Source organism: Syzygium oleosum, unplaced genomic scaffold (assembly GCF_021117445.2).
Source record: "Syzygium oleosum isolate NSW1041296 unplaced genomic scaffold, Sole_v2.1 Sole_v2.32, whole genome shotgun sequence".
Lineage (NCBI taxonomy): Eukaryota > Viridiplantae > Streptophyta > Magnoliopsida > Myrtales > Myrtaceae > Syzygium > Syzygium oleosum.
Window position 1 is genome coordinate 1158772 of NW_026607516.1, and position 120495 is coordinate 1279266.

At 41.3% G+C, this 120495-nt stretch overlaps 11 protein-coding genes and 1 long non-coding RNA gene across 15 annotated transcripts; 5 read left to right on the forward strand and 7 right to left on the reverse strand.

Moving 5' to 3' along the window:
- The first annotated feature begins 1602 nt into the window (after positions 1-1602).
- On the forward strand, positions 1603-5772 carry LOC115685369 (calcineurin B-like protein 9). The gene is made up of 9 exons (XM_030610446.2): positions 1603-1762; positions 2394-2561; positions 2971-3053; positions 3899-3958; positions 4274-4382; positions 4515-4567; positions 4963-5043; positions 5332-5444; positions 5527-5772. Exons 2-9 carry the CDS (start codon positions 2483-2485, stop codon positions 5588-5590), a joined length of 642 nt encoding a protein of 213 aa, XP_030466306.2. The 5' UTR covers positions 1603-1762; positions 2394-2482; the 3' UTR covers positions 5591-5772.
- Positions 5773-7803: 2031 nt separating this feature from the next.
- On the forward strand, positions 7804-10377 carry LOC115685363 (uncharacterized). Its single transcript, XM_030610441.2, has 3 exons — positions 7804-8042; positions 8987-9549; positions 9885-10377. Exons 1-3 carry the CDS (start codon positions 7853-7855, stop codon positions 10101-10103), a joined length of 972 nt encoding a protein of 323 aa, XP_030466301.2. The 5' UTR covers positions 7804-7852; the 3' UTR covers positions 10104-10377.
- A 714-nt stretch (positions 10378-11091) lies between these two features.
- LOC115685370 (60S ribosomal protein L37a) lies at positions 11092-12554 on the reverse strand. Its single transcript, XM_030610447.2, has 5 exons — positions 12430-12554; positions 12126-12165; positions 11694-11782; positions 11545-11627; positions 11092-11437 (listed from the first exon to the last, which is right to left on the reverse strand). Exons 1-5 carry the CDS (start codon positions 12430-12432, stop codon positions 11374-11376), a joined length of 279 nt encoding a protein of 92 aa, XP_030466307.1. The 5' UTR covers positions 12433-12554; the 3' UTR covers positions 11092-11373.
- A 1829-nt stretch (positions 12555-14383) lies between these two features.
- On the reverse strand, positions 14384-20210 carry LOC115685362 (SNF2 domain-containing protein CLASSY 3-like). Its single transcript, XM_030610439.2, has 3 exons — positions 18102-20210; positions 17133-17288; positions 14384-16685 (listed from the first exon to the last, which is right to left on the reverse strand). The coding sequence occupies exons 1-3, from the start codon at positions 19854-19856 to the stop codon at positions 14745-14747; spliced, it is 3852 nt and encodes a 1283-aa protein (XP_030466299.2). The 5' UTR covers positions 19857-20210; the 3' UTR covers positions 14384-14744.
- A 4234-nt stretch (positions 20211-24444) lies between these two features.
- LOC130135425 (uncharacterized) lies at positions 24445-27213 on the forward strand. Its single transcript, XR_008814821.1, has 2 exons — positions 24445-26969; positions 27079-27213. It is a non-coding gene; the product is annotated as an uncharacterized LOC130135425 (long non-coding RNA).
- A 7757-nt stretch (positions 27214-34970) lies between these two features.
- LOC115685393 (probable serine/threonine-protein kinase PBL19) lies at positions 34971-38462 on the forward strand. Its single transcript, XM_056304582.1, has 4 exons — positions 34971-36033; positions 36848-37108; positions 37456-37578; positions 37730-38462. Exons 1-4 carry the CDS (start codon positions 35680-35682, stop codon positions 38156-38158), a joined length of 1167 nt encoding a protein of 388 aa, XP_056160557.1. The 5' UTR covers positions 34971-35679; the 3' UTR covers positions 38159-38462.
- Positions 38463-41130: 2668 nt separating this feature from the next.
- LOC115685392 (beta-amylase 3, chloroplastic) lies at positions 41131-44250 on the reverse strand. Its single transcript, XM_030610459.2, has 4 exons — positions 43685-44250; positions 43136-43346; positions 42382-42492; positions 41131-42150 (listed from the first exon to the last, which is right to left on the reverse strand). Exons 1-4 carry the CDS (start codon positions 44203-44205, stop codon positions 41362-41364), a joined length of 1632 nt encoding a protein of 543 aa, XP_030466319.2. The 5' UTR covers positions 44206-44250; the 3' UTR covers positions 41131-41361.
- A 5124-nt stretch (positions 44251-49374) lies between these two features.
- LOC115685427 (uncharacterized) lies at positions 49375-53836 on the reverse strand. Of its 3 annotated transcripts, none has more exons than XM_030610505.2 (8): positions 53612-53836; positions 53397-53480; positions 53219-53287; positions 52728-52802; positions 52570-52638; positions 51372-51983; positions 50680-50751; positions 49375-49797 (listed from the first exon to the last, which is right to left on the reverse strand). In XM_030610505.2, exons 1-8 carry the CDS (start codon positions 53735-53737, stop codon positions 49564-49566), a joined length of 1341 nt encoding a protein of 446 aa, XP_030466365.1. In that variant the 5' UTR covers positions 53738-53836; the 3' UTR covers positions 49375-49563. The 3 variants fall into 3 exon arrangements, with proteins under 3 accessions (XP_030466365.1, XP_056160481.1, XP_056160482.1); XM_056304506.1 differs by having other exon boundaries at positions 53219-53303; positions 53612-53819; XM_056304507.1 differs by lacking the exon at positions 49375-49797 and adding an exon at positions 50054-50113.
- A 2716-nt stretch (positions 53837-56552) lies between these two features.
- On the reverse strand, positions 56553-58097 carry LOC115685341 (FCS-Like Zinc finger 2). Its single transcript, XM_030610395.2, has 2 exons — positions 57638-58097; positions 56553-57052 (listed from the first exon to the last, which is right to left on the reverse strand). The coding sequence occupies exons 1-2, from the start codon at positions 57889-57891 to the stop codon at positions 56866-56868; spliced, it is 441 nt and encodes a 146-aa protein (XP_030466255.1). The 5' UTR covers positions 57892-58097; the 3' UTR covers positions 56553-56865.
- Positions 58098-60908: 2811 nt separating this feature from the next.
- Positions 60909-63195, reverse strand: LOC115685385 (BOI-related E3 ubiquitin-protein ligase 1). Its single transcript, XM_056304615.1, has 4 exons — positions 62562-63195; positions 62339-62424; positions 61908-62251; positions 60909-61802 (listed from the first exon to the last, which is right to left on the reverse strand). The coding sequence occupies exons 1-4, from the start codon at positions 62606-62608 to the stop codon at positions 61278-61280; spliced, it is 1002 nt and encodes a 333-aa protein (XP_056160590.1). The 5' UTR covers positions 62609-63195; the 3' UTR covers positions 60909-61277.
- Positions 63196-90045: 26850 nt separating this feature from the next.
- LOC115685391 (lon protease homolog 2, peroxisomal) lies at positions 90046-102540 on the forward strand. The gene is made up of 17 exons (XM_030610458.2): positions 90046-90247; positions 91240-91352; positions 91447-91555; positions 91714-91883; positions 92095-92186; positions 92844-93023; positions 93105-93188; positions 94055-94182; positions 94586-94787; positions 94868-95074; positions 96312-96442; positions 96991-97204; positions 98208-98510; positions 99354-99548; positions 100028-100273; positions 101498-101599; positions 102028-102540. The coding sequence occupies exons 1-17, from the start codon at positions 90141-90143 to the stop codon at positions 102109-102111; spliced, it is 2667 nt and encodes an 888-aa protein (XP_030466318.1). The 5' UTR covers positions 90046-90140; the 3' UTR covers positions 102112-102540.
- Positions 102541-103838: 1298 nt separating this feature from the next.
- LOC115685418 (uncharacterized) lies at positions 103839-118772 on the reverse strand. 2 transcript variants are annotated; one of them, XM_030610495.2, is made up of 23 exons: positions 118558-118772; positions 116409-117574; positions 116035-116150; positions 115042-115250; positions 114386-114505; positions 113107-113235; positions 112895-113020; positions 111983-112038; positions 111790-111889; positions 111421-111538; positions 111050-111259; positions 109930-110263; positions 108927-109020; positions 108412-108520; positions 108047-108315; positions 107811-107935; positions 107293-107527; positions 106580-106768; positions 106208-106491; positions 105205-105415; positions 104877-105116; positions 104369-104454; positions 103839-104171 (listed from the first exon to the last, which is right to left on the reverse strand). In XM_030610495.2, exons 2-23 carry the CDS (start codon positions 117230-117232, stop codon positions 104015-104017), a joined length of 4341 nt encoding a protein of 1446 aa, XP_030466355.1. In that variant the 5' UTR covers positions 117233-117574; positions 118558-118772; the 3' UTR covers positions 103839-104014. The 2 variants fall into 2 exon arrangements, with proteins under 2 accessions (XP_030466355.1, XP_056160598.1); XM_056304623.1 differs by lacking the exon at positions 113107-113235.
- Positions 118773-120495: the final 1723 nt, after the last annotated feature.

Here is a 120495-nt window from a genome sequence, read left to right on the forward strand (position 1 = left end):
AACCCTCCCTGAATACGATCTGATCCATCCATTTGATGGACCCACCTGTGCCCACCATCTGGCTCTTCCCGCAATTATTTCTCTTAAGAACGAAAAATCGGAGTGGGCCCCGCCGATCCTTCTGGGGAGCTGAAAACGGATTAAGTACGTGTGCGTGATTTCGAGGGACCCGATTGACTCAGCAATTAGCGACGCCGCCCAATCTGGTCTCGAGTCTAAAGCTCCGACGTGGCAATCGTTCGTCGCCCGCCACGTAAGATGGTCGTTTTAGATAAATCCACCACCGAAAGAACGTAGGATGGCGCTAAGCGGCGAATGAGAAAGGGCCAAAGCAAACGTCCCCATTGAAAAAAAGGTGATTCAATCCGTCATAATTTTCTTAAACCCGACGCGACTAAGGTTAAGAAAAAAAATTAAATATATATATATTAATATCCTCCTAATTTTGAATCAACTTGGAATTCATGCGTGTACTTTTGGCAAACTAGAGACAAAACGGGTCGGTCGGTGAAATTCGCACGATTGCGTATCGTCGTTGTCATTTGCTCGTGCGTTTTCAACGAAAGTGTCCGATGCATTTGCATTGCATGGGCTTATGGCTACTGGCTTAACAGCTAATCGTTTTGCATGTGAGATTTATGATTTTAGACTAGATTAAATACATGGTCATTTAAAAAAGTAATGGTTTGATACTCGGATTTTTGCCCCCTTTTATTAATCAAATATATATATTTATATCTGATTCTGAACCTTTGATATGATATGGAGGATTTCTTGTTTTTTTTTTTTCTGAGATTTGAAGCAACTAATGGACAATTTGGGGGCATTTTAGGGAGCAAACTAGACTAGCTGAACTCAAAGAATTATCCTTTATAAAAGTATGAGAAGTGTTCTTACCAAAACAAATTCGAAACTGTCAGTAAACTACCATTCTTCTAGAAAAAGAAAAACGAACCGTTATCTTAACTATGTCATTTCATTCTCATACAATAGAAATAACGGGCGATACTTACCTAATTAAGGTCTAATGTCATTTTTCGGAATAAATGCATTAAAAATGCTAAAATTTGTCATGAAAGTGCAATCGAGTCCTAAAACTTTCGAAAGGTGCAATTAAGTCATAAAACTTATCATGAAAGTGTAATTGAGTCCGAAAACTTTCGAAAGGTACAGTCAAGTTCTGAAACTTTCGAAAAGTGCAATCAAGTTCTAGAACTTGTTAAATTGACCAAATCAAATCCTAAAACTTGTGACTTTAGTGTAGATATTTCGTGATATTCTAAATAGGCACAAAAGCAAAATTCAATTTTGCCGTCCGATAAATTGCGGGTCAACCATAGATGAGATCATTGGACTCTTAAGTCCAAACTGTTCGACATCTCCCGTCTCTTTTCTAGTTTGCTTCGTCAATCCTCCTCCCAACATTTTCTTCCGACTTCCCCGTTCACGAAAAACAGATTCAAATTGATTTCCACATGGTCAAAGTTCCTCGTACGGATTCCCGTCCGTCCGATCGAAACATCCTCAGCCCTCCGATTCCGCCCCCCAACCCCTCACCTCACCGGTAGAATACGCGCTTCTGGTTCACTTTTCCCCTGCTCCTTCAAAAAGGAAAATTTTGCCACCATTAACACAACAAAGCAGCTTATCGTTGATAGATCTCTCTCTCTCTCTGTCTCGCTCTCTAGCTCTAGACACTCTCTCTTTCTTGCTCCGAGGAAAAGGGCACTGTCCGAACAAAGGGTTTGATTTGGCGAGCAGGGTAAGTAATCTTGGGTCTGTCTTTGTTTGATTCTTGCTCTTTCCATCGATTGTTCTTGGGATATTACTCTTGTGGGTTGATTGGCGGGATCTGCTTGTCTCGAATGTGTTTGGCCCTTGATGTCATGTGCTTCAGTTTATGGCTTAAGTGGGGTTGTTCTCGATGTCTTTGGAGTGTTTGGTGTGCCGGTTCTAGCTGTATGTCTGGTTGATGAGAGATTGGACTCTTCTTGATTGTTGGTGGATTTCTTTTCTTGGTTTTATCATCTCGTTCCAGATGAAAAGTGTTAAAGTTAACTGGATACATAGAATGGTGTTGGCTTTGTGATTAGCTGTATTTGTCAAGTAGCTTAATTGAGTGGTGGAACAATCAAGGCTTTGGCTTTGTTTGGTCAGCGTTTTTTGCTTGTCCCACTTGTTGTGTGCCTGCTAATCTTACCGTTCGCGTTGGGAGGCCAGAAGAGAATGCCTTGGTGTTTTTAGATCATAACAAGAATTTATCTTCTGGTTTGGTTTGGTTTGGTTTGGTCATTGCGTTTTCTTTTTCTTGTGTGGTTGCAAATCAGGTGGCATCGATTTAGTCTCTAACTGATTCGCATGTTCGGTTTTGAATTTGATTTGTGATTTTCCAGTTTAAAGTACGATGGTTTCGGCGATAATTTGTGTTGAGGCCTAGGCGCCCACTCCAGTTGCGGCTGTTTCTCTGCTACTTTTTCAGTAAATGGGCTGCTTCCATTCTACACAAAGAAGACAATTTCCTGGTTACGAGGACCCCGTGACTCTTGCCTCGCAGACAGCTTGTGAGTATCTCTCAGAATTCACCAGTGCCAAACAATTTCTGTCGCATTCTGGTGCTTTCTTAGTTCTGCTTTAGTTGCACAATAGTGATAATTCAGACTGAATGGGTAATTTTAACTCTTGGAACCAACCTCTATTCCAAAGCAGTCAGCTTTTCTCTTGCACTAAGTTGAGGAAGTTCACTAGTGTGCCTGCATTCGACTGAAGGACAGAATGTAACTTTCTGCTTAGGTTTGAGATACAATAGGAATATTGTGACTGTGATCTGTTCACAAATTTCTTGGTGAGAAATCTGAACACGTGCTTCATCATCCTTAAATGATCATGAAGGCTATGGGTGAGACTCATGCTTGTCTGCTCACTGGTTTTTTCCTTTAAACACACTGACTCCTATCAATTTGTGTTTCTCAGTCAGTGTCAGTGAAGTTGAAGCACTATTTGAGCTATACAAGAGCATCAGCGGCTCTCTAGTTGATGATGGGTTGATAAATAAGGTAAGATGCACCTCTGATTGGGAAGCAACGCTTGATTTTCTTTTTGTGTCATTGCACTGCACGCTTTCATTTCGTTTTCTCACCTTAGATGTCTTCTTCCTAAAAAAATCTAGAATATATAGAAGAAGACTTTACCGAGGGTAAGGAAATGTGCACTCTTCAGCCAGACCCACCAAATTTCTCTTGCTTTGTTGACCCAGTGGGCCTTTCTTGGAATGCCATTTTGCCTGCTTTTATAGTCCCTTCTTTGAGTAGAAGACTCAATAATGTGTAAACTATGCACTTTTGGTATCATGTCTCAGGGTCTTGTAACTAATAAGTCTGTGAGCTAAAAGCGCTTTCCCCCTTTCCCTTTCCATTGGCCAATTTTGTGGAAAATTAGATGACACTCATTTCTATATCAGTTAATAATTGCATGGTCATTACTGGTGAATAGTTAATCTCAGAAATTCATAGTAATCTGTAAGCAGACTGGTAAGTTCATGATTAGTTCGGTAGCATAGATTTGGTTTTTCTGCATGTTCTGCTAAAATTTTCAGTTAAAGTAAAACGGAGATACAATGGTAGGGAGGACATAATGCCCTCTACCCTCGTGCATGTCCCCTTCTCTTAGTTCTTTTTATCCAATGACACGTGGATCCAAAGCATTGTTGGAAGCAACTGATATTGTACTGTTGATTGGGGGTGAGGGAGGGGGTGGGGGATGATGATCGGAAAAGTCTCCATTTTGAGATAGTATGTTTAATATATTCATTTTTCCTTTTTTTCTGTTGTGCATTTGATTTATTCTTGTTCGCAAATTCCGGTTCATCTGTGAAAATGAATTTGCTTACCGTGTATTCCAGGAAGAGTTTCAGTTGGCTTTATTCAAGAACAGGAAGAAAGAGAATCTCTTTGCCAATCGGGTAATTGACTTGTTTTGCTTGTTTCTACTCTTATGATGCCCATCCCTTTACATGCCATGTCTGTTCATGAGTTATCCGTGCGTTTCCACTTTGCTGTTATAAAATCCTCCAGATATTATTGTTGATTTGGATAAATTTCAAAATCCTGGTTATAAAATTTTCAACTTTACGAGAAAATATTAATCTGCCTCTAAATTGGATTTACCATTAAGTAACTCAATTCTCCAATTCAGTTACTCCATGCCCATTAAGCATAATACCTTTTGTTGAGTAATTAGCGATTTGGACTCCTAATTTTTGTTCCCTTGTGTGCAGATCTTTGATCTTTTTGATGTTAAGCATAAGGGATCCATTGACTTTGGTGACTTTGTTAGATCCCTTAATGTCTTCCATCCTAATGCTCCTCAAGAAGATAAGATTGATTGTAAGTTCACAAAGTGCAGATTTTGTGCTGGCTGCCATAGAATTCGGTTTCAAGTGCCACCTTCACCTGTTCCTCACTTTTTTTCTATGCACATTATCCTTCAATTTTGACACGTTTATTACTCAATTGCAGTCTGCTTCAAGCTATATGATTTGCATGGTACTGGATTTATCGAACGTCAAGAGGTAATTGAGATGCAAAGTTCATCAAACGATAGTTACGGTTGCTATATGTTAGCAATACCCCAACTGCTTTCTCTCCAATAAATACCTATGTTAGAGTGCAGAATCGAAAAATGAAAATTGCACTTGAATCATCTCAATTCAACGGGAACCATCCTGATTAACTGTACTTGGTGTTTACATTCTGTGTCAATTATACGTAAGGTCATAATACCCTATTCAGTTGACTTTGTCCCTCCAATTTATAGGGTTTTGTAAACCAAGTGATTCAATTTTGAATTTAAATGCTTTACTCAAGGTGCAAGCATTAGGTAATTTGTAGAAAAGAATGTCCCGCTGATTGATATATGGATTACCAATTTTAATACAGGATTCTCATTCGGTGCTTGATTTGGCAGGTTAAGCAAATGTTGATTGCTCTTCTATGTGAATCAGACATGAAATTGGCTGATGACACGATTGAGATAATACTCGATAAGGTAAGTCGCCTTTACTTGGATAGGAGTAGCATCGGATAGGAGGAGATCTTACTATGTTGGAAGGATTGAAAAGAACCAATTATATCTATGACTTTGATGCATCTTATTTGAGTAGTTATACGTCTTGAAGTAATAAAAGATGAAGCTTAGTGATGGGCAACTGTGTCGCCTATTTAAGCGGGGCATTGGACATCCTTCCAGGAAGGCGTGCATGTCCTTCCTGTTGCTGGAACTCTACGTGTCCCAATCCATGTCTTTGTGGAGATCTAATTCTTTTAATGTTTGCAGACTTTCTTGGAAGCTGATGTGGACGAGGATGGGAAAATCGACAAGTCCGAATGGCAGAACTTTGTTTCCAAGAACCCATCGTTGTTAAAAATCATGACCCTCCCTTATTTGCGGTGATTCCCTTTTCCCATACCCTCGTCCATTCGTACGTGGTCATCTTCAATATATTTATCGTGCTCTCCTCTTGAACTTCAGGGACATAACAACTACTTTTCCTAGTTTCGTGTTCAACTCTGAAGTCGACGAGATTGCTACATAGATTTAGTACTAGAGATGCCTTCATTTATAAAATATGGAGATAAACAGTGTTTCGGGGTCAACACCTTTCTTTTTCCTTTTCCCTGTATCGATTTGCTGATGGCGAGAGGATTATCTCTTGGAGGTGTTCAGCAATTGTAAAGCTTCATTGATCGGTTTGGCAATTTGTAGTCATTGTTCTTATGTCTAATGCAGTCAACAAGTGCACGGCATGGCACGGCACTGGTGTTACATCAAGAGCATTTCGATTGTGCTATGATGACATGCCTCGTGGAGGCATCGAGATGAGAGTTGTGTTTGTTTGATTGAAATGGATATGTGTCTGGTTCCGGTTTTGGTTCGCTGGACAACAACGTTAACTTGCTCTGTCCCCGTATCGAGTGAGAATCGCGAGGCAGTAACAGTGATGAGAAGTCGAGCCTATTCAAATGACAAACAAGTCTTTGAGAACCCCTACACTTCACATGAGATGATAATCAAATAGAGAAAAAGGCATTAGAGATTTCTCAACTTTTCAAATTGTTGAATTATGGTTTTTGAACTGTTTTATTTTGGTTTTTTCATTTGTCTAAGTTGGTTCTTCTGTCAAAATTATGGATGGAAATGTTGACGTGATTGTTGAGACGTCGGTAAAAGAATTTTAACGACTTTCAAAATAAGATGTATTAAGGAACAAAATAAACTTTAAAAGAATTAACAAGAAAAGGGAATATGAAGAAAAAAGTAACACAGATTGGGAGAGAGGCGGCCCTGCTGGCACGCGACCTCGGCGGCTGCTAATCGAGGATCGTGCAATCCTGGCGATCGTCGGCAGTTAGGGTCACACGACCCTACGTGTTGCCTGGTGGTCCAAAGCCAGGTATGAATTTGGCTGAGGTCACGTGACCATGGCTAGGCATCGCCCTATCCCGATAATAGCTGATAAGGGCTCGGCGGCCCTCGCTGGCGCGTGGGTGGCGCCTTCGCTGCCCCGCCCCTAGCAGCTCCTCCTTCTCTCTCTCTCTCTCTTTATCCGATCAGCAAAAAATAAATTACATGTAAGCATTAGTCTGTGTACTCAGTTAACTTGTTAGTTCGCGTCAGCATTTTCGTTTCTAGGAATTATAATACATCAAGCTGTGTCTCGGATCCGATTCTCATCAAAGCAGGAGAATCGTGGCGTGGCTTGGCCATAGCTAGGAAGGTAAGATTTTGAGTGGCTCTCATTTTCATGAGTTCCCAAGTATTTTAGTAAGATGGAGTGAATTTGGATATTGATGGAATGACTCATTTGAAAAAATAAAAATAAAAAGTTCAGAGATTCAATCACATAAAATAAAATAAAATAAAAGCTGAGATACATGATTGAACAATTTGAAAAGATTAAAAATCTCTCATATCTTAATCGCCGATAAAATATTATAGGATTAAGGAAAAATTCCAAATAGAGGTTCGAAGTGGAGTCATTTTCCTAAAAAAGGGCCCGAAGTGGGTATTATCTCAAATAAAGGTATGAAGTGACCAAATCATCTCAAATAATGGCCCAAAGTGGCCAAATCAACTCAAATAAGGACTTTTGGTTGGCCGGTGACTATTCTGTCGTCGTAGAAGGGGTATTTTAGTAAAAAAAAAATGTAAGTATATTTTTTTGATTTTTTTTACATTCTTTTTCTTTTCCTTTTCTTTTTTCTTTTTCCTTTTCTCTTCTTCCCTTCCCAGCAGTCATTGCGCCTAGCCGGCGACCTCCGCCGGCGTCGGATGAGGGCTGCCCAAGTCGCGTCGAGCCCTCGCCCGATGCCGAGGAGGGCGACCCAGGCGAGGGTGGCCTCCGCCTGAGGCTGGCGACCTCCGCCGGCCCTGGTGATGGCTGGCGGAGGGAAGAGAGGAAAAAAAAATGGAAAAGGAAAAGAAAAAAACAAAAAAAGGCAAAAAAAAAAGAAAGTAAAAGACGAAAATACCCTTTGGCCGGTGAGATCAGGTCCTTATTTGAAAATGATATGGCCACTTCAAGGCCTTATTTGAGATAATATCCACTTTAAGCTTTTTGAGAAAATGATTCCATTTCGGACCTCGTTTTTTGGAATTTTCCCTAGGATTAATCGTTCCCTCTGTCCAAAAAAAAAAAAGGCAAAAGAATTCAAAACGACGTCGCTCGCGTATCAACGTGACCGCACTAAGCTTCCGAAGGTTTGAAAGACACCGACTTCCGAAGCACCGAAGAACATTTTCTGCACACCACTCCGCGCAGACGCCGGCGACGAGAGAGAGAGAGGGAGAGACGACGATGGCGGAGACGAGCACGAGCAGAAGCGGCGGGGAGATCGATGGCGAAGCGAAGGAGAGGATCGCGGAGAGGTTGTCGTCCCTCGAGAACCTCTACTTCCCTCGGGCCGTCCAGCCTCGCACCTCCGATTCGTCCCAGCGCAAGTCCATCTTCCTCGACCTCCTCGCCCGCGACACCGCCGTCTTCTTAGGTCTCTCTCTCTCTCTCTCTCTCGCTCTCGCTCTCGCTCTGTCTCTGTGTGCGCAAGCGATCGCGCCAATCTGTTCTTTTTAAGGTCTGATTGTATGTTCTTGTTCCGGCGGAATCAGTTCGATTAGGAAGGTGAAGGAGAGATGATGTGTTTGGATATGTATGCGATTGTGAGCGGAGAATTGAGAGTGTCCCTGCTGCTAGCGACTGATTGTGGCGAATTAGTTCCGGAGATGTTAAGCCGGCGTTTGTGTGCTGAAGTCTGTGTGAAAATGGAAGGAAAAATCTGGGGGCGGCTTTAGTTGGATGCTTTTAAATTTATGACACCATCTCAAGAAGAACAAGCTGGATGTTATAATTGAGCGCTTGCGATGTAGTTTTGGCGGAATTGCGAAATATTATGGTCGCTCGATTTTGTGGATGCTTAAATTTGTTGTCTTGGGACGAACGAGTGGTGATCTCATCATCATCCTTCTGTGGTGTTAGTCCTGTTTCTTCGGGTTGTGGGACTTGATACAGTGGCCTTAACTCGTCTTTCATTGTGTTCGTGCTCTTTTCTGTCCATCGATGCGCCCATCCTCCATGGTCATTGTACTGATTAATTGTTGGATCTACCATCCTCAATTAGAATTTCCATCCTTTCTTTGTGAGTTGATTGCTTTTATTTTGAGTGTTCTCGAAACAATGAACAGTTGGATTCGATATAATTCTCTATAAGCTTGTTTCTGATGACACTGATTTCTCTTTTTTTGAGATCCTCCATACGATGAGTGTCAGACACAATGTAATGTTTTTATAGCTTTTGTATGACTGTGTTTGTTCTAGCATGAAAGGTCCAAACCTAGGCTGTCAAAGTCCTACATTATAGGCCTTTCTAGAGCTAGATGGTATATGAGAGATTTAGTGATATAAATAACCGTCATTCCTTCTTTTGTTGATATACAGAACGTTATGGAACTCAATTGACGAGCGATGAGCTTCGAGAATTTGATGCACTCAAGGATGACTACGAAATAAACTGGCATCTAAATCACCTGAGGACCATCATGAGTCCAACTTCGGATGAGTTACGGTCGAGATCAATCACCGTTAAAAATCGCAGGAGAGCTTACCTTAATAAGCTAATATCTGACGGGCAATACTTTTCGGAGGATGCTATGAGGGAGAGAGAGCCATATTTGCACCATGAGTATGTGGGGAAGTTCCAGGATCCTAGTGGGAGGAGTATGGCCAGGCCAGGGGAGAGGTGGTCCGAGACATTGATGAGGAGGACAGAAGAAGCTTTTTTGGTTGCAGAGATACGGAGGGAGCAGCAAAGGTTAGGTGTTGCTGAGAGGGACTGGGTTGGTAATGATAGAAAACAAGTGGAAGAGGAAGAAGAGGAGGAAGAAGAGGAGGAGGAGGAGGAGGAGGAGGAGGAGGAGCTGGAGGAGGAGGATTTGGAGCCAGCAAAAGGAGAACACAACATGCAAGCCAATGGATCTGCCGCCCCTTCAAATCATGCAGAGGTAATTTGTGAAAATTGTAATCCTCTTGGGCCCTTAAAACTCCTCCTAACGACTTAATAGTTTCCTTATTGTTTGTCCTTTTTCAATACAATACTAACCCTCAGTGTAAGACCTGAAGCAGTATTTTCATCAATTTTAATTAATTTGAAGAACTGAAACTGGTGGCACGGACGGATTAGATATTTTCATGAAGATAGATAATTTCATAAAACAAATTAGAAACTGTCGTGAAGACCCTCCTGTTTCATGCACTACAAAGGTCGTTTATGATGTTTTTGAGTTTATTTTGTCCCCTTAAATAGTAACCACTTGCATTGTTGGATGGTGCTCTGCAGACTGCCGCTGCAGGGCAGATGGAGGGCGAAACTTTATCCGCTATGGAAATTCAAGACCAGATGGATCAGTTCACTTACATTATGCAGCAGAAGTTTTTGTCAGGGGAAGATCATCAGCACTTGGATTACTCCAAAATAGATGAGGATGTGAGCCTGGATGATCATTGGCTTAGGGAGGCCGACGACGATGCCGAGGAGAAGTATTTCGCTGAAGATTGAGAATGTCATGTGCAGTGATTCATCATTGCCATCTTAAACTATGCATCTGCTCTTTCTGTTGGCCGGGTGTAGCAAGTACCCATCCTTGGGTTTAGTTTCGTTCTCTCCATTTTGTGGAGATGATGTTATTGGCATTTTGGTGATGAATCTGGCATTTTGTGTATGCTGGAAGGGACTCTCTCTCACGCTCTCCTCTCATCTGACCAGAGTTGGATGGGAATAGTGGTAATGATTCGTGTATTGCCAAGTAGATTATCTGTTTATTTTTGGTCGCCAGGATCTCTATTGTTCCTTACCTCAGGGTGTTGCCTACAATGGATGGTCGCACTGAAATTACTTTAATATTAAAGCCTTTTTCTCGGTAAAAATTGTGTAGTGAATTAGAAGGAAAAAATTTAGGTATTGGTGATATACAGACGATGTTAGAGAAATCTGGAAACAAATTTAATTGCACACCACCACACTGTTCGACCTAGATTTATCAGCAAAAGTTGCGGTCTCAAATGCTTAGTGCCCTCTTTTGAATGGGGTTCGGAATTCTAATAATTACTGTGCAACACCTATAAAAAGACATTGCTTGTGCTCACGTTGAAGAGAAAGTATTGACAGAAGGACTCACGAGGGCTTAATCCATCATTAATGTTTTGACACGAGATGCCACGTTAGGCAGTGATTAGGCCATGTAGTGGTACTTTGTCGGACCGTTTTGTCAAGAGTGCAAGAGTCAATGAAAGCGTCGCTTATGAGTTCCGCTAAATGATGTTTGCAATACACGTGACCTCAGACAAAGTGGGCGACTTCATTTGCACGCGTAAAAAGTTGCCATATTAGTTCCTAAATAAATTCCGATACACGGACATAGCATCTGCCTAAGGCCAATTCATGAAAAATTAGCAAGACAGTTGGAAGATAATATATACTGGGAGCAAATTGGAATCTGCATGGCCTGCATCACGGAATACAGTCTATCAACAGGACCCAACATAAATGAAGAAATCGAAAGTTTCCAATAGAATTTTTAGATTGACAACAAGTTCGATCTGTCTCAATAATAGACTCCAAAAATGCCGACATTACGCCGATTAGACAAATGACAGGAGATAGAACAATTGCTCTATCTAGTTATGATCCTGGCACATGCTCTTCAATTAAAAAGGGGGAACGAAAGCGAAACAACAACCGAAGTAGAGGATGCTTTCAAAGAAAATACTGTTTGTTATCTAAGCTATAAGCTGCTAACAAGAATGGTTTGAAGTGGTGAATGGCCCATTCAACTTTCAGTTTGCTCCCTCAGCCTCCGTATTGTACTCCTTACCGTCACGGCACTAGCAGTGCTGTAGCATAGAAAAAAGAAAGGATGAGAAAAGAGTTATTCGGTCATCCGTCCTAACATGGAGCACGCGCAGCACAAAAGAAAAGGTATCAAAAGAAGATATCTTACTTCAAGGTGTAAGCTCCGCCTGCCTTGATTTTACCACAGTCCTTGCATCCCCAGATTCCTACAGCCTTCCTCTTGACAGCATACTGCGAAGGCCCAAGTTAGAAGCATAACGAAGAAGCGATAATACGAAAGAGCAGCAAAAGATTTACCTTCCCGCAAAACTCGCAGAAATATTTGCTATGTTGGCTGACCTCCATCTTCTTAATCTGCTTACGCAGACTCGCCCCATAACGGGTGCCTGCAGTCCGGAGCAATTCGATCCATTCAGCAACGTTCCCGTAAAGCAAATGACTTCGGCATTGGACCATCAAATTAATTTCCACTACACCCAAGTCCTATCCCTAATCTTGAGGCCACAAATCTAATCATCCTCACAAATATGCCACATAAAGATTGCCAGATTGCCTAATACACGACATGGTTAAATCAGAAAGAAAGCAGTGCTAATAGGCCTCTACACAATGTCTTCCTTTCAGACAACAATGCCCATAATTCACGAGGCACGGTCGATGCCATATATTCATTGGACAATAAGCTGTTTGCACCTAGGAATTGCCTGATAAGATGGTCACGATCCTTACCATACTTGCCGACAATGCCTGCCTTCTTCGTTCTTTTGGTCTGCGAACAAAAGCAAACGGTGCGAAATGCATTTGAGTTTCTCCAAAACCAAAAGAGACCCGTCGCGCACCCGCACGCGCACGCACACAACCCAGTGTGGTTGATGTTCGAGCTTATACATCCATGTCATTCCTCTAAAATCGCAGCACACGCTTACAGAAAATCATCATTGCACTAGAAGGAGACGCGCTAGAACACAAACATGAAGTTGCACTTCGTCTCTATCGAATCAGACAGAGAGAGAGAGAGAGAGAGGGGAAGAACCATGGCTGGCGTGCGAGAGAGAGCAGCAAACGAGCGGCGGCGGCGGCGGCGGCGGCGGCAATCGGAGCAGAGCAGAGCAGACTGTTAGGGTTTGGCCAAAACCGCTCTGTTTCGCTTATATACTTAGATGCAGTCGCGAACTTTTTATTACCAACGACGTAAATTGGGATATTTCGAATTTGGCCCCTGAAGTTTTGGCCCGGTCTCAATCGACCCCCGGGTTCTTACTTTTTCTGTGCATCAACTCTAGAAGGGATAATGACACAAATAGTCCCTGAATTTTGGCTCAATGTGCAATTTGGTTCGTGAACTTTCAATTTGTTCAATGTAGTTCCTGAACTTTAGCCTAATGTTCAATGTGGTCCCTGAACTTTTAATTTGTTCAATATGGTCCCTGGACTTTTGGTACATGTTCAATTTAATACTTGAACTATATAAAAATGTTCAATATAGTCCTTCTATTATTAATTCAAGTTCAGGGACTATATTATACATTTTCATATAGTTCAAGGACTAAATTGAACATGTACCAAAAGTCCAGGGACCACATTGAACAAATTAAAAGTTCATGGATCACATTGAATATTAGGTTAAAGTTCGGGGACTATATTGAACAAATTGAAAGTTCAGGGGCTAAATTGTACATTGAGCCAAAGTTCAAGGACTGTTTGTGTCATTTTCCCACTCTAGAAATTCTGTCTCAATCAAGCCCAAATTGATCGCTATTCGGGCGGGGAGATCGGGTCGCCACGTCCTTACTCTCATGTGCATTGCTGAAGTTCTTTTTTTTTTTTTTGGTTGAAATAGAGATATCATTTCATTAAACCCAGGCCCACCTACAAGAGTAAAATGACCAATTCTAAACTCTCAAAAAAAGCCAAGAGGCCAATACAATCAGTGATAATTGGCTCAACATCCCAAGGACAGAAGGAAGAATATCTCAAACAGCTTATCAACGTTGAACAGTCAGACTCCAGCATTAGTTTTAAATGAGGCAAATCAGCAAAGTGTTTGAGGGCATAGAGACAGGCAAGGGCTTCGGTTTGAAGGGCGGAAGATGCTCGGACTGGTCGCGCAAGGCCTTCCATCAATCTTCCTTCTGAATCGCGACATACCCATGCAATTGCCCCTTCCATGGTCCCTGAGAGGTGAGATCCATCGATGTTTATCTTCAGCAAACCAGGGGCTAGTGGTCTCCATCTCGGTTTTAAGTTCAGCGGTACTGCTTCACGCTTTAAGTTGCTTCTATTCCACTTCGCGTAATTACAATGCATGTCTAGAGCCGATTCAATTATGTTAATTGGGTCTGTCTGCTCATGATGGAATACTAGGGTATTACGCGCTAACCAGATTTTCCAGAGGGTGACTGCGATGATCTCGAAAGGTATGTTTTTCTGGGTCATATCATTGTAGTTTTGCAACCACTCCTCAAATCTAGTGACCTGTTGGTGAGAAAAGTGGATGTTGAAATAGGGATTTGACCAAACCTGCTTTGTCTTGTCGCAGAGAAGGAATAGATGCTCGACTGTCTCGGGCTTTTTTCGACACAATGGGCAAAAAGGTTCAGCATTGCTGAAGTTCAATGGCAGGACAGAATCGTTAACGATTTGGTTAGAAATTCAAACACTCGAAAGCGAGTTGTCGAAGTTCGAAACGAAGAATTAGCAATCACAAACTTTATTACTCAATTTGTCCCGTTGGCAAATATCCATCATGGGTCGAGAGAGCGACAATTCTTCCAATTTCAAGAAGCACAATGAATCTGTGAAAACTCGTGGTTGGAGTAAAATTTAGGATTTAAGATTCAGGGTCACTTTCTGAATTGAATTCGACCGGAATGATAGCAATTTAGCAAGGTTTTTTGCACCTTGTCGACAACTTCTATTTGGTCGTAATTCCAGGCAAACACAATAGGCATCGCAGACATTTAATAAGATGGACAGCAGAAATGAAATTTCTCAAAAGGAGCCACATGGCATGCCAAGCCACATTGGTGGTCTCATCTAAACATCTGTATATCTACAAAAGAATAGTCAGGGACCTCACAACCATAATATCTATGGAACCCCAACCCAATACAGAAGAGAACTATAAGTTAAAAGTAAAAGACCATAGTCTGTAGCTTTTCTCCTTCACCTAAAGTCGCAGGATCTGTACAAAGACATCCTAAACAGATGTCCGTGAATGGTCCACCAAAATGTCTTTGGAACCCCAACCCAAAACAGAAGAGAACTCTGTAAGCTATAAGTACAAAAGACCACAGTTTGTAGCTTTTTTCCTTCCCCTTAAACTGGCAGAATCTGTACAAAGACATCCTAAACAGATGTCTGAGAATTGTCCACCAAATTAAATGTCTCGATCAAGTTAGACTCCTTGGGCTGGTGAATTATCCTTTCAAACATATCGGTGAGGTTAGGATGATGTATCAGCTCTTCCAGAATTTTATCATCCGGTCCCGTCGACGTGACTTTTTGCCTAGGATTGCCAGTCCTGTCCGATGAAGCGAACACTAACTCGGACAATCTGTCTTTCTCCACTTGTCGACAGTATTTCTCAGCCTCCATTGTCCCGGAAGTAATCAGATGATATATATAGACCTTGTTCTGCTGTCCAAGTCTGTAGGCACGGCTTATGGCCTGCCTCTCAACTGACGGATTCCACACAACATCCAGTAACACGACCCTCGAAGCGCCCACCAGATTAATCCCTTCGGAACATGCTTTTGTAGAAGCAAGCAACACCCTCACTTCACTCGTTGGGTCGTTGAAGGCATTAATGGAGGATTGGCGCTGCTTGATGTCAGCCTGTCCATCCATGTACAACAGTTCCTCACCATCTGTCCAACGAAAATTGGACTTGAGCAGATCCCTTATAAAGCTCAAGGGATCAATGAATTGGCTAAAAACCAGGACCTTTTCATGCATTGCCTCACAAAGACGGATGAGTTCCATTAGAAATCTGGTTTTGACCCCAGCTTCTGGTTTCTTTCTAAGGCTTTCTAAGTTACTTCTGTCAACTGCTAGCCCTTCACTCTCAGGTACAGAGCACCGAGAGAAGAGAGATGGATGAACGGATATTAAGGAGACAAGGTGACTCAACAATAACGGGCTCTTCAAGCTTTGCACGTTATCAAGGAGGCTCTTCTGTAATTTTCCTGGCCGTAGAACAATCACAGAGTCCTGCAAACCAGGAAGTCTTTCTTTAAGTATGGTACCTTTGTGTACATGCACGAATGGGTCGATCATAGTTTTGAGCTTTTCTAGTCCGTCATTGTCATTTTTTACTATGGATTGGGCCATCACATCCCATTCCCCTCTCACCTTGCTTCTTTTGCGTCCACGCTTTCTAGGGAAATTAACATAGCGTCCCAATGAAATTCTTTCGGCAAATTTTGGCCTCACCAAGCAAAGTGTATTAAAGAGCTCGTCAAAATTATTCTGGAAAGGAGTTCCAGACAGAATGATGCGTCTTTGCGTTTCCACTTTACACAAAGCCTTCCAGATAAGGCTCCGGTCATTGCGAGGAGTATGTCCTTCATCAAGAACTAAAAGACCAGGAAGCGCTAGAAGTATTTTCCTCTGCTCATCTTCAGTTTTATGTCGAGGTGTACTGTCTCTCCTATTTTGCCCCGTAAGGGACTTGAAGAGTGTGTAACTTATTCCCAAAATGCTGCTTTCTTTCGTCCATGAATACAGCTTCACCATACGAACATATTTTTGGCTCTGGTCCCCATGTTTAAATTGCCTTAGAAGACTCAAAGCTGACTTACTTTCCTTCCCAGAAAGCTCGGGATTGTTGAGATTATGAAATGGTATATCCTTGTTCCACTTTTGAAACTCTTCTTCCCACGTGAGGAGCATGCTCCGAGGAGCAATGATCACGGGCCTGCAACTTGGAAACAGTTCCATATACGTTTGAAGAAAAACAATAGTCAGCCGAGATTTTCCAGTTCCAGGAGCATGTGATATGATACATCCACCATCACAGCCAACAGTTGTTTGCCTTCTCAGCTCATCAAGCTGAATTCCTCCCGCTATATTCTTCCAAATGAACTCAAAGCCTTCACATTGGTGTGGATACAAGTCACTTCTCACACCAGGAATTAAGTCCCAAACCGTACCACGCACATTGGCCGACGGAAGGCCAGCTTGGAGATCGCAACCGGAGTCTTGAGAGCGAAGTTTTTCAAGCAAATAGTCCTCATGGTAATATCTACCCAAGACTCTTTGCCCCGACTTTTCCGAAGGATCAGTACTCTGAAAAGTGTAGGCGTAAAGGTAGAAGTCAATAAGCCTGATAAAGTTTCAAAATTATAAAGCAGATGAAGAGAAAGTGAAATTAAATTAATTTTCTTTAATCATCGGTTAATTAATTAACGAGCGAACCCAAGAAAATATGAAGAAAGGAAGTCGCAAAAGTATCTTTCCTTAAACTTTCAGCTAGATCATCTCAACTGGATTCATTTGATCCAACCTTTGCTAAATTCTTTAAGAGTGAAATTTACGGACAGCGCAATCTAATGGAAATATAAAATTCTCTCCAAATCCACAGAACATGAGTCCAAACTTCAAAATCTATGTCGATTTAAGTGGAACAGGATTGCAGATCGAAAGATAATGCTCTCTTGAGCCAACACGCAGGGTAGCCAAAACAGAGGAATCAAAACAACCAGGACTTAAGCAGAAAAGGATTTCAGGGCTTACTAATGGTGGTACAACATATTTGATCTCCAGCCGCAGGAAGAAGCAATGTTTGCATCTGATTCCAATTTCTTCATCGAGAATAAACTCATGATTCCCCTGACTACAAAGGCTCACTCCATCAAAGTGAGGCTGAGGGTCGACATCTTCGCTTTCAACCTGGGAGCAAAGATGAGCTACTTTAACATTTCAGTCAAACTTATGGCATCAAAAAAGCTCACGTGACAGTATATGTAAACTAAGAAATTGACATATTACAAATTAAATGCAGATTTCTAGATGCTGAGGTATATCAAACAACCAGGCCAGAATACTATCATTCTGATACCGCTGACTTATGTTGGACTTTTAGCACATGCACAAGAGAATTGCTTCTTGTAATCACATATGGAGAGAGCAATACAGATGTATTAAACACCAGTTTTGTGCAAACAGACATGATGTTTCACTAAATCATGCAAAAATTAAGGCAACCCAGAGCACAGAAAATTAGCAACTACCGATGCGATGAATCAAATATATTCCAACCTGAAATGATGTCTTTCACATATGTGTCAAAAGAACATTGGAGGTCCTGGCTATCAGAGCTAGAAGGAAGTATGCACTAAAGGCTGCTTAGTCATCCGGGCATGCAAACACAAGCCTAAGTTTCATTGAGAATTGCATGTGTTTATTTAGGGCATGACAACCATTATGATAATTGCTAGGGATATAGCATATTTCAACTGAATGCTGAAATCTAACAACATCCCAGCTCAGAAGGAAAACTAACATCATCTCCATGTGAAATTACACCAAAGTTTAAAGTAATAATGACAAACTAATTCATAACATGGCTCCATTATAATGTGAGAAAAAAATAAGAATTGAACTAACTCTAAACCAAGCAAAATGGTCTTAAGATGACAACAACAATATAAGTTACAGCATCCTTAATTTAAAAGGAAGAGAGATGTTTCGGTCTCCACCTACCAGATCAGCATCAAAAGAGTCGATCTCACAAGTCCGGAGACAAAAGTCAAGCTCATCCCACAGCTTGTCCAGTTCCTTATCGTTTTCTGATTTCTCCAGCTGCTTTGGTTCCTCTTCTCCAAAAGTAAATTTCAATGGAAGAATCCATTCACTGCTTTGCCTATTGGTTTCTCCTTCACGAGTTGCGTCTCTAAAAGCATCTGCTTCCTGGGGGGTTATCTCCCCCTTATCCCAAATGGAATCCACCAGAATTTTGATGACATCATAATCTTGGGGAGAACGAACGCGCTTTCTCTTGGATAGGAATGGAAAATCTTCACCTTTCCCACATTCCTTTTGCGGACATTCGGCGCCATTATTGATGTTTGAACCAGCTTTTCTCTTAATGGATTTGGATGAAAAGTTTTCTGGGTTGCGCTTTTCATCATCGGAGACATCGTCGTCTTTATCATCCATAGATTGATCTATACCCGACTTTGATCTATCTTTTCTATAGTTTGACACTGCAGCAAAATAAGTTTTATCTCTTACACGATGGCTGTCCTGATTAATGAGAATTTCATCTTTGACACAGTACTTTTGAGATAAGCCAAGGTCATCATCATCATCATCAAGACAGAATGGATGGCTGAAAGTGCCAACGTTTATCATATCTCTCCCTTGCCTACCAAAACGTGATCGAGTTCGTAGTGCCACACAATTGCGCTCTTCACCGACATTAACAGCACTTTCTTTGTCATCATCTTCATCTCTAAGAGAACCGGTCAGTATTTTCACACCCAATCCTTTCCTCTTCTTCAAATCGGGCACGGGTGTCCCTTCTCGAGATCTGTCAGAAGCACTTTCTCCTTCTGTAATCTCACATTGGCTTGCTTTCCTGTTCTTCAAATCGGGCACAGGTTTCCCTTCTTGAGGTCCATCAAAAGCACTTTCTTCTCCTGTAATCTCACATTTGCTTGCATCTTTCCCATCTCCTACTTCCTCCTCACTAGAAGAACTTGAGTTATCCGTGCTAACAGAACTCGCCGTCTCGCCCACGTAATCCTCATCCTCATAATCTGTGTTGTCATCTTCACTGGACGACATCTCATCCTCACTAGAGGACGTCTCCATCTCATCCTCATTAGAGGATGTCTCCATCTCATCTGACACCTCAATAATTTCGACATAGCTCTGTTCCTCATCAACCTTCAAGGCACCCGTTTCTACCATTTCTCCACCAGGGGAGGAGGTCAAATTTTCCTTCTTTCCACTGTCACATTTGGAGCCACTGCTTTCGCCGATGCTTCCGTCCTGCACAAAGACAGCGGCCCCACTATTCCTAAGAGCACCCTCTTGCTTCCTACACAAAGTAGAATCAGAATTCAACACAGTGCGATCCTCGACTGGCTTTTCACTAGAAACATCCCCTCCGTCGCCATCAGCACGAGAAGAATCCTCGCGCCGCCCACCTAATTTCGCGCCGCAACAGCTCGACTGCGCGGAATCAAGAAACCCGCTCTCCGCAACCGCAGGCACCCCGTCGCCACTGCCCAAATCAGCAGAATCAACCGAGACAATCGATATCACATCCTCCGCCTCCACCAAACCCTTACTCCAATTCCGCCCCTTCTCCGACGTCAAATCCGCCTCCCCTAGAAATTCCACATCCCCATCAACTCCTTCCGCGATGATTCCCTCCCTCCGATGCCGATCACGACGGCCCGAACGGGTTTGAGCCCGCGTCCTCTTCGCGACCGGCACGTTATACCTCATCTACGAAGCGACACGACGAACCATCAGTCTCTCAGCACAAGAAAGTCAAGAAGCGCGCAACCGCATTATCATCTAGACCGACAATTCTCAAGAAAAAAGGCAACCAAGGGAAAGAAGGGAAGAGAGAAAGAAGAGAGAGGAGAAATTCAATGCCTCGGTCGCGCGCGCGCGCGCGGGAAGAGCTCCTCCGGGAAAGAGCGCGGGGGGGGGGGAGGCGCCGGACGGAGAGCCGTCGCCGGGGAGCCGCCGGCGGCGAGTCCGCGAAGGGGGGGAAAGAGAGGAGGAGGAGGGGGAAAAGAGCGCGAACGAACAGTGCATGCAAGAGAAGAGAGTCACAGTTCGGCAGAGGAAACGGCGTGGGACGCTGTCGCGTCTCTGTGTCGTACCTTGACTGGTCAAGTTTTAAGAGGAAAAGTGTCCCTCCGACTTCCTTTCCGGGCGAGGGAAATGGCGAGACTGCCCCTGCCGCGGGTGGGGGGGGGCGGGGTTGGGGGGCGCGCGGGGGAACGACGTCGTGTCGGGAAGCCGAGGGGGGCCGTCGCGGGTGAAACTGAACGCGAGCGTCCGCGTCGGTCGTGGAGGATAAGGAAGCTTTAGGAATTTGCCGAGAAATTACCGTCTTCGGACCAATTGCTATAAATAGGAATCCTGTGGTCTATCCCCCTTGCTATAGGTAAGCAGTACCAATGAGTTGTTTCTGACCCAAACAAAAACAGGAAAAAAACAGTCAAGGGCTTGACTTTCGAGTTCACCGATGTTAATTTGTCCCAAAAAAAAAAAATATTTAAGTATCACTCCTTACCTCTAATTGGCCCAAAAAAAAAAAAATTCATAGCATCGATTACGATGTTTGGTTGACTGAAATTAGCCTATCTTAATTAGCTCCTAAGGAAAACATTATCTAAACTCACTGATCGATACCATTTGCCCATTTGCACGTACACTATAGCTCACGATAGATTTCCAGGCTTTTTCGACTCTTTGGTGAAAGGAATGTCTCATTCGATGTTTCAAAATATATTTGAGCAATCGGTATCGACAGGTCAATGGCATTTACACGACCATCACATGGGGTCCACCAAGATTCGCATCTTGTTTGTTGAGATTTGTGCTCACATGTTTTCCCAATGATACTTTTACACTGTCTAGCTACTTCGATCATTCGCTTCACGCTCATCGGATGATTAAGTTACTTCGTTTTAATATACTTTACGTCTCTTTACTCTTCTATACCGCTGCAAAATCGAAAAAATCTTATAGCGTGGATAGGCTTGCATAGGGCCTAATTCCCGAATTCAAGATTCTAAAAAGAATCCATCTAAATCAAATACTTTTTAAATGCTGGTCTATGAAATGAAAATTTTCTTTTTTTTCATTTTTGAACAGAGTTGAACAACGGGAGAATCTGCACAGAAATGACCGAGTACAAGGAAAACCTTTTGTTGCGGAGGGAAAGGAATCATGAAGATCTGCTAATGCCGGTCGATAGCTCATATCTCTGTATACATGAAACAGCTGGACTTCACATCTTCATCTGATGAACAGGAGGAGGAGGAGGAAGAGGAGGAGGAGGACCCTCCATGTTTCATGCGCAACCAAGGTTGTTTATGATGATTTTGAGTGTGTTTTGTACCCTAAAGTAGTAACCACTCAGATAGGTGGATGGTGCTACGCAGACTGCCCGCTGCAGGGTAGATGGAGGGAGAATGTCACGTGCAGTGATTCATCGTTGCCATCAGAAAACTGTGCATCTGCTCTCTCTCTTTCTCTCTCAACGCGCACGCATTTGGCCAGAGTTAGATGGGAGTCTCTTTAGTTCTAATGATTCTCGTTCACCGGATGGGTCATCTTAAACTATGCTTTTTTCTTTTTTGGTCAAACATTACACTGCCTTGAACACGATGGAATGTGTGCTTTTGTAGGTGTGAGAGTGACCATTTGCTTATTCTGGGTTCTTGGTTCCCATCTACACGTGCTCCAAAACAGGGTTATTCTTAGTATACAGATTGACTGGTGATGCGTGTTTATAATCCCGATGCATTTGTTAAGCACCCAATTAAGAAAATCTTGTAGTTTTCATTGCATTAATTGTCATCACATGATGCGTGATCAATATCACGAAAATTGAATTATTTCTATAGAGGGTGTACTTAACAAGTATCTTCAGGATATTTCTTAGCAATTCGTTTTAATATATATCGGGTTCACGTTCCGTGTGGAGAGCTAAAAAATGTTCAAGCTCATGCATGCACGAGGAATGGCAATCAACATGTCAGGTCCTCGCTTTTATGTTCAAGACAGAGAGGCTTTGCGCTTCTTGGACATCAATTTTGTTTTCCTCTTTCCCCACCACTCAATGAAAAGAGAATTTGTTCCATTTATGGACATCGTGCATCAATTCTCCTTTCCTCTTTTCCCAACCAATGAAAGAGACGAATTGACAGTTTTGAGGACTAAGAAAATCATTTTACTACAAAAAAATTAGAACTTTAGGTAATTGGTGGAAATTGTTGATAAAAGTACACAATACCAAGAAATTGTATATATACATATGAAAAGAGAAAGACATTTCTAGATTCAAACTTTTCCTAAAAACGGTTTCTATAAGATACAAAAGATTCAAATTTTAATTTCGAAACACTTGAGAAACAGGATGGAACCATGAATTTATGCATTTGTTCATGGATACAGTATTTGTGGATTAATAATTGAAGACATTTGAATAGTGTATGTTGAATATCTCCTGGGAGTAGGACACCCTCTTTACTTTAAGGTGAGCCCGCGGGTTCACACGGATATGTACTTCGCCAGTTCGTCTCAAGCCCATTTAAGTGGCCGAAGTGACTAGGGGTGAGCATAATTTCAAGAAAAAAAAATTTAAAATTTTAAAATTAAAAAATCTATTTCGATGGATAATATTAAATTATATCTCGAGTTTGAATTCGCGTAAAATGTCTGTCGATCATCACTCGCAACATTTGAGGAATCACGTCCGGTGAAGCATTTAATGAGAAACGACGCCTTCATCTTCTTGACTTTTGCTCCATGCTTTCTTCTTTTCCCTTCTTTCGTCTTTTGCTAATAAATGAAGAAAGAGGAAGGAAGGGCCGTGTGCAAGAACGTCTCCATTTTTCTTCCTCAGTTAATGCATGCACATGACCCGTAGACATTGAAGGGTGCCCATGCTGCTCCGGAGGCTTGCCTTGCGGGCGCCGAACGTCCTCTTATCTTACATTTTGTCATCCACCGTGGGCGCCTGTGCTGCCATTTAATGATGGCCACTCTTTCTCATTGACCACAAGCTCTTCTATATTAGGAGAGGAGCTCTCATCGAAAGCAAGAAGAGAAGTCCAGAGACGTCGAGAGCTCAAGAGAACATAGGCCTGAGCTCGGAGGGACTTGTGCGTAGAGAGAATCCATTGAGTTGAGTTTATTAAACACCGTGGGTATTTGATATATACTAGAGCTTGGAAAACACTCGAGTGTGTGAGTAATTGTAATTTTGTAATTCTCCGATTTATTAGCGGATTATTTGTCGGTTCTCCCCGTGAACGTAGGTTCCGACATTCAGATCGAACGACGTAAATTTCTCGTGTCCTTTTATTGTTCCTTGTTTTATTTCTCTATCGAATTTCTACGGCTCCCGACTTAATTGGAAAGTTACGATCCACTTCCGCCGCGTCGCCGATATTATATAACAGGTAGGTTACAGATTCTAGGTAGGTGGAACTTGAAACCTTAAACCTTAAACAAATTTTTTGGGTTTTTTTTTTGTCTATGTCTTCGCTCATCCTGCGATGTTTCATGACGTTAGATGATGAGTATATAATTCGAAACCACTAGTCTAAGCTTTCATTTTATGACTTGTTAACGTTTCATATTTTTCGTGTGTCTAAATATAAATTGTGGTCAGTGGATCGTAGTAGAAAATGGTGGTCATTAAAAGTGATAATTCACTGCAATTTTTCGATTAATAATACAGGTGGAATATCGGTACACCCTGGAACCGATCTTGGAATCTGTGAAAAGGTAAGTTCCGGTTCTAAAAAATAAGTATCCTATTCCCATGGGTAGGTTCCAACCTGGAACCACTCACCCTTAGATGTGACACCTGTATTGATAGAATCACTGGTCCATTGCAATCAGCTCTGTTCCTCATGAGCTGATCATATTGTTAAGTCACGACCAGTCAAGTTGAAAAAATGAATGTATATGGAAGACAAAGGCTGATCAAGGGGCGATACTGGTTTGTGTTGGATGTTCTCTGGAAATGCTTCCTCTGTAAAGTTACTACTGTAATGTTGATTAGGAAAAGGAGTTGCTGTCATTCACTATGGAAATTCGTGCTTCCTGAATGCTGCAGGTGTCTGGACTAATTGAGTATGGTTAATGAACTATTTTAGTATGAAGGAGTTCGTGTGCTCTAGGATCAATACTTGCAACTCTTGTGTTTGGAATTAAATTATCAGCGAAAGATTTCCCTACACTTGCTTAACGGCTGGTGCTTCATTGGAAGTTGTGCAATTCTAACAGACTCAAATGCAGTTTTAGTCGCAGGCCTTACGAGTTCCTATAGGACATTCTTCATGACTTCGTTAAATTCTTATTCCTATTGCATCATAAATAAGATGCTGCCTTGTCTGGTCAGGCTTGTCGAGGGGTTCGACAAGCAAGTGAAGGTGTTGGATGACGCAAATGATTCGGACACTAAAAGATGCCCGAACAAGAAAAGCAGTCATTGGTTGGCTTTCAGCTCTTAAATTCTGATGTCAAAATCGCTTCTTACTGCCGCTCTGTTTCAGTTAATGACAGTCAATTTGCTAATATTTTTACACCTTGTTTGCAGATGAACAGCTCAATTCTTACGTTGCTCCAAAGAAGCAATAGGTATTATCAACGGAAAAGTTTCTGTTCACAAAAATATTTCAAGTCTATGTGAGTGTTGCTCTTTCATTGTGCATGTTGTTAGTTTAAAGTTTTTCCTCTCATCGTGTATTTCCTTCTAATAATGCCAAGCTGTTGCTAATGATAACTATGCAATAGGCATCTTATAGATTCCAGGCAGCATCGCATTAGTGCATCTTATTTTGTAGTACTTGCTTCACAAATCACAAGTGATGTGCTCTTCTATCCTTTTTCTTGAACTTGCTCACGCCATTCTTATTTTGATGCAGATACCCAAGCAATCTCAACAAATTGATAAACGATCAGCACAATGAAGGGTTTGGTGAAGATAATGGGTTGCTGACTTGCTAGCTCCATTCAAGCAAGGGCGACCCCCTCACCATCTTAGTGTCTTTCTCATCTACTTTCTTGCTCTACTATACTGCAAAATCTTTATGCTTGCAAATAGAGTTTCGCCTTTGGCTACCTCATTTTAGCCTTCGCATCATGTTCCTTTTGACAAATATGGGTGCATTTATAAATAGCAAGGTTTAAAACCAATTGCACTTTCAATTTGGAGGGCAGTGCACCAGTCCAATGTGACGGATAATGTTTAGTGCAGCTTTTTTGCTTAGGAAAGTCTGCTGTTATTGTGCATTCACCTCTCATCTTGATGATCTATCCTCTAAAAGAGCATTGTGTGGTGGTTAATGAAATGTTTTCTTTGGCAAATATTACATGCAAAGTGAACTTGTGCTCTTTCTGTACGCTGTTTTGGCTTTGTTTCAGCTAGTTATTCAACCTGTAAAGTTTGTGATGGCATTTTGAGCGTGCAGGATCCTTCTTGGAGTCTCGGACAAAATTCTTGACCAGCTCATTCAATGTGTTTTGCCATGATAAGTAGTCTTTGTTAGCACAACAGTCACCAGAATATATTTTGCTAACTACTTGAATGCTAAGTTTCTCACTTTTGTAATCTGGGTGGTAGCAAGTAGTTAAGGTTTTTATACTGATGATCACAAGTCCTGAATCAGGACTCTAAGGGAAAAAAAGCAAAAAAAAAAAAGAGAAGGTCCTGGTCCTAGAGGAAGGGGTCCTGAAGCTTTAAATATATGGTCTTCTAGGGGAGCATCAAACATCCAACGCGTTGATTGTAACTAATCAATTATTTCCATGCTACACAATCTCAGACAGCCTAACCTTATCATATCACATTTTCGATTAGTGAAATTTCAGTTTCTTGTTCCTGTTTTCGTTCTTTATACCACAGCGACTAATGTGCCAGAAATGTTGGTTTGCCCAAGTACGGCCTGGATAGGTCGTCCTAGGAACAGCAGATGATCAATTTTTTCCATAATACGCATGTCATAACCCCTTTTAGTCAGGAAAGTTCCACTTCCATGTGCCCAATTTCATTCAATCTACCGAAGCAATGAAGCTCCAGTAAAGTTGGTTTGACCATCCTTAATTTACTAGTTTTGCACTTCTATAGCGCAATCCTTTGACCTTGGACATTTTCATGAGACTATTTGGCTCAAAACTCAAAAGCATCGTTACATCTGTGCTACCCTAAATTCCTAGTCCTTCAGTTTACCTGCTAATTTGAAAACTCATAATAAGTTCCAAAACTGCAATTCATTTTCCTTCGTCCTTGGTAATGAAAGGATTGAAAATTTTCATATAAGTCCATATGAGAACAATTATGTTAATTCTTGCAGCTATGACTAATCAACAGCTAATAGATTGTGGAAACGGACAATGGAATTGGACAAGACTGATCAAGCCATTGAGAGGTCAAAAAAGATTCATTTGCTTCCAAATGACTCTTATAAAGATTCTAAATATACGATGGCTCAATATCTGCAGGTTCTCTTGTTTGATGCATAGTTGATGTGAACAAGATACTAAATCCTATCCTCAAAGTTAAAACCTTCAGATAGACTTGATATTGAGTTAATGAATTTCTTTGAACAGGGTGCTATGTGTATAGACATGGGCTCCAGCAAATCTGGAAGCAGAGGTATATGCAGTGATTGGAGCATCTGCAATAGAGGCAAAATCTACTCACTTGAAGCTTGACAATCACTTCTTCCTCTCCTGACTCTTGAGTCTGAGCTGGATGCTTGCCCTCCACTATTGGCTTATAAAAACGAGTTGAGTTTTCATTTCCACATTCCAGACGGCGCAAGACACTATTGATGTCGGATGGCGGCAAGTCTCAAGGGTCAGGTTTGTTTCTGAAAGCAGATTCTATTTCTCACTAGGTCTTGCCGCTCTTATTCCCATGTGGGAAGCATGTGGATTTAGAAGAATCTAACAGAGTGAATTCTTCATTCAGACAGAAAATGAGTAGGATTGTCCATGAACTGAACTCCAGGGATGGACGGTAATGTAGCTCCCTGAATATTTGTTTGACCCCACAACATTTCAGACACCTGAAGTTCGGCCACTTAGAATTTGACAAAGCCCAAAAGTACAACAGTTAACATATCCAAAGATCACATTTTAAACAAGTGCAGACCACTTGAAATTGGCTAAAGATCCTCTGTCCTCACATCATGCATTCATTGGTATCTTAACAATTTCAACTGCTAATGTACTCAGTTATAAACAAAAAAACATAAATCTCTCATTCACATTGTAATGGTATGGTAACGACAATGGGAACACTGTACTGAGACATGGACTTTGGAATTAATCAGTTAAAAGCTAACTGAAAATGCTACCCATCATAGTATTTCTTCCAAGCTCAAAAGTAAGGTTGACGATTTGTGTTTTCATGTCATATTCGTGTCGATTGTTCACGTCTTTTCAGTTATTAATAACATACAATATGATTACGAATTTTTTTTTCCATGAAAAATGGATTAAAACATGTTGATATGTTAATTTTGAGCAAGTCGGGCTGTGTTCTATCATTTCAAGTTGGATCTTTCTCTCAGTAAACTCCTGTCGTGTTCAAGTTGTGTCTTGTTTTGTGTCGGTAATTGCCACCTCTTCCGAAAAAGCAAATTAAGGCTCCGTTCATTTGGCGAAAAATGTTTTCCAGGAAATATTTTCTGGATTTTCCATTGTTCGAGGGGCGGAAAATAACTTCCCACGGAAAACATTTTCCCTCCCATGGGCAATTTTGCCTTCACTTTGGGGGAAAATGATTTTCTTCACGAGGAAATCATTTTCCCCCAAAGTGAAGGCAAAATTGCCCATGGGAGGGAAAATGTTTTCTGTGGGAGAGGAAGTTGATCGCCGGTCACCGCCGTCGGCCGCCGGTCGCCGCCCCGCCGGCGTTCGGCAGTCGCCGCCGCCGGTCGCCGCCCGGCGTTCGGCGGTCGCCGCCCGCCGATCGTCGGCCGGCCGCCGGTCGCCGTCGCCGATCGCCGCCGCCGGTTGTCGGTCACCGTCAATCGCCGATCCACCGTCGATCGTCGGCCATGCGCCGATGCGCCGGCCGTTAATCGTCGGTCGCCGCCGATCGCCAGCCGTCGGTCGCCGCCGTAATTACCGCTGTCGCCGGCCGCCCGCCCGGTCGCTTGTGCGCATTGCCTGATAATCGGTCGCCGGTCCCGTCGGTCGCGCCGGTCCGCCGTCGGTCGTCGGCCACCCGCCGTGCGGTCGTGCGTCGATCCACCCCATGTCGCGCCGCCCGCCGCCGTCGACCGCCGCCGGTTGCCGATCGCCGCCCGTCGCCGCCGCCGCCGGTTGCCGATCACCGCGGTCGCCGGACGCCGCCGGATCGGTGGTCGCCGAACACCAGAAAATATTTTCCGAAACTTTTTCAGATTTTAGCGAACACCAGAAAATTGTGTTCCAGGAAAATATTTTTCAAGAAAATGACTTCCAGGAAAATATTTTCTAAAAGAAGAATATTTTCCGCCAAACGAACGGAGCATAAGTGAAAGGGTTTTTAAGAGAATCACCAAGTAACATTTCTTGTTCTAATTTGGGAAAACACTGGGTTGCAACTGGGTGGTATATAGCGGCATAGCTTGTCCTCGTTGTGACTGGAGTCATGGCCATCATTACTGCACAGGTAGGAACTGTCTCTCCCTTTCTCTTCAAATGTAGGCTGAGTCCTTAATGCATATTGTGGAATGGACCTTGTTGAGGAGAGGAGATGTCAAAGTCGAATTTCTGTGCATGTTTCCCTTCCATGTAGTCTAGATCCACTATTACTGTAATGCGTATTGTGGAATTGACCTTGTTGAGAAGAGGGGATGTCAAAGTTGAATTTCTGTGCATGTTTCCCTTCCAGGCAGTGTAGATCCACTATTACTGTACTTAGTCAAGCTTAACTATCTACTGCTGATTTTCAAGTCTGTCTCCCTGTATACCCTTTGACGATCAAATGCCGCGAGTTATACCGAGGAACCTGATGGCGACAAGTCAAGGACCGGTGCAATCTTGGTGCTAAAGTTTACTTGGCAAGAACGAGATGTTTATTGACAAAAAACAGACAGTCCACTCGGAATTCGCCTTAAAGTCGTCCATCATGCGCTCTTTGCATCATTCGTAAAATTGATAGGGTTATTTACAGCCTTTGAATTCCACTTGATGCCTGTTTTGGGTTGAAGTCTAAGTTGGTACAGAGCTGGAATGGAAGTGGTTTGTCCTGATGTAACATTCACTGTGTCTTTTGGAAAAGCAACCCCTTTCATTTGTGAAGGGATGTATCGAGGACCGAAACAGAACAATCACGCAGAAATCAGATAAAATAGACGATGCACGAATTTACCCAGGTTCACCCTCGAATAGGGCTACGTCCTGCAAAGAGATTTCACTATATTTTCGGTTTACAGCCACTCAACTCGTTACAATGATTAGAAAAACGAGCAAAATATATATGTGCCTCAAACGGGCCAAAAACCTAAACCTATAAGAAATCTCTTAATCTCGCATCATACGGGCCAGCCCAAACCCGTTGATATTTCGGGGGCGCTGCCCCCGAGCCCGCCCGCTCACCGGCGCAGCGGGCAGCCGAATCCGCTCACCGCTGGCGAGCGGCAAGGTATCCCGTGGCCCAGGCAGCGGAACCCTGCGTTGGGCGCTGCCCCCGAACCCCCGCCCGCTAACCGGGCAGCGGGACACCCGTGTCGGGGGCGCTGCCCCCGAACCCCCGCATTCTGCATGCAGGGGTCACATGTCGTCGGATAATACTTCAGTTTCCCTAAGCTCACGTGGGCGTTCCTGGTGTGAGAAGCAAGGGTCACCGAAGTATTCGCCAACTCCAACAATTTGAAGTCCTATAGGATCGGGACACGAAAACTACAGTCTCAAGCTATGTGTAAGGTTCAATGTTGCTTTGCTCCGCCCCATCATTTTCTGCCAATTTGCTGCACTTCTTGCATTGCTCTCCAGCTGGTGCACCCAAACAATCTCCAGGGAAACTACTTTGCAATGCTCATTGGTGATTAGCTAGACTTAATGATTGGCTGCTTAATGGATACCAGTTGTCATTCGATTTGGCAATATCTTGGCTTCGTCTGCGAAGTCCATTTGTAGTACCCTATGACAGCTTAAAAGGGAAGGTGAATCTGCAGTAACTTTGTTAAAAGAGATGTGAATCGTTTGCCGGGATATGTTCGAGGGATTTTCAAAGGTTCGCGGGGAAAACAAGACCAGAATAGTGTAGCAGAATCAAACGCAGCAAGTGCCATCACTCAGTATTGCGTTAGGGCGACGATGGCAGCTGGTCAACCCTTTCTTTTTCTCCTTTTCGATTCTTCCACAGTCAAAACGCCCCAGGTCAATTTAAGTTCACAAAACTTTTCTGGTCCTTTTGCTTTCTCTTCGGGTTTTTCTTCATTGGCATCATAGCATGCACAAATCCCAGTTTCGTAGCCGAATAAACCGGATTGACTTTGATTCGCATCGGACGAGTGGCGTCGCTTTCCGAGTGTGGAAGAGGAAAATAAGAGGAACCAAAGATGCCGTGACCCGTTTCCGTGGCAATTAATCAAAGATTAGATTGGATGAAAGCGTTCCGACATGGTGTGGCTTCCAGGAAGGCGCAAGGCGATTCCCCAAGTCACCAAGCAAATGTACATCCTAAGAAATCGACGTGTCTATGTTATTTATTGTCGTGCGATGCAAAACGCGGCCTCCGTTGGCTCGTTTCTTTTGACCTTTTCGTTTTGGGTAGGACCCCTTCGACCTTCTGAGGTTGTTTTTTCTCGATTCGTTGCCATATTAAAACCAGTTCCATCCTTATCAGAAAGGCGAAGAAAACCCTTGTTGACGTATTAGTTCTCCCCCCCTTGGCCCGACGTCGGAGGGAAAAACAAGAGCTGGTGATCAAGAAAATAAATATCGAAGTGACGTTCTGAGGTTGCCCTTGGACCGAGCTATTGACTTTGAAAACCGATGACCTTTGAAGCTGTTTCGGCAGTTTCAACATTACTGCTTTTCGGACGTCATAGGCCGAGCTCTTGGGATAAACGGGCGGCTGAGCATGGTTCGATAACTCGACCGTCGGCGCAACCGTCGGGAATTCTTTTACTGACGGCCATGTCGCCGGCGACTCTGGTTATTTTTCCGATTGTCCGTTCGCCGTGTGATTACACTCCTATTCCGTTTTTCGCGTCTGACGGCGGGTGAACGGCGGGTGGCTGACGGCGGGTGGAGGCGGCGGCGTACGACGATGCGGCCAGTGTCGAGGACGGTGGTTGGAGGCGGCTGGGGTCGGACAGCAGCGGGAGGCGGGCGACAGCGAGAGGGGGGCAACGGCGAGAGGAGGGCGGACGATGGCAACGAACAGAGGGCGGCGGACGGTGGGGGAGGCGGTGGCAGACAGCGACGCGGCCAGTGCGGAGGGCGGCGGCTGGAGGCAGTCGGCGTTGGGTAGCAGCAGGAGCCGAGCAACGACCGGCGGCGAGGGGGGGCTGCGGCGGGAGAAGGGCGGAGGCGAGCGGTCGGCAGCGGGAGACGGTGACCGACAGAGGCGGGTGGCGGCCCACAATAAGCAACGGCGGGAGACAGTGGCCAGCGGACAGCGGTGGTAGGCGGCGGCCGACAAGTGGGTGGTGATGGGTGATGGGTGGACGACCGACTAGTAGCGAGAGCGAGCGATGAGAAGAATTTCTTTTTTTTTGTTCTAAAAATAGAAAAGTAGAAAATTTTTACTACTCATTTCTGTTCCAAACCTATTTCTGAAATCAAAATTTGTTCCAGAAATTGAAAAATAAAATTGCCTTACCAAACGGATTTTTATTCCAAATTTGTTTCTGGAACAGAAAAATAAAAATATAATAATTATCATTCGCAGCGTAAGTTGGTGGTTTGGTGAGAAGCTTTGGTCCACCAACGTCCACTTGACTCGAGCAAATTGACCCCAACATGAACAAACCATAACATGTGCATCTATAGCCTTAGTCCACACGTTTGACTTCATTGGAAAAAAAAAAATTATGGACTCGTCAATTAGCCATGTTCCTAGGAAAGGAAAAAGGTAATCCACGCGCAAATTTGACTCGCAAATTACCCGACTCCATAGAAGGTCGATACGTAATTCAAAGAGGCTCCTCCTCCTCCTCCTCCTCCCGCCTCTACCCGGAAAGGGGCATTGTAATTAGACTCGTTACTCAACTGAGACATTAGGCATCGTAAGCACATACGTGGCAGATTTGAAGCGAACATGTCGTAGCTCTAATCGGGGTTAAATCTGCTTCTGTGAACCTAATTCTACTTAATGATATTTCAAAGCATTTCAGGACAGCCTCTTGACTTTTGGTGCTCCACGAATTGAAGAGGAAGAGGCTGAGAAAAGTTAAAAAGGGTCCACAGGATCAGGTAAAGAAGCTTGTGAGAAACTCCTGAAGGACCATGTCAGATAGACCAATACAAGAAAAGTCGTGGGTCTTCAGACTGCCAAAGAGCTCAATCGTTCACGGAAGTGCATGCCTAACTTATGAACTTTTCGAAAAGTCATGCTGCTCTTTCCAAAACTTGTGCTGACTTTTCGAGACAACGGGTGCTCATAATCCTTCTCATTCACTGCATCTTTAGGGCAAAACATCCATTCGACTGAACGTTTACCCACGCGTTGCGCGGAATTTTACATTTACGAAGAAAAAATAGATAAATAAGAAGCCATCGAACTAAAATGAGAAAGTTAAGATATTTATTTATAAGTGGTCTTTTCGGGAAATGTAAATTTATAAGAAGAAGAACCATTTTTTTTATTATATAAAACTCCTCAATAAAGGAAACATTTTACCATAAATATTATTAAAATGGAGCATGAAGTATTTTGGCATAAATACAATATTATTTACCGTATCATTAGTTGTAAAATTTATTCGTAAAATTATATGATGAAAGTACAAAGCAACTAATTGATGTAATGAAAAATTCACAATTATAATATATCACAAATATTGTATTATATCGGAATGCATATAGATAATGGAAGTTTTTGTCTACCTACTGTGGAAAAGCATGAGATTGTGTTATTATAATCTTAAACAAATATATTTATTTAATATGAATGAGTCACAATTAAATAATTAAATAATAAAGAGAGAGGGGAAGTAGGAGGGCAATAAATTAGTGCACATATGTAGCGCTCCTTTCTACGAAGAAAGCACAAAAAATTCGGCTTCCAAGAAGGAGAGTACAATTCTAGCAAACTACGATCTTAAGTTGCATTAGGGCTAAGCATGAGTCTACGGTAGAATCGGGAGTCGCCCATAGGAATCGGTCCGATTTTAGATTCCCGCAGTTATTAGTTTGGTTTCCGATTAAAAAAAAGTGAAACCTGTACCGTCTATTTTGATTCCTGATTCCTAGGTAAGAACCAAACAGGGGATCGAAGAGCTAGACCAAGAACCGATGAGCCGGACCTGAGTTACCCTAAGTTCTTTTTTTTACTCTTGCTAACAATAACAAAAGCCGCGTCTCAAGTCTCATCCGCCTCTTTATCTTCTGGTTTCGCCATATATTAATAACAAACCAATACCCGCTGACTCAACATTTTATATTGTTGTCAGATTACATTGTTTTCTTTGTCTCTATATCTAGTTTCTCATAGTTTCGTTCACCCACCGCCTTTTCTATTGGTAGTGAAGGTCCCCATCTTTAAATTGAATGCTTTTGAAGTTGGCGTGTAGGGTACAAATTGTTTCTAAAAAGTTAGGCTATGAGAGAATAATATAGGGACTATAACTAATGTATTTTTTAACAAATAAAAATTTATGATGATGCTTCATCATCTACCTCGGGTAAAGGGAAGCTTGACCCAGCGCTCCGGTAGGATGTCCATCGCATCAAGAAATTGTAGCTCTGGTCCAATCACTATGAGCGTGCCGCTAAAGAGCTCCTTCCTCGTTAGTACTAGTTTGTGTTTTGAACTTTTTATTATTTATTTTATTTAACGCATTCAGCATTTTATGGATTGTTGCTAGTGATAAATGTGGATTTTTGTTGTTGGGTTCATTTTCATTGCTTAACTAAAAATGAAACAAAAAGAAAAGAAAAGAAATTGGCTGATTTCCCAAGTGGATCCCGGAATCAATTAACAATGTAGCTTTTTTTCAATTCCAGAGTATGCATTGTAGGTTTCAAGTTCCAAAAGCTGGAGAATCGATTCTGACAAGGTAAGTTCTAGGTGAAAACTGAACCAATTCAAAAACCTCTCACCCTTAAGTAACACGCCTAGTGGCTACACTCACATAAGATTTTTTTTATACATTATTTTTAGGCACACCCGACTCATCTGGAAAACAATACATAAATTTTATACACGCATCAACCGGCGAGTTTGGTAAGTCTCTCGTTCAAAGATCTGATCTATTTCACCTTATTAATCGATTCGGATATGTTTGGGGATGTACAATAATTCAACCTCTCAAAAGTAGTGTCATGTGAACCTCAAAGAGTGCTCTTGGCGACAGGTTGACATGCATTGCACATGTAGAGTTTAATATTTACACACGATCCTAAGCGGCCTCTGCCTCATGTTTCATGCTGTGTGCATAGAATCTTGCTAATACGGTATGATCTTGTGTAACAAAATTCATCGTCGCCAAATATCAAAATTGCTCTCGATTCATACGCCAGCGGGCCCTACTTGTTTTTCGTATGGACGGCGACTGCACTGGAGAAACAGCCAACCACATTCTCTTGCAAATTCCCTGTTTCCTGCCATCGTTTCAAACGCAAGGACGGGAGTGCCCCGTTCTCACCGGGTGTCCACTGTCCGGACCAGACAAGACGATCACGACTCCTTTCCTGAGTCAAGATTCAAAGGTTCAGGACACATCGTCACCCGGTGAAAACCTTAACGCGCTTTAGATGGATGAACACAGAGACGGGAGGATGGGGGGAGTTATGGTGGTAAAGGGATGTGCAGGTACAGGTATGAAAGGTCTCTTTGGTCTTCTTGGTCCTTGACATCGTTGAACAATCGAGTCAATCTCTCTCTCTCTCTCTCATCCACGGATGGGCGTTGAATGGATTGATGAGTTTTTTGCAAGACAAATTCATTTTTTGTTTTTCTTTTTCTCATCTGGGTTCTCTTTTGCTGGTTCTTCCTCTCTCTCTCTCTCTCTCTCTCTCTCTGTCCTTTTCTTCCCTTTGGGGGTTCACGTTCAAACTCCACACTTTTCTCTTCGATGACACGGCTTTCACACCTAACCCCCTTTGAAATGTCAATATTCTCCTGTACAATTTCTTGAGCTGAATTCTCATCCGAGTCTTGGTTTTTTTGGAGCTAAATCACCATTATAACTCGTTCTGTTTCAGGCACTTCCACGGATTCATCAACTTGGGGGGTTTTACTCGTTTTCTCTCGCTTATATACTCCTCTTTTTCGCTGCAAAGAATCTCTCCCGCGCAACCCATTTGCTTTCTCTCTGTCGTAGACAGATTGATCGTCCCAAAAAAGGTTGAACTTGGGTTCTGTCCTAGGATTTTCTTGAAGATTCGAATCGATAAAGAAAACAAGATGAAGTGTTTTTCCTTCAAGAACAAATCCAAGTGCAAGGACAAAGCTACATCCGCCCCGGAGTTAGGAACCGAGCGAGAACCCGGCAATTCGGCGGCGAATCGGACGACAAAGTCATTGAGCTCATTGCCATCCCCTAGGAGAAGCATACTTGAATTGTACAAAGAGAAACAACACACTTTGAGGGCTTTCACGTTCGAAGAGCTGAGGCAAGCCACAAATGGATTTAGCAGGATGTTGAAGATCGGTGAAGGGGGTTTCGGGAGTGTTTATAAGGGCACTGTTAGCCCTCCCGATGGTAAAGGTCGTCCTCTCGTGGTTGCCATCAAAAAGCTTAATCAGAATGGATTGCAGGTGATGATGGCTTTTGTAGTTCAATCATTTTTATCACTGTCGAGTGCTTGTAGATATTCTTACATCTTTGTAGCGCTGGCCTTCTTTCGGAAGTCGGGTCTTTCTGTGATGTTGCTTATCATTGCATTGGTTCTGTAATCTACAGTTTGATTTAATGGGTCATTTGGTCTCCTGAACAATGATATTGTTTGCAGTAGATGGGGAATGTGGATTGACAGATAAAATACAAAATTGTAGTAGATGGAGGTTATTGAATAGGTGTTTCACTTGGTGAAGATGCAGTTTGATAATTGTTTTGGCTAATGGCATTTGGATAATGCGTAATCTTATCTACTTGTCTTAGTTATTGATGTAGAGTGCATGATCCGATATGGCTAACAGCAATTAATTCAGAGTAAATCAACTCGATGTCCTATTTGGTGCCTATAGTGTGAAAATTTTCGAAATAATACTGCAAATGAACACAGCCGATGAAGTTGGTGCGAGTGCCTATGCCTAGGAATAATTAGGAAAAATTCTGAAAAATGAGCGAGGATGTGAAAATCGGTAAAAAAATTTGCACTTGAGAGGATCATCAGCCTTTGCATCTGGTTGCCAGCATTGTTTCTGGCATTAAATTGTGGAGATAATGGTGGCTCCTACTTGGCAGGAATACCTCTTTCTAAGGCACTGTTTTTGGTTTCCTAAGGTTGAATTCGATGGCAAAATAGCATCAGCACAATTTCATTTTCTCAATTTAGCTGTATCTACTATCTACCCTCCAGACTTGCGGATCGATTTCATATTCTAATGGGCGTTTTCTTTCAATGTGCAGGGTCGTAAAGAATGGCTTACGGAAGTTCAGTGTCTTAGTATCGTGGATCACCCGAACCTCGTGAAGCTTGTAGGATACTGCTCTGTGGAAAATGAAAGGGGCGTGCAGCTCCTGTTGGTCTATGAGTTCATGTCAAACCGGAGCTTGGACGACCACCTCTTCAACAGGGCTTTGCCTACTTTGCCCTGGAAAACTAGATTAGAGATCATTCTTGGAGCAGCCGAGGGACTGGCTTATCTGCATGAGGTCATGGAACCCAAGGTACAACTTATGGCCAACATAATCAAGTTAGTTGACTACATGATTGTATCTGGTTCAATTGGGCTGTCTTTTTGCTGCCTGAATATATGATGCTCTAACTCCATCTATGCATGTCTAAACATATGATGGTATGATCTGACTAGCATTTTCGGTAGGATTTTAAGGCACGTGAGACTGGTAATTTACTAACAGGATTGGAATTTCCCTATCCATCTCTAACTCTTCCTCTGATCCAATGCACCTACTTAGTCAAAAGAATGCAGCACGGCTTCTGTAGGTGTTATTAAGCTGGAGTCAACCGTCATTTCTATGTATCGCTGAAGCAATTCCCTTGACTGATTGTGCAGGTGATTTACCGAGATTTTAAATCATCGAACGTCCTTTTGGACGAAAACTTTAACGCGAAGCTATCTGATTTCGGGATGGCAAGAGAAGGGCCGGCAGATGACCGCACTCATGTGACTACAGCGGTAAGAGCTATCGACTCAAACCTGTGTTTAAGACACATTTTCTGTTCTTTAGGCATCAATGCGAAGCATGATTAATAGTCAGTAAAAAACTGAGAATCACCATTATCGTAGACATGACAGCATTTTCCTTTCTTGTGATAACGATAATCAGGTGGTGGGAACATATGGTTATGCTGCACCGGAATACGTCGAGACGGGCCACCTCACAATCCAGAGCGACATATGGACGTTTGGGGTGGTGCTCTACGAGATCCTCACAGGGAGGCGGGCGGTGGAAAGGAGCCGACCGCCAAAGGAGCAGAAGCTCCTCGACTGGGTGAAAGATTTCCCTGCAGACAGCAAGAAGTTCATAATGATAATGGACCCACGGCTACGGAACCAGTACTCTTTCGCTGCAGCTAGGACAGTCATGAAATTGGCGGAGAGTTGCTTGAGCAAGAATGCAAAAGACAGACCCACAATGAGTGAGGTGGTCTTGACCTTAAAGCAGGCAATAGAGCAATCAGGAGAGACAGCAACTTCTGTCACTGGGAATGCTGAATCATCTGGTACTAGAAAAGTCGGTCAAAGGAGGAAGTAACATGAATCACTCTAATCCTAAGAGGCGTGTTCGTTTCATGTCAAGATCGGTACGAGTAAATAAAGTATCTTTAGAATCGCGGAAGACGAAAGTATGCGAGAAGAAGAGAGAGGCGACATGGAGATGTAAATGTAGGAGTTATTACAGAGTTTGCGGGGAGGAATTTGAGGGGATTAATTTATATTCTTTCCTTTTTTTTGCTGTGGTCATTGAGAATCTGGGGAATGTTGTTCTCGTTGCCGTACAAATCAAACCTTTTTCTGGGTCCTTTGTTCGTTCTGTTATCTGTGGTTGTTGCTGTTGAGGTCGTTGTGTTTTTGACTTTTTTCTCCTCCTTTGACTTGTGACTCTGGGATGGAGTTGGTACACTTACATATGTGGGATCAGCAACTCCGCATAAGAGGACCTATACCTTGTAATTAGTGCAATTAAGTCTAAAAAATCTTTTACGGAGCTACAACGAAGTGTTTCTAGTCACCATGCCTCCGATTTTTACTATGGCGCAATCTCTAGGTGCGTCGCACTTGCAAATTTTCCCAACTGAAGAACCTTTGTGAAAAATTCTGGACTGAATTGCTTTAAATAAAAAGTTATGATAACTGCGATAATTACTTTTACAGCGTCGGTAGGCCTACAGCAATCGTGGGATTGTTTGGGCAATAACCGTAACAGTAGCTAAGCTTGAATTTCAAGGAGGGTCTTGTTAATAAGTGTCAGGACTTAAACATGGAAATAGCAATTCTCAATGCATAATAAATAACTTTGGATATTGAAAACATATTCTTTTTTTTTCACTCGTTTATAATAAAAACGCAACATTCACAGCATAATTAATACTTCTCGTTAGGAGTCTCAAGAGCACTTTCTAACATTTTACTTAAAAGAAATAAGATGAGCCTTAGATTCACCTTCGGTGTAAAACCAGTCATTTGCATTCAATGTTGGATCGATGTCGATGACACGTGTGCTTGGAGTTAATTTTGCAATTAAAGTCTATCCCCATGTTAATCATTCAGGGGTGAAAGTGTAAAATATTTTTGCTCGAGGAATTAATAACCATCCTTTAAAAAAAAAAAAAAACATAAGATGCTTGTTGGAGACTGGGCTTAATCAGTCAATTTGGGCCCTGGGCCCAGTTCATTCGGGCTTCTTTTTCTCGTCAGCTTTCCCGGGAAATTCTGACAGCGCGATAACTTCCACAGGCAGGAGAGAGCGGGAGGGGAATTGCAGCTAACGCAACTGCTGCCCAAAACCTTCAAGTTTCGCCCCTTGAAGCCCCGGCAAAAGCCTCTCCGACTTCGCTCGCTTTCTCCTTCCTCCCGGACCTCTCTCTTGCTCGCCGGCTCTTCGAAGTGCGCTCTGCAATCTCTTCTCCCGATGGAGAAGACCTTCACGCTCCTCCACACCGTCGCCACCGCCGGGGTCTTCTCCGCCATTTCCTTCTGGTAGCGTTCGCTCCCCTTTGTTTTTTCATCGCATCGAGCGGAGCTCCTCGATCGGAGGGAGCTCGAAGTGACGGTTCTGATCGGAGCGTCTTTTCCTGGTCTTTAGGTACGGGTTCATGTTCGGGAGGGAATCGGCTCGCAAGGAGCTCGGCGATCTGATCGATGGTCTTCGAAGGAACGGCGACGGCGGCGCGGATTCCACGTCTCCCGCGTGAGAGTACGTCTTCGTTTGATGCTCAGGTTCAGTTCGGAGCTTGGCCGTGTGCCGGTTTTTTTCGGTTCGGTCGTTGCTGTAGGTTTTAGCATTTTGGGCGGCGGAAAATGGGTTCGGATTTGGCGGCTGTGAGCGGCACGAGAAATGTGGTTTCCGGTTTTCGGTGAATTTAAGGTGGGATCGTGTTGGAAAAGGTGCGGTAACAGAGTTTCGTGTCTGCTCTGCTCGAACACGTCTCATCTGAAAGCACGATCCATTAGCTTAATTGGATTTCGTGCTTCTTTTCCTCCCATCTACTGTCAAAAGTCGTGGAAATGTACACAAGCTTCTAACCGAGGCTGCACTGCTCCCTTTACATATCCTAATAGTGATGCCGTTCCCTGTTTATTATCAGATTGGAACATATTTTTATCATGTCTTTGTATGCTTCTCCCTTAAACTGTGTGATTTTGGTCGTCCGGTGCTAAGAAATAGCATATCTAAAGTACTCTAGATAGTTCATCTCTTGGCTAGAAGCTTTGCATCCTTGTGAATTCCAAGTTGAAGGAATTTTCCCCTATGCTGTGTCTTCTCAAGCTTATGTCTTTATCAGCAATTAGTCAGTTAGTCTTACTACTGGTATGCGGAAGAGAGTTTTACTGCTCAAAAGTTGGCCCACATTTTTCATTCTTCTTCCTATTTTGAAAAACAGATAAAACCTATTTATCAGAAATACAACGACCACCTGTAAAACAAGCGTCATTCATGTAATGCATTAACCTCGAAAAGGATGTGGACATTTGATAAGTGGGGTTAGGCTGATTAGCATAGAGGAGAGTACTCTTTGTAAAAATAGATGTGCAGGTCATCCATATTGTAGACATTGGCCGTCAAAGTGTGATATCAATAATAGGTTAGAAGCTTAAAGCCCTTGTGCAAATGTGTCTTTGTATTCATTATATAAATGATTTTTTTACACACCTGCAATCTTGCTGATACTTTCATGGGCAAATCCGGTTAATGTTCAGTATGACCCTGAGAGGAAGGTCTTAGCGATGTTGCAACAGACCAGGAAAGTTAAGAGTTCTGGATATTCAGTTTAACATATTGACATGGTAAGTGTCATCTTTTTGAAATGGATGAAAAAGAAGTAGCAGCCACTCCCTACAACCCTTCAAAAAAGGTAACAAGAGAAGAAACGCTCACAAATTTTTTTACTGCTGAGTTGTTTGGGGGAAGGATGGACTGAAGAAGAAAAATATGGAACACAAATCAGTCTCGCATACAGAAGTTGCTATTGTAGTTCAGATCTGTCAGCCAAAGAGCAAACGAAATTTGAGAGAAAAAGATGGACTATAGTAAACCCAGATATTGGGTCTACCCCTCTTCCTGTATATTGACATGATTTCGAAAAATTACACGATTGACCCATACATTTTTCGTACTACTCTTTCTAAACACTTGGCATGCCGTGCCATAAAATCTGTTGTATATTCGCTATAATAGTATAGTCTTTGCCTCAGTATGCTGCATAATCATACATTAACATGCCCATATATTGTTTTCTACACAAGAGCAGCCTCCTTGACTTTGGTGACACTTTTCTCTTTGATAAAACCAACGTAGAGGTCAGTCCTGCTCAGGTCGGACTCGGATAGTCTGTTCCGACCACCTTCGGACATGCTTTTCACAAACCCAACTAAGTTTCGCCAGTTATTCTCTTCAAATAACCTCTTATTCATTCTCAAATATGTGAAAGCACTCAATGAGTTGCCAGAATCTGACCTACTCGTTGAGAGAACTTGTGCATATGCACCTGCATCATATCTCTCCAGTGCATTCTCCCCAGCAAGGTCTGCTCCTGCAGTTTTAGCTGCCACCTTTACCTGTCGAACTAACCCTTCTGGAGAGCAATTCGCATTCTCAGGCTGTTCTCCATCTCTCATTTCCATGCACGTGAAGTTAAATACAACTCCATGTTTTCCCATCATTTGTGCGATTGGTAGATACCCATCACGATTTCTGGTGTTATAGTATCCAGCTGTTAATTCAGCTGCATGAGATCTTGTTCTGTAATGCCAGTGAATGCCAGCCACTTTTCCTGAGAGTTTTGCTTGGGTTCCTTGGAATACTCCTTTAGCAGCTGCTAGGATTCTATCGCCATGCTCTAATAGCTTTTCAGAGTACCATTCTAGGAAGAACCGTCCGTACTCAGTGTTCCATGTCCCTTCCCGTCTGAAGAACCCAGTTTCTTCAGGAAACTGGCTGTATTGTCCAGAGTCATGGGGCCCAGTATTTCCCCAGTTCATGTGCCCTAGTGCCTCTGCTGATGCTTGCAGTGAAGATCTCATGTACTGCATTAAGACAGAGATGTTGACAGTGAGATTTACCAAATTCAGTAATAGAAGTGACTGTTCATGCTTCTTGATTTAATCATCGACTAATTTCTCGGTATGGTACTTTATGGTTTATCTGTTACTATTTGATTCTGAGAAAGAAGTGGTCATTGTTATATTTTAATCGTTGGACATTTCCAGGAACGGTGGGGTCAGTGTACATTGAGAATCATTTTTCCAAACAATTACCTTGTCATAGCACTGGAATTCTCCAATTCCTGGAAACCTCCAAGTTCCGTTACTTTCAGGATACGATGGATATCTCAATTCTCCGCAAGGACCCATTCCAACTTGAATTTCCTGCAGTAAAAACCCAGATGAATATATGTGCTTCGAGAAAAACAGTTATGCTCCTGGTAGGAAAATGTTAGCACTTATTATTATGAAGTAAGCCGACGATATTTTAGACATGTTTCCAGATGCCAGTGGTCCACCACTTGAAAATTAGCACACTAGTCTTGTAATATTTTGATGCTATCTCTTCATGACTCGATTTGTATGTTTTGTTCCTTTCTTAAATCTTCACTAATTATTCAGATGCACCGTTTTCTGCTTGATTGCTCGTGTAGGATCCATTCAACTGTGTCCAAGTAGCTTGCAGAACTTTGAACTCCTATATAGTTTGAAGTGATGGTTGCGCCTCTCTAGGTGAATTCTTAATGCTAATTCTAAGGCAAAAGCCTGGTTGATGATTAAGCCTCTAGCTTTAGGATGGGAATATTTTGCTGGGGTCAATACATATTCAGGGGAATGAATACGAAGATGTTGCTACAACGTTTTCATTTCCAGAAATGGTTCAACGATTTGTCTCCATAATAGATCTCCATGCTATAAGTTAAGAGTGCTCCTGAAATATGTACTTTACTTGCTGCTTATAAAGATTGGATTAAAATAGTGCTCTTAGCTACTAAATCAAGCATCCTTGGATGTGATTGATGCTTACCACAATAACACTGCCCAGGTGACCACTGAACCTGTCCCGGAAGCTCCGCATGTAATCTGCGTAGACTTGAATGGGTGTTCTTCCTCTCAGCACTGGCAATGAATCACAGCCTAGGGAGATGTATTCGGGATTCGTTCTGCCAGATCTGTCTGTGTAGACCAGGTCAGGATCCTTACTGATTTCTTCGAGCACCCACGGAGGTAGAGGAATGCTATAATCAATGAAGGAAAAAGTTTTTACAACCTTCGTCCATGGCAGAATCATAAAAGGGAAAAGTCATCCATAATTTAAGACGGTATTGATTTGAAGTTCTCGAATAAGGAATTAGAAATTGCACGAATTGGGTAATTACAGATTTTTCTGTTTGAGACACTAGCTCGACTGAGCGAACGTACCTGACAACAAGAAGATTCTGATGATTCTAATACTAATTCAGCCAAGGTGATGTATCTTCTTGATGGTTAAGTAAGAAGCGATTATGATTTTGATTCTCGACTTAAACTAGTAAATAGATGAACGAGGAAAGATGCATCGAATTTAACCCAATACCTGCAAGAATCACCGACGTTGCCTCCGCACTGATGAAAGGACATGACTACTTGAAGCTTCAAGCCATGCCTTGCGACCATCTGCACAAGTTCCGCATAACCTTCCCAGTTATACTTCATCGGTCCATCTTTCTCCACCAATCCCCACCAAGCGTCCACCATTACCCCTTCAACTCCCGCGCTCTTTAGGGCCATCAAGCTCGCGTTCATAGCCCGCGGCTTGTTCAGATTCCCTCCGAGCGTTACCGTGTCAAGAGGCAACATTACATACACCGGAACCTTCGTGCCATCTTGGCCATGAGAAACCGACGAAGCATGATGCTTTGCCGATCTATCTTTCCTCCTCGCCTCCGTAATCATGCCTCTTTCTGCTACTTCATGCATCGAATTTTTCACTAGGAGACGCCGTGAGGGCTTTATCTGTGCGAAGCTAACCGTGCCCGAGATGTCATCGGGGGTTTTGAAGGATTTGTTATCTTTTAGATTGATGAAAGACGTGGAAGAACGTAGCGTGAGAGCCATTTTTTATTCAAGATTTGTGGCAAGTGGGGGGAATATAGAAATGGATGAAGAATGTGTCTTTATTTATAAAGGGAAAGCGTGTTCGGCCTTTTGAAGGAGACAACGATGGTGCGCAAAAAATTCAAATCCTAGTCAGCTCCAACTTTTCGATCCGAGTCATTTGGTTTGATCCACCGTCGGTCGGTGTTTTGTACCCTCTCAAAACTCATTTTGATGATAAGAGTGCAAAGACTTCTCGTAAAGGTTCGGCTTTTAACTAGTCAACGATTCTGTCTAGTTACCTCTCATGAGTATCCTTCAGCCAAAAACATTATTTAAATGTCTAAAACTCACACGAAGCGTTCTGACTCTTGGAACCTATTATTTTAAATTATATCTTAGAATAACCTCATCCTAAGTGTATGTTGTGTTTGATTCAACTAATAAGAGAGTCAAAGGTGGGAATAACTTTTTCAGTACTTATGGAAGTAGTCATAAAAGCACATGATATCATCCTACTTGGCCTTGGAAGCAATATGTTTTCGTAAACCCTTCAGCCCGAGAATTCATTCTGCGTGACTATCGATACAAAAATTACTTTACAAAGTTTGGCACCGCCCGTGTTGTGAAGTGATGGGGGCGTCGCTGCAAGGTCATCACTGGGCAACGAGAGGCCTTTGCGAACAAACTACTTGTTATTTGAAATTTGAAGAATGTCCAAACTTTGATAGGCTTGCTTGGAATGATTGGTTACTCCATGGATTGCTTGCACGCATGCATAATCTCCCATGTGATAATTGCTTCATGATGTCGTAATTTCACTTTGAGCTACGCCTTCTCTGTGCCATTTTATTCATTATTTTAAATACGGCGACTTTTGTGTAAAATCCACCTCCTGTTGCTTTTCTTGTTCATTCTTCATCGGATACATTCTTGCAATAAATTCTTATTCCTTTAAATTCGTTCCAACTCATTAGTAAATTCATCGTTTTTCTTGTCCTTTGGATTATGCGTGGGGTGCACCTTTCAAGTCCACACTGTGTGAAACCCTCCATAGAATGCTCAACTCTATCTCCTGTACGTGATAATCAACGGGTGGCTTTGCTTCGTCAAGGTCCATGCAAACGTCGCAGAAAGGAGCCTCCTTCTCTTGGGTCTTTCTCCTCCTTACTTCCCTTGGAATTCCATTCTTGCGGACATAAAAATTGAGAATTTGTTATTGCCAAGAAAATAGAGAGATTTATGAGATATTCTTGGTTTTGGTTCGCTTAAGATAAGAATGCATGGCTGGCCCTTTTCAGGACGGAAAGCTTGCGGTTGACAATGACGCTGCTCTATTTCTATGCTCTTCAGTTCTTGGATTCTTGTCCCTGTTCGCTTTCGAGCTATCAAAGCTCAATTTCTCAACTGATTCACCATCTAACCTTCTCTTGTGCATGTTTTAAGGACCTTTTTTTTCTTCTTTTGGGGTTTGCGAGTCGTTGGTCGGCCATGAAAGGATCAAAAGTCGCATCTCTCATGCGAATCTAGGAATATCAGAGGGACTCGTTCAACGGATGACACACGGTGAATAGAATCAATGGTGATGTTCAGAAAGTATAGATCTGTAGAGCCCCCAGCCATTCCGTAGCCTTCATTGTAAACGTTGCATCTTTTTCTCATACGCAAATCTACGGGTACGAAGTGGACTCGTTGTGATTACTGCCTTAACTTCTCCTCTTCTTGATTACTACCCTGATCAGCGAATAATCTCCTTCTATTCAACATACCCAATAACGACTTCCCCATGAAAAATTATCAATAGAAAAGTCAAATCTCTTGAATTAAAGAAATTCAACTCAAAAGATATGGAAACAGTCCTCATGTCTCTTCTCATGTCGACATAATATCTAGAGCTTTATAAGAGAATGAAACCTTAAGTATTATTCATCTAACGTAGTAATTACTTACCTCATATAAAAATTCTGGGATGCTACACTCATTTTAAGAATAATGTGATGAAATGGAACTGATTCAAGGCTATGCCTTTTATTTTAGCTTTCAGTGTAGAATTTATCGTGCTTTCGCAATGTGATTGACTTGTTCTATTGGGTTATGATATGCTTTTTTCTTCCCAGTCTATCTATAATTTCATATATACACAGTGGCGGACACAGGATGTTTTGCTTGGGGGCTGAGTAACGCTTTGATTTTTCACCACAATACAATACAAGGATGCAACCAAAAGATTGATGGTGTCAGACTTCTAACTAGAATTTACATGAGATTGTAGTAGGCAATGAAAGGAACTGCTTTTGCCTAGGAACTGTTCACGTCCTGAGATATATTCGTGCCGACGATCAAGTGCATAGACAGAGGGTGGGACCTGAACTAAGAGGTGATATCTTGGAATTTCTGTGCAGGTTGATGTGGATGGAATGGTCCTAATTCAAAGGAGGGTTTTGCTGTTGCCACCACGTAAACCCTAGGCCCACCATTTTGCAATTTTCTTGTGGAGGACGCGAGGCCTTATCTCCTCACGCTGAAACCTTAGGAACAAGCACCGTCAAATATTTCAAATTGAAAGAGAACGATAGAGTGCCATTATGGATAGAAGGGGAGAGTCATGGCGCTAAATCTTTGTGTTCAGAATAGGGTTAATACCACGAAAAATTTCAAACTGGTACACATGTGATAAATTCACTCCAAATTAATTTTTTGATTACCAAAAACTCCAAATTGGTATCCTTGTGACAAATTTATTCCCTGTTAATTTCTGTTAAATTTTATCGTCGATTTGCTAAGTTGGATAACACGTGGCAGTTGACAGATATATCGGTTTGGGGTTTAACCATTTGTTTGTCACAGGTGTACCAATTTGGGATTTTTTTATGATATTAATCCAATTTAACGGAAACTAACGGAGGATAAATTTATCACGGGTGTATCAATTTAGAGTTTTTGATGGTCAAAAAATTAGTTTGGGGTAAAACTGTCACAGGTGTATCAATTTTGGATTTTTTATGTTAAATTTACGGTAAATTTGTCACGAGTGTACAAATTTATGATTTTTCGTGGTATTAACCCTTCAGAATAAGTTCTATGACTGCCAAGAAGAAGAAGAACTATGATAAAGAGCAACTGTTTCAAAAGAAAAAAGTATGACAGGTAAACTATCAGGAGCTTTCTTTAAGCATGAACGCTCTTGAGGGACATTGTGGCCCCCAAAATTTGCATCCTGAGGAACTACTTTGCTCTGACAAATATCCCATATGGTCTCCCTCTGGGCTACCGCGTATGTATATACGTCGAATTCTATTTGGGAACCGAAAGTTGGGTCGACTTAATCTCGAGCATCGACACATCTTGAGAAGTCTTTGGTCAATTCGACGAAGCGTCCGGTACCGTTGAACACGTTGGCTGCTACGTGATGCAACGGCTCATGTCGGTCTGTCTCGCTTTTATTGGCGAATTACTATCGTATTCTTACTAAAAATTGGGTTTCGCTCCCAAAACGACATGGATTCTTGATAGGAAAAAACGGTTGTAACTCAATTGACCGGAGACTTAGTTCGAACCATTGGCTATAATAAGGTCCACAGTTCTTTTCTTCAGTAAATAGCAAACGTTAATGACAGTTAACCTGCTTGCTTTCTCTTCGGATCCGCGAACTTTGCATGTCTCTGTCTCTGTAAAGTGAGAACTTTAAATTGGCCTTTTGCATTGAATCCCACACCCTCCAATTTTTGTCAAGTAGCAAATCCTACAAAAGGGATCCCCACGACTTTTCAACTTGCAATTACCTCCTTCATCCTCTTTTCCCCCCTATTTTTTGTGGTTCCTCATTGTCAAACGTATCCGCTTCCTTCTTCGCACATGCGTGTGGTCCCTCCGTGCCTTAACGTGTTTTCTGGTGTGTCTTCCTTAGCGTGAAAGCAAAATTTCAGATAGAGAGAGAGAGAGAGAAAGAGAACTTAGGCTACCAAGATTGACAAACCCGGGTTACGGAATTCATTTTTCTAGAGTAACATTAGAATGTAGGGTAAACAAGATTTTGGGTTTGTTTAGCTTGAGGTTTGGCATCAGTAGGTGTTTCGGTGATGTTGAACTTGACACCGATTAATTGGAGAAGAAACTGTTAGGGCCACTCCATAGTTAAACAGCCAACAATATCGATTCTATCCCCAATAGACTCGTCAAATGTTCTTTCTTTCATTCTTTTGGTCATGGCCGATCAAGTGTTCCTTGGGTGCAAATGTCTCAGCTACTTTTAACAGATAAACGTCTAGACCAAGCGTCTTTAAACCCGGTAAAGAACGAAAAGAAAGAACATAATTCCATGTTGCCTCCTTTCAATGAACCCTTCCTGCCAAACGACGTAAGATTCAAATATCGAGACTCACTCCTTGTTTGCAAAAATATCTCTCAAAGTATCGAGATATTTCTCAAAATCCATTGCTCTTTGCCATGGATATTTATGCTGGTCGTCTTCTTTTCTCCGGTTCAGTAACCCGGGTCGCGCGGTCCTTATCTATCCTTGTCCGTTGTATAGTTCCAACTTCAAAAGTATGCAACTGAAGATAAATGTTAGTTCTGCTGGCAACAAAGAACCATAGGCCTAGAGAAAAAGAGAAGGATCCATAGGGAAACTCAAAGAGAGAATTGTAAGACATTAAGCAACATGTCCAAATTGTATATTTACTGCAGCATAAGAAAGATTCCACTAGTATCCTGCCTTCCTGCCTGAGTTTAAGTCATCGGGAAATATGAACTATGCCCCTCATTTACCCAATTCGACTTGCTAATATGAATTTCAAATAGAAACGGAACAAGTTATTCATGTTGATAAGATCAACGTCCCTCCAAGTGAACTGGACCAATTATCCGAGCCATATCATCAGTCGTCCTCAACTAGATCTTTCTTAATATTACGATACATTGCTTGTTGACAAGTGCCCTGATCATTTGAAAGATCACACACCGAAAAGACAATCAACTTGTGTGGAGATAAACATGAGGTCTATAGATAAACACGAATTGATGGAACGACAACATATAGGCTTATCTTCACAATGAAATGCTACTTGACTGTTGGCAGGATTCAGGAAAAGATCCATGAGCCATTAGGAAACACTCAAATCAATGAAGCATCATGAGAACTCTCATTGCATGAAAGTCAAGGCATATTAAAACATCCTTAACAGGAGAAAATCCACGAAATGATGGCCATGCATTACTACAATGTCATTTTTTACAAAAACACCTGATGTCACTAGACTAAAACGTTTGTGGAGCAGAATGAGCTGATTTTCTCTTCACTACAGCGTCCAGCGAGAAAATTTCTGATGATTACAACTTAGCTCTCGAGAGCAAAAGAACAGTACTCACGATGACCAAATTTCAGCACTCAGATACAGGGAACACCGATCCAATTCTATCCCCAAACCTATAGCATTTGATGTTAACAGAATATGGGCCCAGCTGGACGTGGTTGTCCTCTCTACCCACAAAATAACATAGAGTATAGAGGGCAACTTCAAACTCCGGGCTCACACCAACTAATGTGCTTGACACGGATTTGAGAATCCCATTCCATTCAAACTGAACAGTGAGCAACTGGGTTTCGGAGTCCGGCTGCAAGTGCAATGACGAGAGAAATTAGTAGTTGAAAATGCACTTAAGTAAAAGATCACACGTTAGCTAAACATTCCTGAATCAATTGTAAGAGTAATCTACCTCATTAATTCATTCAATATATATCATATTAACAGAAGGCAAAATGCTCCGCTCCACTTGGAAATACGGTAATTGTTAATTCGCATTTAGATAAATCAGGGGATCAGAACATGGAAAACAGAGCGTACTGAACAATACCCTGTTGATGCACTGCATATGGAAGCATATTTCAGACGAAGCATGTATGGGGCTTGACTACTGGATTAGGATGACACTGTCAAATATAGCACTATGTAGTTTGTAAAAGGACTACGTAATCCCCCTAAATATCTCAAAAGAGATTCCTCATTTTTCAACATGTGAACATTGAAAACGTCAACATGCAGTACAAGTCCCTTCTAATAGCCCCTTGGTTCAACGGCTCTACTCCAAGAAAGAATGCCTCCAACCTACATGAAACAAGAGGCACGGCAGCCACAGATTCCTGTAGTCACTGGATTCCGGGGTCTCTTGAAATATGATTGATCTAGAATATATATAACATTATTACATCATGCAACGAATATATTGCAATAGAAAAGGATCTCCACAGAATGCAGCATGTCACAGTGCTTAGTACTCTAGATGAATGTTATCCAACTTATGTGCACGTGCGCTGTCCCGGTGCTTCAATGTTAAAAGGGAACGCTTAGTACAGTTGTGAGGAGAATCTAACAGAAAAAAAAACATGCAAAATAGAACAACCAGTTATAGTACAACATATACCCTAAAGCCTGGGTGATCACCAATTAATATCGGACCTAAATTACAAACAGATATGATAGGATTGCTATTACTTACAATCTCCCCACGGCGTCGAGGAAAAATGTAACCTTGATAATCAACTCTTCCTTTTGCCTCTTCTAGGTAAAACTGGATAGGCAGGACAAAAAAAGAAAGTAAGAAATAAGACAAAACTGAACTGCAACTCAGACCAAAAAAAAAAAAACTGCAACTTCGACTTTGTTCATATCATATACTATATTTTACTTCTGTCATGGTGGAAAGACGCATGCCAGATGATTCCGAGTCTAAGACAGAAAGAGAAGTACTAAAGGGAATAAATGTACAAACAACTTTCTACTTTTTGCCCTTTTGGTTAAGATGCATCTTAAAATACATTAGAGTGATACATGTAGGTGCCAATTCTCAGTAAGAGCGAAAGTCATCTTCTTAAAACTATGAACCTACACTGTTTTGTTAAGTGCATTATTAAGCAAAGAATAAACAAAGTGATGGCAGAGTCTGAAACTAATTCGACAGTTCCAATTAAAAGATCTACCTCCAAGTCAAAACCATAATTACCTAGAAGCCAAAACTTCTGAGATTCTTGAGATTACCAGTTTGGATTTCCTCATGGACAAGTTCAAGAGATGTCTAAGGAGTTTCCGGACACTAGTTTGAGAATTGATAAAGATCCAAGTATTATAATCATTTACCTCATTCTTATTTTAGATATGAACAAGAAAGGAAAATGCAGCTAGATAGGTTACCTGAAGCCAATTATGAAAGCCAGAAACTTCTTCTTCCTCACCACATTGCTTGATTTCCCCAACAAAAACATGTTCAAAAGCAGATGAGGAACTGGATGAACCACCTCGGCCATAGAGATCAAACCATAGTCGCATCATCACACTTTTGAACTCTTGACGGTCACCAGATACCATGCCCTTGGACGACAAATACTTGTGAAGATACTTGATTGGTGCTGTTCTGCTAATTTCTTCTATAAAAGCAACCTGTTCCTGCCTCTCTTCGGATGTCACAACTTCTTTGCAACCTCCATTTGGATTGTAATTATCGAGAAGAGAACAAAAGCGAGAGTAAGTAGGCCTTCTGAATACATCTTCACTCAGCCAGCTAAATAAGCTTCCCTGTGCCATGTCTTCCTTTTGATAGACCTTCTTTCCCTCACCACAATCTATCTGATAGTCCTTGTCTGGTATTAATCGGTTCAAGTCGAGTTCCCAGAGTTTGTTACAGGCTTGTGATAGATCAGAAAGTTCCTCCTCTGTGGGTTCTATGCCAGAACCGATTTCAACCTCATTGGAGTATTCCTGCTCACTAGGAGGCCGTTTGTATCCATGCCAGTGATCCATCTGAACCTGATAATTGGTAGACCGGAGTTCTTATTATGACAGAAATAACACCATAGGCAAAGAACACAATTACTAGAGATGTTCTGTTCAGTAATGCTCATGTTAAACATCAAATGGATGATGGTTAATGTGATAACACAATGCCAAAATCTTGTTGTGGATTGTCTAGGTTAAATACCTAATGAAGGACCAGCAAAATGATGATAAACAAAATCCTTCACAAGTGAAGCTTCATCTACAATTATTACTCTTTCTTATCAGTATGGTTATAGAGTCAGCATCTTTAGATGCCAAATATCAGTCCCCAAATCGCACACAATCCAGACCACGTCCATATTATCTTAGGTTATCAGAAAACAGATGAGCATAGTCAGTTTCGCTCTTTATCTGCTGTTATCTTATTCCTTCCAATCATTTTCATCTATATCACAAAATGTCAATTTGTCCGGCCATGATCTCTTAGCACATAGAGAACTAAACTAAGAAGCTCAAAAAGCCATCGACACTACTGCATATTCGATTGATGAAAGGAACTTTTAGAAAGCAATATTCATTTCACTATCCTTCAACTGTTTTCTGATATAACGGAAACCTTGTGAGGTTGCCTCTGATGCTTTCTGCCAACAGCTTCCCAGTCGTCGTTACTCTCCTGGTTGTCCTCCTGTTAAAATGTGATCACTCGAAATTTCAATTTTTCTTTCTCGTTATAGTGTTACTTGTATCTGGAACAGGGGAAAAAAAACAGCACACCTTTCTGTTCCAAGGGGTTTGGTCATAGTTATGCCTTCTGCCATCTTCATGGGTTTCATACCCCTGATCTACAGCCTGCGGCAATTGGAGACATTTTGATGATAAAATATAGATGACAAGATGGAGAGGCAAAAGCAAAAGCATGAAGTGAAAACCACGACAACCAGCTCCAGAACACAATGCAAATAATTCCACCTTGCATCTATAACTACTCAAAGCAAATGAAGAAAACAAGGACCCCAAGAGAATCCAACTACATATAAAAGCATCACGGACTTAATATATATTATCTTCTCCGTCAATTCAAGGATGTTGCAGAACCGACACCATTCGTGTAAAGCTCCATATATAAATTTGCAAAACCCCTGTATCATAGAAAAATCCCACCAACGCTAGTCGAACCACTCGAGGAAAAGCCTGGATTAACACACAGACCACTCCAACGCCGTGTAGACACCATGCAACAGCACCGATCAATACTAAAATTTTACCACTTGGGGTCGCCTCGAAGGCCTTGACTCCGCAGTCCCCCACGCCCCGTGCTCATTCTCGCTCTTCTCCTGCAAAATCACAATCCTAATCAGGCCCTAACTTCAAATCCTGCACGTACTGTTCTCAAAAACAAAGAGAGAACCCGAAAGGTTCCAATTTCAAACGTCGAAATCGAACCTCCTCATTCCACGAACTACGGCGATATCCCTGTCGATCCTCACTCCCCCGTCCCTCGTCGCCGTCCTGATCTCCCGACACCACCTGCAAAAAACCATTTCCGTGTCACCATCGATCACCAACAGCCATCGCTTCCGTTACCGAAGCAAAATAAGAAAAAAGAAGAACAAAAGAAAGAGAACAGAACGAGACGAAACGGCTCGATCGACACCAACCTCGGCCCAAGTGGATCTGGAACGCTCGTCGCGCGAGCGCTGATCATCGGAGTCTTCTTGGTCGTTCCGGTCTTCACGAAGGCCACCGAGAGCCACGTCGATCAGGCCCTTGATCAAGTCCTCCATTTCTGCGGACGAGCGGGAGAGATCTTCTTACGCAGAGAGAAGGGGAGAGAGCGTGCGTGCGAACGTGCGTGATCTGGAGAAGTAAGAGTGGGACTGAGGAAGACGGTTGAATGAAGTTAAAAAAAACGGATGGGGCGAGGCGGGTAATGGCAGTCTCGTGAATTGGTGGTGGCCACCTTCTCTCTCTGGTTCTGCCGACAGTATGCAAATCCAGACACGCGACGACACGTGTGTTGGATCTTCTTCTCTTCCGATTAAATTAAAGATTAGATTAGACTTTTACATGATGTTGGATCGTGACGATTTTTCCATTCATTCGGGATCTGGAATCGTGTGTACGTGTCTGCACGATGCGCTCTCGCTTCGTTCGTCGGCCATTCGGGGGGAACGAGGCGACCCAAAGCAATGCACGGTATCCTTTCGGCCGACAAAAAGGAACGGCTCGGCTCGGACGTGAGGCCCGACCCAACCTTGCGCTGAGAGCAAAGTACTGAGAAAAGGGAGAATGTTTGTGCGTTCTTCAAGGTCTTCTCGTCAGGCCCAATAAAATTAGGCCCGAGTCATTATGCGTGCGCATGGAATCAATTCTGGAGTAGAAATTCTGCTCCAGAATGCATTCCGGAACAGAAATGCGTTTATTAAAAAATTCCCGGAATGCATTCTAGAGCAATTTTTGCATTCTGGAATAAAAATGCGTTTATTAAAAATATTTGATTCCAGAATGCATTCTTAATTCCAGAATGTATTTTTGATTCCAGAATGAGTTTTGAGCAAGAAAAAGAGGAGCTACTTTTTGTAGCTTCTCTCTTCCAGAATGCATTCTCCCTATTTTCTCTCTTTTTCTCATTAATTTTTTTTTTTCAGAAAATACATAAAAATTGAAAAATTCCAGAAAAATTCATAAAAATTTCCAGAAAATAAAAAAAAAGTCAGATTTCGAGAAAATAGGAAATTTGGTAAATTTTTTTCAAAAAATATAAAAAAAATCAAAAATTTCAAAACTTCACAGAATGGCTTAAAATACCTTTGGGCACCCACTTTGAGTGAAATTTAAATTTTTTGAGGTGCCCAAAAAAATAAAAAAATAAAAATAGATTTCTGTTCCATAAATCAATTTCTGGAGTAGAATTAATTATGTTTTATCAAACAGATTTCTCCTCAAAAAATCAATTTCTGATAAGAATTTCGGAAATCAATTTCTAGCAAGAATTTGATTTCTGGAGCAGAATGGTTAGCATTCGCGCCTTATATGACCAGGATTGGTATTTGGCAGGCCATTACAGTGGAAACTAAGATCACGCGAAGCTTTGCTTCCTTCGTCCTTTTCCTTTTGTACTTTGTGACTGCATTTGTTTCGCGGGAAACATTTTTCTCATTTTTTAGCATTTGGATATATGACTAGATTATGGTCCTTGGATCGGAAACTCTGCGCTTGGGTGCAGGAACCCCAATGCTCGTTCTTGGGCCCTTGGCAGCGAGGCCGGGTCCTTGGTGCCCGACCTTTGTAGACCCGGGCCGGGGCGCCAGGGAGCCTGGCACAAACACCGAGTTCTCGGGCTCAATTTTAGTGGACCCAAGACTTGTGCCCATGCTCGTGCTTGAGAGTCGGGGATTCAGGCTTGAGACCCCAGTGCTTGTGCCGAGTTCCTTAGTGTATGTCTATTTAAGAAATCAAATGAGATGTTCCTTACTCAACGACGGCAAATATTTTCTAGTTCATTTGCGGGTCTCAACCAAACACCGGGAAATGTTGTCATTTTCCTAGAAAATAACTTTTCGGAAAACATTTTCTAGAAATGTTACATTTTTTGCGAACAAATGGAGCCAATATAACTGGAACAAAATCCCAAGAAAAACTAATGAAGTAGCTCACACCGTCTGGATTTCAAGTTTTGAATCGCATTGCGCTGTTTTGACAATGATACGATGCATTATCCCCGTTGAATTGAAGTACTATATATTTTGATTGTTTCGGCTTTTTTTTTTTTTCTGTGACTCACATTTGCTTTGGGGGAGAAAATAAGTCTAGGTTTAATCTTAAACATGAAAAGGAAACCCGCCTTTCCCATGTCTGAAATGTTCCATCATATAAGTGAGATCATGACGATATAGCGAGCCTAGGAACTAAATCGAAATACAATGAAATAGATGAAAGTCCCAAAACACGAGAATCGGTTATGTTCGTAACATATCTTAGATACCGACTTCAATGGAGACTATATTGGACAATTTAATGGTATTTGGGGATCTATCTCCCCGGGTCATAGCTTGTCGTAATTCCTTATATTTGTTTATGACTCCCGACAAAATGTCATAACACGCTAAAGTTTTTACAATTAATGAATGAGATTTACGTTATTTCATCCGACGGCCGTCAAGGGTCGGGAATCCATTCTCCAAGGATCCTTAAAAACACCCGGGTCATATTTAGTTTCTATTGCAGGTACTGTGACCGCCATTACTGCCTCGATCACGATCACCATCACCATGTTCATCATCTTCTAATATTTCTTCCAAACGCTACCAGTCTTATAGAGGAGGTGAAACTAAACCAGGCACGTGAACTTTGACTCTTCGGTACCCCCACCGCACCGGAAAAGGTAACGAAGAATTTTCAAAGAAGCTTCCCTGGTGGTGTGATCAATCACTTCTACATAATTCTCTTACGACCAGGTCAACATCGCCTCGAGTATCCTAGGCACTGATCTTTGACTTCCGTTCTTGGCTTTGCCATTAGAATTCTCTTGCTTTAAGTCTAAATTTCAAAGAAACCTTAAAGGGCAAAGGAAGGAAGAGAGAGCAACATCATATGAGGTAAAGAAAGCTATAACCAGGCTCACTCATTGTTCATACTTGAGGGCTTACACATGAAAATTCCAGCAAAAACAAGAAAAAAAACAAGAGCGAAACTAGGAAGATCCTCAAAAACAGCAATCTCCCCCTTCAGCTACTGTACACTCTATTCTCTTTCCCGGCCTTCTTCATGTTCCAGAGAGGCCCGCCATGTAAACATCATCATTTTCGATATAATACACGCGATTTAAAGCTTAGTTAGAGGCTAAAAGAGTAGTTGGGTATATGTATATATACGTATGTATACGATTTTAACACTTTATCAAACGCTCCGATCAGACAGCAACGACGGTTCTACTGGGTAAGTGTTGGTCCTGAGCTTCGGGAGGAGACGTGGACTTGGCGTGTCCCTTCTTCCTCAGGGCTTTCATTGAGGAAGAGAGGTTCCAGTTCCTCTCATTGGCTTCCTCCATCTCTATCTGCTCCTGCCTGCAGTCCTCGCTGCAGAATGCGAGTTCCCCTCTGCAATTCGCAACGAAACGTCAAGTCAGCACCGACCCTAGAAGAAAAAACCTTCCCCCGAAAAGACTGCTGCTCCAAAGGTGCAGAAAAATTTTGAGGCGCATTCTTTCTCGTATGGTCAAATATCCTAGGAGGGGGCCGAGCAAACGCGAGACTAAATTTGCTCTATATATTGACTTTAGTTCCTTCAAATCTTTGACAAAAGAAATCGGACATTTCTAGCACTATATTGTCAAGAACATCATTTTCAGGCACCAAGAGCACACGGCAAGCTTCTTCTGCAGATTCTAATCTCTCTCTCTCTCCGAACTTCACCACCCTAAGCGATTTACAGAAAGAGGAACTCTTTTCCCCCACCCAAATAGTGCAATGGATTTTTCAGATCGCTATCGAAACGATCAAACCCAAAATCCACATGAAATCATAGGAGAAGACGATCGAGCACTCAAATTGCGAAGCCCCTTAAGAAATTCCACAGCCCTCAAGTCTTCGCCCCTCGCAGAAGAGAGTCGAAAACACTAAAAAGAGAAAAAATAGCAACAAAAAATAAAAAAATAAAAACAGCGCGGCCCAACAACAACCGACCTGTACATGAAGATGTCCCTGTTGTTCCCCAACCGCTTCTTGCAGAGGAAGCAAGTCTCCAGGAAATGCGGGCGGTGGTCCTCCAACCTCGCGTCGTAGAACCTCGCGGATCTCGGCGAAGCGGCAGGCGACGATCTCTTAACCGCATCCCTCAGCACGCGCACGTTCTCCGCGAACCCGGCCTCCATGTCGGCCAGCGAATCGTCATCGTCGGCGATGAAACAACCGCTCCTCGTGGTCGCCGCGGCCTCCATAAAAATCCTTCTCGATCCCTACCCTTCTTTTCGCCCACCCTCCTCTCCTCCTCTCACGCTTGGTTCTCCCTTCAATGGCCGCGCTTCGTTTTCTTTAGCAGAAGGTTTGAGGCAGCGGAGGAGACGAAGCTATAGAAAAGCGTTCTTGATTTATGGACCCGAAGAGAGAGAGAGAGAGAGAGAGAGAGGGAGAGGAAACCACGGCCGCGTTTCAAGAAACCGAGGAGGAGAATCCATTGGCTGAGGAAAAGATACCCCTGCATCATAAAAAAATTGACAATGGAATCGTAGGTGGCCAAACTTACCGATTTGCCCCTCCCGTTCCGTGGAATTACGGAAACGGCCACTGCGTCTTGCGCCTGCTTCGCTCGGCGCGAGTGGCGCGTTCGTAAATAAGGGCCGACGACAGGGTCGAAGATGCGGCGATCCCATGCTACTAGATCTTCTCTCAATCTCTCGAAAAGAACAAAAAAAAAGAGGGGAGGACGGGGGGGGGGGGGGCCCCACGCGCCACCTACCACCGCACATGATTTGTCCCGTATTAAGGTTTTCTCTTTTTTCTTTTTTACTTTTTTCCTATTCTATTTTCTTGATTCCCCCACTTTTTTTTTTTTTAGCGTCAACTGTTCCACGACGACGAAATCAGACGCTTGTGCCGGCCCCACGCGGGGCACTTTGCGCGTTCACGTCACGATCGCCACCCAGCATTCGTTTCTCTCTTCCGATCCAAGAAAATTGGAAAGGACGTCTCGCGTAACCCGCACGGGAAACGGGAGAGACCCATCAAAGAGAAGATGCATCCGAATTCCAGGCGATGTCCTATAGGGAATTCAGTCGGCGACCGCAATTTCGTTGCGGATCCTCGCGTGCGCCCCCCCTTGTAGAACGAACATGGCGAAGTAAAATCGGTCGCTGCTCTCTTCATTCACGCGTCCAAATTAGCTAGTACCTATACCATTTTTTTTCCTCCGAGGAATGAGATGGCTCGCGTTCGGATGGCTCCGGGCAATTTAAGAGAGCACGTAATAATTGGCGCATCTTCCCCACCACTGATGGTTGAAAAACGAGGGCATCACTTGCCTATGTCGTCAGAGTGGATTTATTACACCAGTAAAGGGAGTCGGGTGGGGGGTGGTTGGTCATCAAATGCTGCGATGGGAAAATTCTCACCCGTGAAGACGGACTCAACGGACATGTGAATCCGGGAGTGCGCAACTCCACGCGCCAGGGACCGCGACTGGGGCTCTCACTCTCTCTCTCGGGTCTCCCGTTAACGCTACGACCCGACCCGGCCCGGACCGGCCCGAGGCCCACCGTTTTTCGGGAGGCTCCAGGACCAACTCCGCCTTTTACATCTCTCTCCCTTTTTTCTTTTTTTCCTCTAAAAAAAAGTGAATGGGATGAAATGAAATAAAGGGGATTCGTTCGTCGTTTTCTTCGCTTTTTCTCCACTTCTTTTGTAGAATGAAAAGGGACGACCAACTTGGGGATTGGGGCCCACCCTCCTCCCGCCAAGAAGAAACCGTCGAATTCGTGGACCCTGTCCCCCCACTCGCCCTTTGACAAGGTCGTCGTGGGCCTCGGACTCCTTTGCATTCCCCTCTTCTTCTCCTTCGTTTTTCTTTTTTGGATGAAAAAAAACGAATCGATTCCTTCTATATTTGCTCGTTCTTAGCTCCTTCTCTCCAATATAGACACGTCAAATAGGTGGATCGAGTCGAATTTGGATCGAGTCGAAAATGATCCGTCCCAAATTATCCAATTTCCATGAAATATCTAGTGACCCATAGCCAATCGGACTCGTATTGCCAGAACACTTACATAGTTAACCCAATTTAGGAAGACTCGGACACAAATTGAGGCAAAAGCATAGAGTGAGCGAGCAAGATTGAGTGAGGGTGAGAGAGAGTGAAAAGAGTCGTAGAAATAAATTGAATCTAAGTAAGCTGTGAACCCATTTAACATTCATGTTATTTTAGACATTACCATTTTAAAATTATTTAGGACACATTTACTGAATATAACTAATTCATAAAACAAATCAGCCTATCAAATATGGAGTAAGGAATGCACTCATTTTGACGGATCTATCTCCAAAACAAGGGGGGAATAAATAGAAAAAAAAAATAGGAAAGAGAGGAAAGAAATCTCCCTCTCCTCTTGTCTGAAGCAATCATTGTAGATTTCATCCCAGAATGTTTTCTGGTACGATGCTTTCGGCCCTTTACTTTTCCCTAGTTCGAATTCGCATCAAGCTAATACACAAAAAAAAAAAAAAACATTGTTATTACCACGTTGACTAACGATAGACCCGCTGTGGATGGAATCACATGACCTTGAATCATCAAGAGCACAAGGTTTGGGCTTGGAAGGAAAGAAACTGATAGAATCGCATCATGGGCTCTTCAAGCCCAATGTCGTGAATGGGCCCCCAACTCTTGACGAGCTTATTCTTTTTCAGGCCTTTTACTTTGTTATGTGACACGACGTGGGCTTCCGTGTGGGTTCGATAGTCGACGCCAATTATGGGATATCTCTTGGATTAGGTGTAGCCCCATGGTGGCCCGACAATCTTCAGTTATAAGAGGTAGACAAGAAAACCCAAGTCTAGTTTCAAGTATAGAAATACTAGGAGGTTGCCAAAACTAGGTAGAGTTGGGAAACCTAGGAGGTTGCAACAGCCGCCACTTTAGTCCGCCATTGCGTATTAGTGTGTTTGCGGAGTCGGGTAAACTCTCGGGGCATCCGCCGAACAAGGCTCGGGAGAAAAAGACCCAACCCGAGACGTTCTCCGCCCAGGATCCGATCTCGGGTTCGGGTTACATTCTTAAAAGTCGTAAAGAGTTGGAGAAATCCCGAGATGGAATTAGTGCCGCGGGACGACTTTTTTGTAGTCTAATGGGATATGATTGGTCTGATCCTATAATCGCTTGGAGCATTGTAAGGACGGCCAACTTCGTGGAGTGCCTCGTGACGTTCGACCGCCCAAAAAAGACTTTGACTAAAGGGATCGAGAGTGGGAAACCTTAATGAAAGAATTTATATACTGCTCTAATTCAATAAAATATAAAAAGAAAATAAAAAGAAGGAACAAAATGAAAATGCGAGTGAACTTCAGCAGCAGCCGCCCTGTACACACACCCAAAAAGAAAATAATAATAATAATAATGAAAAGAAATAAACAGAATAAAACTGTGAGAGCGAGGATTCTCATTCTCGAACTTGTAATAAGATTTATGAAAATTTTCCCATATTTTGCTTTTTCGTTTTATTTCCTCTTTCGGGTTCTCTGAGGTCTCTTCCACCTGTTTTGACCGTGGACCGTCGTCGTGTCCATCGCTTTGGGCCCAATAATGGGCCTAATGTTGGGCCTCGGCGTGGGCCCATTAGGAAAGGAAAACTTCCACGCTCGAGCCCCGCATGCAGAAGCACACGGGGCACGCCCCAACCACCCTGTCGCACTCGGCGCACACGCAGAAGTGCCGACACGGCAGCAGCACCACCGTCGCCACCCGCTCGCCGCACGCCCTGCAGCCCGGGCCCGACCCGGCGGCCCTGTCCGGGTCCGCGTACACCGACTCGGCGTCCTCCGCCTGCGCCTCCGGCCCGGCCTCGCCGGCGTTCTCCGACCTCCGGTCCCGCCCGCCGCCCATCATCACCTGCGCTTGCTCCAGCTGCGCCTGCAGGGACGCCACCGCGGCTTCCTGGGCCCTGGCTTTGGCCTCCCAGGCCCGGGCCTCCGCGCCGAGCTGGGCGGCGCGCGCGGTCAGCTCGGCGTTGCGGCGCGCGGCCTTCTCCGCCTCCGCGTCCTTCTCCCGCAGCTTCCGGGCGACGGATTCCTCCGCCGCGACGAGCAGCGCGCGGTATTGCCTCCGCCTCTTCTCGGCCAACATGCGCCGCAACTGTTCTCCCTGAAATCGAACCATCAACCCTCAGCGAATGGGTCAAGGAAAACGTGCGCATGAACTTGAATGGAAGTAGAAAACGCATCGCTCGGTGCGCTCTCTGTTTTCGACCTGCGCTTGAAGGAATTGGTCTATCTCTTCTCTTTGTTGCTTGATTAGGGAAGCGAAATCACTGGAGAGAAGCGACGATGTCGGGCTCGGGCTCGGGCTCGGAGTAGCTGATCGGCGAGAGAGACGCTGGATTTGCAGGTCGCTGGGAGATAATCGCAGGCCGATGGATACTGCATTCGCTGATTGCTGGTTATGAAGTTGAGCGAGGTCTACGAGCTGAGGCTGAGGTTGAGGCTGAGGCTGATGTTGAGGTTGAGGTTGCAGAGTGTATAGGTCCATGAACGACGATGTGTTGTCGGGGGAGATCGCATCTTCTCTTCCTCTCTTGCGTGGGTTGGCGCTTCCTGTCACGAACAATGCAGGGCATCAGAAACCAGTTTCAATGTGGGCATTGAATGAGGATTTCGAGTGTCGGGTCTCGCTGTTCTCACCTCCATTGGTGAATAGAGCGCTGGATTGATCGAGATATCCTCCTGGGTGTGCCTGCACCGAGTAATCACGCCCTTCCTGCACGTTCCTGCAGAGAGAGAGCGAGCGAAATGTCACACACGAAGATAGAGAGAGAGAGAGAGAGAGAGAGAGAGAGAGAGAGAGAGAGAGAGAGAGAGAGAGTGGGAGAGAGAAAGAGAGGGAGGGAGGGAGATGGGTACCCACCTGTTAAGGAAGAGGATGTTGGAAGGGTACTGAGCTTGAACGGCCATTGACGAGCGATGAAGGGTGGGGGGGGAGGCGAAAGACCGAGAGAAATGGAAGCGGGGGGAGAGGAAGAAGAAGAAGAGGGTGAAGGGCGATGACGACACAGTCAGGACATGGGCGGAATCTTCGAGACTTTCGGTATTCGAGACGTGAGGGAATCAAGAAATTGATGAATAAATTTCCGCAGATAATCCACCACCCACCGCCGCCGCCGCCGCCGCCACCACCACCGTCGCGCTCCCAAGCTCCTTTCTTTTGCCCTCTTTTCTGACTTCGTTTTCACAGAGAGAGAGAGAGAGGGAGAGAGAAAGAGAAAGGGGAATCGAATCGCAGAGACGGACAGAGAGAGAGAGATGATGCTGGTGGGGGGTGCTCTTTCTTTTGTGGGTTTGGCTCGTTTTGCCTTTGTTCTCTCTCCTTCTCCTCCTCCTCCTCCTCCTTCCTCTGCTTCTCCTCCTTTCGCGTGAGGGGGAGGCTTTTCCCTTTCGAGAGGAAGAGTCTGGTCTTTGTCTCGTGCTCCTTGTGTCGTTCGTTCCTGTTATCCGCAACGACAGCGCCACGCACCACCCCCCCCAACTTTATCAATTTCCCTTGCATCCATTGATTAGGGATTATTTTAATAATTAGCGCTTAAGCCATCATCATCACCATTATTATTTTCTATTTTTGGTTGATTTTTCCCAATTTTCTTTCTATGTTAGTAAATTGGGAGTGTGTGGAAAGTTTCGGTTGGAAAGACGAAGAGGTGATGGCGTGATTGAACGGGTTGCGCTGCAGCTGTGTGGTTGTTCTGATGGGCGTGCGTGTGCAGTTACCTTCTGTTAATATAATAAGAATAAGAAAACTCATCAGAAATAGTTAAATTGTTGGTATTTTGCTTAGGTGCTCAAAATGGTTTATAAGATTGGGATTTGCTTTTCTATATATATAGTCGCGGATGCGCGATTAATCTTTATTTATCGTGCTGTATTATAAGTTAATATTAGTAGTTATCTAATTTTACAGAGAATCGGAAAACTTGCCCCCCTCTTTTTTTGACCACTATACAAATTCTGAATCATTAGATAAAGATTTTGCTATGTTTTTGCGATATATAGGGGATGGACAATGAAGAAATCTTACCGAGTGGGACTTTCTTGATAAGAAAGTGCGTAGTTAGCTTATTCGGTTTCCCTTTTTGTCCTCTTTCTTCGGTCAATTTTACCACTTCTTTTCTTCTTTACTTTACAATTAGAAAAACAGGTTTGTGACGGCTGAATTGGAATTTGATTTGAGTACATAGGTCTTGAAAAATTCTCAAGAGACTGCTCATTCTGGGGCTAGATTTTTTAGGATTTTACTTGGTCGTGAAGGTTGCTGTATGGCTCCCCAACCCGCAGGCCCTCCCCTTGTTTTCTCATGCCTTGTCTTAGAAAACAGAGAAGAAGACATCGCAAGACTCGCAACCTAACTTAGACACGGTTGTTGGTCGAGTCCCTTCTTGTCCATCTCTCCCCGCCAAAAAAGTGGTTGTCCGATCGAGATTTCTCTTCTCTTTCAGACAGACGACGAATAACGTTGTGCCCTTCCGTCCCCAATCTCAATACAGCTACAGGTGACTGAAACCTCTCTGATCTCCAAAGCATTTCAACCGCTTTGACTAAGCAAAAGGATGTACTTATTGTCTAGTGCTCATTGAATGAGTGCTAATCGAGTGGCTATCGGTTTTTTCTTTGCCAGGTAATGAGGCAACTTGGGGCTAAGGCTCTGCTTTAATGAGCTGGACCCCTCTCGAAGCAAATGCGAGAAGTTCCCAGTCGAAATCGAAATTGTGTAAGGGGGGATAGGGAAGTGGAACATTGCATCCACGATCGCGATAATTGGATATAAAATTCAAATTATTTCACATGTTAATCGAGTCGAAACAGTAAGGGCATATCTTCAGATTATCATGTCATATCTATGAACAAGAGAAGATTTAAAGAGAAAGGGTGTTCCACTCAGGACGAAGCTGTATTCGAGAAGCTGAACATGGCTGGGATCGTGGGTTCATCTATGGTGTCTAGAGATGTGCGAGGTCCATTTCACAACATCATTTCGGCATTTCCTGGTGGGACTAATCGACCCTAGTTTCTAGGGACGGGAATTCAAATAAAATAGGGGGATGGGATTGCGTGGATGCCGAAATCATTGAAAGAATAAGCCAAATTGATGGAAACTCCATCCGGGTATAAGGACAAAACCACGAGGGGTTATCCTGAAGAATATGTGAAAGAGGAACATACACAATGAAATACGTAGATGATTCCATCGTCCACGGATGTCATTAGGCCGGTTGGTTGTGTGACCTTTCTAATCTTTAAAGTCTTCTGAATTTTCAAGATTTCTTGCTCTCTTCACATGATATATATTGGGAAGAAAATAAAAGCATTTTCAAAGTGATGGGTCGGGTCAGATAAGTACAATTTGAAGAGTTGCAACCACTAAGCAACCTGCCTAATCTCTTCTAGATAGAAAAAAGAGGATTGGGATGGGTTGTCGTGGTGCAAAGCAAGAAATTGAAAAGAAAATTTGGGTGAAGCTCCCAAGGGGGGAAAAAGGGTGCGAGTCGGTGGTGATGATCGATCTTCCCCAATAACCCAAGATGGATGGGGACGTGTTTTAATTAATGGAGGCGATAAAGAAAGAGAGGAAGAAGCCACCAAAAGCAAAGGGAGAGCCAGTTGCATGTTGATGGAATGGCATCAATCAAGAGCAGTTTCTTGTTTTTGGGTCGTGACCCACATGAGGTGGCTTCATCTTGACAACGTAAATCGTCGCACGGCAACTTCATCTATCTATTGTCTCGTGAAAAAACTTCCCTCTTACTCCCAAAGTTTCCCTGTGGATGATGCGCTCTAGATGCAAGATTTGAAGGCCTTTTATTCTTATCGACATATAAGAAATTGCCACGTCGTTTGGTGAAAAATCGTCAAACTACTCGCGTAGAGAAACTTTAGCAAAGATCTCGCCCTAGATCTACTAGCATTATTAATATTCGTGTAAAACCATTGAGTAGCCCGATTATTCTAAGGTTGAAGGTGCACATGTGGATTCCTATAAAAAGGCACCACATAAGTAGGAAAGAAAAGCATAATCACTTGTTGTATACTAGCATTTGATTGGGGCATACAAATAGACTAGACATCAAGGCGAAAGTTGAGTTTCGGGGCAAAACTTTGTCCCGAGACTTGATTCACCTATTTGTAGTGCATCTACCGCAAGAAAATTAGTGTGACAATCACGCTGGATTGCTTTCTCGAGTTTTACCCAGTTCCGTACCTGATTTCATTTCCCATCTATCATAGCTAACCAAAACCGAAACGACCCATTTTTTAAATTGGTGTATTTATCTTAGAAAGTGACACCGATCTAGCTAACATTTGTGTGCCTCCACTCGATGAGTTTGCATCATTTTGTTAGGCAAATTTGGACTTGGGTCCTTGGTGGCGTTTGCACATAGATGGCCAATGGGAATCATTCAGCTTGTCTGTCTCGTTTTGGTGTCCCCAACGCACGAGAAAAGATGCCGTATGCCTCAGCTTATCTGCCGCGATTGATATCTGACGCACATGTCGTTCACTGAGAATTTTTTTTTTCTCTGAGCCATAATCATGAAAGAAACAAGAATCACACTCACCAGAGAAAAAGAAAAAAAAAAGGGAAAAAAAAAAAGAGAGAGAAAATGACCCTTTCTCGATTAGATCCAAGAGGACCAAGTGAGCTGAACGTTTTCTTGATTATTTTATGGAACGCCATTGTAATTCGATCCCCCCATCATATTCAAATCAAAGCAAAGCAAAGGCCAAAGCCAAAGCAACAGAGACAGCACATTCGGTTTGACCTCGCACATTGAAGTTTAGATCAGAATCGTGTATTGGCGTGAAGCATCCTCTCTCGTCGCTTCTCCTTGCAAATTTAAATCTTTGCTTTGGTACAAACAAGGTACCTCCTCCACTCAAACCCTAGCAATTAAAGAAAGGGGTGAAGGGATCGTCTTTCTCCAAATATATATCTCCATCTCCATCACGTACCTGTATAAATTGACGTCGACATTTAACTAAAAATCCCGTAAAAGCTTATATGACCTTTTCGAGAAGGTTATAAAAAGACGAAGCCCTTGGCTGGGGCCAATAGATGTAATAATCTCATAGGTTTTCCCGTGCTGGAAATACGACATTTTCCGCCCCAACGATCCGAATTCTTTATGAGGTTTATAATTTTCCGAAAGTGTCTCTTTCTTTCTAGTTTCTACGCTTTAAATTTCATAGATGTTGCTTCCCCCACCCTTTTGCATTCGCAAGGCAAATCTTACTTGTCCCGTGATGCAACTTAGGTTCTTTGATAGGATGCTTTTCTTTTAGGGGAATTCCATAGTAGTGTCATCGCCTAATAAACAACGTCCACGATTGTCATCTAGTAACACGAGCTGAGTCGGTCAATTAAGGGGGATGATATTTCCATAGTCAAATTAAAAACCCTTCTTTTCCACAACTTTTTGCTAATCTATATTATTTTGATTGGAGTATTTTTTTTGTCCTTAACTATTCATCCACAATCTATATGAGGATTCTTGAAAATTATATTAAAAAAAAAACAAAAACACCCTCTAACAAATTAAGCAAGTAATCAAGCAAATTAAACTTACATTTTTCTTTCTTTCATGGCGAAAAACTTTACTCAACTTTCCCTTTTCATTCTAAGGATATGTTTGTTCCGCGAAAAATGAATGATTTGGAAAACATTTTTCTATAAAATCATGGCATACTTCTTTTTCTGGCCATACAGAGGTATACCTTACTCACTTCGATAACATGAAAACTAGGAAATAACATAAACAATAAATTAAGAGGAATTTGGACTTCCTTGATTGTTGCCTAATTTGGTAGATGTTATTTTCGCCATGTCTTTCGAGAATCTTCATGAATATTGCGGATGAGTTTTGAGGGCAAATTAGTCTAATCAAAATATAGAAATTGAAAGAGGAAAAGTGGTGGAAGAAAATTTTGGTTGTGGCAACATATCACTATCCTAGATTAATCCTTCTTTTTTCTTTTTAGCTCGACGGTATTAAATCTTTCCAACTAATCCAGATCTTCATCAACTTCAAGAAGCTTGCAGGAATCAGATGTTCACTATCGGGTTGAAGAAGAAATTGAATAATAATAACACATTTGTTTAATCCTTAGTAAGTCATCCATGCATTATTCCCTCGACCTATCAACGCCCTCAAATCCCACTCATGTCTTCTGCTTTCCACCCACTGCCCTATACACATGGCTTTCAATCTCCCTTCTCGGGCCAAAGAAATGACTAAAGAAAAAGATATAGAAGCCAAAACCCTAGTCACGACCCAGCAATGTAGTGCTGACTTTTAGAAATTTTTTTGCCTTTTTATGTTCATTAGTTTCCACTAAAGGCATGCTCCAATGGGTTGGTTCTGCGTGCACGATATGCTCTATTGGAATTAACTCCCTGTTGATTAAGAGGGGGGGAAAGAGAGGAATCGAATCAAATCGAGAGGAAGTCGTTTACCAAAGAAGAAAGCAAGAGGGGGCGTTTGTAATTAGATGGGGGGAAGACCAACATGGGTGCGTGCCACAATTATTACAGCAATATATTGCTTAGTGCAGAATAGACTATATTATCTCAGCCCATCATGCATGTAATGTAATCTGCAGCCAACTAATGTTAGAGTGGTTTGATAGAGAAAATATGAACAAAAAACTGAGGCGTGAGCATCAACCAACAGCTTTGTTATGGGTTTTGTTCTGTCATTTGGCCTTTCTTGTGTGAACTTGAATAAGGAGAAGGTGAAGACTTGAATCATCAAGACCTTTTGGATCTTGTTGAGAGTTAGTTGGCCCTAGGACCAGCTTAGGTCCCCCATCATTATGCACTTTCTCGGTGGCTAAGTGTCGAACTCGAGTCGATCTATGATTTTTATTCGCGATATTTCATTAAGTCCTTGCTTAGGGTTTCGGTTGATGAGAATTGCACGACTTCCGTTTTTCATGTAGATCTGGCAATTGATTGAGGATCGCAATTGTATTGCATCTACATAGTTGACATATTTGCAATACAAAGACCTGTTTGTTTGGGCTTCTTCAGAATATCTTGTAGATACCGTGTAATCTCGTATAATTCTATGTAAATAGGCTTGATTAATCACATGTGACGATCTTTGGTTGGTGGTGTTAGTTATACCCCACGACACTTATGCAACATTGCGGTGTTTGAGTAACATGAATTATTTCCCGACACGCACATAAATCTGTCTTCACGTGATTTATGATGGGGGTGGACGGTTTTTCTATGGGAAACTATTTCAATTCTCAAAATGTCAAAGGAGTTTCATTATGCCTTCTCAAAGATGTAATACTCCGTAACAATAAAAACGAAATAAAATAATCCCACGATACACATTTGAAGGTGCGCCGTTGAGCGTTGAATTGATGCAGGAACAACTCCATAAAAAAAGCGAAGTTGATGTGCTGTCGTTCCTGACCAATCCACGTCGGAAGGGCAGGGACGAGGTTGAGGAGTAGATGTATCGCGTCAGAAGAAAGATGGGTCAAAGATTTACGAGAGACTTTGTGAAGGTGTGAGTACGATTCATTGGGGGGTGGGGGATGATGCACCATCGGTTCCTGAATCATGGCAATCGTGAGAAGTGGCAGAGAAAAAGAAAATTATTGACAAGCCCAACATGAAAAAGAGAGAGAGAGAGAGTGGGTGATGGCGATTATTAGGGCAATCGAATCGAGTGGAGCTATTCCACGGTAGTTCGAACTCGACTCTATGATTATTCGAGATGAGCTCACCTACTTTCAAGTAAGGCCTGAGTTCGAATGTTCGATTATCTATGCTCAAGTTCGCCGATAGTAAGCTCGATAGACTCACAAGGCTAATCAAACTCGCATATTTGAAAGCACTATTCAATTTGAGCTCGAGCCTAAATTTCAATACCTCAATTGAGCTCAAGTCAAGTTTTGAGTACCAAGCACGAGAATCATTTTTGCTATGGCCAAGGAATACACCGGTTTGGACAGATCCATCCAAATCGGATAATGTTTACCCCTAATCATCGGACAATCAAGGCTCGTACCGATTGGCACATTAAGTTTCATAATCTACTTCAATATAACGTGATAAACAAGAAAATTAAATCGGGCCGCGAGTTAATTTAAACCATAAAAATTAGGTTAGAGCTAAATCTAATGAAGACAATGTAGATGGTGAGTACCTTGAACGTGAAGAGAATTGATGGTCCACGATGGAATTGAATGGGTTCATATATATGTTCTCCAACTTCCAAGTTTTCCAGATATAATTGCACTATTTCTCCGGCGCAAGAAAGCACTGCCAATCTCAGAAATAATGAATCGGTGGCGCCTATGCTTCGAACAAAAGCAATAAATTCACAAAATCGGTGGTCCCGCTACACTATGAAAATATTACTGTAAAAATGGCCATCTGCTGTGTAGGTTGGGCAATTCACCTCTCACATCAGCTTAGTTGGCAATTTACATCACAGATTTTCCTATGCATCTTTTTTTTTTTCCTTTCCTCCTTTCGCATCCTTCCAAATGATAACCTTGCACCCATTGTTTTCTCATTTTATTAGATTAATAAATGAGAGGAATACCTATATGGCTTGTATTTATGTATTTAAGATTGTTCGATTGTTTAAGCATAGACAATAAGGATGATCGGTATCCCTAGAATTTACCCTGTTGACCTTAGAACTGGCTTGGAAACGAATCGGCCGATTCCAGGGTAAACCCAGGATCCGGCTAAGGCTTCTTTTTTTCTTTAGTTCAAGGGGATGCCTAAAAGGAGATCTTTTCAAAAACTATCTTTAGTTCTCATCTTTCTGTACAATATTTTGGGTACGAGTTAGGGTAACGAAGAGTTGCTTCAATAGGAATATGATTTGGCAAAATGCATGCATCCGTAACGAATATAATTCTTTCCACCGGAGGATAATATGTCAAACATATTCGATTTCAACATATGTTTTCCTATTCTAAAAAATAGAGTAAAAGAACTTACTTCGAGTTAGGGGTAAATTGGTTCAAAACCAATTCGGTTTGAGGAAACTAACCTTGTAGGCTCCGGATTCTAGGTTCTCGAGTAGAACCAGCTGGTTCTCAGTTTCCGAAGACGGGAACCGGACTGATCCCCTTGTGAATAGGCCTTGAACCGGCCCTGTTGCTCGCCCTAATGGACTAATGCCACGTGTCGAGTTGGATCTCTCTCCCGCAAGAGTCAAGTCTAAAATGTAAAATCGCCCATAAATTTGTCTTCGCATGCTCCATTCGGATCAATTATCATAAGATGAATAAACAAGTAATTCCTGTTTTTATCAACTTGCGTTCTCGACCGTTGTTATTCCAGTGGGTGCCTTCCCTTTCTTGGTTTGTGGCGTGGGTCTGAGGAATCTTTCCTCCTTGTGGCTCGCGGCACAAGATTTCAAAAACCTACAAGTCGAAAGTGGGGTATCTCTATCATCAAAGTCACGGCCTATGACTTTTGGTTAAACAATTACTTGCAATGTTCCACGACATAAGAAAATGAAATCTACAAATGATTTTCGGACGTTTCTAAATATAGAAGTATTATTCACGGGATGGTAAAAAAGTAAATAGTCAATTGTTAAACAAATATCGGGTTCGAGAAAGGTTAAATCATCGTTGAAACTCGGAGCCACTCCAAACACAATTTGTCGAATCGGATGCATGTAAAGTAGTCTAGTCGGGCGATAATTTGCATGCTCCAGCCAGTAGCCTAGTAAACACGACCTAGATAGAGTATGTCAACCGTTGCATCATTATGTGCATCCCAAATGATCCAATGTTTGACATTAATCGAATGCAAGTTCTACATATGCATGATATCGATTTTTGTAGGGGAAATTGCCTAATTAGTCATAAATCTATTATGCGGATCACAATTCAATTCTAAACTTTCAAATTTTACCAATTTAGTTTTAAATTTTTGTGTGAAATTCCAATATAGTTATTCCGATCAATTTTTCGCCCGAAATCACCAACATAGACATTCGTGATTCGTACAATAGGTTTAAGGACGATTGAGTAATTTTCCTGGTTTTTGTGTTTGAGCGAAGAAGGGATGATGCATGTAAAGCATCTTGTCAATCCATACACACGCACATACATATACATGCATAGATCTTCTTACATTTTTTTATTGAGGGTGTTTACTTTACTTTAGTCTTGCTTGAACAGTGAGGTTGAAAGACTTGAACAATCTGCCCTCCAAATCTGATTCTCTGCACGATTTTCTACCAAGAGGAGGGGGACCAGGGTTAGGAAGATAGTGTGCAAAGAATTGATGGCACGAAGAGAATCACGCCAAAGGGTGGGCATGATCTTTTTTTCATGAGTTGTGGAATGTATTGGATTTGTTCAAAAGTAGGCGAACCCCGTGAATGATGTTATTGACTTCCTTGTTCCCTCACGAATAGATATTGTGGAAGCTTCCATTTTCCTGTCAATGGCGATGCTTCTGTTCATCTGTGAATTGGTAATGATATGATTATTCTGATAATCAAGCTCAAGAAACGTGTACGCATCAGAAGAAGCACAGAACAAGCCACAACGAAAGAACTCCACAATCTCTCTCGGATGATTCCCGCAGCTCTCTTCTTTTATTTCCAGTGACAATCCAATAAAGAACGAAAACAGAGGCTCGCAACAATCAAGATTTCAGCATCTTCACCTTTTCTTTAACAAAAAAAGACTTGTTCCTTTGCGAAAAGCATGCCAAACGTTAAAAAAAAAAAGCGATACAAATCAAAATCAAACCATGTCCTAGTGACTTGTTCGATCATTTGGACGGAATAGGTGACCGCACCAATGTCTTCTTTTTCGTTTGTCCTGCTCTCTTCACGGTATTCTCAGCATAACTTCTCTGTGTACATGGGTAGGTATATGTATACGTGTGCGCATATGTACATTCTTACCAAAGTATATTTTGAAATGGGGTTCAGAGTATTACTTCGCTATACCTATGTGTGCGACGGATTCGTAAGAGCCTTGTTGTTTGGTCTACGTCCCTTTCGGCGAAAGCCAAAAACCCTTTTGTTTTTCCACCTCATAAGGAGATTGGATTTAGCTTAAACAAGCGCACCACCCCAAGGCACCAACGCCCACCACCCTTATGATTTCTAGCTGAGGATGCGCCTTTCCACTTTGTGCACCACAAAAGAAGAGGAGAGGAGGACCATACTCTTAACTTCCGTACCTTGTAGCTAGTCACTTAATTTCTTTTTTAATTCCCCAAAAAAGAATAAAATTAACAAAGGGTTTTCCAAGAGTTGACCCGTGAAAAGGAAAACCGACCAAGAAAAACCCTACTAGGCGAGATGGACGGGACATGGGCCCTCTCTCTCTCTCTCTCTAACATATGGTCTTTAGAAATGTCTTGAAAGGAAAAGGCAGAAGAAACCAACTTGTTTTGTATTCACATGGAAGTGGCTACGTTAAACCAACTTAATTTTGGTTATTGCATAACTCCGACTGTCAAAATTGTTACTTGTGAAAATCCTCCGCGGCCTCTTTCCTTTTCTTTTCTTATTTTTTTTATCGAATTTAATATAAATACCTAAGTGAAAACATCGAGTTTTCTAACCGCAAGAAGTAATTGGAAAGAAAGTAAGAGGTACCGAGTCCGCCTCCCAATTTGGGCCCGAAGAAAACAACGGAATCCTCCGTTGAAAACGCGTTATTTGATTTAACCAACATCGAGAGTTGAGATGCATTGGGCTCACACGTACTTAGGTCACGTAAGAAAAATTTCCTTCTCATGCGCTTACATCACACTTTTTCCTATTAAGACCAACAAAGAAAATGCGCTAAAATAAACCAATACGTGGTACCTTTTCGAGTTATTGATAAAGCTTTGGTCGGGTTTGCTCTAGATGTGTTCGATATGCCCATATCCAAGTTGGTTACCGACATCCCTATTTCAAGTCAATGATAAAGCTTTAATAGAGACTACCCAGCTAGGGAATTTGGGGTGGATCATCCTGGACACGGCGGCGGCAATCCATCGGTAGTGACGATGGGGGTAGTCACATACGGTAGGCTTAGATCTCAAGATGCTACTTAGGGTTTGGTGAGATCTGGATTGAGTATAGTACGAACTAGATTTAAGTGAACACGCGTCACGATATCCAGATGTAAACAGCAAATGAATGCACAGTAGGGGACAACAGATCTACAATTCCTACTAAAAGAGGGCTTTTGGTGCACAAAGGACTGTCACAATTAACACATGCCAAGACTAACCATATAGCTCTTTTGTTATTCAAACTCTCCTTATAGAATCTCTCCTATCGACCTGCTTCTATGGAATTCGAAAGGAACTTCAACTGAAGATAAAATCCTCATATTCTAAGTTGTCTTGAAGAGGAAAGCCCTTTTGCCATACACGTGTAGGAGCACAAACACAGAGAGCCTATTCGTTTTTTTAAAACCCAGGATCGAGGCAATTAGTTATGGTGGGGAAAAGTGTCAAAAAAATCCTAAACCTTTTACATTTGTGCTAATTTAGTCCTAAACCTTTTTTTGGTGTCAATTCAGTCCTAAACCTTTTGCATTTGTGCCAATTTAGTTATAAACCTTTTTTTGGTGCCAATTCAGTCCTAAACCTTTTGTCTTTATGTCAATTCAGTCCTTCTAGTCAATTTTGGCCGGATTTTGTTGACATGGATGCCGGCTGGCCGGCAGCTGGTCACCAGCGCTGACGTGGATAACTTTTAATAATATTATAATAAAATTTTGAATTTTTATTTATTTTTTTCTCTTTTTTTTCTCTCCCCTCCCTCCTTCCTCCAACCGGTCGCTGGACCGGCGACTGGTCAAAGGCCAGAGGCCAACGAGGTCGACCTTGTCGGCCACTGGCGAGGCTCGAGCCCGCCCACCCAGTGCGAGGCCACCCTTGCGGCCATCCGGCGAGGGCGAGCCTCGCCGGCCTCTGGCCTTTGGTCAATCGGCGTCCACGTCAGCAAAATCCGGCCAAAATTAGCTGGAATGAGAATTGGCACAAAGACAAAAGGTTTAGGACTAAATTGGCACCAATGCAAAATGTTTAGAACTGAATTGGCACCAAAAAAAGATTTAGGACTAAATTGACATCAATGCAAAAGGTTTATGACTGAATTGGCACCAAAAAAAGGTTTAAGACTAAATTGGCACCAATGCAAAAGGTTTATGACTTTTTTTACACTTTTTCCGGTTGTAGTGTCAAAAGAACTTTCTAACTTCGGAATTTGAAGTCTCGCGTTCAAGTCTTATCAATTACGTGCAAACCATTCTTGATTAGAGCCACTTATACATGGCAAAGGCCTAAATTAACCGGTATGTGGAGTTCGTAGAGTGTTCATCGGGCCTTTCGATAGTAGACCCCTATGTTTTTTTTGGTAAGGGTAGACCCCTATGTTTGTGTCCCAGTTATGAAAAAAAAAAGGGGGGGCTTTAACTTATTTTTTTAAGAATAGAAAAAGAAAGCAAATAAAGCTAGTTTGACAAATCTATTGTGGTTGGCGTATACCTTGCCATCTTTTGGGGTTGGGGCTCGCAGAAAGAAGAGGCCGGCAATTCCTAATTGGATGATTGATACAAGAAGAGGCATGGGAAAGGGTTGAATTCACTATCTCAAACCCTTGTTTTCAACCCACTTTTCTTGTTTTATTTCAAAGTCCTTTCGTTCCTTTCCTTTGCCTCCACGTCGTTGCTTTGGTTGCCCCCTCGTGACTCTCCGTTTCCTTTGCCCATCATTTCATGCTTTCCTCACCTTTGCACTTAATAGCTTTGGCACATATTCCCATTTCAAATCAAAGCAGCTCCCCTCATTTCCTCCACCTAACTTGAGGTTATAATATTCAGTCATTCTTGCAACGACATCTGAGGATGTACGTGTCTAACACATGTAGATGTCAAGACCGTCGGCTGCAACTTGTCATAACTACACCATTCGATTACCCGTAAGTTTTATCTTTCTAACCCGGTCAAAAGCTTCGTATATACGTCGGTAAAAAAGAAAAAAGAACTTCAAAATACGCATCTCTTTAATTGAATTTACAGTGGTAAAGTAGAACAGGTTCATCATTTGGCATGCATTTATCCATCATTAAGCTGGCTGAAGCATACCTTAGATCACACTTCGCTTTTATAAGCAAGGTTGGGAGAGAAACACGCAGGACATAGACTCTCTTCTCAAGGAATCCCCATTATCTTATATACACTGGAGTCCTAGTTATCAAAGCTACGTCGTGACTAGAATTGTAAAACAAATTGATGAAACGGGTCAATCTCAAAAGACATGAATTATAAATCTAGATGATGTAAAATCGATTAAGAGTAAAATAATAATTAATCACAATACTATCTAGTAAGACTTGCGTTACCATCAGGGAGCACAAAAATGGGAAGACCATTGACGTTAAACATTATCGTTATCCTTTCCTTTAGTGACACTACGTTTGTTTTTTTAACCCTTTAATGTTTTGTGCAATTTCCTTCATGGCATCATATAGTAAAGAGATAATGACACAAATAGTCCCCGAACTTTTATCCAACATGCAATTTAATCTATGAACTTTTAATTTGTTCAATGTAGCCTTTGAACTTTAGCCTAATGTTCAATGTGGTCCTTGAACATTTAATTTATTCAATGAGGTCTTTGGATTTTTGGTACATGTTAAATTTAATTCATGAATCATATGAAAATGTTTAACGTAATCCCTGAACTTGAATTAATAAAAAGAACTGCATTAAATATTTTCATATAATTTAGGGATTAAATTTAACATGTACCAAAAGTTTGAGAGATGATATTGAACAAATTAAAAGTTCATGGACCATATTGTATATTGGATTAAAGTTCATGGACTATATTGGACAAATTAAAAGTTTAGGAATCTCAATACATATTAGGTCAAAGTTCAGGGACTGTTTGTGTTATTTTTATTATAGTAAAACAACTGTAAATTCAGATCTAGGCTTCTCAAGTGTCATTATAGCATATTTTGTTTTCCCATTCCATCCTGGGAGTTTCTTCCTTTTCTGACCTTAGTCCTATCGGATTCCTGAGATGACATGATTGATGGTGCACACCGACACATACCATTGATATGGTGTCAGCGAAGAACAAGGAAAATTGATGAAAGAAAAAAAGAATAGAGAGAGAACGAGAGATGATGGACAAGTTGGTCGGGAACATCGCCGTCTCTCCAGCTCCGGCGAGGGCCATTGCTGAAGTGGAAATCCAAACACAGCTGGAGGGAGAGAGAGAGAGAGAGGGTTTTTCGTACTAGGAAAAATGGGTCGGGCCGCTTGCATTCCTAGGCCTAATCAATGGAACGTTGCTAGTGCGATGCATCGATGGTCATCGACGTACCGCTCTAAACGGGCCGGACCCATTTTTCCTAGAGATGGACACGGGATGCGCGGGGAGCAGGGATCGCGTCCCCCATCCCAATCCCGCGAGAGGAAAACTTTCCCGGGCACTGCCTTGTGCGGGGCGGGGCGGGGTGATTTTGCCTTGGCGGGGCAATGGGCCGCCGGTCGTCGATGATGGACTCCAGATTTTGTTGCCGATAGCTAGACTCCGACACCTGTCCTCAGTCAGTTGGTCACCTGGCCGTTGATCGCTGAGCTTCGCCGCTCCCGATGAAAAATATTCTTTCATTTAAGATCAAGGTCTTATGCAATCCAAACAATTGAAAATGATTCTCATTCCTTGAAATGAAAAATCCATTTGAGAATATGTCCTAAAGGAGAATAAAGAAAATGTGTTTCCGTTGTATGGGCTCGCCTCTATGCCTTCATCACTCCATTTCTCTTAAGTGTCCCTTAGTCTAGCTCAATTAGTTACTAGAGAAAAAGATGTGTCAATAAGTTCGCTTCGTCAATAGAATACTAATTCTAAACAAATAAGCTTTTTAGCTACACAGGTTAGGGACAGTTTGTCCTAAATTGTAACATGCGTACAATTTTGGTCCTTTAATTTTTTATTTTGTTCAATCAAGTGCTCTAACTTTCTTATATTTGTACAATGCGGTCCTCTAACTTTTATTTTGTACAATCAAGTCCTATAAGTTTATCAAGCAATCCAATCATTCGGTGCACCGTTCTCACCAGATCATCAAATTAATTAATGACGTGGCATTATCAATACGGTAGAAAATGTCGCGCGATGCTAATGTAGTGCCAAATGAGCGCCAAATTAGCGAAAAACGAATCGGGCAACAAAGAAGAAAGAAACCCTAATTCGATAATGTTAGTCGCAACGGGCAAAAGAAGCACTAGAATGCACATATCAAGAACGTCAGTGGACTTGAATGAACAAAGTACAATTTAGAAGACCAACTTGCACAAATTGAGAACGATAGATGACTCGTTCGCATAAGATAAAGGTTAGAATACCGAATCGCACCTACACCGAAGTTTGAAGAACTAAAACCGTACTTCACCGTAGAATCAGCGAACTAAAACTCTTTCTTAGTATAAAGAGGAGACGATGGAACTAAGTTATCCAAGCATTATCTCTCGAAGCTGGTGGGAACAAATCGCATCGATTTGATTTCGGACGGGCTCTCGTTGTCTCCTCCTCCTCCTCCTCCTTCTCGCCTTCTCCTATTCGCTTTGTTTCTCCCTGTGCTGTTTTTTGCTGGATGGTCACTTCAAACGATAGCAACGGGTAGAGGTGGATGCAATAATTTATTCTATGATTCGTGTTTGAATTGGCGAGAGAAACTATTGTTTTCCACCGCCCCCTTCCCTTCTCTTTCCCACCAATTTTATCGGCCCGATCTAATCCGGTGGTGGTACGTAGCTTTTGAGCAGTTCTGAGTTGGCAAAATAATTGGATGTATACTACTGCAGATTACGTATAAGACATGAGGAAGGGTAGCTAGAACATGCCAATCCTACCGTGTGAGCATGTATTTGGATGCGGTTCACGTGTGAATATCTATATATCTTGGATCCCATATTCAAACCGACCTTTATCCTAAAGAAAAATGATTATAATTTGCGGCTTTTTATTCACTTTTTGAGTAATTACGGTGTAATCTTTCTTGAAGATCTATATTGGGTCTTCACACGTAGCTTTTGAGCAGTTTTCTGTTGGCAAAATAATTGGATTTATATTACTGGAGATTCCGTATAAGACACGAGGAAGGGTAACTAGAACATGCCAATCCAACTGCGTGTGCATATATATGGACGCGTACACGTGTGAATATCTATATCTCTCGAATTTCATATTCAAATCAATCTTTGTTCTAAAGGAAAATAATTATAATTTGCGGCTTTCTTATTCAATTTTTGAGTAATTACGGTATAATCTTTCTCGAAAGTCTGTATCGGGTCTTCATATCCCTGCCTTTAAATTGTAAAAGGAGGAGTTTTATGTCGGAGCAGGTCCTTCATGCACACGTTTTCACCATTTGAAAAATATGCGGTTGAAAAAATTATGTAATAAGTTATTCTGCGTATCTTAGATAGCTATTTTAGATAAAAATCCAAGCCTATCCCCTATATATGGTGTGGCCATCACAGAAGAAAATCGACATAAGAGGCCATGATATTAACGTGGGGAATTTGTCGAGCTATACTAGTTGCTACGGTTGTCGCCATCGTCCCGCTTCCAATTCTTTCTTATAACCTATCTATGTTCATCACCAGTGTCGGTTTTTGCACCAAGTCATCTATCAAAGGCAATTCCATTATTATTTCCTATATCGTTCGCAACTAAAAGTCTATGGTTTTTTTTTAATGGATTAAACTCACTTGGAGCCGTCGGTAGCCTGCCTAACTCGGAGCGTATGTTTGTGCATATGATTGCCATCTCCACGCCAGTGGCCAAACGCTACCTGTGGCGAAATTGCAAAAAATAAAAGAAACAGAAGAAGAATCTGTTCACTTAAGTCGGCATATGAGATAGTATGGAGTCGAGAAAAGTACAAAAAGAGACATACACCTATTGCACTTCTGCCAATGTAGTCCATCAAGAAATATGGATGCCGGCTGTCTTACGTGGTATGACCGACGTGGATGTGGAAAATTTTTACAAATTTTTAATATTTTCCTGAATTTTTTTTATTAATTTTCTGTTTTTTTCTCTTTTCTTTCTTTAATTGTTTTTGTTTACAACCTGGGCCCGCGAGGGCATCGTGGCCCTCGTCAGACCAAACGAGGGCGTCGCGGCCCTCTCTTGGATATGGGCAAGGGCCCGACACCCTCCCCTATGGCCGTCGCCAGCCCATGAGAAAAAATAAAGGAAAGAAAAGAAGAAAAAGAAAAGAACAAATAATAAAAAAAATTAAAAAAAATTATCCACGCCAAAGCGTAATCACCGTGCGCATATAAGACGGTCAAATTGCCTTCATGCGTCAGTAATTTTTGGCCAAAATTAGCCGAAAGGGATTGTATTGGCAAATTGTCAAAAGATTTAGGACTCAATTGACACAATTGAAATATTTAGCATTGAATTTGCACAAGTGTAATAGATTTCTAACTTTTTTTGGTATTTTTCCCGTGTTGAGTCTTATGAGAAAAAGATATGGACTGATTAGCATTCACAATCATGTATGACCATACTTGAAGATGATCGAAACTTTAGAGTTTATCAACGAACTAGAGAGATGAGATCCAAAATCTGGGAACACAAAAGAATCGCATATGTGCCAAAACTACGCTCATTGTATCGGCACTCGTTCATCGTGGTCAGCTTGATTCAAAAGAATTAAAAATTTAAAACAAGAGACATGATAAATAGACCTATGTGATTGGCAAGGGTCATTGCTCTCACGAATGTATGAGATGGTGTGGAAGAGGAAAATTTATTACATGAATCGGCGCAATTTTTTAATTGGATGGTTTCCATACTCAAATTTGTGACCCACCATTAGATTCTACATTCAATGGTGCCAATCCTTCAAAATGGGCTAAGTAGCGCATGATCCAATAAATTAGGAAAAATTATCAAAACAATCATAAATCTATTATAATTATACCAATTCGGCTAAACTTTTTTGCCAATTCCCTAAAATTTCTAATTAGTCAACTTTTTGTGCGTGGCAATTTTTAAAAGATTTCTAATTTTAAGATTGGAGGCGGGAAAGAAAAAGAAAAAAAAAAAAAAAAAAAAAAAAAATAAAATTATATTTAGCATAAAATTCATTATATAATCCTATTACTACATTTTTAACCTCACGTATTATGGTTGTAACATTTATCGCATCATAATGTAAACATTGATAATACGTACGCAAAAAATCATTTAAGCCATCCAATTTGCAACGCGGATCAAAAACACAAGCAACTAAATAAATAATGGAAATTTCCCTATAATAATGTAGCCACTTCATTTTCATTGCAACTATAGTATGTTGCAATTCAACATCATTTTCATATTCATCAAAAATTCCGACAATATTAGTACACTCTACTAAAAATAAATGTGTAATAGGATAATAAACACCGGACAAAGTATAAGTTGCATCATTAAAAACCTTTAAAACATCTAAAAATTTTGGAATATCCCATCTTGTGGGTATAAATTAATCTCGGTATATTATTAAAATAAATACATAATAAATCTTTATATCTAAAGATTCATTAAGCAAGTGAAAGTAGAATTCAACGATTAACATCTTTGAAATCTTTTGGCCTTTTGCCATTTTTCTACAAAATCTACCCCATTCTTTCATTTTCTGGGGATGTTTCCATAAAATGGCTGTGGCGAAGAAAATGAGTTTCAAACCATCGCACATAAATTTAAAACATGACAAGTACATCTAATGTGAAAAACTTTCCGCCAAAAGGTTACAAATATTTTCTAAATCGCAATTGGCGGATTTGCCGCAGATTATCAAAACCAATTGAAAAATTTGTTAAGCAAATAATATTCTTCTAAAATTTGCCTAATTATTCTATAAATATTAACGATGCTTATCATCGAAAACTCTAAATGCATAACTCTTTTAATACTCCACTCGTCATCTATCCAATGACATGTTATGCCCATGTAAGAATGATTTGCCAATGATCACTCCAAATATCACTACCTATATGCACGCATCCATTAAATTGCATAAAAAGTTTTGTAAATCTTTTCTTCCATTTTTGTAAAGATCTTTAATTACTCATTTAATTTAATTTCTAGGAACACGTTTGCTTGTGGGCACATGCTTTTTGTACAAATTCATTAAAACCAAATCTTTCTCCAAAATTAAATGCTAAATGCTCAACGGAAATAAATTTGCCTAATTCTTCCTTATAAGTTTTTTCATTAAAACGAAATAAAGGGAAGTGTTAGGATTGACGATCAGAAATTTGTTGTTGCCCGATATCGATTCCCGTTTCGGTTGGATGTTTGCTCGTAAGATGTCGTTTAAATGTTCCATATCCTTGTCACATGTATATTTATATATTTTCCCACAATATTTACAAATTATATCATACCTTTTTGACCAATATCAAACCTTTCCATTTTTGTGAAATGATTCCAAATGTCGATGTAAATTCCCGGCCCACTTCCTTTGTTGTAGATATTTGGCGGAGGATGAAAACTTTCTTGCGTCGGGATGCGCTCCACATCGGGAAAAATGTTGATTTCATCATCTTGAAAATCTGCATATTCGCGAGGATCAAAAGAATGATGGGATTCCATCGCGATATTCTTACCTTTGCCAGTTGGCACTCGACTCCACTTGCCATTTTTCAAGTGGATTGAGAGAGAATTGAGCGAATTAATTGGGAGAATTAAGAAAGAATTGCGGTATTGAGAAAATTGAGAGAATTTAAGAGAATTTCGACTATTGAGAGAATTTGAGAGAATTGTGAGTATTGAGAGAATTTGAGAGAATGTAGTATTGGAGAATTTGGAGAATTTATAAGAAAAAACGGTAAGAAAATTTAGAATTAAAAAAGAAGATAACCGTTGCAATTTTGCAACGGTTATCTTTTTTTTAATAGTTTTTGCCCGTTGGCAACGGGCATGAGAAGCCCGCAGCAGGGCCTGCAGACGTGCAGGCCTAGCTGCGGGGATTTTTTATTTTATTTATTTTGCTCCGCAGCAGCCTGGCAGTGGGCAGGCCTTCCGCTGCGGGCGCCTGGGGGAGTGGAGGGGGCCCGGAGGGTTTTTTTTTTTTTTTTTTTTAAAAAACTTTGCCCGTTGGGCCAACGAGTCACGAGATCACTGCTGACCGCACTACAGAAGGCAGCGGCGACTACGCAGCCAGAGTGCTAGCTTTTTTTTTTTTTTTCGAACCGGCCCGTAGGGCACGGGGCCGGTTCCGGCTCCTAAACCGAGGGCTCCGGTCAACGGGCCGGGCCCGGGTTTGACCGGTCCGTTCCGAGCCGAAACCGGCCCGTGGCCACCACTAGATCGGCGTCCACGTCAGCGTCAATAGGTCAAAGTGGTAAGATGGATTGAATTATCACAAATGCAAAAGATTTATGACTGAATTAATAAAAAAAAAATTTATGACTGAATTGACACAATTACAATAGGTTTAGAATTATTTTGGCAATAAATTGTATCACATTAAGACCGACCTCACTAAGTCCAGTTGTCGATGGGCCATACATTATTTGACTTTTGCTATGATCCAACTGCGAACCCTTTCATAGCCCAAAAAAAAAAAATTACGAACCCTTTCATAGCCCAATAAGAAAAAATATGAACCGAGGTCGATTCATCTTCATCAGTACCATTCAATACCAAACTTTAGCAAGCATTGCTTCGTCTTTCTAGATGTTACAGCGCGAAAATGCTTCGATTGGTCGGCACCTCGGGATCGAAAAGGTCTCTACAGACATCTCAATGCTGACGAACTTGTACAGCGCAAGACAGTACAATTCTTCGAAATGGAGAAGACAGTACAATACTTCGAAATGGAATCGTGGTGAAGTAAGTAATGTAAGAAGGGACGGTGAAAGTACACGTATTCCCTCTCTCGTCTCGGCTCAGGTTGGCTAGATTTTCTTATTAAATTGAAAAGTCCGACCGCAAGGTGCATCTTTCCTTCCAATTGGGCTTTTCTTTATTTCCTTTTTATTCAATTGTAGACTTGACAATTGATTCGATCTTGATCTTGGATTCTTATCCTTAAGTTGGACACGTTACAAGTCTTGGTCAATGGTAGAACCGAACCACAGATCTACTGAACAGGGATCGACATGCTAATTATTCACGTAGCCATGCAACGGTGACGCACTGACACATGTCATGTGCACATGCTAAGGCGATGGTCAATTACCTTAACCTTTCGTTGTTAACGAGCTGCTTTTGTTTATTGCTTGGTGGCGAACGAAATGTGAACGCGATCGTCGTTTAACCCTTTGGTTTGAAAACTGGGAAGCAAAGATATTGTAGACTAATGACGACAAACCAACATTTTCTTTCTCTTTGTCAATTAAGTAAGTGTGCAATGGAGATGATGTCTTTGATAGTCTTATGCCTCTGTAGTTTAGGAATCCGATGAAGAAAGTAGGTAAGTTCTAACAAAGACAAGGACAGAAACTCGTTAACATTTAGGTTTAGGTCGAATCATCCTTACTTTGTCATGTTCCTTTTCTCGCTTTGTACCTTTGGGAAAGAGGATGGAGGATGGTGGTCCAGAAAGAACTAAGTTCCAAAAGACATAATGCATGTTAAGAATCACGAATGGGAGAAGAGGATGTGAACTAGCATCGGTTGTCTTGATTTGATCGATTCTTGTATGGTGTAAATGGAGAATCGATTCTTCTTATTTCGATTCTTTCAATTCTTTTGTCTTAGTTAGTGATACCGGCCTCCGTAGTTTTCTTTTCTGTGTTTAATGGAATGAACTGTCGTCCAATCGAAAGTTAGACTGTATCCATCTAGATTTCCAAAGCATCGACTTAATATACGAGTATCATCAACATAATCGATGACCATTGTCAACGGAAACAAGCAAACATTCTCTCAACAAGAGCAATAATTGAGAATCGAAACTCTGTAAATTTCCTAGATCTTCAGTTGTGGGAGTGTCCCTATAATATATGAATATCTTCGACGTCATCGATCACCATTGTTCAGCACAATTCAGGGAGAATCGGATGGTCAATACAACGAGCAAACATTCTACCAACAAGCACAAGAATTGAGAACTCCATAAACTCTTCAATCTTCAATTCTCGGATTAGCGATCATGCTTACCGATACTAAGAATGCAAGAATAGTCGCATCGAACGATAATAAATTGAGATTCGATAACACGTTATAAAGAAGAAAAAAGGTACGAACCCGCGATAAATCTCTCGCTAAACTTTCGTTTGTTCATCAACTCTCTTACCCCTATAAGGCTATGACTTCACCGTTAAGCCAGGGAACATGTATTTGTTGTCTCCCTCGGTTGGTAATGGCTGCTTCTCGTTCTCGATGGCTCCAGTCAATGCAAAATAGTCTTTGATTTTTGCTCCTTTCAGTCCCGACAAACGATCGCATCACGAAGACAGTGCACGTACCATTTTACCTAAAAAGCGATACAGAATGCAGAGAGACGTGCGCTCCTAGCAAAGAGAAAAATCTTCGGTCGCTGCCCCCATCGATTGTCCTCGCGCTAGGTGGGACCCGGCGGTGACGAAGGGACGGTGACAACACGAAGGCGACGTCAGTTCTAGACTTCTATCTACGTGAGCCGTCGACGTCATGAACCACCAATGCGATCAGGCAACCCACTCCATTGGGTCTCATCGGCTAGTATCTCCGGACATTCATCAAGCAATTGCATGAAAATATCTCGATATCTAATCCACTGTCCTTTCTATTAGTATTTCCGATGTGATAGATTCAGTCGATGAAAGCACGATTTGGTCATAAACGAAATTGTCGACAACTTGATGAATCGCTTGCTTTAATGAATCGACAAAAGGTGAAGTCATCAATCTCTGATGTAACCATCAACGTGGTGAAACAAAGCAATAGTCAAAATAATAGAGTCAATGAAACTATCAATATGGTGGAGACAATGTAACCGTTGGTAACAATTCGTAACCTCAGTTTGTAACTTCCATTCATAACCTCCGTTGATAACTGTTGATTGTAAACTCTAAATAACCACATCATATTCTTTAGAAGCTCCTGGCACAAATTAAACAAATTAACTATGTTTTAGTGTCTTTACTTTCCTGCACTGTACTTTTATTTTCCAGACTCGCGCCGTCGATTAAATTTGGATTCATTTCTTACCTATAGTTTCCAGATTCGTGTCATTCCGGCATATATCTTTATCCTGTATGTTACGTAGTCGATTAAAATTCCAACGTATTATCTTTGCGTGCTCAAGTTTTATTGTCAATTAAATTTCGAAAAGTTTGTTCACGCTCGGTTTCGTGATAGAATCTATATTTTTCAGGCCTTATTGTCGATTGTATTTCGGCACGATTTGCATTTGTACGGTTCTAACAATTCTATTTGAAGTGAACTTGTTAGTTTCCTTATTGCCTGTGATATTTCATGTGCAGAGTTGACGCATAACCTGTTTCCTTCAATTAAAAAATCGAAGAACAATTTTCGATGAAAGATATTGTGTCGTAGGGGAAATTTCGACGAAACACATTCTCCTTAAGAACGGTCTTGTTATATTTATCTAGAGCATGAGAAGGTGGAATCTGGGTTTGTTGACTCGATCGTTTTCATTTTGCTTCTTTAACAAGGAAAAGATATGACAAATGTTTCGAAAATCAAGAATAAGTTATTGCACACGCAATGTCTCAGGGAGATTTCTGCTTAATTGCCTTCCCTTTTTCTAGGATGGGATTTTCTATGCTTTTTCAAAATTTTCCGTTGAAATGACTCTCTATCCCTCTGCTTTCGCTCTCGCGGGCCGTGGCCGGCCCCGGCGAGGGCCGCCACGGCCTCGATCTAGGGCCCAAAGGTGGCGGCACATCTCCAATGCGAAAAAGCGAGAGAATCAAATAGGACAATACAGCACCGAGACAAACGTTGGCTTTGTGGGCTTCGAGGGCGGCGGGGCAAGTGGTCGGAGACCTTGGTAGCGGCCGCGAGGCCGCGGCAGATGAAAAAAAAAAAAGGATTAGGAATCGTGTTCTGTTGATCAAAGTTTGGACATAGCTAGGTGAGCAGAGATGAGGTAAATGCAATTTCGAAAAAGAAAAACAACAGTCTTGATAAAATAAAGGGTTAATACCATGAAAAATCTAAATTGATACACATGTAACAAAATTATTTAAAACTAATTTTTTTACCACAAAAAATCTCAAATTGGTATACCTTCCACAAATTTACTCCGAACTAATTTTTTTTACTATCAAAAATCCCAAACTGGTACACTTGTGACAAATTTATGCTCCGTTACACTGGATTAATACCACGAAAAATCACATTCTGGTAAATCTGTGACAAATAGACGGGTAAAACCCAAAACTGGCACATTCGTCATCTGCCGCGTGTCATTTTACTCAATAATTTGATAGTTAAATTTAACAGAAACTAACATGAGGTAAATTTGTCACGGACGTACGGGTTTGGGGTTTTATGTGATATTAATTCTAAAATAAATGCACAATTTTTCCTAAGTCAAGGTAAAAAAAGAGGTAATTTTTCGTCAGCGGATGAAAATTCAAACATGGTTTTGGTATTTTCCTTCGTTTTTTCAAGATTCCTTGTCTCTATCATGCTTAGGTCCACAGCTAGTGTTTCATTTCAAACAAGGAAAGTAAGCTTCATTAAATTTTCGTGAATCTAGACATGGTACGATCTTCTGGGAAACATCCTGGGACCCGAGAGCGTCGTCAATGATTGAAGTGTCACGATTGCTCTCGTGCTTTTTGCTCGGCGAAAGAGGGCGAACTGCAACGGGCAGGAGCTAAATAATTAAAAAAATAACGAAAAAAACAAACAAACTGGGGACGCGCACGTGCAGAATGTGCAGGCGTGCAAGACCCGCCAACTTGACCCGCCCGTGACGCTGGGGTCACGGGTGGGGTGTTTTGATTTGGATCCAACGGCTGTAAATGGATCGTGAAGTTGCTCGACCCGTTCCCATCCGCTTCGATTGGTCGGCGTTGACTCCAGCGACGCTCGAACCCGCCGCCACCACCGTCCCATCCCTATCCACATCCGCCACGTGTCACGCGTCCCCTCCGGGCCCCCACCCCACGGCCGGCGTTGCCGCCCCCCGTCCACTCCCCACTCACCCATCCCGCAGCCCACGCTCAGCCCGTCATCTACTGCATTCTCTCTTTATATATTTAATATATATCATATATGATTTATTTATTTATTTATATTATATGCATATGTATATAAAATATATATGTTAGCGCCTGTGCGTGATTTGGTAATTATAGACCAAAAAAAAAAAGAGTGGTGATGAATGAAATAAGTGGGTACAAGAAAGTAAAAACAATTTAGAAAATCTAATACTTAAAAAAGAGAACGAAAATGGGTTATTTTTTTTTATTATAAGGGTGGGCATATGAGGAAAAAAAATATGGGCGATTTGAGAAATATAAAAGCAAGTCAAATTTGAGTTTTTTTTTCCCTTTTTGTGTACTTGGATACATAGATTAATTTATTTATATCATGTAATAAGATAACGCTTGGCAGCTCGGGATGGAGCTTTTTCACCCACTTCAATCTTGAGTTTATGTTCGAGCTCTCGACTTTAAAAAAAAATTTCTCTTAATATCGAGGGGGAGAGGGACGACCAATGTCGACAATTTCGATAAAGTAATCTACACCAATTAGAACGTCAAGAATTGAGTCGTATTTGCTCGTGACTTGAAAATTTAAAATTGACAAAACCAGAATCGAGTTCTACCGATGGAATACTGCTCTCTTCTTATGATTATATATAATTCTGATTTTTCCAGTCAAACACGTGTCCTCATGGAATTAACAAACGCATTCGAGAGCAAGTTAGCTAATGGGCGTCTGGCGGCCTTTCAACTTCGCAAAGAAGTAGAAGCATAAGCTAATGTATGGTCGCACATATTAAAAATGTGAGATAACGAGGGGCCTTGACTAAGTTATATACGATACCTCGTGGATGTGACATTCTCTATCGACATTATTTAAAGTAGTAGGCTTGTCTTTATTATCGCGGTGTATTTAAAAGTATAAACTCTCATAATAAGATGCAGTTTCTTTAACTTGAACGTATGTACTTATTTTAAGTTTTGTAATACAATGGCCCACTGTAACATGAAAAGGCAAAATTACTTTGTTAGCAAGGATTTTTTATTTTTTATTTAAAGATATATAAAAAATAGGTTTTACGTGTTTTACGTGATATGAATAGGATAAATGACCGAAATTCTTCTACTTTTTTTTTTATATACTTATTAATGAACAATGATGATTTTTATGGTAGATTTTTAGATTTTCTCATAATGCTCATTCTTAATCAAGACAATGATCGATCTAGCGCTAAACGATATTATTTTAGAATAAATAAGTTTCCAAAATAAGTATATAAAAGCGAAACGGTAATTTGGATAACGAAAATCTTGTATTTCGAGAGCACCGAAGTGTTTCTTGGAATTCTAACGACAAGCAAGCACTAGCCTTAACCTATTTGCTTATGCTATGCAGTGGAAGGAACAAATTGAGAATATGAAGTTTGTTGGGATGTTATCTATTTACGTGTAATCGGCGCTGGTCGTTCTTATTTCCGATTGAAAGTTAAAGCATACACGAGACGATAAATATTCGATCGCAGGAGGATACCTAAATGATCGGGTGCTTTATTAAATGGAAAGATAACACAAATGATTCCTGAATTTTAACTTAACGTGCAATATCGTCCCTGAATTTTTAATTTGTTCAATGCTGTATTTGAAATTTCGTTACATGTTCAATGTAGTCCCTGGATTATATGAAAATGTTTGATGTTGTTCTTCTATTAATTCAAATTCAGGGATAACATCGAATATATTTGTATAGTTTAGGGACTAGATTGAACATGTACTGAAAATTTATGGATCACATCGAACAAATCGAAAACTTTATGAACGATGTTGCACGTTGGGATAAAGTTTATATGGGTCATATTGAATAAATTAAAAGGTTTTCGGGGACGATAAGACTCATTTGGCCAAATTTAAGGAAACTTCCTTGTCATTATCCCTTACTAAATTTACACGACCATTCCTAGTGCAAGAATAAGAAGGAGAAGATGTAAAGAAGAGGTGGCTTCGCATCCTCGATTAATTTTAAAATAAAAATCACGTGCGAGACTAAAAAGGAAAATAAAAATCACAAAAGAAAAAAACGAAAAAAAATTATAATAATAGCGGCAGGGAACAACGAAGAGAGAGAGAGAGCCATCGCACACGGCCCTTGATTGTTCTCCTCCTCGCACCACCAACCGCCAGAGCGCCCCCTCCCTCCCTCCCTCCCTCCCCTCCTCGTTACTCTCTCTCTTCTCCCTCTCGCTCTCGCGGCGGTTGGATTCCGTTACGGCGGCCGGAGCCTCGCGCGCCTCCGAGCATGGCGGAATCGGTGGAGCTCCCGAGCCGGCTCGCGATCCTCCCGTTCCGGAACAAAGTCCTCCTGCCCGGCGCCATCATCCGCATTCGATGCACCTCCCCGAGCAGGTATCGCTCCCGCTCGCCGCCAAATCTCTCTTCCTCCGCCCCGATGCCTTCTCGCTCGTCGTGCCGATCGCTTCGATTGCGACTGCGGTGGGGTTTATCTGCTTCCTTTGATGCGGTGGACGAACGGCGGCGATGATGTCTTTAACCTGGAATTTCGCGATTTCGGGATCGGCCGGAACAGTGGCCTCGAGTGACTTGGGATCATCGATCGCAGCTCGACGCGATAGCTTGTTGAGCTGAGAATTGTAGGCTCGGAACGTATTCCCGTGGCGTGACATTTGCTCTCGGGCGTGAAAAACAGAGTCGGCTCAAAGCGCCTTCTGTTTGTGTGATCAACATCAACTTGTTTTCCCTCCCGTCTCATCGGTTCTTCACGTTCGAGATTCTCACAGTCTCTCTATCCCTGAGTTTTTGTTTCAATTATTTTGAAATAATTTACTTACACCGTCGCTTTATGTGCGAGTTTCTACTGTCTTTTTTTTGTGCTGGAAAGGATGGAGATTAAGAATGGCTTTTGTGTTATGTGTTTGGTATATTGAAATCGGAAACTATGATATTTTGCTGAGCTGATAATCAGGGACTTTACATATACTCTGGAAGCCCACCGTCTGAAGCGTGAAAACCAGAGTAAAACTGTCCACGTGGCTACACATAAATTTTATTGGATTACTACTAGTTTGTCGCAGAAATTGTGCATTATGGACTTAAAAAATGTGTTCCGCGTTAGTTGTTTGGTAATCTTGAAGTCAGACCCTGTAGAGCTGAGAGTTCGAGACAGTTCTCTTTCTCTTTCTCGATTGAATGAAACCAACATCAAATGGCCCATGAAAGGCATATTCTTTTTGGGGTGAAAATCGAAGCGCAGGACAGTTCCTTTTGTTTGAGCAATTGACATTTCTATGCCATCAACTTTGGTGCTGATTGAATGTTCACAGTTAATCATGAAGTGATTTTATGGTTATGAAGCAAGTGAACATTCGTTGGTTTTGCAGTGTGAAGCTGGTGGAGCAGGAATTATGGCAGAAGGAGGAGAAGGGTTTGATTGGCATTCTGCCTGTGCGCGATGCTGAAGATACGCCATCTGTTAGCCCTGTGATATCTCAGGGTGCTCATTTTGCTTCCATTTTGCTGCAATTAGTGTCTACCACTGCTGTTATTGATTTTATGGTTTTAGGAAAGTGAACCTTCATGTCCTTCAGGTGTGGGAGCTGATTCTACTGAACGTAGCTCTAAAACTCAAGCTGGTCCCACAGATTCTCCCAAGTTAAATGGGAAAAACCCACAAGAAGTTATTCATTGGCATGCCAGGTACACTTACCATGCAGTTCCCATAATAACTCGTCGAAGTTTCAGTGCCCTTTTATGCTTTTTGGAATTTAAAATATGAGTTGATTCTGTGTTTCCTTCCCTTATATAAATTGTTCACTTGGTGAGATCTTTATGCTTATCTGTGATTCCAAAATAAGAGGAGTTGCTGCTCGGGCTCTACATTTGTCAAGAGGAGTGGAGAAACCAAGCGGCAGGGTCACATATACGGTTGTCCTTGAGGGTCTCTGCAGATTTAGTGTTCAAGAGCTGGGCACTAGAGGAACATATTACATTGCAAGGATAACACCTTTGGAGATGACAAAAGCTGGTGATTTTTCTATCACGCACTTCATTACAGGCGATTTATATGCAATGTTATGTAAAATAGAAGAGAGATCTCAGATTGTCACTTTCCTGAACTGAAATTGAACCAGACCATAATTGAGGGAATTGTCAAGTCAAATTGACTTGAGTTCTGCTAATGTGCTTGGTGTTCTCCATCAATATGCTAAGTATTGTATATGTCTTCTATATATTAGAGATGGAACATGTGGAGCAAGATCCAGATTTTATAACATTATCTCGCCGTTTCAAAGCCACCGCAATGGAGCTTATTTCTATACTAGAGCAGGTAAATACACGATAGAGTTCCTTTGGAACTTGAGGAGCAAATCATGAAATTGTGCTTTCTTTGTTTTTAATTTGCGTTATTGAGCAACGTTTGTCCTCGTATAATTGTGTTTTTAATAGGTCATGGATTTTATTACTTACATTCGATTAGCGTAGTTGATCCACTCCCTTTTTAATTTTGTTAATATAGAAATGCAAAGGATATTGGTTTATAAAGTTATGTCGCATGTTGTAAGTGAACATTTTAACAAAGAGACCTGTGCATGCATTATAAGCCTTTTGAAGTACCACGTGGGTCCTTGATGCATGCATGGTTCGTAGTAGTCGTGACTCAGATTGGCACTAAATTCACAGACTGAGTTCTTGCAAGTCAAAATAAAGTATAAATAAGTAAGCTGTGACCTGACAATAGGAAGATGAGAGATAAGGGGCAACTCGATATGCCCAGGGGCTTTCTTGCTTCCTTGAGTGCCATTTGATCCAACTAGAGAATCTGTTTACAACCTCTTAAAGCCTAGTATATGCATGCTGTTGTCCTGCATGCTTCTAGAGCTTGGTTTCAAATGCATTATGCTTTTCATCATTAGACATGATGTAGGCATTTGGTTGTAGCCTTGGTGCATGATAATCATGCTTCGATTCTCGTTTGTGCCTCCAGAAACAAAAAGCAGGTGGAAGAACAAAAGTTCTATTGGAGACAGTTCCGATACACAAATTAGCCGATATATTTGTTGCTAGCTTCGAAATAAGTTTCGAAGAACAGTTGTGCATGTTGGATTCAGTTGATCTGAAAGTACGCCTGTCAAAAGCTACAGAGTTAGTCGATAGGCACTTGCAGGTATTGTTTTGATTATTTTTGTTGCTTGTGCATGCATTCTCTTGTCTTGATAGATGATGCATTGGTATGCTCATGCAACAGTCAATACGTGTGGCAGAGAAGATCACACAAAAGGTTGAGGGACAGTTATCAAAATCCCAGAAGGAATTTCTTTTACGTCAACAGGTAATTTCATCAATCCTTAAATCAGCTCCAATCTTTTCCTTTAACCTTGGCTCAACTATATTTCCATTTTTTGCTGTCAATCTTATACTTCATTGGTTGGGCATACATCAGAGATTATCCTGGCCAAACAAAACTGGAAATTCCAATAGTACAATTAGAATTAGCAAAAGCAAAGTTGGAGATAAAATGAAACTAACAAATGAAAAGCGCTAGATGCTAATTATTTTTTGTTTAATAGAGCAACATATAAACAGAAAAATATGTTTATTGAATGCCTTGTGTTTGAATTGTCATGTAATTTGCTCAAGATGAAGCAATCAATGTAAACTTGGATAATTGTGTTACTGAAATTTTAAATGGATGTTTTGTTAGTATTGGTATCGACCTTCTTGGCCCAGTTAGAAACATTGAGTCAAGTATTCTTTTCTGATGGAAGCAATTAACAATGATATCAAGTGTGTATATATATATATATATATATATATATATATATATATATATATATATATAGAGAGAGAGAGAGAGAGAGAGAGAGAGAGAGAGAGAGAGAGAGAGAGAGAGAGAGAGAGAGAGAGAGAGAGAGAGTCATCTATGTGCAAACTCAATTTAGATGAGTAAGCCATGGATAAGTAGTGTCTTTTGAATTAATTGTTGATAACAAGGAAACTGAAATGGAGGATTCTATAAAGTTGTTAAAAAATAATTTAATTTTTGACTAACATACTTGATGTGGCGAGTCTTGTATTCAATGATCCTCTTTTGTTTCGTGGTATAGATGTCTGTACACTCTTATTCAAGGGATCCATAATATTCATATTACAGCAGTTTGATTCAGCAACTGTTCTCTCTATGTGATGTGTTTACAGATGAGGGCAATCAAGGAGGAACTTGGTGACAATGATGATGATGAGGATGATTTAGCTGCTTTAGAAAGTAAAATGCAAAGTGCTGGGATGCCTTCCAATATTTGGAAGCATGCACAAAGAGAGTTGAGGTATGGGTCAATTATTGAGACTTTAAATGCTCTTATAACTTATGAACGGATGTTGATGATGAAAATGTGTGCTTGCCATCATCTGGCTATGGCTAGTATTTTTCTTTGGACAGGCATAACATACAAGATGGAAGTTTTTCTCTGTGCTACTTGCTTCTCCTATCTATCATAAGGCTTATTTTGAACACTTCTCGGACTTAGTCAAGGCTTTCATGATAACTTTGAAGTTAATGTGCTTCCTTATTAGGGTCAGAGTTTAATCCCTTCTCTTTTCCTTGTGAACTTGTACCATATTAGGACTGAGAAGCCAATTGTCTGGCATCTTCAGGTTGCTGATTCAATCCTTTAAAATCCACGAACAGTTGGAAGCTGAAATGTTTTGGTTACTTTTGTTAAATTCCAGGAGACTTAAAAAAATGCAACCACAGCAACCTGGATACAACAGCTCTCGTGTTTACCTGGAGCTTCTTGCAGATCTTCCCTGGCAAAAGGCCACTGAAGAACATGAATTCGATTTGAAAGCTGCAAAAGAGCGTCTGGATACTGACCATTATGGCCTGGTCAAGGTCAAGCAGCGGATTATTGAATATCTGGCTGTTCGCAAGGTTGACTTATTACTTGACTGCACAAACTAGTTTTATCTGCTTGAAATTAGACTTTTCAATTATGATTCTCTTCAATGCAGCTTAAGCCAGATGCGAGAGGGCCAATATTGTGCTTTGTTGGTCCACCTGGTGTTGGAAAAACTTCTTTGGTTTCATCCATTGCTGCCGCTCTGGGAAGAAAATTTATTCGAATTTCTCTTGGTGGTGTAAAGGACGAGGCTGATATTAGAGGGCATCGGCGGACGTACATCGGTAGCATGCCTGGGCGTCTGATTGATGGATTGAAGGTAGAGACTTCCCTTTGTTGGTTTTGTGTAGAACAATGCAAAGATATGTTATATCATTGTGATGAGTTTGGTAGACTTAGTAAATTAAATTTAAGAGACGTCAAGTTTCATCATGGGGATTCAGGCCTTCCGTCGACATGGTATTAGATGGAATGGAGTTTTGTATTTTAATCAGCGCAAGAGATAATCGGTTCTTGCATCGCATGACTATGCAATTAAAAATAATAATGGTTTTTGTTCCTTATATGCCGCCAAGAGATAGCTGTCTTTACAGATTGAGTCTCTATGCCATTCCAATCTCCTGTTTCTTTCCTTCATGCCCAAAAATTGGTAGGGACTTTTCTTGTCCATAGATGCCTAGATCCAGGATTGTGCTGTCAGCCCATTCTTTATTGATCTGCAGTTGTGCTTGTAATCATCCAACCATCTAGAGAAGGTCCTTGATAATCAGATATCTATTCACTGTGTCTACCATCTGCTCATACAAATTCCCTACTTTTCTCTCTCCCCTTTACAACCTATCCATAGGTAAGCTGCTTTTAATGTCTCTCAAGCGAGGGAAGGACTTTAGTTGAAACTTAACATATCTTGTTGGCTTTTAGGGAAGTTTTGATTTGCTCTATTTCAACAATGAGATGCATTTGTACCTTTAACTTTTTGATTTTATCGGACTAACATTAGTATTATACAGAATTGGTTCCAGACATGACTCTCTAGGTTAGAAGTCCATAGTTAGTCGTTGAACTTTACTTAAATGCCGGAGTACACCTTAATTATAGTAATGTGAGGAAGATTTATTGCTTTTACTTTCTTGTGGTAGTAGTGACTATTCTCTGATAAATCATGTCATGGCAGTTATGCTGATTTGCTCCAAGTGTTTGGTGTCTTCATACTTTCTTGCTCTCAGTTTTCTGTTGCTGAATGTCATCTCTAGCTTGAAGTGTCTCTTTTGCATAAAAGAACTGGATCACAGTCATAATGGCGAGTTAATTTGCTTCTTTCCCAATCCCACTGTTTGTTTGAGTATGAGTTGATCAACCATGGCTCGTCAAAATGCCTTTGGACAGCTTGTTGGTTGGTTGTCTTGAAAGATTTCCTCTCATATCACCTTTGGCATTGGTTCTGATATCTTTGACTATTCTTACCTTGTGATCTGGATAATGAGCCTGGTTGGCAATGCTTGCACGTGCTTTGGCTTTGAAGCTATGAATAATTTTTTTCTTTGTTTGGCTTTTAGAGGGTAGCAGTTTGTAATCCAGTCATGTTGTTGGATGAGATTGACAAGACTGGGTCTGACGTTCGCGGTGATCCAGCTTCGGCTCTCTTGGAAGTTCTTGATCCTGAACAGAACAAAACTTTCAACGATCAGTATCCTCCATTGTTCTTTTCTTTTTTCAATGAGCATTATGTTGGATAAGTGTTCTCTAGTTGTGCATTATTGGTGCTGCACTTAAGTTATTTGATTCATCTTGGAGCTGTATTCTATAAGTGGCTTTATCCACGGGTTCTTCCCCGCTGTCATTACTGCTGCAGAGTACAATACATAGACTTAGTTTTGTTCTGCGCTAGCAGTATCTTTCAATCTCATTTGCCTAGTGGTAATTGCAATGTCATAGTGGCATGATATGTTAGTTAGCTTCTTTAACTAAATCTATGCTCTTCCAATGGTCTTGGTGTTTCCATATCAATTTCCTTTTGCCTTCTTCTATGTTGGATAACTAGAGAACTTCAGAACATAATTTTGTGGACTTGATCCTGCACAAGGTTTTTAACTTCTGATATGAATCTTTCATCATATCAGATTATATTGAGCTGAAATTATTGATACTTTCAGGGTGTTTGAACCATGGCCTGCGTGTCATTCAGTTGCATGAACTTTTTATGCATTGTATCAGTTTTTCCTTAGTTGATCCCAGCTATTTGAATGTGCCGTTTGACCTATCAAAGGTGATGTTCGTAGCAACCGCTAATAGACTGCAGCCAATACCTCCACCACTCCTTGATAGGATGGAAGTTATTGAGCTTCCAGGATATACTCCTGAAGAGAAGCTGAGAATAGCCATGCAACATTTGATTCCTCGAGTTCTTGATCAGCATGGATTGAGCTCTGAATTCCTTCAAATTCCCGAGGTACTCAATCTGGCCTGCAGCCTACCATTGAAATGGAATCGAGATGCTTTTAGAGTTTGATGATCTATATATTTTTTTACGAGTTTCACAGGTTCTCTTGAAAGACAGATGCGTATCTTCATCTCTTGATTTCAATCCAATGCCTCACTTTATTTACTTTACTGTTTTCAGAAAAGAGGGGGTTATCGTGATATTTCTGCACTTCAACTATAGCAGTTTTCCTGCGTTAAGTTATTTAGGGTAGTTGTAAGAGAAGACCTTTGGCTAGGTTTAGACAAGGATGGGCATTTGATGATATCCCATGTTGCTTTGGAATACTGTAGAATGATAATGGGGATTTGTTGTCTATATTTTTCAAATCGTATCTAGTGATGATGACTGGTGTGCCCTTTTCTGGGACAGTACACTGTGCAAATGGATCTTGGCTTTCCTTGATGGAGAACCTGCGTGTGAAGAATTCAGAAATTTTAGACCTACATAGGCAAGAAATTTGATATTCTGGATTCAAAGCTAAGCTCATTGAATAAGAGTCATTTACGTAAAATTGTCATATGAATTACTGGTGATTCTTGTGAACATTTAATTAGTTCTTTAAATACAGCAGTGACTGTTTGTTGAGTAAGATCCTCAAATCACAGCACTTACTGTTGCTTCTCTTGATTATATAATTAGTTCTGGAAAAATTGAAATGCAATTACATTTGGACTTATAACAGCAGCTAGTATCTAGGCTGTATTTTATACATCGGAAGAGAGATGAGTAAAAGGAGTAAAGACGTTGTAGTGAAAAGTGCTTAATGATCTGCTGAAGAACATAAGCGGATTGAGAGGGAACTGTCCTAGTGGATCCCATTGAAGGGGTAAAGAAACTAAGGATAGAAAACTTGACAAAAGTGCATTTGTTTGTTTGTGTATTCTGTAGTGTGTTTGCCCTATTTACATGTTCGATTCTTTTCGATGTATTTGATGAATGTGTACATATTGTTTTCCTTGTTATCTGGCAGGCTATGGTGACACTTATCATTCAGAGATACACTAGAGAGGCTGGCGTCAGGAGTCTTGAGAGAAACTTGGCTGCCCTGGCTCGGGCAGCAGCTGTGAAAGTTGCGGAGCAAGAACAAGTTGTTCCATTAAACCAGGACATGCACCGGCTGGCTTCACCATTGGTGGAAAATAGACTTGCTGGTGGAGGTGAAGTGGAAATGGAAGTCATACCAATGAGTGAAAACAACCATGAAATAGCTGGTGCATTTCACATTGCCTCACCTTTGGTAGTAGATGAGCCAATGCTGGAAAAAGTACTTGGGGTAATTTCCTGCCATATAATCTCCGAGTTCCTAATGTGCCTTGTGATATAAAAACTGCTAAAACTCCGCTTCACTGTTGCACTCTGCAAAATGTTGCTATTTCGAGAGCATTCAAAATGTTTATAAGTCAACTGATAGTTTATAACTAATTTTGCACAGTGTGGTGGTTTCGTTCTTGTGAGATTGTCTGGATAAATGTTTTTATGGAAGGAAATTGCTTTATCTTTGCATATATGTTCTATCAAGAGCTTATCTACTGATGATTGCTCTAGTCCCACGCATACAGCACACTCAAACTTCATGAACATGCGACAGTGTGTGTGTGTATGTATATATATATACCGAGAATCAAGGAAAACACGTACACTCGTGTCATGCTCATTAGGTTAGATGTTAGAAGGGTCCATTGGGCATGACTTCAAGTGGAAACTGTTGTGAACAAATGAGCAGATATAATTAGAAAGCACAGCCCGGTGCACAATGCCTCCGCTATGCATGAGGTCTGGGGAAGGGTTGGGCCACTTTGGGTCTAATATATGTAGCCTTTCCTAGCAATTTTTGCAAGATTCTGCTTCCACAACTCGAACCAGTGACCTCCAGGTAACATGGTGATAACTTTACCGTTGCACCAGATATGGTAGCTTCTACAAAATATAATGTGCCATTAGCCTTTGCAATGATCGAAAAGCTAAAAATGTGTGATGATTCTTTCAATTCTGAAGCTTATGGTAATAGGTGGTTTTTATTGTTGATCTCTTTGTGCATAGTTTTGTTTTTCAGGAGCAAGTTCAGTTACCATAGATCTATTGATTGCTCTAAAGTCTGTACTTGTGCAAAATGCAGCCTCCACGGTTCGATGATACGGAAGCCGCAGAACGCGTTGCAACTCCTGGTGTGTCTGTTGGTCTTGTTTGGACCAATTTTGGTGGAGAAGTTCAATTTGTTGAAGCCACAGCAATGGTGGGAAAGGGTGAACTACATCTCACTGGACAACTGGGTGATGTTATTAAGGAATCAGCACAGATAGCACTTACTTGGGTAATTATTTATTCAGTAGATGCACAGCGGATGAAAATTTTCTGTTTCCTCTATAATTAGAAGTTAAAATTATCTTGTCATAAAGAACAAGTTATGTTTTGATAATTAGCCACAAAAGTTGAGATTTTTAGTGTTTGCTCCATTGGGGATTCCATGTGGTGGTTTATCATTGTCTATTCTGTTTGTTCTTTGTCAGATTTGTATATATTTTATATCATTATAGTGTGTTAAGATTGTTATTCTTGCGTAGAGATATGTGATTTGAGATCTGTATCTTGTACAGGCCAATTTAATTAGTACTTAACTATCAATACGTTCAACAGCTTGTTTGTATTACTTCCTCTCATGTTTTATGCCCATTCTGAGTATATATATTCTATTGAATTGAAACCGGCTAGAAATATTTGATAGCCAGACTTGTTTTATATGTTCCATTGAGAATTCACATGAACAGCAACTCTTTTCCATGGCTTTTGCAGGTAAGAGCCAGGGCAGCTGATCTCAAGTTAGCTATTACAGAAGAAATTAATTTACTTCAGGGGAGGGACATTCATATACACTTTCCTGCTGGGGCAGTTCCTAAAGATGGACCCTCGGCTGGTATTACTCTTGTAACAGCATTGGTTTCACTTTTCAGTCAGAAGAGTGTTAGAGCAGATACAGCAATGACCGGCGAGATGACTTTGAGAGGTCTCGTGTTACCAGTTGGTGGCATTAAGGATAAGGTTCGTCTTCCTCTCAGTATCATTTCAGTTAGTGTTGTTGAAAAACAGAGCGTACAGCTATTGTGCATTAGGTCATGAATTTCTGTGTTATGCGGCATTTGTGTATCATAGGATGGTTCTTCTTAATAATGGCTTCTTACAGTTGTATGGGGCACTCAAGCAAAAAATGAGGGATTTAATAAGAAGCATGTTGTTGACATATCTGTGGCAATGCTGGAGTAGCCTTTCATTCATTTTTACCAAGTAAATAGGTCATCTCTTTCTTATGCTGTCGAAAAAATGTGCTAGAGGCAGTCAAATCTTAAACATGGTGCTGAATGTGTTATAGTTCATAAAAAGCGGCTGCTGTTCCCTGATTTGGGTTTCAATAGTCCAGTGCTTGCCCAAGTTATTCCAGAACTGTTCGGCGTAGTCTGTTGGACTGATATTGAGTAATCTCCCAGAAAATGATCCGTTAATCCTTTTTAATTGTTTGGATTCTGGTTTGCTTGTACTACATCGAACTTCATCGTTTCATATATACAGTATGAAAGTTGTCATTTTAGTTTGGACGAGGATTTCTTTGTAAAGCGACAGTTTCCGGTTGTAACTAGCAGAAGACGCGTGCGTTGAACGATCATGAAGACTAAAAGATGCATGAAGGCAATTTGTAATATATAGGCGGTAACAAAATTAGGGGGAAATTCTACTATTGGAGGGTTAGGATAAAGTTTTTAAAACTCCATTACTATTATCTTGTTATTATTAAAACTATTGAGGGTTAAATTTGGACTATGATTGAGATTTTGTTTATATATGTACTAGGAATTGCATGTATATGGTTAGTCAGTGCGTAAATTGTCACTGTTAAGCATTAAATGGCGCAAGCACAGCACCCCATCGCTGCACGAAATCAATATAATAATCTGTTGATGCATGTATATAATGATAGTGATAATGGACTGATTTGGAATTTTGGTCTGCATGCACATTCTGGGGGCTGGGAAACGTTGTTTTTGGTTACGTAAGATGTCAATTTGTCTAGTTTTAGGTTTTAATTTTTTACTTGGAGTAGAATGTACAGGGTAGAGCTACAGTTCAATTTCTTTCGCTGTGAGATTTTCTTATGAGCATTCTAGGACTAGTTGGTCTTTTCTTATCTAATGGAAAAAGCGACACAATGCGTAGGGGACTGAGTTCACGGAACTAGTGTTTACTAAGAAAGGCCCCTTCTCTATCTTGCAGATTTTGGCGGCACATCGCCATGGCGTCAAGAGAGTCATACTGCCGGAGAGGAATTTGAAGGACTTGGTCGAAGTACCATCAGCTGTGCTAGCCAATCTTGAGGTACCTTCATTTGGCTTGGGCTTTTTGTCTTAATATTTCCCAATAGTCTATTTTGGGATCCCGATGTACTTGCATCTTTTGGTGAATATATACAGAAGCTTTGAGAATTATACTCAACTGATTTAGGTGCGTACGTTTCTGACTATAGCAGTAGGGGTGCATCTGCAGAATGAGTTTATCAGTGAGAAGTTATACCATACTGATTTAGGACCGCCTCGCTGAACTAATACTTTATAGCCAGATGCATGATTCGAGTATCCTGTTAAAAGTTGTTACTACCTACTCCCCAAACGCATGGCGTTACTCAAGATGTTTTACTTGTTCTTTGCACTAGACAAAAGAATAGATTGAAATAAACTGTTGTCAGATCGCTGATGCATTTATTTAACTTTTAGTCTTATTCGCAAGCATAAACTCGATTTAAACAGGTAATACTAGTCAAGAGAATGGAGGAAGTGTTGGAGCAGGCTTTCGATGGAGGGTGCCCTTGGAGACAGCACTCGAGGTTATAACAGGTTCTGGAGTCCTGAATCATCTGGCAACTTTCCCGGGCGATGTACTTCGATGTAGCTCTCTTTCGAGCTGCCCCCGTAACCCTTGCCCACTTTAAAAAATCGCTGGTACGAGAATCCTTGAGCTAAAGGTTTTATATGTCCTGTCTTCTCGACGAGTGCAGATGTTTTGCGTATCACGGAAGTTTGTCGAATCTGGCCTCTTCTCAGACGGCGATTGAAAGTGTGGCATTTTCCAAGTTGCTCCGTTTCTCTCACCTCTTCCAAGCCTTGCGAGTTCCTCTTGGATCTGTAATATTAATTCTGGCTTCGAGCTGTATTTATTTAAGTTGGGGGACAGTGTTACCCCCTTCTGTGTTTTTCCCTCCTATTTCTTGTATGTAAACCCACTTCTATCTTATAGCGCGTGGAATCTTTATATTCTGTAAATTTGTTTAGATTCGGTTTAAGAAAGATTTACCTTTAAGCGTCCGTTTGTTTTGTTGAAAATGAATGATTTGGAAAATATTTTCTAAAAAATTATCATTTTGTACCACTTAATCTGGCCTCTGTTCTCCGTTCTCTGATGCTTATAGAGACTAGGTTAAGGTTGGGCCTAGATGGGCTGGATATGGGTTTTATGCAATTTATAGGCCCAAAAGTTGTATCAAAGTACCCCTTGCGTCCGGAGGCCAACACAACACAAACCAGTTTTTTCGTCCGGAGGCCCTGCCCAACCTGTTTTGGGACGGGCTCAGTTACAAATTTGCCGCCGAACAGCCCTTTAAAAAACTTAAGCCCGAGTAGCCTGAGCATTTAGCCCGCTTGGCCCATATTGACAACTTGCAAAACTATATGTTAGACCCGAGTCGCACGTTAATTATCATGGGGCCCGAATAGCCTGCCTTCTAGCCCATTTAACCCCCATTAACAATCTTCGTTAACTATAATCAGCCCCAATAGCCCGTTCAGAAAATATAGGCCCGAATTGCCCGACAATCAGTCTGCCTCAAATATAGCAGGCCCGAATAGCCCGAATAGCAATCTGTTCAGTCCCAAATAGCCCGAAACCAGCTAACCTAAACTATATCGGGCCCGAGTAGCCCGCAAGTCAACCTAAACTATATCCAGCCCAGACAACCCGATTGTCAATCTGTTCAGGCCTGAGTATCCTCGACAAGCAATGTCCCTAAACCATACGAGGCCCGAATAGCCCGAAACTAGCCAGCCTATGAACTGTATCAGGCTCGAATAGCCTAAAACTAGTCAGCCTAAACCATATCCAGCCCGAAAAGCCCGTTCAAAACCATGGGCCCAATGAGTCCGCCATTTAGCCCGAATAGACAGTCTAAACAAGAAAATTTTCGGCCAGAATATGGCCGATCCAATCATTGGGCCTCAGTGCAGCATGCATAGATTCAATTCAGCCTGAATAGCCCGTTCGGTGGGTCAGATTAGCCCCACTAGATGAAAGCCAGCGAGAGTAGTCCTGCTTTCCACCCAGCCCTATTCGCCCGCTATCTGGCCAGTCCAAGCATGTCCGACAGTTCTGTTTGGTGTTTCTTTTTCCCTTCCTCCCTTTTCACAGCTTTAAGAAAACTTGCGGGCCTCAGTTGGGCCGGGCCTAGCCCTATCCGGCCCATCCATCGTTCATGTCAAAACTTTCTTGACCATGGAGGGGCCCTGTCAGGCCCGCGTGCCACCAGCCACCAGCCATGGTAGCAAACATTTATCAACCTACTTCCGACTAGAAAAATCCTACAAATAACTCCTACTCAAGAGTGTATTGAATATATATATATATATATACACATCTGAACACAATACTCCTAAAAGGACTAACAATGCATTTACACATGAAACAGGAAACCGCCTCTACCAAGTGAGAAAGCAAGCTGTTGGCGCCAAGCTCGTAGCTCCTTTGTCACAAAGACTCGTGGACCCAAAATGCATCCGGATCTGGACAGAACAGAGTGAAGTCCTGGACCTCAAGATTCGCTATGTGCCAGTCAATAAAGCGAGCTTGTACACACTTTAACAGGAGGAGGACTGTCGGCAAAAGCCACCACTCGTCGTCGTCCCTGTCGAAAAACATAGGTTCCATTTTCTATTAGGGCATTCGGCTTACGAAAGGAAACCCCTAAAGAGTAGGGAGAACTCATAAGTCGATTGGTTGATGCAGTTCATGATTCGGCAGATAAGTAATAGGGCTATTTTAGTGGTCTAGCAGATTTATTCTCTCCCTATGGCAAGGCTATTTCTATTCATACTGCCTCACCTTTTACTGTTCCAAGCACGGGCTATGTAAGTTAGCTGGAAAAAGGAAGAGCCATAGGCAATGACGCCACAAATGAAGGCCACGATCTGAGAGAAGCAGAAAAGAAAAGCAGCAAATTGCATCAGAAGTTCGCTTCATCACTGTACATAAGAGCAATTTAACGAAATTTATCTGGTGTGCGAAAGGACATCATGGTGTCAAATAACATGAGCATGATATTATCTACAGTTTGGAAACTAGTTATCCACCTCAAGAAGTTGCGTAGCAGCATTTCATTAAAAATCATTCCATGTCCACTAAGAGTATTGTGGTGTTTCTAACCGTACGTATAACTCACTAACTAGTTGAACTAGCCATGCCATCCGGGCATGCGACAGCTAGAAGTTGAGTACCTGCTAATGCCCAATGACTTGATCAATCATGCGGATTGCACATACATTTCACCATGAACTTCTCCCATGGATGTGCACTTTATCAATGAATGCATGGCTAGGAAAGCATCACTTACGATATTGAAGAGTGATGTAGAGTTCCATAGAGCATAGACGCGAGTGAGTGAAGCTCTTCTAGGTTCTTTGCTGAACAAGGCATTTAAGCCGGCTGGGAAAGGAGAGAGCAGAGACAAAGGGAGAATGAGTAGTACTGCTAGAAATGCCCCTACGGAGATCCAATAGAACTGAAGCAACGTAAGGAGAGTGACAGATAGATCTGCCAAAAGCATGATGGTGATCAAATACTGCAAAGTGCCCTGAAAAACAGAATAAGATTAACATAAGAACAAATTGAACTAGAACGATCAGGTATCACAGTGGCATAAATCATCCATATCAATGCACCTGTCGATCAACTGGTCTTGTGTTTCGCAGTAAGAGACACATAGGAAAGGCATAGTCCCTCTTAAAATCCAAAGATTTCAGGGTTACGCAGTTGATAATACCACCATTGATTCTGCCAGTAATTCTTCTATTACGAATTAACGCTTGACCACCATAAGTCTGACTTGGTTGCAGTTGCTTCATGCTTTGTCCAGCAGATGCAGCATTCGTACTGTATGTATATAGAGAACCATTTGGTTAGTTAGTGTTGAAACTGCCATACGAATTAATTCCTATGGAAACTAATGAAGTACTGTAGTCTAGAGCGTGCAGTTAATCCGGCTAAATGTGGCTACTGAAAGGAAAATAAGAACAACCCTTATAGGCATGACATTCATAAATATTTAATCCCGTGGCAGAATAGCTGACAGCATAAGCAACATAAACCCTAGTCAAAGGTTTGAGATAGCCAATGGAATTAATTCCATTTGCAATCCTTTCACCACTGAGTTTAAAACAATGGTGATTTCTAGGGTCGTTTCAGCACAAGAACAATGAAGATCGACTGTTAAGATTTAGACATGCTAATAACCTCCGCAGATATAAAGCTGTTTAAGTTGCTATCCTTTTCCTTCATACATCCTAATCCTTCCCCTATCTAGGGAGGCATACGAGCAAAATGAAAGTTGAAGCAAAACTTTGGGACATGATCTCCTCTTGCAATTATGCTATGAATGGGAAAAAATCACATCAAGAGACTACAAGTTAACAGTGCGTAAATCCTCCTTCAGCTTTCTAAGGCAAGAGAAGGCCAAGACCCTACTTAAGTTATAGTAATGAGAACACAGAGAAGACTTGCTGCTCATGCTTTAATTGAGTGAAAGAAACATATGATTTTTTTTTCTAAAGAAAGAAATATATAATTATTTAAATAAAAAAGAGATATCCCAACCAATGTTTACCATCTTCTTCCAGATGAAAATGTTCTCAAGTAAGAATGTTTCACATGAAATACTGCAGTTACCTTGAAGAGTCACTGTTCCTATCTAGAAAGTCACAGGAGTTCAAGCTATGAGAGGGGTAATCATTGACTGCTACCAATATACCCAGCTGATAGTAACCAGAAGCTGTTGCTTGAAACCATCCAAGCTCAATTTTAATGGCATGAAACTCAAGCTGAGGGTTTGAATGACTGCCAATCCAATCAACAAGGGGACATAATGAAGTACGTAATGATCCATGCCTCACTGTCCTCAACTGAGCATTCAGACCAGCCACCAAGCGATTCCAAACAGATGCTGGGACATGCTATTTGTAAAGTAGCATAAGTTAGCAAATTGAAGGAATATTTGAAAAGTGAAAAGCGCTCTAAAAGAATAAAAAAGAGATCATGAACCTGGCCAAGAAGATTGGTCAAGAGAAGGTCACTGTGAAGACTGTAAGGTGACATATAGCTTCCATCCCCACCAAAAAGTACACACATTGGGAATCTCTTCTCTATGATTGACACGATATCCAAGCGCTTCTCATCACCACCAAGAAAAAAATCGATATATGCAACCATGAGGTCTGGTGTTGCCCCAACCTGCAACAATTCCCACTTAAACTGAGACAAAACATACACTACGTGGGACTGTATCCCAACAAATCATTTAATGGTCATAATAGACTATAATTGACAAGAGCACATAGCAGTACTATCTATGCAAGAATCACAAAACATGTTGCTGATCCGCATAGCAGATATTCAGGATATGCAAACTGCATAAATTACAAGCTATGTGTATAGACACACATGCACACCTGCATGGGGATACTCAAAATTGCATATAACCAGTTGAGAAAGAAGGGACTGAAAACTATCGGAGTATGTAGAATTTGTGATGAACTGCTTGAACACTTTGTAGAAAGAAAAGAAAAAATTAAAAGCTACATGCTATTCTTCAAATGGAATGTGTGGATCTCATTCCACACCATGCAGAAAAAGTCAAGCGGTAAGAAATGTGTATTGATGAGTGAGCATCTATGATGACCATAACTCAGTTAACACAATGAGTAATGACTTATAAGTTCAACTATCATGTAAAAATAACAAATATAGAGATGGACCTTCATCCCCTTATAGAGAGCTCGCGACCTACAAGAGCGAAGACATGAATGATCATATTCAGATTTGACATATTCTTGAAGGCGGTGGATTTTTTTCCTCCTCCGCCACTCTTTCCAGGACCATGCACAAGGATAGGCAAGAACTGCCAGTATGCTGTGCACTGAGCCTTCCCACCAATCATATGCAGCAACTGAATTAACCTCATCAATAAATCTGTTGAAAGCATCTTCATACCTACCAAACAATGATATCAGTAAACCCAAAATCATCACTCAGGAGCATGTGAGCCTCTGTAACAATTAAATGTCAGTGATGATATCCTTTCCACATTCAATGGCTAGATCGACCAAATTATCTTGGCAGATGGAAACTATTAGCAATAAAGCTACTTCAATGCATTTACAAGGTAAAAAATTCCAAGTGAAGAAATGAAGTTTGCATTAGATATATATAATCTCATTGTTGCTGCCAATCTTTTTATAATGAGCTCCGTTCTCAAATAAGTATATCTGCTTACACAATGTCAATAACAGAGTCTGGGGGGGAGTAGGGAAGGTGCCACGGTTCCCTGAAGGTATTGGGACCCATGAAGTACATTCTGTGTACATGGCTTTGTGTTTCTTCAGCCCTTGTTCCACGGACCTAAAATCAAAATTAGATATGATTTACCAGGTATGATATGTTTAAGTTTGAACTTGCCATAACTGCAAGAAGAGAAGGTCAAAGCAAGAAAAAATTTGAGAAAAAACATGCCTCTGACAGGGAAAGAAGATAGGGAGAATGATGACGACTCGGGTGCTCATTTGCATTTTCCTTATAACAACTACAGCCCGGTCCAACTACTTTAATCCTCAAAGCACTTAATAATAGAGCAAGAAGCACCAATAAGAATGATAACAGAAGTGCAAAAGGCCATGGCCCTCCAAATGTATAGAGCAGCTCCTCCAGAGGTGTATAACATTTTGGCATTCTATATTTGCCAGATACGCATTCATAGGGACAAAGTGGGTGAATAGCTCCTCCTGCAGCAAGCATGAACTCTCATAGTATGCAAGAACCAAAGAAAAGAAGGGCAAGGAATGAAAGCAGAGTTAAGCTAAAAAAGCTGAAAGATTTACCGCGTACATATATGAAATTTGCTCGGTAGGGAAGGCGGTCAAGTGAGCAAGGCATGCAAAGACTTGCATCAGAGCCTTCAACGTCTTTGTAAGTACCAATTGGGCATTCCTATCAGGTAGCAGCATTATTACTTCAATTACTTGTGGGAACATCAAATTTCTATTATTAAAACTTATGCAAGTGATTCAATATAACTCACCACTTTGGAACAATCAAAATCTTATAATTCATTTAGCTCTCTAAGGACCATGGAAGATATATTTGTTATTGGAATTATAAAACGAAGACATATATTTTTATAAGAGCTTGAGTGCATGAAATGTTAGCTATAACATGTCATGCTTCCATGAGTTGAATAAGCCTAAGTAATATTTAAAGAGGATTGCCAAAAAATTGGAGAGAAATAGGAAAATCGTACAAGATACTTCTCAAGCTCAGGTGTCCAGGAAAAAAAAGGGCACCAGAGAAAAACGGATATCAACAGCAACAAGAGCAAGCTGGAGAACTTTATTACCTCACAGAATGTACCATAAAGGCCTGCAGGACATTTTTTCCCAGTAACTGTACCTTTCTCTCCATCAGAACCACCATTGGCACCAGCACCTCCACTGTTGAACATGAGGTTATAAGCATTTTCCACTACGAACACAGATTCAGACAAATTCTAAGCTTATACAAAGAGATTTGCAATATAACCATAGCATTTCCTTTACATCCTCACAACATGAAGGAAATCTCTCACATGATGGGTATGCTACGGTTCGACTTTCTCCCCAAAGCCTTATGCCGGTGAAATAGAGAACAGTCTAGACGTAGCTGCTTTACTAGGATATACATCACCTGCTGGACAGTAGAGTGGATAGGGGGAATCCAGTACCCCAACATCATGGCTCCATGGAAATGGAAATGGAAACTATAATCTATAGGCTGGTCATCCATGAAAACCTAAGCTGGGCACAAGTTCTCTAAAGAGTACAAAAGGCACAAGCAAAGAGCCCACCACCCCCACCAATAGGAGAAAAATAAAGACATCACATACAAGTTCTATGTTGAACAAATCTCCAGGAAACCCATGAGCATACAAAAGCTAATGGGGATTCAGAACTCCACTATATCGTTTCCAATAAAATACACCAGATCTCTGCAAGCAGGGCATCGCATCTACACGTTTTTCATTTCTTTGCCAAACCAATCTCTAAATGATGTGTATAATGCATGTTGTGAAATTTCATGGATAAACAAAAGTAGCAGAGGAAAGTAGAAGATTAGAATCACCGATAATTAATAACACCCTACAGACAATAGAACCGACTTTAAGAGACATCAATTCCTGACGCATCATTCCCTGCAAAAACTTTTCTCTTCTCTAACTGCGCTTTCACTTTATGGGAAATTACTGGCAAAAAAAATTATTTGGAAATAAAAACTGACAGCAAAAAACATCTAAGTCCGCACAGACACTAACCCACTTCAAATATCATTACCATTTGTAGTGGAAACGTAATTGTTGGTCATACCTACTGTTAATGGAGCCTTTTATTGTTGCAACTGGAACATACTCCATACCAATACCAATCTCAGACCAGTGAAAATGGACTCTACCACCTCCCCCGCCGCCACCTCCAAATGTGCCACCTTTTCCACCAAGAACTGACAAAGATGAATTCTCTCCAAGTACAACCTCTTGAAGGAAAAGAAGTATTGTCCCCCCAGAACCTCCACCAAGTCCACCAATCAGAGAACTACTACTGTTCCTTATAAATGTACCAAAAGTTCCAGAATTCTGACCATCAGCTCTCAAAGATCCACAAACTTCAAGTCTAAGAAGTGGCCATTGCTTTGATCCCATGACTATAGAAATAAGAAAACATCGGCACCAAAAAGAAAAATGTGAGTTCACACAAACTAGTGATAACACACTAACATTCTACTATTACAAACATGCAGCTCTAAAGTATGAATGACCTGTGACCTCCCACAAGTGTGGTTATTAACCAAAGATCACTTCTGGTACTCAATTTATCACTTCATTCAATTGGTGATGAAACTTTAATTTGTTTTGATTAGGTCAATCAGCTTCATATTTTTTTTTTTTTTTGACTGGGAATCAGCTTCATATTTCACTCAGTCAATTTTGTAAGATTTTCACGAGAAATGCTCAACTATCAAAAAACAATGGTTAAGCACACTGTCTTACCTTAAAATTTTCTGCAGGCACATCGGTCAATCATATCAGCCTTACGCGGGCTTTCAAGTGAAATTAGGACTCCGTCAGTCAATGAATGAGTCCTTGATGGTTAACTAACATAGCCACAGTGTAGCAAGTTAACTGGCTAACATGAGCTGATGTTCAACCGATGTGTCACCCTAATATCTCCGGACTAACTGATGGGCCACTGTTTCCCAATTTTTTATCGCTTTTAACATGCCATTTACTATCAGAGCAGTAGAAGTATCCAATTGAGATAAAAAAAATAAAATGAAGGCAGTGACCTAATTTAAACAATATGAAATGCATTGACCAAAGATAAATTAAAGGATGAGTTTAGAAATCAAAAATGCAATTTACCCTGTTATTTATTACAGAGAAGGGACCACTAGCAGCAATGATAGCATGAACGAATGAAGAAAAATTACCAATTATTCCTCCTCCAACCGTCTGTCCATATGTCTGGTTAGGACCCTCCGTTCCACTTCCCAGTTCGCATGGAAGATCTGCATTACCATAATCTATACCACCACTGCACACCATCCCGTTAAAATATCCAGTGCCACCTTTTCCCCCATGCCCTGCACCACTACTGGCCCCACTAGAAAAGTTCCCCTTTCCAACACCGCCATTGCAACCTGGAGAACTCTTCCATAATATATTACTAAGGTGAACATGTAGTGTACTTTAGTTTTAGAAAAGAGATTCACTTCTTCGACCAGAATAGTAAACGGAGAAATGAATTAGGGAAACGACAAAGCAAATGGGAGCTGCTAATGCCAGGTAGAGTATCCATTACCTAACTCTGATGCAGTAATCATGCCATCAGTATCAACAATGACTGTCCTTGCTCTGTGAAAGTGAACTATGCTTCCCTTGATGAGACCATTCACGAGGACATCCTCAACACGACAGATCTGCCAAGGTGAATAGGGTTTTAGCCTTTGGGCTACACTACCTCATCCGCGCAACAATAGTATATTGCAGAATGAAGTGCCGAAAGTTAATGCACACTGAATAAGTAGAGAAACTAAGCCAATGGGGAGACGGATGGAATTCGTACAAATAGCATGTTTCATAAAAGGATTTTCCAAATCAAGCTTTTTCTTTAATATGTTCACACATGCATGTATTTTGGTGTCAAAGACTTGGTTGAACATATACTTACTTGGAGAGAAAAGGATAGCGTGTAATTAACATGGCAATCATCAGGTGGGGTAATGAGATCTATTGGGCAGGTCTGACTCCCACAAAGAGAGTCTGTTACCCTATAAGGTAAAGAAGTAGTTAAAATAAAATTCATCGCAATGTAAGAAAAAGGCCATCAGAACTCCGGGAAAAAATCGACGTATTATACTCACACTCTCCGAGTCGCGTCATTATCCAAAGGAGCCTGAAGTACTGCTCCAGGCCCAACCTGTAAATATAGAACAATTATAGCAAAGAAAAGTTTGGAAGATATATAGACAGGTAGGCATCCCACTAACTGTAAGAATCATATAGGAATGATGGTGACATGGTAAGGATAGCATATTGTATGTTCTGATGTAGCAGCTGAAGCTTAAATTGTGTCATTTTTTAGAACCATGTTACAGGACCAAAACAAGTAAAGCACTATGATACTCCTTTCCTTAAAGATACAAGTTGCAGTTCTTCAATTTGGAATGCAACAATTCTAATCAATATATCAAAATGCACAAATTCTCACACGTAAGACATGTGGGTATCACGAAGGGAAGAAAAATGAGCTGATGTTGTTCATGACAACAAAAACGTACTATATTATAAGTCAGCAATGACCTTTAACGCTAAAAAAACCTTAATGCACTTGCAAGAGCATAGAGTACTTTGGCATGAGTGCATGGGATAGCCTTATTAGTATGGCCTAGCCTTATTACATAATTCTTATTATATGCATTAAGCTTATCGATATAAATATTTTCTCTGCACTTATAGAAAATTGGGTAAGTATAGCAACCGGTTAACCATGTTGTTTACAATACTTTCCCCACCACCACCCTGGCTATGCGAGGGCACACTCCCAATGCACACGGGCAGATATGCTTGCACACTTTCAACTGTACATGTTATTTTTTTTATTCAGGTGAATTGACGCAATTTTGGAGAGACAATTGGATAAAAGCCCCAAACATTAATATCTAACACTAAGTCAACAGTAAATGAAGGAGATTTTTGCACACAATATCAAACGAAAAGATTAAAGGAAAAGTACTGGCACAGAAATGGCATAAACTACATTACCAATGTCTTACAGTTATGTTATAAAAGAGAGACAGGGAAAGTCGCTGGCCTTTGATTGCATCACCATGACCTATTAACTGCAGTAATCCCTGACCATACACGGCCAAGTTTGTGTTCGAACCAATAATGGAGTTATGCTGCAGGACAACAAATGCAATCATGCATCTGAAAAATAATATGCATTTTGGAGTATCATGCACAAAATTACCATAAGAAGTCATACACTTAAAACTGCCAGATTCCTGACTTCAAGGACGGAGGTGGTGACAACAGTATTCCCACCTCCATCAATTTGAATTTCTGAGTTCCACATAAGTAACATCTTGACAGCAACCCTAAGTGCACCATAAACCTTCATTGAAAGAAAGGGGTTCTATTATACAGACAAGGCAAATAGTAAGTAACTACAACAGTAAGATCAAAAGAGCAACCGAGGAACCCTATAATCAGAAAAATACGCCTTCAGGAAATCATAAGTTGTCTTAGTGGTTCTTATTCAGCAAGCAAGAATATTAGCCAAATATTCACTCCCTTACTGCATGCTTGCCGCTCTAACTCGTTTACAAACATCATTCAGAACATCCATGTCAATGTTTTCAATCTTTATTGGATCTCCTGTAAAGCTTCTATTTTATTTGTCATCAGCTGAAACACTAAATGCTTTCTAGTAGCATCGAATGTAACATAATTTTCTGGTTTTTCTTGCCTCAACTTCTTAGCACAAATCTGTACTCCGCTACTTCAGAACCTATGAGGGAGCTTCAATAGGTCTTTCCAACTTTCAGTCAACATAGAGTCATTCAACGTTTTAAGGCATGTGTATCTCTCCAGAAAGTTGGTACTATAGAAGGATACTTGTTAACATTATGAATAATCACGTAATAACTTGCCAATTATGAACTTTCCTGCAGAGGCTACGCATTGGAAGACATAAGCAGTGAGAACCTTGAAATGCTCTACTAATGTTTAACTTCATCGGATTCTTCAATTTAATTTTTCTGCATTTCTGGGTCTTTTGGGAGTAGAGACATAATTTTAACGTATCTGCATCTATGAAAGCTCTGCATTTCTTATGTGTCTTAAATGAAAGCTATACATTATGGAGGTAATTGTCCACTACCCTATATAGACAAAGCAATTCACCCCATTCACAAAAAATTTTCTGTAGCCATAAATGTAAGGCCATAAAGAATACCTAAAGTAAGAACATGGAGATGTTCCTACATAAGAAGTTGGAAATTAATTCGGTATCCGTGAACACACATTAGGAGTGACGCTAGAGAAATAGTGACTATAATGCCCATTTGAGACTATGGTTTTCATATTCATGAAGACTTCCACGACATGATCTTGCGAAAAAACAATAGAATCTGTATGATGACCTCAGTATGAAATGCTTGTGCAACTCTTTCGTCTTCTATTTTTGTTTTTGATGATTCCTCCTTTTGCTTGCAAGCATGATTGACAAAAGGCGAATTAGCATAAACTTGCAAATGATGTACCTTAATGACAGAATCGCTCATTAAAAGCTCTTCAGCTACAAGCTCAAATTCTGAGACTGGAAATTTGGCCAATCCAAAAGCAATGCTGCTTCCTCGGTACACACTGAATTGGCCTCTAACCTTAAGAGACAATAATTTAACAAGAAGGTAAGAGACTCGTTTAAGATTTTGCATGTAAAGTAGATAGCAGATGTAGAAATGTAAAGGAGAAACTTAATAAATTTATGCTAAACAAAGGATAAATGCTAGGAAAAATTTTACAAAATAATAAATTTAAACATACTGGTCAAGCAATTTCATCAATATGTGGAAGTGTCTTATTCAGTCATTACATCCACATACTATGGCCTATATCTTCCCTAGACTCCACCATGATCCAACGACAGCAGGAGAGAAATCCTCACCCCAGGGCCAAGTGTCAAGTGGTCGTAACAGATTCAAAATGAATTCTTCAAAGAACAATATCAATTAATATACTTCCAAACTTGTCCCCCACTGCTATGACTATCATACATTATCCTAATAGCAAATAGACTTTTTTAGGTACTTTGAAGGTGCTTTACAAGCACTTTACAATTTAAATTACGCATCCAGAGGAAAAAAAAAGATTAACTAAATAAAAGCAAAAATCCACAACTCGGACACTTTTAAGTTACCTGAACTCTAGTCCAAACAAGTGGAACCAGCACTTTTGCACCGTTCTCCACAATCACGTGAGACCATATGGGACTTGTAGAAAAATCAAGCAAAGGAGTCTCTGTTTCTGTGGTAACATAGTCATTGCCAACGCGTAAACTGAGAAAATATGCATCAAAGTATGTCCCGGCTCCTCCAGCATTCTGCGGACAGCCAATACTTGATCCACCTTCCACAAAAAAGGATTAAGAAATGTTTGACACGTCCCAGAAATGCTCTTGAAGAAATTATTGAAAATAAATGAAGAGCTCTTTTTTCTGGTCAATGTACATGCAAAGAAGTATCTGAAACTAAAAAAAAAAAATTGCACAAAAGAAATGAAAGATGACCTAGTTAGGTTCGTTATAGAATCTCAAAACACCCCCTATATTTCCAAAAATCACCTCAAGTACATAGACAGGGCACAGTCATTTCATGCTAGTTAGCTCCTCCAACCTCCCCTACCTCTATCCAAACCCGTACCCTCTCCTTTCTCTGTCTATGTCTATAGATATAACCGCCAAGGATAACAAAAAATTATTTGTAGACACAGAACAAACCGAAGATAGACACACTGTCACACTTTGCCTTGATCTGTTGCACGAATAGGCTCATTGAAAAGTTTCAATAGTAATTAATATTACTCGTTATTTAATGAACAATGGTTAGCGGTCCTTCAAGAACTCAATGCTTACAACTCCTAACAAGATGATACATATCCTGATTGAGGTTCACATCTAAGTAATGCAAACAGCTTATCCAGAGGATTTCAAACCAGTGACAACTTTAGGTATAGCCCAGATGAAAAATGTGTATACATTCTTCAGTACATTCATACAAAACTTGTCAATGGTTGCAGTTATATGCTTACTTTGGATTTCTATATGAGTTTAGACATTTCTGGAAGGAAGAAACATTAGGACATAATTAACCAATTCTGCTACTAAAAATACAGAATCCTGATGAGCACAGACCATGCACAGTAACTATCACATCTTCCTGTACGCTGTAGCAATCTAGTGAAATTCTTCCTCCACCACCTCCGCCCCATCCTCTCCCTCCAGCTGCACTAATGGTACCATATCCCTTCCTGGATATTTGCAAGAGCACATAAAAGTAAGGGGAAAGCTGCCCAAAAAGCATGGATTCCATGAAGAACGAGCACCAGGCAAGAAAGAATCTGGAAATAACTTCTTTTTCACCAAAAGTAAGGGCAAACAAATTAAGATTGTTGACAGAAAAAAAGAGGCAAGCTACACGATTGTATGTGTGCACATGTGCAGACTTGAACTAGTGGGCATTTTGCAGAAAATTTTTAAGACTAGTGCGCGCAGGATTGTGAACTTACAGCTTCACGGCATAAATATGAACACTTCCACCAGATCCTCCTCCCCCACTTAACCCTCCATCCCCACCTTCTGCCATCACGGATCCATTTAAATATAGTGTATCCTTCACCAAAAGCTTAACACGTCCACCCCCATTCCCTCCAAATTTTTTCTTGTCGGATATTCCACCGCCCTCGCTCCCATAACTCCAAGGCTCAGACAAAGTGGACCAAGCATAAACATCACCACCCCAATTACTTTTATTATTACTCGTTATACAGGAAGCACCTCGACCCCCATGTCCTCCACCGGCCCCATCATAATCGACTGGTGTACCACTAGTTTGAGGAGGTGGTGGTCCACCTAAAGAAGAAGTGTTCATCAAAGCCTTATCCTCCACAGTCATATTTGCTGCTGAGAAAACAACGGAACCTGCGATTATAGCTGCATGATGACCTACTTTAACATTGCCGGACACATTGAAAGTAATCGTGCAGCCTTCAACTGGACAAGCAATTGAGACACGAGGGAGTATCTCAATATTTCCTGTACCGTATATGTATATATCAGAACTCAGATACAAATTTGAGCTCAGCAAACATGTTGTATTAAATGATCCTACACCTTCCAGATCTTCACAGGATACTGAATCATTCAAAGGAAAAAATGTCAATGGCCCTGAGTCGGTAAAGCCGGTGACCCAGGGACGGTAGCCTATAACTGACCCAGGGTGGTGCAAATAACCTGACCTATCATCTGCTCTTCCATAAAGCTTCAAACCTCGAGATGGCGGAAATATATAGATATAACCCCAAAAAAACCACCAGATAATAAAGCAACGCATGAGTAGGATTGCACCACAGGGGTCAAGGTTATGGAAGCCGTTCTATCAGCAGAGCATACTACTCATGAGTGCATACTGATCTGTAAATTTCATATCAAGGTTGAGAGGTAGCTTTTGTTAAAAAGCGTCAACTGTTTGCACCGTCCTTGTTGATATTAAACCCCCAAAGTACTGGAGTGGGAGATCATCAGGTAATATAGTCAGTCCCTTAGCCAAGGACTTGTTAAGATGTCGCCCAAGTTCTTCCTACCACAACGTCATCTTTACTTCAAACTAATTGTCTTTCATGCAATCTCAGGTGCTACCCTTTCAGCCAGGTCCACGGTACCCCATGATTTGAACCTGCCATCAAAACACCACTTGGTGACCAATTATTACTAGTAAAAAGTAAGAGCTGAAAATTATATGGTGGAAGTAAAATTTCAAAGATATCGAGTGGCGACAAAGTAAAGACTTATGAGGAATTTACAGACTGGCATACACCAACGGCAGTTCCACTCAAAGAGATCTATGAGAATGACGGGTGAATTTGCGGTTAAATGACAGATGAAAATCCTGTTTAATCATCCACTCAGATTATTCCATTCCCTGACTATGGTGAGAATAGCATCGGCTTTGGCTTTATCGATTGTCAAATGAACAGCGACCAAAATAAGCATTATCAAAGTCCAGAAAAGTCACAGGAAAGTCAATTTCATTTTACTGAGTGACCTGTGTTAGAGCATGTATAGTAGATCTCTGAAAAGCTTTTTGTCATAGAATATATAAGCTGTAAATGATGAATGCATTTATCACAGGAACTGATTCTCAAATATGGATACCAGAACTTAGCAAACTAATGACACTCTTAAGTAGCACGTTGCACTCCTTCAAGACTCTCTAAAAGTTGGCACGACAGACAGGTTTTCACGTAGAGCTGTTAAACTCTTAACATTTTATGCAGGAATCATAAAACCAGACCAGAATTTTCTATTTTCAAAATCACACGGGTTCGAAACTTATCCCACTGCCCGAAGTCTGACTATAAACCTCAAATCAAATGCAGCCGGCATCGAACACGCAACCAGATACTGTTGTTCTAAGAAACACTTGCTATGAACACTTCCTCTCGTCCACACGGCCAAGCCGACGCACCGACAGACCGGCGCAGAGCAAAATCCACAGCCGAACGATTCCAGGGGGAGCCTTATCGGGACTCGTCATGCTCGGATCAACCGATTTCTAAGCACCGCCGGCCGGCACAACCTCGGCCGATTCCGACACGGAACACAGAAAACGCCAAAAACACAAAACAAACACGTCAGGCTTGGATCATCGATTTCGACCTTCTCAAGCGCGACCTCGCCTTCAGCTTCCTCCGCTCAAGAACCAGTAAAGGACGGCGGCGGCGGCGGCGCCTCGTCACCTCCGATCTCTCCCCTACCCTTCAAGCTTCGCTCAGTTCCGTTTCCTCAGCTGCATTCCGATCGGGAACCGACGCTGCTATTCCCAACCATCGACAAGCACGTACACATACACAGACAGAGAAGAGAAGAGAAGAGAGAGAAACGGAACGCGAAGCTTCGCTTGGACTCAATACGAACTGTACTCTCTCTCTCTCTCTCTCTCTCTCTCTCTCTCTTCTCTTCAGGAGCCTCTCCGTGTACTCTCTCTCTCTCTCTCTCTCTCTTCGGAAATGCTTCTCTGCTTTTGCTCGCTCACGTTCTTTTCGTTTTCCCTTTTCTTTTATTTGATGGCGATTGAAAGGTGTTCATCCCGATCGGTTATGATGCGAGGAGAGAGCCGTGGCTCTTCGGTCTTTCGCGAGTCCTGGGACGCGCTGACGTGGACGGGCCGGCGCGGGCGCCTTTTTAGTGCTTTGGAATGTTGCCTCCCGCTCGCTTTCTGGGTCTCGCATTGATTATTGTTATTGAGATGGCGACAAAGTCGTTAATTGCCTGCCGCCAAAGAATAATAATAATTGCTCTTTATTTAAAGAGTTAATATTTCAAAAAATTCCAAACTGCCGTATTTATGATAAATTTATTTTAAATTATTTTTTTAATCATAAAAAATTTTAAACTGATACATTTATAATAATTTTACTTCAAATTAATTTTATGATCATCAAAAACCCCAAACTGATACATCTGTGATAATTTTATCCCGAACTAATTTTTTTGACCACCAAAAATCTCAAATTGGTACACTTGTGACAAATTTACCTTTCGTTAGTTTTCGTTAAATTTTACCGTCAAATTACTAAGTTTGATGACACGTGATAGTTGACGGGGGTACCAGTTTGCGATTTTACCCCTCTGTTTGTCACAAATTTACAAATTTGTGATTTTTCGTGATATTAATTCAATTTAAAGGACACTAACGGAGGGTAAATTTGTCACAAATGTATCAGTTTGGGGTTTTTAGTGGTCAAAAAATTAGTTCGGGGTAAAATTATCACGTGTACCAATTTGGGATTTTTGGTGGTCAAAAAATTAATTTTTGGTAAAATTGTCACAAGTGTATCAGTTTGGGGTTTTTGATGATAAAAAAAATAGTTCGGGGTAAATTTGTCACAGGTATACAAGTTTGGAGTTTTTGGTGATTAAAAAATTAATTTGGAGTAAAATTATCATAAATGTACTAATTTAAAATTTTTCGTGATATTAATCCTTATTTAAAATTGGCGTTTCTCAAGAAGTTCCTCCTCGGATTTGAATTTATTACAAAGCCGAAAATTAATCTCACCCACTTTTTTTTCCTGCTCTTTGAAGATTTTTTGTCCTTTGTGGTTGTTGTGGTGGCATTTCCTATTGGTCCTATTTTCGCGACGGCCGCGATTTTCCGGTCCTTTGGATAATTTCCGCTACGTGATTTGGATGACCAAATTGAAGGCTTCCCCTTACCCATAAAAAAGGAAAAAAAGAAAAGAAAAGAAAATTCACAGCACGAAAAACATTTCAAAATTCTAAAATAAATATCCTGAATTTCCGTGAGATGCTTGTTTATAGAACGATGACCGACTTGATTCACCACAATATCCATTCAAATTTTGAAGAGGACTTGGATATTCTCTATTAAAAGTTGACCTTGTCCATGTTATTGTATGAATATTACCTACGTGGTTATGTCTAGCATGCCATATATGTGGATTTTACTCCAGGAAAGATTTTATTAGCAATGTTTCATTTCTGTTTATAGCATTCAATTCTTTACATAACTTTTCGATAGAAATCTCATGAAAAACATAAAGTCATTTCAAAATACGAGAAATCAAGCTATCA

Excerpts from the sequence above, each read along its gene's own strand:
- LOC115685363 (XM_030610441.2), top strand. The coding sequence starts at position 7,853 with ATGGCGGAGACGAGCACGAGCAGAAGCGGCGGGGAGATCGATGGCGAA. Across the intron at positions 8,043-8,986 it reads CGACACCGCCGTCTTCTTAG|AACGTTATGGAACTCAATTG; the intron begins GTCTCTCTCTCT and ends GTTGATATACAG. Across the intron at positions 9,550-9,884 it reads CCCCTTCAAATCATGCAGAG|ACTGCCGCTGCAGGGCAGAT; the intron begins GTAATTTGTGAA and ends GGTGCTCTGCAG.
- LOC115685393 (XM_056304582.1), top strand. The coding sequence starts at position 35,680 with ATGAAGTGTTTTTCCTTCAAGAACAAATCCAAGTGCAAGGACAAAGCT. Across the intron at positions 36,034-36,847 it reads TTAATCAGAATGGATTGCAG|GGTCGTAAAGAATGGCTTAC; the intron begins GTGATGATGGCT and ends TTCAATGTGCAG. Across the intron at positions 37,579-37,729 it reads GCACTCATGTGACTACAGCG|GTGGTGGGAACATATGGTTA; the intron begins GTAAGAGCTATC and ends AACGATAATCAG.
- LOC115685392 (XM_030610459.2), bottom strand. The coding sequence starts at position 44,205 with ATGGCTCTCACGCTACGTTCTTCCACGTCTTTCATCAATCTAAAAGAT. Across the intron at positions 42,493-43,135 it reads ACCTGGGCAGTGTTATTGTG|GAAATTCAAGTTGGAATGGG; the intron begins GTAAGCATCAAT and ends TTTTTACTGCAG. Across the intron at positions 42,151-42,381 it reads AATTCCAGTGCTATGACAAG|TACATGAGATCTTCACTGCA; the intron begins GTAATTGTTTGG and ends GTCTTAATGCAG.
- LOC115685341 (XM_030610395.2), bottom strand. The coding sequence starts at position 57,891 with ATGGAGGCCGCGGCGACCACGAGGAGCGGTTGTTTCATCGCCGACGAT. Across the intron at positions 57,053-57,637 it reads AGGGACATCTTCATGTACAG|AGGGGAACTCGCATTCTGCA; the intron begins GTCGGTTGTTGT and ends TGCGAATTGCAG.
- LOC115685362 (XM_030610439.2), bottom strand. The coding sequence starts at position 19,856 with ATGAGGTATAACGTGCCGGTCGCGAAGAGGACGCGGGCTCAAACCCGT. Across the intron at positions 17,289-18,101 it reads ACTCTTTTGATGCTGATCTG|GTTGAAAGCGAAGATGTCGA; the intron begins GTAGGTGGAGAC and ends CTTTGCTCCCAG. Across the intron at positions 16,686-17,132 it reads AATATGTTGTACCACCATTA|AGTACTGATCCTTCGGAAAA; the intron begins GTAAGCCCTGAA and ends TACACTTTTCAG.
- LOC115685391 (XM_030610458.2), top strand. The coding sequence starts at position 90,141 with ATGGCGGAATCGGTGGAGCTCCCGAGCCGGCTCGCGATCCTCCCGTTC. Across the intron at positions 91,353-91,446 it reads TAGCCCTGTGATATCTCAGG|GTGTGGGAGCTGATTCTACT; the intron begins GTGCTCATTTTG and ends CATGTCCTTCAG. Across the intron at positions 98,511-99,353 it reads TGCTGGAAAAAGTACTTGGG|CCTCCACGGTTCGATGATAC; the intron begins GTAATTTCCTGC and ends TGCAAAATGCAG.
- LOC115685370 (XM_030610447.2), bottom strand. Across the intron at positions 11,783-12,125 it reads AGGCATTGTCGGCAAGTATG|GCACCCGTTATGGGGCGAGT; the intron begins GTAAGGATCGTG and ends TCCGGACTGCAG. Across the intron at positions 11,628-11,693 it reads TCTGCGAGTTTTGCGGGAAG|TATGCTGTCAAGAGGAAGGC; the intron begins GTAAATCTTTTG and ends GGGCCTTCGCAG.
- LOC115685385 (XM_056304615.1), bottom strand. The coding sequence starts at position 62,608 with ATGGCCGTTCAAGCTCAGTACCCTTCCAACATCCTCTTCCTTAACAG. Across the intron at positions 62,425-62,561 it reads AACATCCTCTTCCTTAACAG|GAACGTGCAGGAAGGGCGTG; the intron begins GTGGGTACCCAT and ends CTCTCTCTGCAG. Across the intron at positions 62,252-62,338 it reads CGCTCTATTCACCAATGGAG|GAAGCGCCAACCCACGCAAG; the intron begins GTGAGAACAGCG and ends TGTTCGTGACAG.
- LOC115685418 (XM_030610495.2), bottom strand. The coding sequence starts at position 117,232 with ATGCGTTGCTTTATTATCTGGTGGTTTTTTTGGGGTTATATCTATATA. Across the intron at positions 108,316-108,411 it reads AAATTTCATATATGTACGCG|GAGGAGCTATTCACCCACTT; the intron begins GTAAATCTTTCA and ends TGCTTGCTGCAG. Across the intron at positions 107,528-107,810 it reads GACTCTGTTATTGACATTGT|GTATGAAGATGCTTTCAACA; the intron begins GTAAGCAGATAT and ends ATTGTTTGGTAG.
- LOC115685427 (XM_030610505.2), bottom strand. The coding sequence starts at position 53,737 with ATGGAGGACTTGATCAAGGGCCTGATCGACGTGGCTCTCGGTGGCCTT. Across the intron at positions 52,639-52,727 it reads AAACCCCTTGGAACAGAAAG|GAGGACAACCAGGAGAGTAA; the intron begins GTGTGCTGTTTT and ends ACATTTTAACAG. Across the intron at positions 51,984-52,569 it reads ATCAGAGGCAACCTCACAAG|GTTCAGATGGATCACTGGCA; the intron begins GTTTCCGTTATA and ends ACCAATTATCAG.
- LOC115685369 (XM_030610446.2), top strand. The coding sequence starts at position 2,483 with ATGGGCTGCTTCCATTCTACACAAAGAAGACAATTTCCTGGTTACGAG. Across the intron at positions 2,562-2,970 it reads TCTTGCCTCGCAGACAGCTT|TCAGTGTCAGTGAAGTTGAA; the intron begins GTGAGTATCTCT and ends TGTGTTTCTCAG. Across the intron at positions 4,568-4,962 it reads GATTTATCGAACGTCAAGAG|GTTAAGCAAATGTTGATTGC; the intron begins GTAATTGAGATG and ends TTGATTTGGCAG.